General features: G+C 41.4%; 2 protein-coding genes and 1 long non-coding RNA gene across 3 annotated transcripts; all 3 read right to left on the bottom strand.

Moving 5' to 3' along the window:
• Positions 1–32,643: 32,643 nt before the first annotated feature.
• LOC308634649 lies at positions 32,644–47,429 on the bottom strand. Its single transcript, XR_014019056.1, has 3 exons — positions 47,297–47,429; positions 46,130–46,264; positions 32,644–32,803 (listed from the first exon to the last, which is right to left on the bottom strand). It is a non-coding gene; the product is annotated as an uncharacterized lncRNA (long non-coding RNA).
• A 7,674-nt stretch (positions 47,430–55,103) lies between these two features.
• On the bottom strand, positions 55,104–97,349 carry LOC308634062 (tumor necrosis factor ligand superfamily member 13B-like; the record flags this gene model as incomplete). The annotated part of the gene is made up of 7 exons (XM_081267640.1): positions 96,915–97,349; positions 96,751–96,838; positions 90,106–90,162; positions 67,390–67,502; positions 67,157–67,307; positions 63,728–63,836; positions 55,104–55,557 (listed from the first exon to the last, which is right to left on the bottom strand). Exons 1-7 carry the CDS (start codon positions 97,233–97,235, stop codon positions 55,104–55,106), a joined length of 1,293 nt encoding a protein of 430 aa, XP_081123766.1. The 5' UTR covers positions 97,236–97,349.
• A 24,222-nt stretch (positions 97,350–121,571) lies between these two features.
• LOC308634468 (protein ABHD13-like) lies at positions 121,572–134,277 on the bottom strand. The gene is made up of 2 exons (XM_081268276.1): positions 133,994–134,277; positions 121,572–122,914 (listed from the first exon to the last, which is right to left on the bottom strand). The coding sequence occupies exon 2, from the start codon at positions 122,892–122,894 to the stop codon at positions 121,881–121,883; it is 1,014 nt and encodes a 337-aa protein (XP_081124402.1). The 5' UTR covers positions 122,895–122,914; positions 133,994–134,277; the 3' UTR covers positions 121,572–121,880.
• Between the last annotated feature and the right edge of the window lie 9,902 nt (positions 134,278–144,179).

Below are 144,179 nucleotides of genomic sequence, written 5' to 3'. Positions count from 1 at the left end.
TACCAAAAAGAGAAGTTTCCAATCTGCTAAAGTTGAGTTCCCCTATGTTAATAAGACCACACACACACACACACACAGAGAGAGAGAGAGAGAGAGAGAGAGAGAGAGAGAGAAGGAAAGGAAGGAAGGAGGGAAGGAAGGAAAAAAAAAGAGGGCAGGAAGAAAAGACCAAGTCTAGGTGTATTGCTTTAAAAGTTCTAGAAATTTCTGAATTAACAAATCTAGGTTTTAATAAAAGGATGAAAAAGAAAAATCTTCACCATAGTTGAGAAAATGAGTATTTAGTTTGCTCCAATAATCTGATACCTGACATAAAACCTTAAATCCAATGATAATAAAAGACCAAAATAGTCCCAGTTGGAAAAATAACTTCAAAGATAAAGCTAAAAAAGTTTTAACTGTGTTGAACCATCACTTAATTTTTCACTAAAAGGCTGATTCTTCCAAAAAGTATCATTTTCCAGAAATTCTGTCAAGGCACATTGGAATAATATATGTTCTGTATTATTTAAATATCCTGGCACGTTCGACTTTGAAAATGCTCAAACTGAAATGGATATGCAGCCACGCATACATTTAACATAAATGGTATCTTGTTGTTAACATAAAATATTAAAGGGAAAATAAAACTTTGTGCTTTGTCAGTTGAGAGAATTTTTTAGCATAATACTTTGATTTTCAAAACAAATAAAACCCCTTGATTTTTTAACCAATCAACATAAGACTTTCTCTTATATGGTTGGGGATCTGGCGACATCATGTACGCTTTCTATTTTTAATATTTAGTGTTATAGCCCACAGTTAAAATAATGAAAAATTAGTTTCGTTTCAGAAATTATTTATTTATGGAACGAACATGATTAAAACATAAACACACACACACAAACTGCAGCTGCAATAGAAAAAAAACTTGATTTACGGTTATTAAATCTTTGATCGCCATGTTAATGTTTCTTTTTCTACCTTTCATTTGCATTTTAATCTATCGAATCTTTACAATTTTGCTGCCTCCTATTTCAATGATTGATTACAGATCTGAAATAAGAAAACCAAGCCTAGCTTTTCTTTTCCTTTCTTCGCTTTCTTTTTTTTTTTTTTTTTTTGCTTTCTCCCCCTTCCCCCTGGGTAGATTTATTTCTGAAACTTTCTCTCAATGCTAATGTAGACAGGATAAATTAATTCTGCTCTTTTAAATGTCAAAGATATAAATAAAAATGTTTTCTGTCCCAAACGTGAATATTTTCCCAGCCGCTTGTTTTCGAGTCATAAAAGATCATCCCAGCAAAACGCAATTAAGAGGGAAACTCACGCGCCGGCGCGCGCGTACATATACTCGCACGCGCGCACGCGGCAGAGTGGATTTTTTTTTTAAGGGACGTGTTTTTACTGAGTTAAAGAAGGGTGAGAAGTTCATCCGTCCCTTCTCCATCAGTAGGGCTGCTTCAATCTCTCTCTCTCTCTCTCTCTCTCTCTCTCTCTCTCCACACACACACACATACACACACACACTCACTCACTCGAAGGTTTGGTCCTTTATCTGTGATCTATTTGGTTCTATTTGTGATCTAAGTCGCACAAACAAAAACGAGTCTGGTGGGGGCTTGCTGTGGTTAACTTGGGACCAGCAGGACAAAAGGGGAAAGCGACTCAGGTCTGTTTTCTTTCTCCGTTTTACTACTGCTCCTTTGCCCCTTTCTCCCCCCCGCATGCCAGTCCCACTTGCCGCTCCGCGGATAAAACGGTCATTTGCTGACCGCTTTGCCAGTCCGCGTCACTTTTCGAGCTGGCTAAAAGCAAGTGTGGCGGTGGTTTTGGAAGGCGCCGGCCAGACGTCAGTTGGGCTACTTCTTCCTGCGGGGATGAGCGCCCCTGGGGCTCTGCAAAGCTCTGGCCTCCACCAGATTGCGCCTCCCGCCTGGCTGAGGGTAGGGGTTGAGGCAAGAGTAGGTGAATAACTGGGGCGCCCAGGAGGCGGATCCAGGTGTGAGAGCCGCGGGAACCGCAAGGAGCGCCCCCTCCCACCTCTTTGAACGCTCCCGGGGCTCAAGCCCACTTGGTGGGGTTTAATGCAGGCAGTGGGGAACCTGCAGTTGAACGAGGATGACTCCTCAGGCGGGTCCAGGCTGCTTGCGCTGGAGTCCTCGGGTGGCGCGCTATGCCCCGGGAGGAGGGCGAGCTAGCAGAAGTCCTAGGGATGGGACCCCCCCCCCCAGAAACGCCTACACGGGCACAGGCACAATCAAGAATCTGGGTGAGGGGCGTGAGAAGTAGAACAATCCTAGGCAGAGTCTCCAGCTCGGCCCTAGGACTCAAGGGCGTGCCGCACCACATCGGGGCACAGACCCTGTCTCCCTGGTCCGTTGCTTCCTTTTCCTAGAGACCCCCCTGGGTGACTGCCGGGAGGGGGGCGATCTTCATTAACTTGGATGCGCAAAGCGGTTAAAATACAGGGAGGGGAAAGAAAAAGACATTTGATCCTGGCCGACCCTTTGTCTTGAAGCAGATTAGGCAGCCTAGAAAATAGAAGGCAAAACACAAAGTCTAGACAGGAAAACTTATTGTGTTCACAAAATATAAAAATGATCAGAGCGGTCTTGTACCTCAAGGGTTGAAGATAGATCCTTGTAGGAGAGTGGAAAGACAAGACGGGGAAGATTTAAAGGGAAAGAAACGGCAGATTATTAAGAAAGTAATAGTAAGGTGTCCCATACACTACAGTTTTATTGTTGGGTAGTAACTACCCGATTTATTTATTGCCGGGGCTATATAATAGAGATAATGACCACAAACTCAAGATAAATTCTTAGGCGCCCCGCCGGTCAATTCTTTTTTATTTAAGAGAGTGAGCCTGAGAGGTGAGCCTCATCTCCTCCCCTCCTCGAAGATCCGTCTTGCTTTCTACCATATTATAAGCATGACATGCAAATAAATAAGTGCCGATGGGTTTGCGTGGGTAGGCCTGCAGGATTTATTTCAGGTGAGGGAGGAACATATACGGAATATGAATTTCCGCAGGAGCTGCGGTGCGATTCCTTCCCACTCCTTTTCGGCTGCCCTCTCCTCCCGGGCTCCCTCCCTTCCTGTGGGAGCAGAGAGCGTCCCCTGATAAAAACATTAATATGTCATGTCTCAACTCCTTATTCCTTGACATATAGGTCTGGGGAGGAATAGGGCGCAATGCAAAATGCAAAATGCGTCCCCCAAAGTAGGCTGACTTGCTAGGACGGCTTAAAGGGTTTCCAGCCGACAAAGGGAAGGGTGAATTGTAATTATGATATACAGTATGGGGTGGGTCAGTATAAGAAATATGCTAATATCATTATGATATATGCAAAAGGGTCCAGAAGTTTGCTGTCCCGGATCTGGTATTGGCCCTCGCCAGCTGGATAGATCCAAGGGGTTTCTTGGGACCTGCCTTGGCCCTCATTTTCTTTCCTCTGTAGCTGGTAAACAGTTCTATAGACAGGTGGTGGAATTAGAGAAGAGCTTGGACCTTGGCCGCCAAGGTCAGAAGGGAGCGGGTGGCCTCAGGTATAGGCTCCACCTGAAGCAATGGCTTCTAAGGAGGCGGCCACCAAAAGCTGATATCCCCCCACCTGCGCTCTGGGATCACTCAAGTCAGGTCCGGAGCTTGCCTAGATGAAGTCAACATCCTCTTCCGATATTCTTTTTTTTTTCTTCCTCATTTTTTTTGGTTAATATTCAGTTATATAGTGTTTCAATCTCACAATAACCACTTATATTCAGAACTTCCTTTGATCTATGTTAGGAGAGAGAGAGAGAGAAAGAGAGAGAGAGAGAGAGAGAGAGAGAGAGAAAATAGGAGGGGCTGACGGTGGGGCGAGGGAGAAGGAGGTGTGTGTGTTGGGGGGATTTGGAAACCTAGAGGCTGCAAGGTGTAGAAGGCTGGGGGAGTGGGGAGGTAAGGAGAGAAATACAAAAGCAGTCGCAAGAGGGAAGACAGGAGGCTGTTCCTGTAATTTGGTGGTTTGCTGGAGGGATGATGTTACTAAGAGGCTGAAGGCAAGGACACTCATCGTCAATCTTTTACAATATTGTTGTCATTCAAGCACAACTTTATCTTTGAACCAGAATATCTGTTCCAGTGATTTCCATAAGCACATTAATTATAATCTTCAGAGCTTTCAATATTTCTTTCGGTACTTTATTAAGTGGTATTGCAGAGACCATTTATGAAGTGAAATGATTCAACTTTTAATCTTTTGAACATTAAAGTATATTCCACTGTTTCCTTTTCAAAATAATCTAAAATAACAACTAGAAACTAAGCTCATTACATGGAAAAGTGACAAGCATTTTGCTGTCAGCCTGGCAAGTTGCCTTCCTCACTTCAAAGGATGATAAACTAATTGTTTCCAGAGTTTATAAGTAATTAAGCTATTATTTGAGAAATTTGTGTAACAGTTTTATTCACATTAGCCTTTAGATTCAGAATAACCAGAGGAAAATCTTCAGAAATACCAAGATTTTAATAATGAAAGTCTTTCCATTACTGTTAATAATGAAAACCATTTTTATTTTTAAAAGTATTGGAAAATGTAAACAATATAGTTCTCTCCAGAGTATGTGATAAGTGGAGGTCATTATAGAAAATTAATAGTGAAAGGAAAAAGAACATATGATAGCTTCCAAAGATTAGAACATCTGTAACTATCATGTTAAGTTTTAAAAAGTTAATTCTTAATCAGTCAGCTGAATTCATCTAAATATGTCAGGTAAGAAAAAAAAAATATATATATATATATATATATATATATATTTACTCTCCTTTAGAATCCCATATAGAAAATTTAAAATCTTAAGTAATTTTAGCATTTTTAAACTAATTTTTGGTGTCTTGGCAATAAGTATTAATGCCAAAAAATGCTGGGTGCTCAAGTTTCTCTGATTTTATAACAAAAATGTATTTATTCATACATAGATTAAAATAAAGAGAATACTTTAAAATATTTTGAAATATATTATTCAAACATTATTTCTACAATATTTCACCTAGCATACGTCATTTTAAAATAACTGGGTTTATCCTAAATGAAACAATATTCATTAAGAGGGAAAAAAAACTTTGAAAAGAAATGATGAATCAGTTTTTAAAGTTTAGCAAAATATGACACTTTAGCTCAATAGATGTTCATCTATGTCACAATTTACTATTTTAATATAAAATTTCCATCAATATATAAGTTGTATTCTTTGTTTTTAGAAAAGATTGTTTCATTATCACATGAAAAATTTTTTAAAAAAATAATAGAATTTTATGATAGGAGGAAGTATCTTTGAAGAATAATAAGATACAAACATGAAAATGCAAGTAAATATCCATAAAATCTTTTTGAAGTAAAATAAAATTTCTGTAAAATTTTTTGGAAAAAATCAAAATTCATACTGGCTCAATATCCATTCTCCTCACCACAGAAATTGGGAGTCAGATATAAGAATCATTACAAGGAATGGAATCTCAGCATAGCAAAAAAAAAAAAATAGAAAAAAAAATTGACATAGCCACTTGTTTCAAGTAAAATTTCTCTAAAGCAAAAGTCTAGAATTTGCTGGAGAATGTATGTGAAATGTGCTGTATGATTCAGGGTCAGTGTTTTATTTTGTGTGTGTGTGTGTGTGTAATCTGTATTGTATAAACTGTCGAAATTCAGATCTGTCATTGTGTCACAGTGTATGATTCAATGTTTGCTGTAATATGTTTTCTTTATTCTAATAGACTAGCATTGCTTTATTAAAAACAAAAACAAAAGCACCCTGGTTAGTAGTAATATAATCCCAATTGTCTAATACCCTGCAATAATTGACCTTTTGGACACCAGGCACACTGGGATTCACTTTTGGGTATTTAGCTATTTACACTGACTTCACTACAGAAAGACAATAGTGACTTTGTTGCAACTGGCACCTGCAGTATTTCACACCACACATGGACCATACCTTGCCAAGTCAGTCACTACTATGATTCACATCAGAGCAGGAAGTCAACTGTAGGCAAATTTTATAATATGGATAAGGAAAAATGAATTCATTTTGCACATCCTGCTAAAATCTTAAGGGAACAATTAGAAGTCTGTTTTCTGGTTTCCAAGTGGTAAAAAATATTGCCATATTAAAGGGTACTGTGATTACTTAATGCTAAATTTTAATGGCTAAGGATTTTGTGGCATGCTGAATTCAAGATGTCCATAATAATAAGGTCCAGATAGAAAACCTGTTGTACCACACCTATATCGTAGTTGAAAGGGTCCACTAGTGGAAAGATTTGGGAGTGTGGGAAGGGTGGCAGTGACCAGACTTGCAGGCACTTTGATTACTAATCCCTATTCTATCAATAGAATATATGCAATTTATCTTCCGTGGATATTTTCCCTAACCTCTAAATTATACCCATATATTTTTATTTTGTAAATTATGTTGCTTTGTAGAATGTGATAAATAATTGCTTTAAATTATATTGAACAAAATAATCAAGTCCCTATTTAAAAAGTTCCAGATTTTTTCCCCCTTAGATGAGTCTTAACTTGGAAGGGAATATTACTCTGACCTCAAATGTCTAAGGATCTCTTAGAATTTGGAGACACTTTCCTTTGTTTTTTCCTGGCTAACTACCACAAGGAAAATGACAATGGCTTATTTTTCGAAAGCATTTGCTGAGGGTAATTAATATTTTTATTGATTAAGTTGCTTCACTGAAATAGAAGGTAATTTTTCCAACAGTGACTGGACTGGGACCCAACAGACTGAAAAGCTATATGTCTTAAAGAGAGGTGTGCAGCCCACTTACTGGATTGTCACCTCCTTTCATCTCTTTAGGGCTTAAAAACATTGATAGACTTAGTTTCCATTTAAATTCTGTGTTTATTCTAGTCTGGATTATGCCTTAAGTCCTCATGCATTTCTAACATATTACATCAAGTCCTTTTTCTAAAACTGAACAGATTCTCCATGTGCTTATGTATGTTTTAAAGCCACCAGCACCTACTGTACCTTAAACGATGTGCAGGACATTGGCCACTCTGGAATCAACAGGACATTGTTCTAAAGAGCTCATGGTGGGGTGTAGATGATAAGAAGACCACAAAAACCAATCTATAGCAGCATGCACAGACTCAGTGGGTATACAAAAGTTAAACCAACAGCATAAAAGAAGGAAGCCCCCCCAGAGCCTTTTTTGGTGGGCTAAGGTGAGAAAGAGTATGGGTGGGGAAATGTTGTATACTGAAGTTTTACCAAGAAAACAGAAACCCCTCTAATCATCCTCAAGGGAAAGAATTTAATGCAGGGAATTTGTTTGCAGGGCATCAGGAGGGGCTTTTAAGCCAATCAAGTGCCAGAGAGGCAACTCCCAGGTGAGCACTTGCAGAAACTCTTACCTCCCTTGGACTGGAGGGACAAAGAGGGCAGCAGAATTACCATACTCCAGGGGGCAGAGTCACCTGGTGGAAGATATATTGAGGGTAGGCATGAGTGGTGGGAGATAAAGCTCTGGAGGGAAGAGAGCAAGGAATGTTTGGGAGTCCTGCAATCTAGAGCAGAGATAGGAAGACCTTTGAAAGCAAACAGTTCCAGGAACAACAGCACAGCTTCCTGGTGAACCTGATCCTCCAGTGATCTTCTGATGTTATTTTTCCAAATGAAAAGCTTTCTTATTAATTTCTGAAAGTACTCTTTTGAGAATGTTGAGGAAGGAAGGGTGTTCCAAGCAGCAACATTGGATTGGGAGAGAAAGAGTCTTACAATGTCAAGTTTGTCAATGTGGCCAAAGCAAAGAGGTGGGTGTGAGATATGGTAGGACATACATTAAAAATTCTAAGAGCTAAGGGCATGAAATGACCAGTGGTTTCTGCAGCAGCTTGACTGGTTAGCAACCATTAACCTTCAGGGCCAGAGTAACAGATTGCAAGGGATAAGACTGCACAAATAGCGATGTGCAGGTGCAATGCTGCCCATCAGCAAATAGCATTTCTACAAAGAAACACAGTCAGCCTCCTACACTGCCTTCAATTAATTTATACTGGAATTTGATTCAGCCACAAAGCTAGTGGGACATTGATCCAGTCATTTTCATGAACAAATTAGAAATTGCTCATTAACCCCAAGGAGACATTCTTGTGGCCAATTTGGTGTTCAGAAGGCAAGATCAAAGGTTTTGTCTACTCTCAGGTAATAGGAATAGCTCAGTCCTAATAGGAATAAGCCAATCCATGACCTCAGGGGCGTCAGCCTCATGAATGATAGTTTGAAGGAGGTGGGACTAAAACTAGGGAGCTTAGAAAACAGTGAAAATGCTGTTGTGTTGATGGTGGGGACAGGAGGAGGCACAAGAATAAGAGAAGATATTTAGGAGACAGGAGTGCAGATGTGGGGGTGCAGGATAAGCTGGAGAACTATGATATGGCTCCTAATTTGTTTATAAAAATGACTGGAATCCTGGGAAGATTGTGGTTCCATTTTCTGGAACAGTCAGTTTAGAAGAAGGGGCTGGAAAAGAAAGATGATAAACTTGTTTAGACATTTTGAGTTTCAGGTACTTTGGGTTATCAAGCTAGAGATGCTTATTACAAAGGTAAATATCTCAATCTGCATTTTAGTGGAGAATGGTGGGCTGGTGATAAAGAAAATTTGGGAGGAACCATTGGAGTAGATAAGATCATTTGGGATCTCTTACAAGGTGTTTTTGGTGGAAAAAAGATGAGGAGTAGGCTATTGGTCAAGAGTAAAGGAGAACAAGAATACACACACACACACACACACACACACACACACACGGAACATTGAAGATGGGAAAGACTTGAACATATTTGTATAATGACAGAAGAAAGGAGAATATGTTGAAATTTGCTTGAAAGAAGTGTTAAATAATGGAGATATTCATTAAGAAGGGCAATGGGGGAGTCTGGGGTTGTGGCTCAGTGGTAGACTGCTTGCCTAGCATGTCTGAGACACTGGGTTCGATCCTCAGTACCACATAAAAATAAATAAAATAAAGGTGTTGTGTCCATCTACAACTAAAAAATATATTTTTAAAAAAGAAGGGCAATGGGGCTGTCAATCAACAGTGGGATACACTAGCCTTCAAGATTGAAGGCAAGTGACAGTTACAGGTGTGTGTCCAGGCAGGGATGGTAGAGATGGAATTTGGGGCAGTTCATACTTGATAGCTTTTATCTTCTTTTTTTTGAGATGTGGATGGCGATGTCATTTGTTCATAAGGTAAGGGAGCAGGAGGGTAGCCAGGTTTTAGCATCCAAGTCCCACATCCCAGGAACCCTTTCAGCCCTGAGAAGTTTGGTTACTCCTAAGGGTAGAAGAAGGAAAAAGGGCTTTAGGTAAATGTTAAATGTTAACAGTCATGAAGGGAAATCTAAGAGGGACTTGGCCAGAAATGCAAGGCTTGCTGGCTAGCATGAGATTAGAGATGAGGGGACAGCAATTCGTGCATGGCTGTGACTTTCTTCAGTAATGCCTAACCATTTTGAATAGTTTTCTTTTTTTGAGAGGCTATATTAACTCATACAGATGTGAATTCATGGTACTTTTTATAACCCAAAGTATGCAGTATCAGAGTTCTCTTTCTGGGGGCAGAAAAACAGAGGTGAAATTCAGTGGCAAGATTGCCAGAGAAAGATGAGCCTGTTTAAGGTGAGAGATCTTGCTGTCAGTGGTGTACAGTGACATTCTTCCTTGGTGTTGATACAGTCAACAAACAGCAGAGCTAGAACACTGCACAAAATCTTGAGGCACCCCTAAAACATAGGCACAGATTTGTAATACCTTTTCTTTTTCTTCTTCTTTCTGGTAGGGTAACGTAGAGACTAATCTTTAAGTAGTGCAATGAAGTCTCAAGCAGGGAGCATTAGTGTACTCATGCCCCATGGTAGGCCTTGGGAATGTTTTGTGGATGACATTGACTAAATTACATACCTTTCTACCTGGTAGCATTTTTACCTGTTATTGGTTATGCAGACAAATCAAAAGATAAATAGTGGCTCTCTTGTGTATCAGAGGGCAAATGTGACAATGAGCTCCAATAAGTACATATGAGTAAATATCTGGAGTTTTTATCTTTTTTTCTTTGGAACAAATGCAACAGGGTAGCTCCCAAATAGGTTCAGGTGTTTTCTGTCACTTTTACCCTCTAATAGGACAAATATTAAGTTGACAATATGAGACAATAAACGGGGCGCAAAGGGAATGAAAAATATAAGAGTTTGCTAAAAATCTGAAATTCAGCTTGGATTGGGCAAGGGAATCAAATCTCATCTGCAATTGATGTATCTTGGTTCAAAACTGGCACAAATTGGCTGAGATTTCAGACAGTGGGAGGTTATGAGCTGCATTGAGTCCTTCCGAAATTTGTATGTTGAAGTCTTGCCCCTAGCACCCCTAGCATGTGACTACATTTGGAGAGAGGGTCTTCACAGAGGTAATTAAAATTGAAGGAAGTCACCCGGGTAGGTCCTCGTCCAATCTGACTGTCATATTTATAAGAGGAGGACATTTGGACACAGAAAAAGATACCAGGGCTGCATGCGTAAAGAGGAAGGGTCATGTGAGGGCACACAGAAGACTGTCACCTGCAAGCCAAGAAGAGAGGCCTCAGAAGAAACCAGACCCGCCGAAGCCTTGATTTTAGATTTCCAGCCTCCAGAAGAGTGAGAACATACATTTCTGTTGTTTAAGGCACCCTGTCTGTGGCATTTTGTTATGGAAATCCCAGCAAATGAATACAGGGAGCTTCTGAGTTTGGATGCTTCCGCAATCTGAGAAATAGTGAATGCTTTCATTTCTTTAAAAATGTAAAAATGAACCCAGGAGATACCTACAGAGATGATCCTGCATTTACCTCGACTTTATTTACCAAGCACTTCTGTAGCTTGTACCTTCACTTTTCTGTTCCTGGATTTTTTTTACTCTCCTATACCTTGTTATGCATCCATATCTGCACAATCTCTGTTGGAGTTATTTTAAAATACATTTTGCTTCAAACAATAAGGCTGCAGTTTGTATGTACTTTGTTTATGGAGTCTATAGGCAGTGCTCTCATTATATTTAGTAGGAATTAAGACTGAATGTGAGCATAAAGCGTAATATTGTGGCTTTACCTCCTTTAAGTGTTGTGAAATTTGAGTCAGTCATCATGGATAATTCTCCTTAATACTGGGGGCATCTCAGGGTGATTCTAGTGTCTGGCACTTTTAATTAAAAATGCTCTTCTAGAATCATCGTAAGCATATGATGATGTTGACAGGAAGCTCTCCATGGTGTTAAGCTGTGTGTTTCTGTGAGAAATACATTGATAGATGCTACCAAAAATATTGTAGAGGACCCAAAACAGATGTGACAGTTTTGTGAGCCTATTTGTAGCTGTTGGCTTGGAATCATCTATGCTGATTTGCAAAATTTCCTTAGGAAAATGACAGGTAATGTACTGAACCTGCTGTGAGTAGAAAGATGTTTATCACATGCTTTTTGCCTCCTGTGAATTTTCCTGGTCATTATTCTTGGGGGAATAAAAATGGAGGGCTGGAAATGGGGAAATTTTATAAACTCACCCTACCATTTCCATTTACTTGTCATGTAACCTCGGCGAAGTCAGTCATAGGTAACATCCTGCTCTATCTCAATGAGTTCTCATTCTGCTCTATCTCAATGAGTGTTTATTGGAGCTTGATAACTGGCTTTTGTTTTAATTCTTATATTAGACAGTATCTTTTTTCCTATCTATTTTTCCCAAGGATTAACATTTTAATTACTAGTTGAAGGTGTAATAGTACCTTAAGTGGAAAATGTCCAGAACCTAATGTTAAATTACGTGCAATATATAAGAATGTATCACATCAAAGTGTGTTGAGAAAGAATGCCTTCTCCTGAAGTCTCTGATTCCATCTGTACGGTATTTTTATGAATAGAAAAATAAATGAATTTAAACACACATTGTATTTTATTAACAAAATGGTGAAGAAAACCCATCATATACCTCTTACTTTCTCTTTTGGGACATAGGAGAATTAAATATCAAACAGTTCCAGCCAAATGTTTTTTGCACCCAAATTATAATTTGGACAATGGTCTAAATGACCTTGATTATTTGCCTTGAATCTCAAAGGTTTGGGCAAACTGGAGTGGCTGGGTAAGACAAAGGGAGATGAGGTGAATTTTCATTTCTGGGGTTGGAGGATGGGCATTTCTGAGGTTAGATGCGGGTTTAGCGTTATAAAACCCCTCTATTACAGAAAGCTTTCAGACTTGCACAGAAGATAAGAGAGTGGTGTAACAAACCCCAGAGATCAAGAATTACAATAATCAACATTTTGGTACTTTCATTTCATCTGTCCTACTACTCATTCATTCTTTTTCTCCCTCTCTCTCTCTTTCTCTCTTTTGCTTCAGTGTTTTAAATTGAATACCAGATACCAGTTTATCTCACTTTAAAATGTCAGTCTATATCTTTGTTTTAGTGTAGTTTTAAATTCTATATGATGCTAATAACTTTAAAAATAACTTTAATAGCTTTTCATTTTCATATAATTTAAAATTTATAGAGAAGTTGCAAGAATCTTTCAAGGTAGTCCTGTGATGCTTTAATCCTGTATCTAGATAGCACGAATTTTATACATTTTGATTTTTTTCTTTATCATTCTCTTTTTCGTATAATTCATATAATCTTTTCTTGAGCCTTATAAGAATACTCCTTTTGCTAAACATTTCAGTGTATATGTTCCAACAAGGACACTGTTTTACATGACTACAAAACAATTATCAAACATAGGAAATTTAGCATTGCTACAATACTGTTATTTAATTTGCAGTTCATGTTCAAATGTTGTCAATTACTGCAATTTTGTTTTTTTTTTATAATGTTTTTTCCCCCTGATCCAGGATCATACATTACATCTTACTTGTCTATTTAGTTTCCTTCATTCTGGAATAGTTTTTAGTCTTTCATGACTTTGGCATTTTAAAGTGCACAGATCAGTTATTTTGTGGAATGCTCCTTGGTCGGCGTTTGTCTAGCATTTCCTTACGATTGGCTTTCAGTTATGCATTCCTTGCAGAAGAACCCCAGAAGTGATGCTGTGGCCCCAGTATGTGGTATCAGCTGGCACATAATGTCTGGTTTTCCTCATAACGGTGACACTAACTTTGATCACTTTGATCACATGATGCTGTCTACCAAGGGGAAAACATTTAGAGATTATTAAATATGCCATCCTCATCAAACCTTTACTTACCAATGTTAATGTCCATTCATGGTCTTCTAACTCTATCATTTTATATATGTATATATATAATATATATATATTAATATTAATATATATTAATATATATATATATATTTATATTACTTGGCCATCTGTTATAAGGAAGAGTTTTGACTTTTTCTAACCTTATTTAATCAATTATACTTATTTCTATCAGAATGGATTATTAAATTCTTACTTTATTTAATGGGGTATGAGTCTTCATTTTGTTATTTACTTTGATGCTCCAATTTCTCATATTTTGTCAGGAGAACCCCTCTCCGACTTTGCCCCCAGATGCCTCTTGTGTTTTTGGATGTGTCCTAAAGGAGGTTTAACTTTGTACCTTCCATATTGAAATCAAGACTGAGCTTGGCACCGTGTCCAGTGACTTCCCATTTAAATCCTCGTGGTTTTTAGCACATGCTGGAGTCTGTTAAGCAGCTTGGAGGAGAATTAACTGCCCAGTTAGGGAAAGTCCTGTTGATAGCTTTTTACCCAGGGCTCCTGATGGTGGCTATCACTCACACACACACACACACACACACACACACACACACACACACACACACACAGTATTCCCCACTAAAAGGTCCAGCAACTGGCTTCCTAATTTCTGGCTTCTGTCTGAAACAGGTTTCTTGAGCCAGTTAATTGAACATAAATTACAATTGACCTTTGAGGGATTAACTTGCATTTTGGGGTCATCTTAGCTGTATAGCTATTTGGGTGCTTTTTGACTGCCTGAGCTTTTATATACTTTTCAGTGAAGTTAGAGATGAAAATGTGCCACTCAGAGACATTACAGGAATTGTTGACCTTCTCCGGTCACTTTGAGGTCAAGGAATTAATGCAGAGAATTACCAGAAGATCTATAAATACACATGTTTCTTACATGAGAGGTATCATTAAAAAATGATGTTCATTTTACTTAACTGTTTCAGATCCTTGTATATGTACTTGAATCAGTCGTACAAAGGAAATTTTAGTTTGGGGGCATACAATAAAAATAATATTTAAGTTAAAAAAACTACACTGGCCTTAGGTTTTCTAAAATTCCATTGTGATGGAACCATTTTGATGTTAACAATATATTGGATGATAAATTCTGTAGTAAAGAAGAGTTACTGTTCGTGTCAAGTCTGAAAACATTCTTTTGAGGTTGGTGCAGTCATGAAAGTAATCACTGTAACCTGTGTCTTAAAGTTTTCCCTGCCTCCTTGGTATATCTGGAGGTTAAACTAGAGATTGGTATGCCAGCTTCTCCCTAGGGATTGAGTGAGAAGAGAATTAGAGTGTTTAGAAACACAGATCTGGAATCAAATAATGTAGTTGTCACAGGTTAGTTCTCCATCTTTGGCAAGTCCTTTTATCATTCAAAGCATCTTACAGTTTGTCAGGCTCTGACTTAAGTGTTTTCCTTGCACTATTTAGGACAGAGGAATCATCATCTTATTTGTGAAAAGAATCTGTGCTGCTATGACATGATACCTGAGACTAAGTAATTTATAAGAAAAGGACTTAATTGCTTACAGTTCTGGAGGCTGGGAAGTCCCAGAGCAAGGTGCCAACAGAGTCAGTGTGTGGTGTCATGCTTACAGGATGGCACTTTTTGCTGCATTGTCACATGGCAGAAGGGGCAATTGCTATTTCCTCACAAGGGAGAAGAATGGAAAGATAAAACAGGGCCCAGCTTAGTTCCTTCAGCCCTTTTACTATTTCATTAGTAAGGGCTCTGCCCTCATGATTTAATCACCTCCAAAGGCTTCATCTCTTAATACTGCATTGAGGGTTTAAGTTGCACATGTGGGATAGACACAAAGACTCGAATCATTGCAAAGGCTTAACAGCTTGAAAGATTAGTGCAAGAAATAAAAGCTATATCAATATTTTATATCAAGTATGGTGCTGGCATAGAGACATGGAGGATGCCTCTAATGAATATGAATCCTCTTCTAATAACATAGCCCTTAGCACCATTTATTAGCTGCTTAATATGCATCAGGTGCTATATATGCATTATGTATGATAGAGGAATCATCATCTCCATTTTACAGATGAGAAAACCTGGACCTAGAGAGGTGAAAGACCCTTACCCAGCGTTGGTGATGGGCTTTCAGTTTTGATGTTAGAGTCCAAGCTCGGAATCAACTCTGCTCTTCTTTCTCTTGTAGGGATGACTCTTAGGACATCCACTTTTCTTCCATTTGAAGTGGTAACTCATGGGTTTATATGATGTTATTGAGTGGGTGCCATTGAGAGCCTCAGGGTGTAGCAAGGAAGACTTAAATACCTGGATAGAAACAGAAATAATTAAGGATGCAGGGAAAGGTGAGAGATATTACTGACTATGTAAGCAAGAACTAGACACCTCTCTCTCTCTCTCTCTCTCTCTCTCTCTCTCTCTCTCTCTCTCTCTCTCTCTCTCTCCTCTCCCTCTCCCTCTCCCTCTCTTTCTCTCCTTCTCTCTCTCTCTCTCTCACACACACACACACATACCTTTGGTTGTTATCTTGTTGTAAATTGGAAGATAAAAGAAGTGCATGATAGTAGCACTCATAGCTGCTATTTCTTTAGCGTGTATACATCAGGAATTTAAATCTCTACTTTCAAATTACAGAAACCCCATGAGACCTATTTGTTCCCTCATTTTGGAGGTAAGGACACGGAGGATCAGGAAAGTTATGGAGTACTGGCAGGGTTCCCCTTCCAAACCAGGTCTTTGAGATGCCAAAACTCCAGGTCTTGTCCTTCTTTGTGCTACTCCCTGCACTTAACATAGATGCCAACATATTTTCTGATTTAGTGGCACTGCCACTCCCCCCCACCCCCAATTCTTATATCATTAGTGTCTCTTGTGAACTGACAGAACAGAGAACAGATGTACATTTTCTTTTTCTGCTTGAAATTTGGTTTTTACTAGATCCTAATAAGTTCTGCCCCTAAGACTGTCCACACCCCACCTGTCCTCATCTGTATTCTGCCTTGTGGTCATAGGGGTAGGCTTCAGGGGCAAACCTCTTTCCCCATCCAAGGGGAAAATTGTATTAGAATTGCTTCTTTAAAAATGCTTCCTACCTTAGTCCTTTAAGCATTTCTGCAGAAGAGGCTGCTTCTTGTCTACCTTGTCTACTTCCATGTTACATCTTAAAAATGGACAGGAAACTTTTATGTTAGGACATTGGTCTGTGGGTAACGTGAGTCAGGTGGTGAGAGGTGCGAAGTGTCAGGGAGCTTTCTGGAAGGCCGAGCCATGCCCAGCAGAGAGAAGGAAGACAGTGCCGAGGTTGGTGCCAGGGTGGGTGGGCAGGAGGGCAGATTTGTAGCACCTCATCAGCATGAAAAGCCTTAAAGCCCGGGTAAGGGACTGGATGTCAGGACTACAGAACAAACAGACCTCCAGTGTTCCATCTTTGAAGATGTGATGATTCCCCAAAATAGAGCACAGGGAATGGCTCTGGTCCATGGTGGGTGAAGCACCCTCTCATGGAAGGATGCCTTTCCGACCAGTGGAGCTTCTGCTGACGTGTAGGCAGATGTCTTGGAAAACAAGCCTCTCCCAGTTCCTGGGCAGCAGAGCTGCACCTCCAGAAACCACCCTGTGCACGCTGGCCTCACCTCACTGCCCCTCCCCAGGGCCTGGCACTAGCTCTCTCCAGGCTCCAGAAGTCTCTGGTCTCAGTGGCCTTGCGCCCATCCCCTCATCCCCAGGGCAGCATCTTGGATGGAGCCATGCCTGCTGCTCCATCCCACGGGGCAATTGTTCTTAGACAGTTATACTAAATAAAACAGAATCCTAGGGATTTTTTTCTTTTTCATTTTAGGTAAATAAAATATTGATTTTAAAGCCTCAAGTCATGGGACCCAGCAGCAAATAATGAGCAACACACAAACACACACACACCACAAACAAAAAAAACAGAGCAAAACAAAAACCTCCCCCAAGCCCTTATGTAATACATTTTAATAATAAATGTATCATGGCCAAAGATCCAAACTCACTAAGTATTGTCCAGTATAAATTAGTGAGTGTAGTCATCATTTAAAATTTTAGGGATAGAGTGCTGGGCATGGTGGCTCTGCCTTAATCCAAGTGGCTCCAGAGGCTGAGGCAAGAGGCTCACAAGTTTGAGGCCAGCCTCAGCAACTTAGCAAGGCTCTAAGCAACTTAGTGAGACACTGTCTCAAAATAAATAAATAAATAAGGCTGGGCATATTGCTCAGTGGTTAAGTACCCTGGGTTCAATCCCTGGTACCAAAAAGAAAAAGAAAAAAAATAGGGATAGAGAACTCTGATGTTGAATGCCTGCTTGCAGCCATGTGGGGCGCAGGGTGCAGCCCAGCTGGCTGCTGCAGCTCACTGCCTACCCAGTCGACCAGGCCAGTGGCAGGCAATGTGCGAAACGTCGGGACACTGCTGAGACAGCAGGAAATAGGGCAGTCACTGGACCACAGTTTGTCCACCTTCTTGTGCCCACTCATCATCGGACGACCTGACAAAGATGCACATCCTAATCCATATCTGGAGTGGGGGCCGTGGGTCTGCATTCCTAACAAGTCCCCAAGGGCAGGGCCAGGTCTCCAGGCCAGGTGTAGGCCACAGTGGGTCAGCTTCTGCACTTTAGGAATGAAACGACCACTGTGTGCTGCGTCCTTGCAGGGTGTGCTGCCTTCACCTGGTTTATGTCCCTTGTGCAGTGGGGTGGCCAGGGTTTGGGTCCTCATTTGAAAACCAAGACCACCCCCTACACACATCCACACACACCTAGAACTGAGGCAGATCCCAGCCCCTGAGGACATTGCAGCAGGTAGGACTTGTCCCAGACGCCAGACCTTCTCTCAGCAGTCCTGAATGAGGCCGAGGGTGGCCCACCAGAACTCAGTGGTGTTTCTGGAGGAGGGTACACTGTCCTGTGGTGGGCAGAAAGGAGAAGCCCACTCTGAAGAGCTTCTAGTTGGTGGGAGAGGCAGGAGAGACCAGAAGTAGGAGCCCAGAAGAAGGCATCCCTTGGCTCCTGATCGTCCACACAGCGGCGTCCCTGGGCTGAGTGTTCCATCCTCAAGGGAGAGGAAGGTCCACAGCTTCCTCCTCCTTGACCAGGATGTCTTGGTCTTCAGAGGTGCAACTTTTCATTCTGATCCCCAAACCACTATGGATCCAGTTTGTGGCATCATGACATTGAACAGGCCGCAATTCTGCACCCTGTGGTTGCTTCAGGAGCCACAGAAACCAGTCCACATGTGTGCAAAGATCCCACAGCGTGGGTGTGGATGCTGAATTTCATGCATCAGAGAAACACAAAAGTATAGAAATGGTTTCTGCAGTTCTATGGCTGTTGTCATGGGAACTTGATCTACAGTGGGGCTCCTAACACCTGGCCACCTTGATGTAACAGGTGACATTCTACATGGTGCAGATATTATCTAATTTAGCCACGTAAGTGTGCTATGTGGTGGTCCTGTCTCCTTTATGCACATGTGGGAACCAAGCACAAAGACATTCCATAACTTCCCAAGGTCACACAAGGTCGCACAAATGCCTGCATCAAGAGAGTGGTCTCCAGAAGCAGTCTTTCAATCACCATGACCTCATGCCCCACAACCATGGCTCAGCTCCTCCCCTGAAAGTCTAGCCATTTCCAAGAGAGTGTTGATTACATATTCAAACTGCTAGCAAGGGTAGTTCTTTCAATACTGCATAACTGGAAGTTGATTGCAAACCTTGATTTGGTGTTTTAGTCACTCTACCTGGGACTTAGGAGAACATCAGTGCTTTCTTGGGCTCATTTTTCGGTAACAGCTGCAGCTCCATATGTTAAGTGAATTTGGGTCGGATTGTTCTCGCGTGAACACTGAGTGCTAAAAACAGTGTAATTAGAAGCTAGAGTTAATTACCAAGACTTGAAAATTTTTAGAAACAAATATGAGAAAAAAAGTATGCTATTTAAAAAAAGACATTTGTGGGGGGAAAAAGACATTTGCATTTATTGCTTTTTGGCTTTAACTTAAGAATTCTTGATTGTCTCCAAGAAAAAAATTCTGGGTAATAATGTGGTTTGCTTTATATATAAAATTGTAATAAAATGATTTTCAAGGGCTAAAATAGTTCAGATTAATGTTCTATGGTCACATATATATCATAATAAGCAGTGAAGTATTCAAGTTCTCACAGAGAACCTGGTAATGTTCATTTTTCATAGTAGAATTATGAATTAGAAGAAGTATCAGATTTTATGTGTCCTGCCTTTCTTCTTCCAGTCTGGCAAATGACAATAGAAATGAAAACATAAATCTCCTTTTATTTTACAGATGGAAAAGTCAAGACCTAAAGGCCAAGCAACTGCCCAAGACCACAGCAGCAGGAACGAGGTAAAGACCACACAGAGGGCTGGGGATGTGGCGCAGTTGGTAGGGTGCTTGCCTCACATGCACAAGGCCCTGAGTTTAATCCTCAGCACCACCAAACAAACAGACAAACAAAAGCCACGCAGAGGTCTCAAGTGGAGCCTCATCTATCTAAAATGGTAGTGGCTCCTTGGGGCTGCTGGATGCAGGGCCCTGGTGGGAGTCCTCTGACAGGCCGATGGACCGGCAAAGCCTGCCATGTGCTGGAGGGATGACTGGCCCACAGGCAGGCCATGTTCACTGACCCCTGATGAGAGGAGTGCTTGTGGCCTGCTAACACGGAGTCCACATCCGGGTCAAAGGTGTGCTGCTACACAAAGTCAAACTGTAACTGTTTGCTTACACTGACTATAGGGCAATGTCCATTTTAAAAAGTGGCTATTAAAAATAGATAAGATTTTATATTTTAAACATAATGAGACTCTATTGCAATGGTGAACACTTTTTTTCAAATTACGAAAACATTTCTTATTACAACTGAATTGTCCGAGGTTTATCTCAGAGCAGGAATGTTGAATATGTGGTGTAAATGGCATTGCTCAAAATGTGCTGTTTCCTAACAAAAACTTACTCTGAAACAAATCATGCTTTTACAGCCTTTCATGCATACCCTTGAATCTGAAGTAGCTCCAATATGAATGAAAGAGTTTATGGGTTACGATCCCAAGTGAATAATTCTATTCTCCATTTAACATCCAACAAAAATCAGCATTTCACTTGTCACGTGATGGGGAGGGGGCACAATTAGATCACTAGTCACTAGCCTTCTACAGGGAAATGAACACAGTAACACAGAACGCGGTACACCATCGTGGTGATGGAAGCCCACTGCTGAGCAGCTGAGATGGGTGAAAATGAGTTAAGACATGATCAAAATAGATTCATTTCATAAGTGTGCTGCATAAAATGGCAGCACTGAGTGCGAAGATGTGTGATTCTAAAATAAAATGACTCAAGTATTTTTATGACTCCACAAATAGCTGCTCTATAATAGTGCACTGAATTCAGCATAAAATAGAGATATCCAACAGCCAGAAAGTTAGACTTATTTATGAAAGAAAAGTAAATATTTTATATAAAAAAATCACAGAAGTAAACAAATCTGACTGTACATGCAATGCATGATTTTAAAGTAATATTTGCTCCAAAGAAATATTGAAGATTTGGGAAATTATACAGCATTACAAGTATTTCAATGGGTAATTCAATATCAATGTTAATGCATTTTAAGGCTCACCTGTATTATGATGATGTTTCTTAACTTGAGGGTCCTTCACTACTGAGTTACCTTCCCAGTTCTTTTTCTTTTTATTTTATTTTGAGTCAGGGTCTTTCTAAGTTACTGAGGCTGGCCTCAAACTTACAATCCTCCTGCCTCAGTCCCCAGAGTGTCACTGAGGTAACAGGTGTGTGTCACCACACCCAGTTGATTTTAACACGAGTTTTTTTAAATGTGATCTATTTTGTCTTTAGTTTTTAATGTAACTTTCTCTAAATTCACAAACACTGCACAAACATTGCCACTTGTGCTACTGTTTTCTAACTCGGTGGTTCTCAACTGGGCCACTGTACTCCCCCAGCCCCCAAGGTCTGTCAGCAATCCTTGGAGACATTTTTGCCTGTTATGTCCAGGATGGAGGGGCAGGGGCATTTGTATCTACTAGTAGAGGCCAGGGATGCTGCTCACGACCTTAGGAGGCTCAGCACAGCCACCACAAGAGATTATTCAGCCCCCCACCAAATGTCAATCTTATCATGCCACGGAAACCTTTTCTAACTGGATTACAGACTAGAATGACGCTATCTTTCAAATTTTTGAACTATCCTAGTTCAGAGGCTACACCATACCTAAAGACCTCTTCTAGTACGCTCAGCAAGGGATACAGCACAGGTGACAAGAGGGAAAGCTCTGTAGAAAGATGAGATGATTGGAGAAATAAAAATGTATGTATTCATATCAACTAAGCACAGTGATTCCCAAGAAGGGAACTGGTCCCTATTGAAGTGATTGCTGTGGAAACAACTCAGTTGAGCAGAATAGAAGGACCCTTGTCCTTAGCCTCAGCGACACTGCCCAGGAGGTGAGCCCAGGCTTAGAGACAAATGGTTCCCAGGATGACTTCCCTTCTCAAGCAAATCAGCGGTATTTCTGAGCTTGCAGAGGAGGACCACCTGATTATCCATGTGGGTTTTCTAAAAGGCAGAGCTTCTCAGAAATGCCTGGTTTTGATGATTCACAACAGAGCCCTTAGTGCACTAGTCAGTTTAACAGAATATGATATATTTACACAATTTGGCTCTGAAACTGACACACTTTTCTTTTATGTGTTTGCAGTGGTGTGTTCAGTATGTTGGCCTTCACTATGGAGAGGCAATCACCCCTGCCGGACCCCAGGGAGCACAGAAAAAAAGAATTGAAACTCTGCTTGGAAAACACAGATGCCACCTCTCATTTCTCTAAATAAGATTGGACTCGACATTGACACTGTCTCCCACACCCACAAGCATCGAATTCCTGGTCAAAATGTCCATTTTCCACAGCTGGGGATGTCGCTCATTGGAAGAGCACCTGCCTAGTAGGTGCAAGGCCCCGAGGTCTATCCCCAGCATCACACACACAAAAATTCATTTTCCAGACTTCAAGTATCTCTGTAGTAGCTACTCTTAAAAAAAAAGTAGAGACACAAATCCTAGACATTGATTCTTCTCCCTTAACAAATCGACAAGGAAAGCTGTGAGGCTTTAACAATGACTAAGATAGATGTGGACAATGAAATCCAGCAGTTTTAGGCTTTATTTATATTAACAGCTTCTATTCCATTTTCTCTGAACCTTTCAGGAAAGAAGCAAGCTTGAAGTTCAAGGGCCATGCCCCTGTGCCTGGGTGTCAAGCATTGAGTAACTGTTGGAGAAGGCCTCTCTTTTCGGATTGAACTTAATGAGAGTCATTAAGATATGAAAAATAATTTAGAAAACAAATTAAGGGTTGGGGGTGTAGGGAAATGGTAGAGTCTTGACTGGCATGTGTAAGGCGCTGGGATTGATTCCTACTACGTAAAAAGGAAAAAAAATAATAATATAAAATGCACAGCAGCCCAAAGAAGGCTAATGATTTAGTGATTTTAACTGTACAGTCTCTACTTTGGCGATTCAGGATAATGGGAGAGTTGGTGTTTAGACAATTCCATTGAAGGCCACACTGGGACTAAGATCTGAATTCTGGAGAAATTTTAAAATTGAAATCAATGGACAAGTTGATTTTAAAATTGAAACCAAAAAATGCAAAGAAATTACAATAACCAAAACAATTTAAAAAAAAAAGAATAAAATGAAGGCTCACAGTGCTCCCTTTTAACTTGTGTCGTATGGCTGCAGTAACTGGGCATCTTGGTGAAGGAGAGACGCACATCAACCACCAGACACAGCACTTCAGCAGAGGAAGGGCCATCTTGTCAACAAGAGGCAACTGAAGAATTATAAAACTATGCACACACAAACAAAAGGAACCTCGACATGAACCTCACCCCGGCTAAGAAAAAACAGCCTCCAAACTGATGATCCAACTAATGTAAAAAATGAAACTCTTGTTTTTTAGAAAAACAGAGAAAGACTTTATGACTTGTGTTAACCAAAGAATCCTTGAAGATAACATCAAAAGCACAACAGTAAAAAGAAAATAAATCGGGGTTGATAACATTAAAAGTATTTTCTCATAAGGACATGGTTAAATGAACGAGAAGATAGTCTATGAATTAGGAGATAATATTTGCATATCACAAATATAATAAAGAACTTTTATTCAGAATATTTAAAAAAAACCTCTCTGAAATTCAGGGTAAGAAAACAGTCCAATGAAAATGGGGAAATCTTTGAGTAGGCACTTATCTAATGAACAGATGAACACATGCAAAGATGTTTAATGTCCCTAGCTGTAAGGTAAATGCTAGAGAAAACCATAATGAGATAGCATGACACGTCCATTAGGATGGCAAACACTTTAAACGGACGGATGGATAACAGATGATGACCCCAAATGCTGGAGGGGGTTCAGAGCAACTGCAAATCTTCAACCCTGATGGGAATTCAAACCAGCATGAGGGCTCTCTGGGAAAGTTTGCAGATTGTTATAAAATCAAACATAAACTTACCCTGTGACTAGACTATCACTCTGAGGAATTTATTTTAAAAAATGAAGAATGATATTCACTGAAAATCTTGGGCAAGAATGTTTATAACACTTCTATTCACAGTGGCCTCCCCCCAAAAGAACTCCCAATGTCTCCTAATCCTCAAATTAATGAAGGAATGGACAGACTGTGGTACGTCCCAAGTTAGAATAGTATTCTGCACCTAAAAGAAATCCACTACTGCTGTATTCAGCAAATAGATGAATCCCAAAGACACACACTGAGGGAAGAGACCCAGCCCCACAGATTCCATAGGGTTTCACTTATCTGCCATGCTGGAAAAGGAACAAGACAGAACTGAAGGCAGACGAGAGGTCACCAGGCACTGGGGCAGCACTGGGTCTAAAAAGGGCAATGTCAGGGAGTGGGGGATGGTGGGACTGTTCAGTACCCTGACTCTGGTGGTGGCACAAGTCTACCTATGTGCTGAGGCTAACAGTTCTGTATGCACAAAGAAGGTGCTTTTACTTACTTCAGTGTAAATAATATACGTATTTTTAATCTGCAAACCAAACTGCTTTGCTGGATTGTCTTTCTGATTTAGGAGGTGAATAACCAAGTGAAGTTTCCCAGGAAAAAAACAACTTACTTAGATGATACCCACATATGGCTGGCATTCAATATCCATCTATCACCAAGCTCTTATTACAATCATGAGAAATGTAGAAGAAAAGTCTAAGCTGGATGTTAAAAGGCATTAGAGGGGACTGGGAATATAGCTCCGTTGGGAGAGTGCTTGCCTCGCATGCACAAGGCCCTGGGTTCAATCCCCAGCACCACAATAAATAAATAATAAAACTCAATAGAATCTGCTGCCCCACCCCGAGTTTATATGTCAAGAAGCTAATGTGCTGTGTTGGCCACAGGGGATCCTACTGGCCGTGGGGCCTTGGGAGCCCTTGGATCACGATGGTGGAGATGAGTGTTCCTGAGAAGAGACTTGAAACAGATGGTCTCTCTCCACCATGTAAGGACACAGCAGGAGGTGGCTGTCCTATAAGCCAGAAAGAGAGCCCTCGCCAGAACCCTGACCTTGGACTCACAGGCCCCAGAACTGTGAAAACAAAACTCTGTTAATTAAGCCACCTTGTCTATGGCATTTTGGTGTAGCAGTCCAACCTGGCTCTGCTAGAATTCTGATCTGTTCTGCTACAAGAGGGAGGATTCAGAAGCAGAGCCTTGACTGATGACAGCACCCAGCTGAATGGAGTGAAGCTACCTTAGATGACACTTATGTGATGTTCAGCGGTGCACTCAAGGCCACCTTGGAGGTTCACCTAGAGGCCAGACCTGGGAGCCAACCTTGGATTTGCCCTCTCCCAGGAAACACCAGTCAAACATGATACAAACCACACTTTTACAGCAACACTAATACTTGTTAGAGTCTGTAAACAAGTCTGGATGGCGCCTGGCAAAATGCCAGAGGGAGTGGTTTGTGAAGTAACGCCAGCGAGCCATTAAGTGTGGAGATTCTTTATTGGTTGACTGCTGTATCTAGTTTATGCTAATTAAGATAAGCTGTGTGGAATGTATAAATACCTCTGTTGTCCTACAATAAACAGCTTCCACTCCTGCTGTATCAATCTACACAAGTTCTTCGTCACCCCCCGGTTTTTTTGCTGCAGCCGGACTGCGGCAAATACTGAGCCCACAAGAGGAGAGAGAGGGCTGGCTGTCCAGTCAATCAGACCTTGCAATGAGCCTGGAAACCCCAGAACACCGCGGGGAACTCTGGCCCACATATTTTCCTTTAATAGCCAAGTGAAGTCAATATTCTGTGTACTGCTCTACAACCTTTTGACTTTTCATCCATCTCACCCTTCGATTGGCCTCCAAAATGAGAAATGCCCCCTCCCAGATCAGTGTAACAGGCTGAACTCCTGACACATGAAGAACACTCGCTCCTTTCTCAGAGTTGGAATAAGTGAAAATGAAGGGGAAAACTAGAAGCACTTAAGAGATGTGGGCATGAACCTTCAGAGGATGACTTGATGGGAGTATGTGGAAGACAGAAAGTAGAGAGCGAACTGATGGGTCATAATGGAGGGGTCTCAGAGGGCAGAGGAAGGAGCTGGATGGAAAAGGGGAGGCTTTTTTTTAACTGCAGAAGTTTCAGAGCTTTGCTAAACTTTCCTGAAGGCTGTGATTCTCCCCAAAGGGAGGTTTTAAGCAGAAGAGCCAGGGCGGGAGAATGGAGTCAACAGCCTCTCTACAAAACCACCTCCAGAGAGCATGAGTGTCCAGGTAACTCCTAAATGAGGTCAGCAGACTCTGGAGTTATCCTCAGAGGCACCTGTCAGGGGAGAACAAGGACACTGGAGGTCTGGAACCCCAAGGTGAAGCCCAAACTTTCTTCACATTCAGGGATGCGCCAAATCACCTGCTGGTTCTTGCCTGCTCATGGCAGAGTTTACAAATTTCTATTCTTTGTCTTAAATGTGAATCCCCAAAGAAAGATCATTTCAAGAGCCATTGTGATATAAAGGGGAAAGTCAAATAAACAAAATGACCCAGGAAAACAACTCAAGGAACAGAAAACAACAACAAATAAAAGGCAAAACATCAAGTGGGAGGGAGGGAGCTGCAAATTCAAGAAGTAGAAAAGGAATACATAAATTGGCAAGAAGAGATAATATAACATTGACTGTCAATACAGCAGGTACGACTTGCAATTTATAGGAATTTTCAAAGCCAAAGAACACAAAATATTAAGGAATGATTCTCATAATTTACTAAGCTGATGGATAGGAGAGCTCAAATAGGAAGAAGCAATGGGAAATTCAGGAGGGCTTTGTAGTAGAGAAGACTGTAGAAAAGAAGATGATTCCTCTTCTCCTGGGGCGCACCAGGAGACTGTGGGCACTTGTTGTTATTCCCTGGGTACTTTGGCACCTCTACCTATCTCCAGCTCCAGTTCTGCCTCATCTCTATATCTCGTCTAACTCTCCATCTCCAATTTTTCTCCATCTCTATCATCTTTATCTCCATCATTTCCGTCTCCATCTCCATCTCTATATTCCTTTAGTGCCTGAGTTCAGATGGCTTATTCAGATACCGAAAACTGTAAAGATGGTGGAGGCGTCTGAAGAAGAGAACTGAGGTTCATGGATGGTCGATGTGTGAAGAGTGGCAGTCACCCACTGCTAAGCCAATACTGTGAAATGAGCAAGAGATAAGCTTTGTTGTAGGAAGCTGAGATTTGGGGGCTTTTATCATCAGCTCAAATACTCTGACTAAAATAGAAGTTGGTACCTTGCCTTGAGCTACAAATACAATAAAAATCTAAAATATGTGGCCTTGGTATTGCAATAGGGTGGGATTGTTCAACCAACCATTCTGCTGGGTCAATTCCAGGAAGTTCATGGTATGCGATGGGACACATTCACCTAGACTTCAGTGTGTACACTTGTGTAGCAGGGACATATGTTAAAGATGGAAAACAGAATGTAAAATGGGATGTTGGTCCAGTAGAGTGCATGTGTCCACACAGCAAAAGACAGAATGCAACACAGATGAGCCTGAAGGACATTATGACAGGTGAAATAAGCCAGGCACAGAAAGCTAAATATCCCAGGTTCTCATTCATATACTAAACCTTAAAAAAAGTGTTCTTATGGAAATAGAGAATTGTGGTTACCAGAGCTGGGAAGGGCTGGCGGTGGGAGGGAGGACAGGGAGACATTGGTTAATGAGTAAAAACTTTTGGATGGAAGATTGAGTTCTAATACCCAGAGCACAGTAGGGTGATTATAGTCAACACCAATTCACCATATATTTCAAAATAGCTAGAAGAATTTTGAATGTCCTCAACCCAAATGATCCATTTTTAAGATCATGAATATGTTAATTGCTATGATTCCATGGAAAATTCATGCACAGTACCACATAAATATGTCCAATTTTCATGTCAAAACGTTTCAGTTTTTAAAGATTTAAATATTAACAACAAATGCATGTGTTCCTCCAGAACACAAGCAAAAGAAAGCAAGCAAGCAAGAAAGAAATTGTATGGAGAAATTGTAGAAACAAGAATAGTCTATAAAAATCATGGCCTTGAAGGGTCAGTGAAGCTTAGCTTTTTGAACCAAATAGCAGGAAGACAAAGAAAAAGGAAATGACCCAAAAGCCCACTGGTGGAAGGTGAGTAAATGAATCGGTGCACTCATCAGTGGGACGGGACCCTGGGGCTCTACAAGGACTCCTGCAAGGGCAGGCAGCAGAGGTCAGGGCCGCTGGTGTCAGGGTAAGTACACTGTGAGCTGCACGTGAGTAAGGTGTTTAGTAACCATACTGCATGAAGAAAACTCCAGAAGAAATGACCTTCATGCATTTTATCAACCCAACAAGAAATCAGCATGAAACGCTTTGAGGTGTTTACGTTCTCAGCTTGCCTCTGCACCCACTTGCATTTCACTTTACAGCCCATCGAACTTCAGACCCTAATGGTTCAACAAACTTCAGTTTGACACATACAAAGTAGATTCACATATTTGCTTCAAATATACCTAAAAATTTTCCAAGAAATATGCCAATTATGGCTTTCTATTGGGGCATCACAAGTGCTGACTGGCCACAGGCACGGACATCCCAGTTCTTGTTTTGGGTGGTGCCGAGGGTGGAGCCGGGGATCTTGGGAATACCAAATGCAGGCTCCACCTCTGAGCCACGCCCCCGCCCCTATGTCACAGCCTACAGCTTGACCCCGGTGGTTGACTGAATGAGTGTGTTCACCTTGCACACGCTCACCCTGTGCACCTGATTCTTCAATTACAAAAAGAACCCATCGCTTTGGTTCTTGGTTTATTCCCGAGAGCATGCACATGGGGCCAGGACCTCGAGTTCTTATGTGTGGCACTATTTGCTCTCCTAAACATGTGTATTTTGATGTTCTCTTCATTATATACAAAAAATTCAAGCCTTCAAATGTCGAGTTTTGGCTGTGTTCGGTAATAAGATGAATTCCGTCATTAATGGAGGTCTACCGCAGGGATGGAATTGCCAAGTTATCTCACCCAAGGAAGCAGGGCAGGATGGGAGAACACCTAACGGACAGTTCAGTGGTTTTATGATGACAGATGTTTCATCTTCTGTGTAAAAGGCTTTTGAGAACATAACAGCTGCTCTTGTTTTTAGGGCTTTTCTCAAGAACTGTTAATTCTCTCAATTCTATAAAGCCTAGCAATATGCCCCACTTTCCTCATGGAGAAACTGAGGCAGAGAGAGGTCAAGGAATTGTCCAGCATCTTGAAGGAGCCTGCAGGATGCAGCCCAGGCACTGGCTTGAGCTGCTGCTAAGGTGAAGGGAGGCCCCAGGCACACCTGCTGAACCCTTTCCTGGGCACCGTGATATCGGTCGAATGTGTGTCCTGAAATGTTCATTGGCACATCAACATCTTACCCACTTTCTGTAAATATTTAAGTGCAATGGACACAGGAGTAAAGTAAATAGGAACACAGTAATTCTGTTTCCCTGCCATGCTCTGCAATCAGTCAGTTCCAAAGAGACCTCATGGAAATTCAGACAACTCCTGTGCCTCAGCCCTGCCTGAGCACCCGGCCTCTGCTTTCTCTCTACCTGGCTCTCCCCTAGCGGTCAGGCTAGGCTGGGGTGGTCACCGCACTGAGCACGGCAGGTGCAAGACCTGGCCACACACGGCCTCCTGCCCGTCTACCTCTCTCCATCAAGGCTGGCTGTGACCTGGCCTGGAGTCCAGGTCACTCTACTTCTTTCCTCTGTTGAAGAAGATGGTTGACCTGTTTGTGACTGAACAAAAATTACCTCACTCTGTTTTCAAACTCATTCCTAGAGAAGGTCCTAAAGCCTTTCTCCCCGTCTGCATTCACAGGGTGGGCAAAAGCCAGGATTTCCAGACCCACACCATGATGGTCAGGACCAGTTCAGTCAAAGTGATAATAATCAGTGACAAATAAGAAATAAGAATAAAACACACACACACGCTCAAAAAACCAGTAGGACTCAGAAACCACTTATTCAATTACTATAACGTGCATTCTCCAAATAATTTTCCTCTGGTTCCTCAGGGCAGAAAGGAGTTTCCCAGTGTGGGGATGAGACCTAAGCATAGGTTCTGGTGGGCCTGTTGGAGCCTATCCGCCTGCGCTGCCTTCTTTACGGGATGTGTGTGAACACAGTCTCTGGCCCTCAGCATTTGCGACTAAGATTACTTTTCAAAAATAAACTCAACGATGGATGATAGATTCTGCCCAATTCACATCCACCTTGCCACCCTGCTCTGTCATGTCTGCCGTGCTTCACACTGACCCTGAAGACTGGTGCTGGGACTGATGAGCCATGATGGGCAAAGTCCAAGTTGACGTGGGCCCTCCCAGACACCCCGACTGAACAGTGTCGGGGGAACACTGGTGACAGCAGCTGGGGGCTGGCTGTCGACTGCACCAGGGATGAATGAGTAGCTGCTGGCTGACTCCACAGAAGGAAATCCATCTCTTTCAAGCACGTTTTCAAACAAATCCTGGATTACATGGATGCTTGAGAACTAGAAGTGAAAATACTTTTTTATTCTTGGGGGGAAATAAAATTGTTAAACTTCTAATGCAATAAAATTAGCTTGCCAAATCCATCCAAAAATAATTGACTTACCTCAGCAAGAGCACAATTACAATCCATAAGTTCCCATCTGATGCCAAATTCCACATTTTAATTAATGTCATAACTATCTCCACTCTAAATTCGGGAATAATGTTTTAAAAGCCCTCCATGTTACACAAAATGAAAACTTCAGACGTGCATATGTGATTCAATAGAAGGCTGTTTCTACTGTGGGTGAGAAACATTTTATTCCTTTTATCATTGGTATTTTGCACTGGGTCTTGGGGGAACAGATTGTAAGATATATGGTGTTTGTTTCCAAAGCTTCTCTCCGTGGCTCCTATAGACCTCACTTCCTTACATCTCAAACTGTCAATGACTGCAATCATGTTATTTTCTGATTTTTTCCCACTTATTAGAGGGAGGTGTGCAGTGTGGGTGTGAGAGGTAAGAGGTCTAAGCATGACTGGCAGCGTGGGAGGTACTGGAGATGGAGGAGGAAGCACTTTGTGCCTGAGGGGTACATCCAGCACTCTGCTAACCACGTGGTTCTTAACCCGCCCCATGGGAATCTGGGTGCTGCTTTAGAAAGTATCAGTGCACTAAGGCCAGAGGCTCAGGCCAAGTTTCTGATTGAATTGTTCTGCACTGTGGCCTGGGCTTTGGAAATTTTAACATGGCTTCCTCCACCATCTGGTGATTCCAGTGTCTAGCCAGGCAGAGAGGTCCTGCCCCCAGCACCACCAGCAGGACCACAGTTGATTTTCCCAGTGTCCTGGAGAAGCAGTCAGAACAATTCACATTGTCTCTTTTCCACGGTGGGAAGTGAGCATGGAAACTTCAGAGCTGGGCTCAGATCTTAGGACTCAAGGTCACTGTCTCCCGTGGGTCTCACATGCCCTGTGGCAGGGGTGCTGATGGGGAGGAAAGCGCCTCTCTCAAGTCTTGATCATGGCTCCAGCGTGCTGTGTGGAGTGAGCTGTGTTTCACTGACAGACTTGGCTTTGTAGTTTTCTTCACATTTGAAACCAGTGACAATAAGTCCCTAAAAGGTGGGGACAATGCAAAAGAAAGGAGGAACCTCAGAGAACCCCTTGTGAGGTTAAAGCACATCCCTCCCTCAGCCGAGCACAAAGCACTTAGCAAAATGGCACCAGCAGGAACTAACCCAGAGCAAACGTGTGGATACTCCAGAGAGCTGCGGCTCTTAATGTTTTGCTGATGGTGACGCACCTTCTAGTTACATAATTTTATAGCTACAAAAACAGTTTTCTAATAACGTGTCACACCAGATGCCATGTCACTTCCACTCAGAGTTAAAAACAGTGACACCAGTCCATCTGTGGTTCTAAATCACTGCCTTAACCTGACAGTGCTGTCTTTCTGGAAGGAAGGTGATATCTCTGACCCACTATGGGGAGGGCTTCACTGTGTAGATGTGGGATCAACCCGTGGAATAGCCTTCACTCCTCTACCCTCTGCTGGTTTTCAGTCTTGTACTTTGACTTTATTGAAACTCTTAATTTTATATTGTGAACCTACAAGGACTGATGAGTGGGTAATTTGTCACTACTCTGTCCCATGTGAGCCTTCGTCCTCACATTTAGAAAAATTTGAAAACAGCACGTGTTCCAAAGACTGTATGCAGCAAGGACTGTGGGAGGTCATTTTAGTTAGGTGCATGCGCTCGGCAGGACGCCCGAGGCCCAGGTCAAGTCAGCCAGGCCCAGCGAGAAGGCCGCGGCTTGTGTCTGCCGAGTGCATCACAGTAAATGCAGTTTATAAATCTCCTTGAGACTCTGCCGTGTTCCCCTGACTGTGCAGCAATCCCTCATTGTTCTGTGATTAGCTATGTGCCCAGGACTGTCCTGTTGGTCCTTCTAGTGGTACTCCATTCACTCACGTCATTGGCATGCTTCATTATATTGTGTCACTGTACTGGGGGGCTTTTAGAGGTACACCCTGCCCCATGAAAGGATCAATGCTCTGGAATATGCGAATTTTAAAAGGACCCTCTGCTATGGTAGGAATCAACAACTGCACAGATGACGTCCATCAGAAGTCTGCGCCCAAACAGCTGCGGTTTGATGAACTGCAACCAGTTGTCCCAGATACTATTTCGAGCACCACACACTCTAAATAAGGAGGCAGTGATCCAAGTACAGCTAGAAGATCATGTGGAGATTCTCACAATATAACAGAGCTGCTTCTCGTTCTGTTTTTGTTTTCTGCAAATAACTAAGCCCTGATGGAGTTGACAAATGCACCTTCATGGTAGGATGGATGAATAATGATGGAGATAAATTGTCCTGAATGCACCTTCAGTGGTCTCATCAAATTCTGTAAGAATCCTGATTTCAGGATCACGACCATTTCTGGTAAAAGAGGAAAACAGATGATTATAAAATTGTTATTTCTTAACAAGAAAATATCTACTTAGTACTTGCCAGTGTCTAACCTTCTTATGAATTGTGCAAAACTGCACAAAGAATATCTTTTCTCTGTGCTCAAAACCCAAAGCCTACTCTTTTTCACCTAAAATATCAATTTCAAGATACAAGCATGTTATTCTTAGATACTGGAGTGGCTTCTTTCTAAAGGCTTGACAGGTGACCACAGGAGCCAGAATTCCTCGCACAGTTGCAGACTTCTCCGCAGGCAGTGGGCCACGCCTCAGCGACAGCAGATAACTGCTCCTTTTCCACTCAAGTTCTCACTTATAGACACCTCCTTTTTTTCTACCAATACGTATATTTCTTATTCTGCATAGATTAAATCATATGTATCTCTGATGTTTTTATAAACTTTTGGGCATATTTTCAAACTTTGAAGTGAAGAAGCATATATTCTGCTTCTACTTCAATTTTATAAGCTATCAAGAATGCCTAGATGGAATATTTACTTAGAAAATTAAAGGCCAAAACAGATTTTGAAACTGAAGAAAAATATAGATTTTTAAAAATTATCTTTTATATTATGAATACTACATATAATTTCTCAGAGTTTACATCGGGGATTTGTAAATCATATTATGCTGCCTCATATAATTATTTAAATTTTAATTTATTTCTTCATTCAAATATTAAACAGTTGTCATTCTAGTGATACCTAGTTAATGCTCTTACTGCTACTTTCACCATTACTTTTCAAAATATCTATTAACAATTTGAACTTTCTTAATTGTTTATACATAAACCACCATCATCACAAATTATTGCACTTGATTTGGGCAATAATAAATATCTGACTATATTCAGCAAAGAAATGCCCATGTATAAAAACATAAGAAATGCTCATGTCAAATTCAACCCACAGTAGTTTCTTTAAGGTAAACAGTGACAATGTCTTAAGATACTAACAATATTCTGGGATATGCAATTATTTTAAAATCTTAAAATTATAAATGTTAATATTTTTTTTTTTATTTTTTAGTTCTCGGCGGACACAACATCTTTGTTGGTATGTGGTGCTGAGGATCGAACCCGGGCCGCACGCATGCCAGGCGAGCGCGCCACCGCTTGAGCCACATCCCCAGCCCTGTTAACAATATTTTTAAATGGACTGCTAGTCTGATAAGTAACTGTAAGAGTCAACTCCAAGTTCTCACAATCATTGATACGGAAAATTTCATGTACACCAGAGATAACTAATGGTGCAGATGTGGGAGCAATATTTTTGTTGAATAGGTAAATATGTATGTATACACACATATACACATGACATATATGATTTCATATATTTTAATATATAAGTATATTAATTTCATATTTAAATATGCTTAAGTGTATGTATTTACTTTTGTGACAATATTGTGCCAGCACAAGGGCTGTGACTGAACATCTTGTTCTCCCCGCCTCACCCCTTCCCCCCTCTAAACAGGGCAGGCATGGCTTCCACAGCAGCATGCAGTCCCCTCCCAGTGCTGAGCTTCCCCAGCCAGGTGGCCCACTGTGTCTGAGAGAGCTGCTCCCAAGGCAGAGCCTGGTTTTCTCTGACACCCAGAGACTCCTGCTGACCTACTCTGTACCCTCTGACTGGCCACGCCTCTGCTCCAATCCCTGCCTTTGTCTCTTCTGATGAAGACTTTTGCAAAATCTAACTAATTCTCTTGAAGGTGCCATTCGGTTTGGTAGCTTTAAATAATGCCAGTTTGTTGGTGAGTTCCATATTTACCATATTTACGTCCTCAGCTCAGACTGTCCCCCAGGCTTCAGAAGTAGATGTCCACTGGTCCTCCACGTGTGACTATGCCAGCATCAATAGCTTATGTCCAAAAGGAAGGGCCCCTGTGGGTCCCCCGCAGTCCCAGCCCATGATGTCCAATCTCAGGTGACTGTGACTCTGGCCTACACCCATTCTAGGTGTCTCTTCCTCTGGCCCCTCATCTCCAGGCTTCTGTTAGAGACCTGTGCTGTCTCTTGTCACTGTCCTCAGAGCAACTGCCCTGCACCCTGCCTCAGTGCATCTCTAACTCCTTCCCCCCTGCTGCCTCAGTTTCTCTATTTATTTCTCTGTGTGTTCTCACATCACGGTCAGATCTCATGACTCCTCAACGAGAGAGTCCCATCTGACAGAAGAGGCCAGGCTTCCTATCTGACTTCATCCTGAGGTCGTCACCTCCTCTGTCTGCCCTCTCCAGGCGTGTGGAGAGCCTCACCCTGACACTGTCCCTCCACACACTGACAGGCGCCCTGCACCCCAACACTTAGCCACTTGCTTAACCCCCCGGCCTCCTCCTGCAGCCAAGCACCATGTCCCTCACTTCCTCCAATTTCCATTCAAAAGTCGTGGCCTCCCTGAACCTCCCTCTCCTGAACCTCACACTCACTCCTGATGCCCGCTCTGACATTTCATACACAGGAGCCCTCTCTCTGCCCACATTTTCTGCGAAGCATCACTGTTTCACGGACTCCGTGTTTTATCTATTCAAGCTCTTTATTGTCTGCCTCTCTACTGGGACATCAACTCCTTTGGCAGATGTTTTTGTCAGTTTCACCTCCTGTTTCATCTCTTCACACCAGAACAGGGCCTGGCACCTACGAGGCTGTCAATTAAAATTTGGTTCACAATTGCACAGAGTCCTTTAGGATGAGTCTTAAAGATGTGGGACCTAGACAGCAGGACTTGGGCTTGTAATTTTGCACGTGCAGTCCTCAAACAGCTGGTGGAGAGAGTAAACTCAGCTAAAGAAATAAAGAGTTTACCCTTGTATTAGAGTCAACTTGTGTGGTCAGTTAACTCATAGCTGACAATTACAGACTCTTTGTCCCTCCTCCCGCCTGAATCCACCTGCTTCTGTATAAAAAGCATCTGGAGCAAATGGTTGCATGGTCTTGTCTCATGGAGTTCAGGATAGCTGGGTCATCGTCCCTCCTAGGTGAACTGTCCCTTCTACATGACCCTCTGTTTTCATCTGCAGCAAAAACAATCAAAACAAAGAATATGATAGGAACATGTGGGGAATGGAAGAGACTGTCAAAGTCGCTTCCTGGCTGCTGACCACTCACAAGGAAGAGCTGGATTAAAATTTAACAAATGTCTGCCTACATCCAGGGTCTGTTCTGCAGAGACGGGTCTAGCAACACTGCTGAGATTGTTCCTGGGGAGGGGCCGTGGTGCTTCCATCTTGAGCACTGTCAGGCTAACATCTCACACTCACTCAGACATGAGGGTTGATGGAGTGAGACGTGAAGCTTTTAGAAAAGCTCTTGCATCCCAATTTTCTATTGAGAAGTTTAAATAAAAGCTGATGTGTCACCCAAGTGAACCATTAGATGAAAGCAAGGGACCAGGACAGTGTGTCTGTCGGTCTTGCTTGTGAGTCTTCCCCCACTGTGGGCTACCCCCTGCCTGAGGAACCCCGAGGAAGAGGAAGCTGAGCCCCTCTCTCCTAGCTGCTCTCAGGCTCTCGTGGGTGGTTGTTCAATCACTGGGTCCCAATGACAGGACCTTTTACCAGCCTGTTTCCTAGACACCAAATTTCAGACTGTGCCAGCCACCTCTCAAGTCGACTTCTCTGACACAATGTAGTCTTGGACATTTTTGTCATCACTTTGGACAAAAGTGCCTTCCTCAGCTGAGAGACCTCTGAGAGTCTCTGGAGAGAGTGTAAATGAGTTCTGGCTCCATTTTGACTTTAAGTAGCATAGCTCTGGGAGGATTATTGAAGAAAGAGGTAAACTTGACAAAGACTTTGAGTTGTATTTTCAGCCTAAGAAATCCCAGCAGCAGGATGACCTTCCTTTTGTCCTGTGGCAGCCTGGGAATTCCAGACTCCTTGAAGCAGTGCAGAGGAGACTTTGGCTCTTAAGAAAAAGAAAGCTATCCCCAGGGGCAAGAGGAGGAACTGGGGTGGGTGATGCTCCGTATCCTGGCAGAGTCTGCTGCACCTAAAGAGAGAGTGGCAGGACTTCCCTCCAGACCAATCACCATGCCCCTGGTCTCTACAGGGACATGATCCCAGCACTGCACCCTCTGCCAGTCTCTTGTCAACAGCTGAGGGAGCTGCCAGCACCTCTGCCTTCCCACCCAAGGTGGCTCCTCATCTTCACACCAGCCCAGATGATCCATGTCCCTTGTGGCTGTGTTGACATCAGGCCAAGAGGATGAAGCAATTATCATTAACACTACTCAAGAAGAATGGCAATGAACCTCTAAGAGTTCCCAAACTTGTTTCACAGGAATGGTTTATTTAATGACACATTTCTTGTTTTTTCTCGCAGTGCTGTATGTTTTCGTTCTAACTCTTCGAGTGCTCCTCCTTCTCTTCCCCCCAGGTGCGCCCTTCCTTCTTTACGGTCCTTCCCTCTTCACGGCGCCCCTCCATGGAGGCTAGCCAAAACTCAGATGCCAACTTGCTGAGGTCCAAGAGTGTTCCAAGAAGATCTCGCAACTCAAGAGTTCTTTCTTCCCTTTGTTTACTGTAATATAAAATTCCACTGTTAGATCCATGTTCTTTGGGTCAATTGCCATCTTCACCCAAGAATGTTGAAGGGCAACATAGAAGCTTCTCAGGGTCTAAAAGCTCTAAAGATCTGAGGGGTGAATATGATGCGACCATCACTAACTTCATAGTTGTTCTCTCTCTGTTTTTATCAATTTTTGTTTAATGTGTAGAACGCAACAATTTAGAAGGGAATAAATGGAGGTTTAGAGAACTGAAGTGACTTGTCTTAAGTAAGCACCTAATGACAATCAGATTTTAAATCTGGTCAGTAAGGGGCCAGAGAGAGAAACCAAAGGTCAGCGTCAATGTCCTCTGATTCAGGGCACCCATCAGAATGCCTGGGTGACTCCTCCAACTCCATCAAGACGACAGACCCAAAGCCTGGGTGTTTAAGGCTCCTGCTTCTCACAGGGCTCCCTTGCAGCCAGCTGCGGGGCCTGGTGAGCAGGAAGTGTGGAGAAGCATGTCCTTGCCGTCCTATACACTCAGTCAAAGTACAGACTCTTCACCGCCCCGCTCTGTGACTCGGGAAAATCCCTTCATCTTCCTGAATGCTCCGAGTCCTGATTCATAAAATAATTCTGAGAATCAACGACTTGGGAACAAAGCATAAAATAAGAGTAAACATTCCTTTTAGAGCATTTGAAAAATCAAAAGTGAGAACAACACGCTCACTCCTAACAGTAGACAGGGTACCAGGAGAAAGCCTCAGGGGAGGCCCTGCCTCCTGGACCTTCCTGTCTCCACACAGCTTAGAGAACACAGGAGAGGAGGGGCCCCGAAAACAGGAACAGGGGTGGGTATGGTGCCAGGCCTTCGGACTTGCGTGCACTCTGGATCTTGCAGAGACATTTTGCACGACACAGTCTGAATCGACTTTAAACCCAATCTGCTTCTGACTTTGAAGGATTTACACCCGGCCGGCCGTCCTGACCAAACAGTCCCCGCCTGGTGTGGCAGCTGCGCCCGCCTGCCATCTGACAGCAGCTGCACTAGAGCTGGGACGGAGCACCCACCACAGCTGCGCCCCGCTGCAGACCAGGGCAGGGCTTGGACTCCCTCAGACCCCTAGCGGTGGGGCTGGCTTTGAACAGGCCATCTTCAGGGTCCCTGTTTGTGTCCCTTCCTAGAGAGCACCCGCCAGGTTAGGTTAAAAGGAGTCCTGAAAAGAGAACTGGCTCTGGAAACCGGAAGGGAGCACGTTGAAAGTAGGAGAAACACAGGTGCAGAGGGAAGTGGCCAGGGCAGCCGGACCTTGGAGCAGGAGGGAGGGGATCTGGGGAGCAGCACAGGACATTCACAGGGACTCCTGAGGCTGGGCACCTGAGGGGAGCTAGCAAGTTTGAGGGAGGGGTTTGCGCCCTCAGTGACTGAGGGCTGTGCGGGTTCTGGAGCTCTGACTTCCCCTGGGTCTGCCCAAGCTCTGGCCCCGTCCTCTGCCACTTTCAGTCCCTCCCCTGCAGTAAGTCTTGGCATTTCCGCCCACCTCCACTGACACACATATGCTGGCTTTTCTTCTACTTAATACAAAAAGGGAGTCCCCATTTTGCCTTCAGGCTTGACTTCTGCTGCGCTGTGACCCATAAGGACCCCCTGGGTCTCCAGGCTCCCGCTGGGCAGCCCCCCAGTGTCCTTCCCTCCAAGGGGCTCCCGAGGAATGCTGAGACCCTCTCTTACCTATGGAAAGGCTGCCACTCAGCCCTGTTCAGGAAGCTCCTTCCCACAGAACTAAAAGGCCATTTTTATCTAATATTTTATCTCCTGGGTACTGGGGCCTGCTTCTGGGTTCTACTCAGTTAAAACTGTTTGCTTTACTATGTGGTTAAACTCATCTGTTTATCTATCTTTGTGCCAGCACCATTCTGAGCCGACCCCAGTGGCTGGGTAGTGTTGGCTGACATCTGTAAATTGGTTTTAAGAGTCTTGGCTCTTCCCAAAGGTTGGCATTTCATATAAACTTTAAAACCATTTAATTCAATTCCAAATTGGATAAATTTTCTTGGAATTTTAATTATAATCTCCCTAAATTTACATATTTATATTGAAAGAATCAACTATTGAGGAACAAATAATGCTTTCCAATGTAATTGGCTTTTTTAAAAATGCCAGGTACATTCAGATTTCCTTGTTAAAGGCCTTATCCATTCTTTTCCAAAAAGGATGTGACAAATCAGAGTAGCCATTCTGAACACCTCAAAGCAATTTTGTCTAGAAAGGGAGATAAATATTAAACGGAAATAGTGGTGGGGGGCTTCTGTGCAGCTGAGGTAATGGCAGTCACTAAATCTAAATCACATAACGGTCTTTTAAAACACAGTATAGCTCGACATCAACAACAAACAAATAAAACCTTACAACACTGTCTTAGCAAAACGAAATAATGGGAAACACACCAAATCGAACCAAACTAATGACCATTGAGACCTATCATATCAGCCAGATCAATATTATCAATTTATCTCAGAAAATAAGCGCCAGCCACAAGCCACACACAAGAGGGACACCCAAAACAAAGTGATTCAGAAGAGCTTACGGGCCTACAAAGTGTGAAAGGAAAACAGCATCCATGGGAAAGTTGGGATGGGGATCCAGACAGCAGGCCAGCAGAAATCTGGTCAAAAACGTTCACTGAGGTGAATTAAATATCATTTAGTCACTTTCCATATTTCTTTTTTTTTTAAAGAGAGAGTGAGAGAGGAGAGAGAGAGAGAGAGAGAGAGAGAGAGAGAGAGAGAGAGAGAGAATTTTTAATATTTATTTTTTAGTTCTCGGCGGACACAACATCTTTGTTGGTATGTGGTGCTGAGGATCGAACCCGGGCCGCACGCATGCCAGGCGAGCGCGCTACCGCTTGAGCCATATCCCCAGCCCACTTTCCATATTTCATACTAAGATGTAAGAAGTGTAAATACTTATGCACCAAGTAACAAAACAGCTCCTGCAGGAGGAAGAAGCCCTGGTGGACATACAAAACAGAAATGCATCTCAGAGCAGGTGGTATCCATGGACTGGACATGAGTCAAGGTGTCAAAGACCCCAGTGTAGCCGAGGACAGTGGTCCACACCGGTAATCCCGGTGGCTTGGGAGGCTGAGGCAGGAGGATGGTGAGTTCAAAGCCAGCCTTGGCAATTTAGCCAGAATCTATCTCCAAATAAAAATATAAAAAGTGGCTCATGGATAAACCCCCCTGAATTCAATGCTTAATACAAAAAAAACCAGTGTAATTTTAGGAGGCCCCCCTTGGCCAGACATTGTTTCCAGACATATATATGAGAAAAAAAGTAGATAGTGCACATGTGCATGCCAGAAGAGTACAGAGACCATCTAGCCACAGCTAGAATAATTTCAGCACTAAAATATAGCACTGGTTATAACCCAAAGTTTAAAGTAAATATCCATACAAAAAACTGACTGAAATAAATAAAAATCTGAATAAATAAATAGAGGATATGAGGCAAATCTTCCAAACAGAAGAATTCCAAGTAATTTAAGTAGATACTTTGCCCTCAAAGAAGTGGAGCGGGACTTCCCTCTGCACAGGTGCCCAGGAAGGAGGCCGACTCAGCAGTCCTAAGTCACATTGGCAATGTGTACGCTCCCGTGACACCACAAGTGGCACTTCACCTGCAGTCTTCTGTCCAGCAACCCAGGATTCCAGTTTTTTCACGAGAAAAACAAGACCACGCCCAACAGGGCACAGGCTGCACAGCACCTGGGCAATGTCCTCACAACCCTCGAGGCCAGGATGCAGGAGCTGGCCCAGGGGGGCCAAAGGGGACCCCACAGCCTGGTGGAACGAGTTCCCAGGCTCCTGTGACCCCAAGGACGGACGGGGCGGAGAGGAGAGCCTAAGAGGAGTTCAGGTCACTGGGTCTGCCGTGGTAGTGGGAGTGGGCCACCCAGGGGTGGGTTCCTGCTGTAGGGGTGAGCTGGCCTCCTGCCCTCTCTCTGGTCCTGTGATCCCCCCACCATGCTACCCCACAGCAAGAAGCCTCCCCACCAGAGGCGAGATGCCCTTCAGTCTTAGACTTCCCAGACTCCGGAACCATGAGCAAATCCAACCCTGTTGATGATAGATTACCCAGGCTGGGATATTCTGTGAGAACCACACAAAGTGGATTAGGACCTGTCGATTCTAGTGGGGGTCCTGGCAGAGAAAGCACAGTAAGTAAACACTAAGAAACACATCAGTGCTGGTTCATTAGTTGTAGCACGTGGTGCAGAGTATGTGAGGAACTCTGCACTATTTTCTTTTTTTCCCCTGTAAATTAAGAGCTGTTCTAAAAAATATCAACATTTACTCAAAGAAAGAGAAAGCACAGTGAGTTTGAACGACCCAAGGGTTCAGATTTCAGCATGGTATTTCCAAGTTTCTACCATGACACTTTGACAAGATCGGGAGCATCTCTGTCCCGCCTCTGCCTTCCCTACGCAGAGGAGCTCACCCTCCGAGCGGTGAACCCCTCCCTCCACTCCCACCCAGGACCTTCCACTCACGTCCCCATCCACTGCTTCAGCTCTGTACTCCTGGAGGGTTAAAGCCACTCCCACCAGCCAGGGAGGTGGCACACACCTGCCACCCCAGTGACTCGGGGATGGGGGCAAGAGGGTTACAAGTCTGAGGCCAGCCTCAGCAACTGAGAAAGACCCTGTCTCAAAACAACAAACAAACAAACAAACAAAATACAACTAATAAAAAGGGCTGGGGGTGTTAGGACAAATGACACACATTAACGAAGGGGGCAGACGGGAAGCCAACCTCGGATCAGCAAGCTGTTCTTTATTCAGGATTCAGCAGTGGAGTCGATTGGTGGAACCTGGTGTGGCACATTTTTCAGGGCAGAAAATGGCCACGCGCTGAAGCCAGGGTCTGGGTTATATAGGCTTCATGTAGGGTGGGGCAGGCAGGTGATTCCTGGGGTGTCACGAGTCCTTGGGTTGTGTGTGGAATGTTGCACACAGTAGCCTCATGAAGGGATCAGTCTGGCACTGGGAACTCCCCGTGGCACCCCCTCAGGGATCGACCACCAGACGCAGGCGAGCTTCCCCCTCAAGCTCTGCCAAAGATCCGACACTGCCCCAGAGATGGCCGTGACCTGCCAAGATGTCGATCAACCTGCCGACTGCCAGACACCAGGAAGGAAGACTCTGCCCCTGAAACCTCATCCCTGCCTTTGATGGACCCCCTTAAATAAACCACCACAGCCATCTTTTGTCTAGTTCCAGAACCCATGTGGGCTAGATATATCAGGGGCTTTGCATTCAAGACCCTCTCGGCCTTGGAGAGGGAAAACCTTGGTCTCCCTTCCTGGGCCTTCAGGGTGGCAACACACCCTGCACGCCTTCTCCCTCCACCTGCTTTCAGCCTGGCGGTCATTTTCTGCTGCCCTTCGGTTACACTTGGAAGGATCTCGTAGCAGCACAAAGCAGGAGCCAGGAGCCAGCCAGGGCTACCCACAACAGCAGGTGCCACAGAGGCAATCCCACCTTTGACTAAGTGACCAGTTCCTGGTTTTCAGAGGACAATTGGCTGTTCTAAGAGGTCCCCAGCACAGCTTCCTTCTATTGGCCACTTAAGAATGAAGAAACAGGCCTTGTCATTGTCCCCCACCTAGTGGCAGCCCTCGGGAAGACCTAGAGCAGCCTTTTATGTGGGAAATGGAGAATCGGGATAGACTCGAAGCCAAGTTTCCTGAGGCCTTCAACAGCTCCCTGTTATGGATTAAACCACCAGAAAAAATCCTCTTTTTTTAAGCAATGAGAATGAGGCCATGAAGCTTTAAGTCATGCTTAGTGAAGAAAAGTATTTCTTCTAATATTAAAGTTAGATGAAAGAGCAACTTAAAATGCCTTCATACTGCACAGCTACCTTAAATAGATCATCGCTCACCTTTTATTGGGCCTTCTTTCTTCTCTGGAAAACAGAATCTTAATTTCCTGCTGCTGGAAGCTTGGTTTCTGGATAGTAATCTCTACTACCATGGGTTGCACCAAGCATCCCTTATCTATGCAAGGTGCTGCCCAAGGCTTAGGATTTCATGTTTATTTCTTGTCTAGTCCTTCTTCAATACTGGGAGTCAAACCCAGGCCCTCCTCCTCATTAGGCACGTGCACTAGCACTGAGCTGCACCTACCTCCGGCATTAGATGTTTAAACAAGCACAGATGTGGGTAATGTTCTGCACGTTGGAAACTGTTTTTCCAGTTCTGACTTTTCTTCTTACAAACTCCAAGCAAATGATTATCATCCCTAATGACAATCTCCCTAATGAAAAAGAACCTGTTAAGTTTACTTCAATTAATTGGTAGTAGTTACACCAGGCACTGGGTTAAGAAATAGCATATGATTAGGCTGAAAGCAATTTAGCAAAGTAATTTGGCTTACTGCAACCAAGTAAGATGTTCGACATAAAAGCCTAACAGAATGTTTTACAAATGATTTTTTTTACATATAGAACCTCTTAAAAAGACTTGTTAAAATATCTAAGTGTTATTAAGAACTTGAGGAGAAAGATTTACACTTGTTGCTTAATTTATTTTTAAAATTTATATTGCTACTTTGTAACAAGAAGAGTGAAGAAAAACTAGAGATTGTGAAGCTTTTTTTTGAGGAGGGATAATATTTTTCTACTTCAGTCTGTTTAGAAAATTAAAACAACTAAGAAAAGCATAAAAAAGAAATTGAAGATTGATAAAGATCTGAAAATTTGATGAAAATATTTTAAGAAAATGAAGATTTGTCACTTGCTGGACCATGGATGGAACCTGAAAACAGTATGTTAGGCAAAATAAACCAAACTCGGGAAGTCGAGGGTCATGTTTTTTCATATGTGAAAGCTAGAGAGGAGAAAGCAAAGTTAAGGTGTCCACAGTTACGGGTATGACATTACAGAAGCACGCAGAGGCAAGTATATGAAGCAGGTGTATTTAAAAGGGGTTGCATAGACTTCTCCCGGGAGGGAAAAGGAACCATACCTGGTCCCATGGCATCCCAGGAAGTGAAGGTGTCCTACCTCTTCATAGGTCCTAGGCTTCCTTTGTTCTCCTGCTCTGCTCCTTATCCCTCTCCTTCCTGCCCACAGGATCAGCCCAGGAGATGTTGGTGGGATGACCAAAAGGTAGAAGCAGATGGGCTGGAGGGGCCAAGGTAGAGCAATTCAGGGGCAGGAAGGGGACTTAATTAACTCCTTGTAGGGAGAGACCATCCCTGGGACAGGTGACCTTAGCAGCCAGTTGGAGCTGGGGCAGGTTATGACAAGGTGGAGGGAAGGGCTCTGAAGACATCAGCATCTCAAATTTTTTTGGGTGGGTGGGCGGGGTACCAAGAATTGAACTCAGGGGACACTCAACCACTGAACCACCTCCCCAGCCCTATTTCATATTTTACTTAGGGGTGGGGTCTCAGTTGCTTAGTGCCTCACGATCACTGAGGCTGGCTTTGAATTTGGGATTCTCCTGCCTTAGCCTCCCAAGCCCTGGGATTACAGGCGGTTGCCACTCTGCCGGCAAGTCATCAGGCTTTCAGTGTCTCCTCTGACCCTTGCCTAACTGCCCAATTCTGGCTTCACTCATGAAAGTTGAAAGGGGACCAGGGGGAGGGAGGAAGGGAAAGGAGAAATAGTAGGGATTGGTCTTAGCCAAGTTACATTGTTATTTCATGTGCACGTACAGATACATAACAAGAATCCCACCACAATGTATAACTATAAAGTACCAATAAAACCTGGAAACAATATTTGAAGACAGAAAGTTACAAATTCAAATTCAAAACTACAAACTCGAGTTACAAAAGAATCAGTATTCAAAGACGAGATGCATGTGTTCTTCATTTTGACTACAGTGTTCTGGGGCCCAGGTTATACTGACTAAGCAATATTGATTGGTCCAATTGCCCTGTTAGTTGTGGAGCAGGATAAACAAACGTTAGCTGCAGGGTGGGCTGAACACTCAACCCCCATCTGTCTGATTCCTTCTCGCTTGGTTGCCTCAACTGCTGAACACTCCCCCCACCCATCTGGTGCAATGGAAACCCACATCTGACCCCTGCCCCATCTGCCTGAAGGCAGAAGATGACACCCTTAGTAACTGCTGTACGATCCAATCACTGTAGCCAACAAGGCACCCTGCAGACCCAAAGACCCCATTTGGGCTATAAAAACTCTCCCTTCTCTTTCCTCCCCTCTCCCCGACCCCTTTCTCTCTTCCTCCCCTGTCAGACACGGCTGCAATAAAGATCTCTTGGTCGCTCTGAGTGTCATCTCTTGGTCTCTCTGAATGTCCTGGTCACAGGAAGCAGTTTCCAGCTACAGCCAGGCACTACCTGCTGCAGGCTTCCCCCACACAGATGGCCACTTGTCACAGGTCCTCAGGAAAAATGCCTGGGCTGGGCAGCAAGAAGCATACCTGAAATGATTCACATTTCCAAGAAAGAGTGGGCAGGTTATCTAAAGAAAACTATTTAAAAAGTGGGGGGGGGGGCGGGTGGTGACCTGCTTTCCCTCCCCTTGTTTTTAAAGGGAGAGGGTGGACTCCTATCTCTGCTCTTCAGTTTCCCTCACACTTCCTCCTGGCTGTCCTCTGAGCAGGACCAGGTCCCTCAGCTAACCCCTCCGAGCGCCTCACTGCCTGGCACCCCTTCTCCACAGTGTCCTCCACTGCTGCCTCAGGTGCCCTGCCTCAGGTGCTCTGCAACCAGGCTGCGGAGCCCCTGCCAAGCCGCAAGCCAGTGCTTTAACATCTGTTCTCAATAACTCACCTGATGATGCCCATGCTCTCGGGGATTTCCTCAGCACACTTGGGGGGTCAGTGGAAAGTCCATTCTTGGGGTGTTTCCTTTGAGGATTCCCTCTCTCCTCCACAGACCTGTGTTACCAGCTCTTGTTCCAGTTTCCTAGAACAGCAAGATCAGGTTACTCCACACATGGCACACCGCAGGAAGAGAAAACCCTTGGAGTCTGTCTGCCATTCTCCAGGGCACACACCACCTCTGGGCAGGTGCAAGTTTTTTTTTTTTCTCCTGGAGCTTTGTCCGATGAGGTTAGTCCATGTCAGCAGAGACTGGACGGAACAGCTCTCCAGTTGTCACCCTGCCTTCAGCTCCCTCGTCAACACCAGTCCAAGGGAGAGGACACCCACTACAGGTGGGGAGGAAGTAAAGGGCATGCCCCCAGCTTTTCCTGCAACACCAGTAGGCAGGGTGACACTGAGCCCAAGAACAGGGGTGGAAGTAATGACTGCCGTTGTTAAATGATTGGTCCTGTTATTAGGAAATACACATTGTATTTCTAAGTTAAAAAATGTAACAACCTCTCACAAAGACCATTTACCCATAAGGAATGAAAGAAATAACCTCTTCACTTCTAATCACTCTGATGTGAATTGTCTACCTGGAGTCCAGTTTAGCTACTAGGCTTGTTGACATCAAGTGCATGGAGCCACTGAGCTGATGTAATGGGAACTGTGGACCCAGAAAAGGTACTAAACAAATCCTTTATGGGCATTGCCATTCTCTGTTTACTTCATGTGTGCAAAAAGTACCTTATTCTTCTAGATAAAGAGTCTAACAAAGCATATGACAGGTCCTTTATCAAGCTACCAGCTGTATTATAGGTAGAAAGAAACTGATACAGGGCAGGAAAACAGAAATAAGAGCCTCCCAGATTTTACTGTTCATTTATAGGGGGTGGGGAGTAGGTTATTTATTCAATAATTGATTTTTCTTAATCAAAACATATGAACATTAACATCTATGAGTAAAACACACTGTGAAGCAATGAGATTAAATGAAAGGGAACAAGACAGAAATGGCTCTGCCCTGGTCAGCTCCAGTCTCATGAAGGTGACATGGAGGTATGAATAATTACCATACTGCCCTGCACAGGAACTGAGTGACATGTTTTCTAAACTTATCTCTAATTCTCACCTCAACGCTGCCACAGATCAGCATTCCTGCTTCACAGATCAGGAAACCAGGACCCAGGGAATGGAGACCTTGCTCAAGATGTACATCTAAAATGAAGACAGCTGGGATTCAAGCCAGTTAGTCCCTGGGTCTCCAGTTCCCATGCTGCTGTCATGGCATTAGGATGCTTGTCAAGGACTTGTAATAAGACACATCGAATTTAGAGTGCTGTGCCACTGCAGAGGCTTAAGCAATCCCAGATGGGGAGCTCTGTAAAACATTCCTGGCTGAGAAAACGGTGAATTCCTACACAAGCAGAAATGCTGGTATTCAGTTGTTCAATCAAACAAAATAGAAGGTATTCCACCCCAGCTGCTGAGTTAGATAGAGGTACATCCTCCCGCACAATTGTTATTGCACAGTTTGCAGGTCAGAGGTGGTATGGGTGAAGGTTACAGAATGCTTTTTCTGACTGAAGACTAAACTGCACTAAACTTCGAGTGCATGGCCCTTGAAATAACCAAAAGGCCCTGAATTGCTATATTGTTTTGGTCTAGTGCATTAATTCAAAAGAAAACCAATGATCTGGAACTCTGAGATAAATGTGAATAATGCAATCATTAAAATTATAATATTTCTAGATATTGGTCGTATAATCTAAATTCTATGATTTCTCTAGTACATTGTTGATAAGTCCACAGTGTGGAGAAATGCTTTCACTCCGGGTGCCCCTGGCCAGTCCAGCTCAAACAAAAGCAAGTGAATCTCCTAAAACTGCCTACAGGGCCCAGGGCCTGTTGAACTTACCTCATTATTCAACTCAGAAGCTAATTAGAAATGCAAAGAAAGGGAGAGGCAGGTGCATTCTTTACCATGAATTAAAGCAGCTTGGACTTAAACAATGTGAAGGTTATGATAATTTAAGCTTGAATAGAGCTTCATGTCCAAGAAACTCAGTGAGACTGTAGGTCTTCAATTTGAAGAGGATGTCTTACCACTGTACAAAGGGCAAGAAAAGAAGCTCAGAAGCTGGCTTTGTCCACACAAAAATGGCAGCTCCCAGGAGAAGAGGGAGGGGTTTCAATGGTGGACAGAGGGTGTGGGCCAGCCTGCCCTCCACAACGCCTTTGGGTCATTTTCTTAATTGGCATATAATTGTGCATATTTATGGGGCACAGTGTCATATTTTGATACACGTATACAACATGCAATGACAAAATAGTAAACAGTATTTCCAGCACCTCAATGCTTATCATTTCAAAATCCTTTCTCCTAACTATAGCTCGGTTTATAGTTTCAAAGTGGCTCAGGTAAACTATTAAGTTACCTCTGGGCTGTAGATATAGTTCAGTTGCTTGCTCAAATCCACAAGGCCCTGGGTTCAATCCCCAACACCACACACACAAAATTACCTCGTTCATTATTGCCTTTTTACACTGAAGACTAGAACCACCAAGTTCAGTATGGCATAAGACATTGGACCTTTGGATTTTTGACACCCATTTGATGGGGGGAAAAAGTATTGAGAAAGAAGGCAAAAGAACCCAAGTCCTGCCTCACACTCAGTAAGTCCCAGCCCTCACTAGGTCCCCAAAGGAAAAGCAACATGTGCCTTTCTTCATAGTCCCACCTGGTCAGCTGACCTGTGCTCCTGCCCACAGCACATCATGCAGGAAGAGCCCAGCAGAACAAAGGGGCTCATCTCATGGCACAGCTGGGAAGCAGAGAGACCAGGGAAGGGGCCACAGAAAAGATGCACCATCCAGTGTAAGCCCTCAAAGACCACCTCCCCCCAGACATGTCCCCCATGCCCACGTTTACCACTCAGTCCATTCAAACTAGGATAAACTGACTTGGTTACAGCTATCATAATTTAATTCACCTCTGAATATTTCTGCATTAATACGGGAGTTGGGGGAGTCACTTTGTACCCAAACCATACGTTGTCCTTTCTCCAATCTGGTTTTTTTTTTTTTGCATCTTTCTTAAATACTAATTGACTATAGATAGGTGGATTCACTTTGGGAATCTCCAACCTGTTCCATTGGTAGTATGTCAGGTTTAATGCCAGTACCAAGCTGCCTTGGTTACTATATCCCTGTAGTGAGATCAGGTATTGTGACGCCTCATGATTTGTTCTTTTTGTTTAAGATTGCTTGGGGTATTTAGGTTTTTTGTTCCATATGAATTTGGGTTTTTTTCCTAATTCTATAAATAACTTTGGTATCTTTATGGGAATTGCATTAAATCTCTAAATCACTTTGGGTAGTGTAAACATTTTAACAATTTTAACTTTTCTAATGAACACAGGAAGTCTTTCCCTGTGTGTGTGTGTGTGTGTGTGTGTGTGTGTTTCATCGATGTTTTGTAATTTTGTAATTTCCAATGCAGATGTATTTCCTTTCCTTGCTTACATTTATTAACTTATTTTTTTGTACCCATTGCAAGTGGGATTGCTTTCTTGATTGCTTTTCAGCAATATCATTTTGGTGTATAATGCTTCTGATTTTTTATTGTTGATTTTGTGCCCCTTGTTTTACTAGACTATCAGTTCTAACAATCTTTAGGTAGAGTCTTTAGGTTTTCCTCTGGCTTCCCCCTTTCCTGTTTGGGTGCCTCTTACCTTAATTTCTCTAGTTTATACTTCCAATTCTACTTTGGAACTGGAGTGGCGTGAGTGGAAACCCTTGCCTAGCTCTAGATCTTGGAGGAAATGCTCCTCGTGATGCTCTCCGTAGGCTGTTGTGACCTTTATTGAGGTATGTTCCCTACATTCGTCATCTGTTGATGAGTTTTATCATGAAGAGGTGCTGGACTTCATTGAGTCTTTTTGTAAATATTGAAACGATCACGTGGACTAGGGCCTTCATTATGTGCATCTAGTGTATCACCTGTCTTTACTTGTTTCTGTTGAACCCTCCTTGCATCCCTGCGATGGATCCCACTTGATCATCGTACATAGTCTTTGGGAGGTGCTGTTGGATTTGGTTTGCTAGCATTTTGTTGAAATTTTGCATCTGTTTTGAGCAGTATCGGTCTATTTTCTCTTATTGTTGTGTCCTTGTTTGGCTTTGGTGTGAGGGTAATGCTGACCTCCTAGGATAAGTGTGAAAAAGATCTTTTTCATTTGCCCCCTCCCAAAAAAAACTTAAAGATGGCACTTTAGTTGTTCAAAGGTAACATTCTTGCTTGCTTCCATAAGCCTCCACCTCATTTCCGAGGTCCTTCCTTCCTCCCTCCCTCTCCCTCTGCTTTCTTCATTTCCTGACTAAAATATCTTAAACTACAGGACATCGAAGTACTGCATCGAAGTACTTATATCTTCAAATGTTCACTTACCATCTTGGGGGAAAAAAAGCCAATGTCAAACTCATTACCCAAGTGAAAACAGTTGAAAGTCTAGTTAGCTTCAAAGAATCAGAAGAACAAATGAGCACTGGACCCACAATGTACCATGAAAGACGACCTTGGCAGTGGGCACCGACTCCTGATGCTCATGGTTGAGTCTGGGAATCCAGGAAACCCAGCCAGTATGTGGTGAGAGGAACCACTCTGAGCAGAGTGAGGGCCTACGTGGATAACCACACTGCGACGGCCTGAATCATGTCACCCGATTCATCCTTATGCCCAGACCCCCGTGTGACTTTCTTGGAGCCACAACCTGTAAAGAGGTCAATAGGACAGATGGGGCCATGAGCATCGGTCTAATGCCACAGGACGAGGTCCCTCAAAGACGAGGGGACAGAGATACACAGGTGCGAGGACTCATGCCCATGTCTGCAAGCTGAGGAGAAGCCTCAGAAAGTAGACTCTGCTGCCCCTGAGCCCCTTGCTGGCTCCAGAACCCCGAGAAAGCTGCGCCAACTGTGTTTAAGCTGTACCGACGGTGGTGATTGTCGGGCAGCCCACGGGCATGAACAAGGCACTGTCACGAGCTGGTGTCTCCAAAACACTCACCACCGCGGGGACCAAGGACACGGGTGGGAGGAAGGCAGACCTGTTTTCTTCCCACGTAACTTATGATGAACTCTGTTTGTCAAAATCGGGTCATTTCCCAGGACGGGCCTCACAGATAGGCCTGTCTGCAGCTTGCTAGCAAACACTTCTACAACTCGAGTGTCCCCCAGCCCCAGATTCCCCCGATTGGTGGAAATAACAGTAGGAAGGGGAAAAATACACCCAGGAGTGGCCAGTATTCTCAAAGAACTTTGAGAGGAGACGGGCGGCGAGCTGAAGCGAGGAAGATGCCCTCCACCTCCTGGAGGTGCCTGTGTCCCCTCCCCAGGCAAGGCTTCACGCAGCAACGCCGTTCCCCAAAATTATTCCATAAACGGTTCAGGAGTCAGACTAACCAGCACCCAGGGTCACGCTCCAGAGCAACCATGAGGCTCAGCAGCAGGGACAACAGTGGAGGCCAAGTGCGAGGTGCCTGGGACCCTGAGGTGCCCACAGTATGGCTTTGGGTTCCTCATCCTCCTGTCTAGTTGTGAATATCCAGGAGGTGACATCCCTTCACCTCCACCCCTACACCCTACCACAGTCATAAATTCTTCTTTCTTAGCTGCTTTTATTTATTTTAACTGGCACATAGAAGTTGTGAATGCTCATGGGGGACCATGTGACGATTTGATGCAGGCACTGTGATGTTCAGAGGGGGGCACATACCTATCTGCTCAAGCATTAGCATTTCTTTGTGTGAAAACACTTCAACTTTTCTTTCTAAAGATTTTTAAATACACAGTGCATTGTCATCATCTGCAGTCACCCTGCTGGACGAGAACACCCAGAACTCCTCACTCTGGTCTAACAGTACCTTAGCACCCAACAATCAACCTGCCCCATCTAATCTCCCTGCCTCTGGTTACCACTGGCCTACTCCTCACTTCTATGGGATCAACTATTTAGATTCTACAAATGAGTGTGGCCATCCAGAAAGTAATTCCTGTTTTTAAATAACTTGAGGCCATGGTAGGACAAATCTTTAACTATCACCAACATGAGGTTCCTGTGGTGTTTGGTTAAAATGGAAAGCTAAAAAGCACTTTAGATTTGGAGCTGTTCAATTTGTTTGAATTGGTCATAAGATAGATACTTATTATACTGGTTCTTAAAAGAATTAAGTATATAAGAATTTATACTTACCTCAGCTTGACAATTTAAAAACACCCACAAACTTTAAAAAAAAATTCTATAATGTGTTATGAAGAATAGAGTGGGAATTTCCAGCAAATTTGTGAATAAGAAACCTCAGGGGGAAAATGAACAAGTGGTGAATGTCCTTGGTCACAGAATGGGCCCTGCACAGAGCTGAGACACGGGTCTTTGGACAAGACCAGAGACCTGTTTCTCAGCTTTCATTTACGTGGTGATGGTTGCCTCTCTGAGGAGCAATGGTCAGCACTGTCAGGAAGTAGACATGCCGTCTTGGGGCAAAGCGGGACAATCACAAATGCCCTGGTGTTGATGTGTCTGCTTCGTTGTGGACATGACAGCCTTCCTTATGTAAAAGTGTCATTAATATTTGCGAGAGAGAGAAAATATGTATGTTTTTGGCAGAATCACTGCTAGGAAGGAAAAAATTACTACTTTGGTGAAAATACATTGGTAAATCAAGAGTGAGACTCCAGAGGCCAGGATGTGGAAAAACTGTTCCACCAAGATAGAGGGGAGCCATGTCATTGATCCCCTGAGACTAGGAGGCCTCAGGAGACAGCAGGACCCTGAGAGAAAGCAGGGAGGCACGGGTCACATGTTCACAGATCTGTCATCTGGGTTATCATGGGTCCTCATGATCCTTCAAATCCTCTGGGGGAGAAAAGTTATGAAACATTTAAGAAGAATGGACTTGAAATAGAACACAGTAAACAGGACCAAGGTCCTGCATCCAGGACCTTGCTAAAGCCTTCAGAACTTGAACCAGGCCAGACCTGAAAGATGTCATTGAATTTGACAGTTTTAAGATGTTGGTAATCTCGAAGAACATTTTGAGAAAGATGGGTTGGTATGTACCCACAATGCTACTTACCCATCTTTTGTTCTGTAGAAGTCTTTCAATTAAGGAAACATCTAAGCTCTCCCCTGGAACATTTCCATGTCATGCTGATTAAGTAAGATTTGTTGACCCCTATGATCTTGCCCTCAAAGATGCACTTTCCTTTACATAAAGGAAAAAGCTAAATTCCCTCTAGATTTCCGTGTGACCCTTGAAGGAATTGTTCCATGCTGATAATAAGGAGCATCCGGGGCTTACTCGGGGCTGGTGAACAGGCACTACCACTTCAGAAGACAATTGTGCAGTTTCTAAGCTAATCAGAGTCTCGGCTCATGACCGAGGACCATTCTAGAAGGTATTATTCAACTGCATTGAAAACTTGTATCCAACCAAAAACCTTTTACATGAAACTTTAAGCAGCTTTCTTAATTGCTCAAAAACAGGGGCAACCAAGATGTGCACAGTAAGTGAATAAACTGGACCATCCACACAATAAAACACTACTCAACACTAAGGAGAATGAGATGTTAAACTATGAGAAGATGTGGAAGAACATTAAATGAAAACGGCCAAGTCAAAGAGCCCACCCGGAAAAGCTTCCATTGTGTGACCTTCTGGAAAAGGCAAAGTAAACGCATCTGTAAGTACCCTGGACTTGGGGGCAGAGGGAGGAAGAGATGGAGTGGTGGAGCTCCAGGGATATTAGAGCAATGACAGTCCTCTGTCATAGTGGGGTGACAGACACGTGACACTGTTTGTCTCACACAGAACTGTACAACTTAGAGTGAGCCCTAACATGAACTATGCACTGGAGTTAATAATAACGTATGAATGTTCACTGATGAACACTGAAAATGTTCACTAACTGAATAAATGTAGCACAATAATGTAAGATGGGAATCAGGGGAAACTGCAGGGTGGGAGGGAGCTCATGGACGCCCTGGGCCTTCTGCTCAGTATTTCCCAAAACCCCAAAGCTGTGTTAAAAATTAAAAGTAACATAAAGGCTATCAATTTTTAAAAATCAGATAATAGATTAAATTGATTTAGAATAGTGACTGATAATTTAAAACATTAAAACAAAAGCAGTCAAGTATGCACTGCATGCAGGTGTCAGAATATTATTAATGTATTTAATTGACAGATATCATTTCACATTGATCCAGAATGTGCATGCTTTTAGCTGAAGATAAAAAAGGATTGGTAATCTGAGAAGGGAATAGGAAGTTGAGACTTGAAGAATTGGGGGGGGGGCGGAGTCAGATCAAGGAAAAGTCCGTCACCTATTTTCTGGTAAATCCAGGTCCAATTACTGGAGGAGCTGTCCCCTGAGCTCCTTTGTGTCCTTCCTCCCCTCTGCCCAAGTGCAACACAGTCCCCAGGCATACAGCTGGACGTCCTGAGGACTGTGAGCATGTCGCTGTCCTCAGGTATTCAGCTGGTCGTCCTGAGGACTGTGAGCACGTCGCTGTCCCCAGGCATACAACTGGACGTCCTGAGGACTGTGAGCACGTCGCTGTCCTCAGGTATTCAGCTGGTTTTACGCAACTGAAGTGGAACTAAGGTTTCCAGCAGAAACAAACGGAAGCTGGATCGGGGTCCACGGTCATCGGGGCTCTGTAGTGCGGCTGGCGCCTGCCTGGTCCTCGCCTTCTTCAACTCCTGACCCCGGCTCTTACTGCTGCTCCCTCGGCCCAGTCCCAGGGGCCAGGTGGAGCGGCTGCCGCTGCTTCCCTCTAGTGGCCGCGCGTGGGAGCGCCCAGGCGAATGGGGAACCGGCGCAGCGCCCCACCTGGACTTTCGGACGCGTTTCCAAGTGAGAGCGCAGCAGGACAGTCACCCGGTTTCACGGCTGGACAAACATCTGAGTTTAGAAGTCATCCCCGGGAACCTGCCAAACGCCACCCAGAGGTGATGGCGTGCCTTATTTGATGAAAAGGGCTCCAGTCCTGTGCGGCTTTGTTCCTCCAAAGCACCGGCCCCTGAGTACCCGCTAACCGACTGCGCCACCGCAGCATCGACACGGGCACTTGGTGACATTGAGGGAAGTCCCTGGCAACCCCAGGTGAAGGGGCGCCACAGGACGCTGGCTACTCCTTCGGGCTGCCGAGGTCTCATAGCACAGGGAGGCAGGCTCCGCCGGCCACAGGGAGCCGGAGGAGGGACAGCACCTGCTCCCTGGCGCCCAGCCTGGCCTCCCGGGACACCAGCAGGAGGGGCGCAAGCTCCAATGGAGTCAGTGAGTAGGAGGGCCAGGGTCAGAGTCCAGCTGAGCCTCCGTGATGTGGTCCTGCGGCACAGGAAGGGCAACAGGTGAGGCCTGGACGCTCTGCGCCTCTGTTGACAGCCTAGAGATCCAAATCTGTTCAAAAGTCTAGGACACTCAGAATGTTCCCCCAAGGGTGCTTCAGGGCTTTCCTCAAGAAAGTGCTTTTATCACACCTACCTTCCCCTCAGTTTCTTCCTTCCCTGGACTCTAATTTCAAGTTCCTCATACTTTCCGTAAGTGTATTCATGCGGTGAACTTCCGCTCCATGACCCCTCTCAGCAGGAACCTTGGTGGAGGCCCACACCCAGCCCCATGAGGGAGTCCAGGGGCAAAACTGGAACCTTCTCAATACAGCTCATCTTGTCTTCCACGTGAGCAAGTGCAAGAGCTCTCTCTCTACCCCCACCCCCTCTCTCTCTCTCCCTCCTTTCCCTCCTCCACCCCTCTTCTCTCTCTCTGCAGTTAGAAATGCAGACACTGAAGGGGCCCAGCCCCTTACAAGTAACCGTGTGAAATCGGATGATCACCTTCTGTGGCTGGCCAAGGGGATGCTGTTTAGAAACATCTGGTTCATTTTTACTGTGACATTTGGACTCTCATCTGGAAGCCTTTCAGTTTTCAGGCTTCCCCTTGAGAAAAAAAAATTAAAGAATTTGTTTTAATTTTCAAGAGTCAAATTGCATTTATTTTGCAATAGTCTTATTGGAAAAGCAAATTAAACACGATTGTGTTTGCTTTCCATCCAACTCCCTAAACCAGCTCTGTCCACACTGAGTTATGTCCTCCATGCTGGTGGGCTATCTGGACACCACCGCATAGTTCTTCCTATGGAACACCCTCAGAAGAATTGGGGGTTCCCCATTTGGATGGAGGCATTGGGGGAGGTGTCCTGAGGGAAGCAGGCAGATATTAGTAACCACCTGAATATCCCATGTTTTCACTATCTTTTTACTTTTTTTTTTTTTTTTTTTTTTTTTTTTGGACATCACTCTCCACTGAAGAATTGCCTGAAACATTGCTGGGATGAAGTGGGCGTTCATTAAATACTTAAGTAAAAGCACAAATGCCTGGGCCCTTCAATCTAATGCAGTCTTGTCCTGATTACAGAAAAATTTTTTGCTTCATTCCATTGAAGTTTTCTTTATTCACAGTTTGCTGAAAGTGTTTATCATAAATATCAAGTTGTACAAATCTTTCTGGACCTACTGAAGTGATTTTTTTTCTTTTAATATTTTATTGCCATCAATGATATATTTTACTAAGAGCTGGAGTTTTAGTTCTCGAAGTTACTGAAATAATCTGCCCCTGAAGGCTTGGGAGAATTTGCATATCTTGACCTGACCACTTCTTTCTATGCAAATTGTAAACTGCTAGTGAAGTGTCCCTTGTCCTGTGTGCTTGGCACCAGAAGTCATTCAGAGTTCAGTTTTTCTTGAATTTTGAAGTGTTTACACAAAATGGATTAAGATCCTGGAGTAGACTCGGGTCCACACACAATCCACTCAGGTTTGAGGGCACCTTTCCACCCAGCCTAGGGTAATCTGTGCCATCCCCCCATGCACACTGGGCTGGTCTCGTCACACGTGGCCAGGTGTGGGACTTTCCACTTGTGAATCTGCACTCTCAGCTTTTGGATTCTGGAACATTTTCAGTCTAGGGACACTTAGTCTGTGCTAGTGATTCAGCACTCTAATGGCTATCTTAAAATATTCATTCTTGTCTATTTCTTTTTCTTTCTTCTTTTTTTTTAGTTGTCAATGGACCTTTAACTTATTTATTTATGTGGTGCTGAGAATTGAACCCAGTGCCTCTCACATGCTAGGCAAGTGCTATACCACTGAGCTACAACACAGTCCCTCTTGTCTATTTCTTTATTAATTTTAGCAAATTTATTTTTAAGAATCTCTTTTGTGTATTACAACTTATTACCAAAGTTTATTACCAAAGTTTGTTCATGATATTTTCCTAGTCCATTTTATCTCTGCATCTATAGTTTTGTCCCCATTTTAATGTTTAATTAGGTATGTTACTGAATTTTTGTTTGAAAATATTGCCAATATATCATACTTTGTCTGCAGAAAAATTGTTTTTGGCTTTGATCTTTTGTTTTTAACCTTTTTTCTGAATTTCTTATTCTTAATTCTACTTTTTTGGGGGGTGGGGTGTCAGGTTTGAACTTGGGGACACTCAACCACTGAGCCACATCCTCAGCCCTATTTTGTATTTAGAGATAGGGTCTCACTGAGTTGCTTAGTGTCTCGTCATTGCTGAGGCTGGCTTTGAATTCGATATTCTCCTGCCTCATTCCCCCAAGACACTGGGATTACAGGCCTGCATCCTGCATCTGGCACTGTTATACTTCTATTGGTTTTGGTTTTCTTGTTGGTTTGCTTTGCTTTTATCTTGCTCTTGTTTCTGTCTGGTTCTTGCTATGGATTCTTAGTTTATTATTTTCAGCCATTCTTCTTTCCTAATATAAGCATTTAAGTTCATAAAATTTCAAATATCTTATTAAATTTCAAGGATTTTCTTGTGATGTATTTCATTATCATGTAACTTTAAATATTTTCCCATTTCCATATCCCTTTTCTTTAACCCATAAGTTACTTAGAATGACTTTTTCTACTATAATTTCTCAATGCATATTTTTTGATTTTTTAATTAATGTTTTCTATTCATGAAGAATGCTGTGATAAGATCATAATTGGCATAAAGGCAGCTACTTAATATTAAATTCTGTCTCACAACAGCCTGCAGTCGGTTTCTATAAGGTCTCAACTTTATTTAAGGGATGGATCAGTGTTACTGTCCTGATTTTTGATCCTGTACTGTAAAGATGTTAACAACTGGTGAATGTAAAGAGGCTTCTTTGTGCTGTTTAATTTTTTTCTAGATTTCTAAAAATCCAAAATTACTTCAAAATGAAGTCACAAAGTTTTAAAAACGTGTCAACCTGTGAACGCGGAGGTCAAGAATCCCTGCCTTCTCCAGGCCTGTGATGCTCCTGTCTTTTCAATGCCATCGTCCCATCTCAGATGGTAACTAGTAACAGGCTGAATCTTCCTTTGTACCTGCTAATAACCAGAGAGCAGGGTCAGGCCCTGATGTGATAGGACACTGACAAGACGGCCTCAGGGACCATGTCCATGCCTGTCGCCACGTCATAATCGGCCCTATGGAGAAGAATGTTTGGCATGCTGTAAGGCTTCCAATACCATGGACGCACACATGCCTGCACACACACAGACTAGCCCATGTAGAGACATGGGTAAAATCTCATAAGACATTTTGCTGCTATAAATACAACTCTAGAGATAATGGTATAACCACACTCTTCTACCATGAAGAATGTGTGCTAAACAGTTTAAAATGGATCTGGGTCTGTGCATTCATTTGTGAAAGCAAACCATGGGAGCACTTGTAGATGAAAAAAATGAGACAAAAAACTTCACCAACTGCTCTGCCATACACCAGGCATGTCATTGTCTCTGTATTGTTTTCTTGTATTTTTAGTCCTCTGAAATGGCAAATAGGCCACTGAGAAACCTAAATTGGCTATTCAGAATCACAACAGCACAACAAACAGGCCTTCACCAGGAAGCCACCCCTTCAGTCCGCCTACTGGCTCCTGTCTTTGTGACTAGTTTTAAATACAGTGTGTGATTGAGGCAAGACCTGGCAAAAACAAGATAAGAATTAAAATTAGATAAACAAAGCAAATTCCTAAAACATTTCACATGCATGAAATTTGGTGGGCAGGGGGAAATGATCTATTCTGAACATATTCCAGCTCATTCTGCACTGAGACAGGGGAATAGATGGGAGTGGGCCACCACGCCAAGGGTTCACGGGTAAACAGCTCCTATTCTTATTGTAACTTTTAGAAAAGTAATCACAAATATAATATCACCTCATTTTTTAAATAAGAGACAATCCACTGGAATATGGTGATGGAGAAGGTGAGAAAGTCAAGAGGATCCCACTCTGCCTCTGCTTCTTCCTCAGCAGGGTCTCCTCAGTGACCAGAGCTGCTGGCTGCCCCTCTCCAAGCCCTCACACCTGGGCCTTGACCACAGGAGAAGAACCCAAAGGAAGAAACTGCTCGGAGGGCCTCGGACTCTTTTCTTTTCTTGTTTTTAAAATATTTTTTAGTTGTCAATGGATTTTTATTGTACTTGATGCGGAGAATTGAACCCAGAGTCTCACTCATGTTAGACAAGCACTCTACCACTGAGCTACAGCCCCTGCCCTTGGGACCCTTTGCCTACCATGATCAATGTGTGAAAGATTACCTAATTTATAAAGGCTTACACAATTTACTTATAGGAGTGAATGTGTCTGTGGTTAACCGAGAATAAATGCTATTTTCCAATCCACTGTAGGCACTAGCACAAGGAGAGCCCAGTGGGGTTCCAGACAAAGAGGAGCATGTTTGCCTGACAGAAGCAAGTGGCAGTCATGAGCCAAGTCAAGTGCTGCTTACCGTAGCCTGGTTGTTAGAGGTTCTACAAATGGTTTACCACTGGGGCGGCATCTCCCGAAACTGAGCGTCTGTTTTATGCAGCAAAAATTCCACTTTCAGATCCACATCCAGAAGACACAAGTGTATGGCTTCCTCAAAATATTTTAAGAAAACATTCATAGAAATATTACTCATATCAGCCACAACTGGAAATACTCCAAAGACCCTTCCATAGTGAAAGAGAAATGCACTGTGAGTTATCCTGGAGTGACATTCTGTGGAGCTGTGAGCTGGAAAGAACCACAGCTACATGCAACAACATGGCAGACATCACAGTTAGAATGACGAGTAAGTGCTGGTGGACTCAGACGAGAACATCCCTTACCAACAGTTAGGATTTGTAAGCCGCCCCCTAAAGCCCAAGGGTCGCAGGCTTTGTCCCCAGCTCATGGCACTACTGGGAGGTGGTAGAATCTCTAGGAGGCAGGGCCTGGGAAAGAGGTGAGGACCTGGGGCATGCTCTTGAAGGGGACATGGGGACCCAGCCTCTTCCTGACTGTCTTTGCCTCCTGGGGGCCACGAGGAGGCCAGTTTCCCTGCAGTGTGCTCCCAGCGGGATGCCCTGCCTTCCCACAGGCTCAAGGCCTGAAACCATGAGCCAAAGCAAACCTTTTCTCCTTAGAAGTCGTTCATCTCTGTCCCAGTAATGGAAAGCTCACCAGCACCCAGTGCGCCCTTCAGAGCTGGAGAGGGGAGACCGTGCCTGGCTAGCAGTCAGCAGGGCAGTAGTCATTGAGGACAGAGGAGCAGAAAGACGGGGTGTGGCAACGGCTGTATTTAGAGCTGCGCAGCATTCCCAGGGCACCACCACTTTGTAAAGATGTACCCTTGTGTCTGTGCCTTTAATTCAGTTGAGAATTCAAACAGATCTGTGCATTCATCTATCAATGATAGAAACATCCATAACGCACCACAGGGCAAGGACCTCTTCCCACAGTGACTCACAGAGCATTTCTCCAAGTGCCATGGAGAGATGCAAATTATTCCCTTGGGATGTTCTGCTAATTCATAGTTCCCACACAAAGGAAGCTTCAAGCAGGTGTTTGTACTCACTGCTCTTGACTTAGGATTTAAGGCAAAAGGATGTCTAGGTTGGGCCCATATACTTAAAACTTAAAAATGTTTTGTTATAGGAAAACCTAGAATGAAATCATTTTTCCCCCCTTAATTAAGTTGAGGAAGAAAAAAGGCGTTTTGGCCACATGCACTGTTCACCTACTCTTGATCCCATTTCCTGCTTTCTGTTTGTTTGGGTACCAGGAATTGAACGGGGGGCACTCAACCACTGAGCCATGCCCCTAGCCTTATTTTGTATTTTGAGACAGGGTCAGAGTTGCTTAGTGGCTTGCCATTGCTCAGGCTGGCTTTGAACTTGGGATCCTCCTGTCTTAGCCTCCCAAGCCACTGGGATTACAGGTGTGCCACTGCACCTAGTCTGTTTCCTGGTTTTTAAATAAACTTTTACATAACCACAGTGTTTTCCTCATAAATCATACAAGGAAAACGGGATTCATATTTCAATAATGGTTTAAACTGAAAGGAAAATAAAAGTTAAAATTATTTTACATGGCCACATTCTGCATCCACTGACAAAATGTTAATCTTTTAAAGCTATAGATGCACATGCTGTAGAGTGCAATAGTGTACAGCGTGAGCCTGTGACATGATTCTGTGTTACCTCTTTAAACACCTGTTGCTCCAGGAGAGGAGGATAATAAGTGGGTATAGAGGTGAACAGACCCTCCGTACATGTGGAACACATTAGGGGTTCCAGACACTTCACAACACTTCACAGTGGTTCTCACCTGATCGTCAAGTGACAATTACATGAAACCAGAGGACCCGTGATGCTAGACAAATGCAGATGGACAAGGAGGCAGAGGTTCTGAGTCCTGTTACTGGGCAGCCAGCAGCCAGCAGGGGAGGGGACCAACCACTCACCCAGCATCAAAGCCCTCCTCCTCCTATCACTTCTTCTTCCTTTCTCTTTTTTTTAAAGAGAGAGGAGAGAGAATTTTTTAATATTTATTTTTCAGTTGACACAACACCTTTACTTATTTATTTTTTTATTATGTGGTGCTGAGGATCGAACCCAGTGCCCCACACATGCCAGGCGATCGAGTTAACTGCTTGAGCCACATCCCCAGTCCTCACTTCTTAAAAAAAAAAAGCAAAATGAATTGCTAAATATATTTTATTTGGATCAACAAGGAAAAACTTAAGAACCAGAGATTTAAACAAAGTTTGGTTTTAGATACAATCTTAAAACACTTTCTTAGTTTTGAAAAGTGTCTTTAAAAACTTTCTACATGGAAAGTTGATGTAGACTGGGGCATTTTTTTCCAAATACTATTTAAACAAATGAAGGCAACTACTTAGTGAAGTTTACTGTTAATGAGATAAGATGACAAAATACAAAGGAAGCAGCTGTTACAAAAATGTTAAGTACTACGGCATTGTCAAGTATGATTCCTGATAAAATTAGAATTACGATCATGTCTTCTGAGACATTGGAGCTTTGCAAGAGTACATGCATGCTCCTAACTCCAGGATGCTAAGGCCTTCAGTGACACCTCCGCTTCCATAAAGCAAGTACCAGGTGTGTGTGAAAGGCTGGGATACGTGGACTACAATAGCAGCAGTTTGAAACAGAAAAACCAGAAATAAAGGGAAATTATATTACTTTATCATAAATGTCTTCATTTCTCTTGGAGACTTTACTTTATATAAGTGCAACTAGTTATTTTTAATTAGTGCTTTATATGCATAAGGTGAAATTGACCTACATCTAAATGTTTAAAGTGAAATTAATTATAAAAAATACATACATGCATATACAATGGAGAAAATTCTTTTCCTTCTGTGAAATGTCTGGGTAATAGATAATATTAGAGGTGAAAATTGCATAGTTGAACCAAGCAAAAACTTAAGTGGTACATTTATCCTCTTTTCAGTCCAATTGTGTAATATTTAAAGTTGAACTTTTAAAGTTGTTTATTCTTTTAACTGGAATCTAAAATCAAAACCACTAAACTTTCAATTATTCTTGTACTTAATGCAAGATTTCTAGAGGTTTTTTTTTGTTGTTGTTGTTGTTAAACTTTCTATGACATTAACTTAAAGAGGGGCATTTAAAAAAAAAACTTATATGTGGTGCTGAGGATCAAACCCAGGGCCTTGCATGTATGAGGCAAGAGCTTTACCGCTGAGCCATAACCCCAGGCCCAAGAGGGGCGTTTTTAACAAGAAAAAATGAAACCCGAGCCTGTCCATAGATGTCTCCATGTCCTACAGATGTGGGCACAAGTTCCAGGGGACATGATGGAAGATCACTTTTGGAGAAGTCACTACTGCTCTTTGAACCATGTGCCTCCTCTGAGAGAAGAAGCTGTGGTACATTGTTCAAGATAGAATTATACTGAAAAGTCTTTCTAATTCTATCTTTCTGAATACGGGCTCTATTTCTTGTAATTCACATGACACTCTTTGGCTGTGGTTGTCTGTTAAATTTCCTGTTTTGGACCACTTTCAGCAAACCAACATAAACAGCTCACAGAAAAGGCTATGGTAACTACTTTTCCCCTTTTGGCACTTCCAATTAAGTGATTTCCCCTTAGAGGTGCAGAGGAAGAGGGGCAAAGAGCCACAGACACGGCATAAGTGGGTCACGGAAGTTTCAATGCCCCAAAAAAGGTGCCATCTCCGTCCCGAGAAATCTTTGCATCTTCTCGTGGTATTGCAAGTTGAAGTTCATCTCCTTCCTCCAGCTTCACAATGCCTGGGGAAGAGTGATTTACAAGAACTTAAAATGGTTGTTTTGTGATAAAGGAAGAAAACAATGTAAAGCAAAATGTTTCAGAAAAAATTATTAAAAAAAGGAGACACATTTTAGGTGCATCAAGAGACCAGCTGCAACACTATTGGCCTTAAAAGTAAAATAAAGAAATACACAGGAGGAGGTACAACAGAAACAAATAGGTTTATCATCTGTTTATAAAATGAAGACTCAGAAAAGGACCCAAAAATCAAACTTTAGAAACAAGTTAAATAAGTTATGTAGCATATCCCTTGATAGAATATTACATAGAGAAGGGTTTTGCTTAATTTTATTGAAAAAGGAAACCTTTTCTAATAATACTAAATAAAAATGCAAAAATAAAAATATACACAGAGGATAGTCTTTTTTTTAAGAGAGAGAATTTTTTTTTTCAATATTTATCTTTTAGTTTTCGGCGGACACAACATCTTTGTTTGTATGTGGTGCTGAGGATGGAACCCGGGCCGAACGCATGCCAGGCCAGTGCACTACCACTTGAGAGCCACATCACCAGCCCGATAGTCTTAATTATACTTTTAAATAAGCATATAGAAGTATAAATATTAAGAACTTAAAAAAAAAAGCTATTGCTTAGCAAAGCACATTGGTTGGCACAGTCTTCCTCTAGAGTTCCCGCTATGGTGTTAGGTGTCATTTTGGATCACTTATTTATTTATTTATTTATTTTTTTAGGGTTGATGGACCTTTATTTTATTCACTTATTTATATGTGGTGCTGAGAATTGAAGCCAGTGCCTCACACACGTGAGGCAAGCGCTCTACCACTGAGCCACTCTTTAGGGGAGAAGCCTTCCTTGTATTAGGTTTCCTTAAATAACCTTTTGCCTTATAATCAAAAGAAACAAAGAAATTAGCTCCTTAAAAATGACCAAGGGGGGCTGGGGATGTGGCTCTAGCGGTAGCTCGCTCCCCTGGCATGCGTGCGGCCCGGGTTCGATCCTCAGCACCACATACAAACAAAGATGTTGTGTCCACCGAAAACTAAAAAATAAATATTAAAAAATTCTCTCTTTCTCTCTCTCTCTCTCTCAAAAAAAAATGACCAAGGTATCTGTGTGTCTAATTTACAATGATGTATCCAGTGAATTAAGAATACAAAGTACAACTCAAGACCTACAGTAAATATAAGGGGTACTTGTTGGCTATCATGAACAAAAAATATGGAGAACAGGGGCAAGGAGTTGAAGAACAAATACACCAAATAACTAGTACCTAAATGGTCAAGACCTAAACGTAACAACTTAGAAAGTGGTGCCTTGTATCGTTAGCACACAGTGAAACTGACTCACATACACACCTCTACTCAACCTAAGGCTCAAAGCACCAGATCTCCTGGGTCCACACAGCCAGCGTGTGTCTACAGAATCCATTCTATGTACATTCACTGCTTCTCTAGGTAGGAGCAGTGATGGAGGATGACAGCTTCCTGTCCCCAAGGTCTTGTTTTTTTGTAATGGGCCAAGACAGACAACAGTGTCTGTTTTAGACATTGTTTAGGGTAGTGAATATACTTTCTAGAATCATTAAAGCATTTGAAAATTGACTATATTAAATAGTTAAATAAATCTTGATCTTTTTTCTATTTTTCTCACTTATTGAATACACTTGTGCTTATCGTATAAAGGCAATAGCTCACAGAGCACTAATTAATAATAACTCAAGATTAAGAGTAAATAAGTCTTATTTAAAACTCTGACACTGTTTGGGACTATGTCTACTCTTCCAACTGTAACAGTTGGCTGTAACTTTTTGAACAATAATTATACTCAATTTACTAATAGTGAGTAAGATTCAGCTTTAGGTTCATTAGTGGTCCCTAGTATTTTGTTGGGCTTCTTAAGCTGACCCTTTCAGTCTTTTCAGGTAACTATGGAAGTAGTTCATGCAATCATACATTATCATGCAGTTTTTAATGACTTTAAACAAATTCAACCTAAGACATTAAAATTGCAAGCCTGAAGATTGTTAGAGAATTGTTCTCCTATGTAACAGAGTTATTAGTACTAAGAAATATCTTTAAAATCAAGGCAATTATTGTTTTAACAGGCACCCAGGCAATCTGGAAGCATACTCTCCGAGGAAGTGAATGTGAGATGAGTAGATGATTAGAAAATTTTAAAGAGTTAGTTGTGAAACTCCAAGTACTAATGCATATAAATAAGACAGGAGTGGCCTTGACATTTATAAAGATTTTGCAATATCAAAATGCTAGTCAGCACCAGGCACAAAGAAAGTTGCCTGTATGAAAATCAGGGAATTCCAATTTCAGACTTCCTCCTGCCCCCACTGTAGCTGTTCACGTCCAGAATGATGCCACCTTCCTCACTATGCACCATTGTCCTATGTCCTGTGTCACTATGCATCCATTTCTGATCAACTGGGTGTTTGTTTGGAACTGCCTTTAGAGTAGTTCAAGTATTTCCCAATCCTATGACCACACTGTGTGCCCTTCCCAGGCACTGCCTGAGGTTGAAGACATTCCTCGGGGCTCTGAACCCATGTGTCAAAATCTCCAGGGGGGAATTAGTGTGTCCAAGGTGATCATGTTTTTAAAAAACCAGCCTTGAACATGAAATCAACCCCCCAAAATAAAACAGCCCTCCCAGGCTGTTACCAAGCCTGCTTCCCTGTGCCTCTGCTCTCTCCTGAGTTCAAAAGCAGGGTCACTCCTACACTCACATCCCAAAGTCACCTGCCAGGTGTCCCTTGGCACCAGAGGCCACCCCTCTGAAAGGAGAGATGGTATACATCCTGTCCTTTGTGCACTCATGCCCACCTGAGGCCATTCTTCCCAGAAGGTGGAAGTTCTGCTGGCTCCCACTGTGGACCAGACTAGCTGGTTTACTCCAAGTTCTGGAACTTCGCAGCTGTGCAACCTGGGAGAAGTTATGTTACCTCTCTGAGCCTCAGCTTCCTCCTCCCTTAAATGGAAGATTCAGTGAGCACCAGGGAGAGTATCTGGCAGATGGGGATCTCTGTTAGGTATAGTGTGGTTCTTGTATTGTTGGAATTGCTGTCACTGTAGAGCTCTACGAAGTTGCTCTGCTTTCTAAATGTATGTAAAAATGTTAAACTATTAGTAATGATTCCAACCATCTCAACAGATGGGCTCATCCTTCAAGATAATAAAACACAATGTACTGAGGAACGTCTGCCTGTTTATATTTATGGCCCGTCCTTTCTTTCCTGCCCTGGACAGCTAGATTTTCAGCCCAGTCTGTCTGCATTCCACAGCAAGCAGGTCTGAGAATGGTCACTTACCAGCTGAATAACAGGAGTTGTTGGGTAGTGTTTCTGGCATATTCTGAATACATCGGAACAAAGTTACCAGACTCAACTCGTCCCCAAAGACGTGGACTTTTTTCCTCTGTATTAGGTGTCCCATGGCAAAGGTGCTATCGGTGTACAAAACCTGAGAACAAACCAAAGAACACTGCCAGACGAGTGCACGGATTGGGAGGCATCAGACTATAAACAGGAGGCTGTGAACCTACCTGGCCATATATAAAGAAGTACCCAGTCTCTTTCACCACTATTTTATTCTCTTTTTCTTCCAGGGCTCTTCCTCTCTTAAAGCTGAGAAGCCATGGGACAAATGTGTAAGCTCCTATAAGGAAGAGAAGTATTCATAAGAAAGGAACCTGAGAAAAGTAGTTTCCACTTATTTCTTTTAAATAAGTAGTTGTTTACCTGAATCTGAAACTTAACGTGAATTTCATCTACTTAAAAAATCATAAAGGAGGAAAAGACCACGAATCACCGCACCCATTGGATTCTTATGCTCTGACCCGGGCAAGAGTCACATTCCGGGATCTGAGAGCCAGCGCCTTGGGCATGACTGGGCTTCCTGACATTGTGTCATGATACAGGCTGGTCTGCAGGGAAAGCCTGCAGGGAAGGTTGGGCACAAGTCCTAACAGCACACTGGTAGAGACGGTCCTTTGATCCTCAGGGAGCGAGTCATGTGAAGAGCTTAGCAGAAGCAATGAGAGGAAACCAGCCCACTGTGCCCTGGCAGCAGAGCAGAGCCAAGCAGAGGGGAAGGTCACTGGGCTGCCACAGGCTTCCCAGGAAGGGAAGGAGCTCCGGTGACCTTAGCATCAAGTTCAGGTACTGCGTGTTCACTGCCCTGGGGGCACGTGAGGAGTGACAGGGAGACAAACACTTGCTCAAGATCTGATGAAGGGGCAGGCAGGAAATGCAGCCACAGAGCAAGCAGGCAAGGGTCCAGCGTCGCTGAGCCAGAACAAGTCTGGGCATCTCGACACCCACACCCGGTGACCAGACAGACCTCCTCCCTGGGCTCCAGCTCAGTCCCAGTTCCTCACAGCTCCATTATGCAAATACTGGTGTGGGGGGACCTGATGTCTAGCCACTGGGAGATGATCTGAGGTGTCCATAAAGTGGAAGCAAAACAGGGAAACGGAAGGCTACAGAGATGGCAGTAAGGACAGCAAGATGAAGTGTGGAGGCTGGAAGCCGTGTTTACCATGTTCCTGGATAACTGGCAAAGCTGAGCCACGTGCGTCTCCAAACTCCACCTTGGTCATAGCAAAGGGAGGGTGAGATGAACGGCAGAATATGCCAGAAACTCAAGCAAAGAACAGCTTTTCCTGGATTTGAGGCCAAAGAGTTTCCACCCAGGGATCCTCAAAAGGGCTCAGAGAGACATGCAGCTGATAATTTGTAGAGCTCCCTCCCCCAGGCTCCTCATAGCTTTATTGAGGTAAAACTAAAGCACAATAAAATGCATATATTGAAGTATGAAATTTGATCATTTTTGACATGTATATAATCAATACTATCAATACAAAAAGCATTTCCACTACTTTTCTAAAATTTGAAATAATGCAGACTTGTTTCCTGCATGACTTATTACAGTAGAAATCAATCACCTTAAGATATAGAACCCCACCCCCATCTGTCAACTATTTAAAAATTACACGGCACACACATAAATATCTCAGGTCAAGGAAGATTCATTATAATGTGCCTTGGTGTGGGTCTACTAGGAGTCCTATAAGCCTCTTGTATTTGATTTTTTTTTTCCATTTCATTCTTTAAGTTTGGGATATTTCCTGATATTATTTCATTGAAAAGATTGTATATTACTTTGGTTTGTATCTCCACACTCTCATCTATCCTGATAAATCTTAGATTTGATCTTTTCATGTTATCCCATCTTTCTGTTCTGTTCATGCTTTCTTAACATCTTCTCTCCATGGTCAACTCTATTTTCAAGATTATATACTTTGTCCTCATTGCCTGAGACTGTCTTTCCAAGTGGTCTGGTCTGTTGGTGACGTTTTCTATTGAACTTTTAATTTAGTTTATTGTTTCCTTAATTTCAAGAATTTTTTTTCAGAATCTCTTTATTGAACTGATCTTTTGCTATGACTGTATTTGCTCTCTTACATAATCCTTTACTTCACAGTCAAACTATGTACATTCTAAACTCCTCTGACGTTTCTTCCACTTTGGTGCTGATGGATTCTGTAATTGGAGTATCTTGGTTTGCTTGGGGCAACTTGTTCCCTTGCTTTCTCATGTTGTGTGTCTACCCATCTAATAGTATGGATCTGAGGCAGTCAAGTTTCTACCCTGTGCATTTATAGTGTCTTTTGAAGGCTTCTAGTACCTCATTGTTGAGGGGGAGACAATAACCTGATTCAACAATTCACAGCATAAACAAAATATTTCCTACTATGATGTCTACAATGTTAATTATCACAATAGATGATCAGTTATTGCCTATAATAAAAACAGCAAGTTTGCAAAAAGGTTTATAATTTCAAATGGTAGACAGGGAGAGAACAGAAGTGATCATAGGATATGATGATTATGAGGGAGGAGGAAGGAAAAAAGCAGTAAAAGACTAAGAGTGAAAGAGCAATAGAGATTGGCAGAAGAAAGGAATCAAGGAAAACGGGTAGGAAGAAAAATTATATACAATAAAAATTAAGATCAAATTAAAAATGAAAGAACACAAAACAAAATTAAAACATACTAATCAAACAGTCTGATTTACAAAAAAACTAATCCACGAAAAATAACTGGCTTCAAAAATGCTATGAATGAGGAAAAAACTCAAATATGAATATGTATAAATGTCCATTGTTTTGTGTAAGTTTGTGGAGAGAAGACTCAAGACGTGCTCTTCGCATTTTTCAGGAAGGTGACATGTTATCACTGTAGTTACCAAGCTGTAGACAGACCTCTGGAACCTCTTTCTCCTGTGAAACAGAAACTTTGTCCTCTTCGACCCAGTTCTCCCCAATCTCCAGCCCCAGCCTCAGTAGCCACTATCCTACTGTGCAAGTTCAATGACTTTGAATCCCATGTACAAATGAGACCATGTGGCGTTTGTCTTTCTGGGTCTGGCTGACTGCGGTTACACACGGTCTTCCAGGTTCATTGTGTCGTGACAGATGACAGAACTCCCTCCTTTGCAATAGCTGCAGAGCCTGCAGCTGTGTGTGGTACTCATCTTCATCCCTCCCTCTCCTGATGCACACTTAGGTGGGTCACATTCTGGCTACTATGAATAATGCTGGGATCGGTACAGAAGTGCAGAAGTGCTGATTCCACTCCTTTGGATAGATACACAATAGTGGGACTGATAGGCCATACCGTTCTATTTTTATTTTTATTTTTAAAAGGATCTCCACACTGTTTTCCATAATGGCTGTACGAATTTATATTCTCAATCCAAATAATATTCTTGATGGAAGAATATAAAGAAAATATGTGGTTCTTATTTTATATTTCTAAGAAGTCAAAGAGCCAGAGATGCTAAAACAAAACCTACTGCACTGTGATTTCAAGTAAAAATAAGCAAGGGCTCCTTTGGGCATCTCTTCAAGTTCACATTTCATAGCTGTGGAGGGTGGTGCCAAGAAGACCAGGGCAGCGGGGGGCAGGAAGGCTGGAGCGCGGCTGGCTGTGCAGAGATGTGCTGCTGGTCTTCGTGGACACTTGTGTTCTGTGCTCACTCCCAGGAGCCACCCCCACCACTGTCACTGCGGGAGCCATAGAAGGGCGTAGGCAGCCAGGGCCAGATGGCATGGCGAGTGAGGGTCAGGGCAGGGCCGGAACAAAGGAGCAGGAGAGGGTCTTCTGATGAGCTCAGCTTCCTGCTCCATGAAAGTGTCCTGGACACAGCGGGGACCCAATCAGACTGACACTTCCTACTGGAGCTCCTCAGCAGGGGACCCAGTAGAGAAACACGCATGGACAGAGGGGTGCGTGGACAGGGAGGAGATGAGGAGAGGAGGAAATTCCAGGGACCAGAAAGAACAGGCCCAAACTACCCACTGGATTCCCAGCTCAGGGGCCACTTCTCAGAGAAGTGGGTCTGTCACTTTTGAGATAAACCTGCTGCTTGCTTGCTGTCCCTGTGTCCTGTTCCTCAGTTCTTGCTGAGCAGAGACAACCAACCCAGTGTGCTTACACAGTAACTTCATGTCCTCAGAAGGGAACATGACGTGGGGCACGTCTGGTTGCTCTTCCCAAACCAGGGCTCTGGAGAACCTTGTCCTCACCTGAAGACCCCAGTGCCACACTGGAAGACAGCCAAAGATGACAAAGGCAATGTCCTCGCCACCTCTGGACCCCAGGTACTTTCAGCAAAATGAGCGCAGTACCTAGTATTCAGCTTTGTTTCAATGAGATGATTTGCCTGAGGCCCTTGAAATGTTAAGTGCTGAAAATCCTAAGGAAGAGTGACAGCAAACGCCAGGATGACAGGCTGACTTGATGCTCTGACCAAGGACCGTTTTTCTCCCCTCGCAACACCTACCTGAGATCCTAACTCCCCTGAGCTCAAAGGACTGTTCACGTTTGGTTCCCTACTAATTTTTCAAGCTTAAAATGATGACCAGCCTACAGAAGATGTGCAGCAAATTCTTATTAAATGAACTAATTCAACTTTAAACAGAAAATACTAAATGACGACGTACTATGGCAACTAGACAAGCATTCTACTGTTCTTCTAAAAGGATTTTGCTGCTAGTTTCTGAAATCTGGGAAATGAAATGCCAGCCTCATAAAGCTAGGATGTCCTCATGAGAGCCCTTGTTTACATTCTGGCTAGGGATATTATTTACTAAAATTCCTTTTGCCATGATTTAAATTTACTTCTTTTTACCATATATTTCTTTTGGCACTACATCATCTCTTTCTGGCAATATTCTTACTAAAAAGATACAGCCCCTCTTTACTTGTTCTTATTTACTGTCTTATTCCTTTTGCACTCTACACCCTCAGCCACCCATGAACACAGGTGTGTGCACAAGCACACCCCCCATACACGCTGTGCACGTAAACACAGAGATCATAATCTGTAAGATCAAAGAGTTAGTTGGCTGCAGTCCCAATCCTTGCCAGTGAGACAGCCTCACACAGTGTGCATTCTATGAATATGTGCCAGTGAATGAATTTCAGATCCTTTAAGAAAACAAGCTAAACAACAAGTTAAAAGCTAACTATAAGCATAAATATTATAACCAATTATACATGTTTAAAAACTCAGTGTTTTAAACTCATTTAGATTTTTAACATGAGAGTTAGACTATAGATCAATGCAAAGAAGAAAATATGCATTAAAACCTTCCCTGTAGAGTACTTTTCTAAACCAATACGCCTCACTCCTTACAGCAGATGCTTAAGAATTTGGGGGGGGGGCTGGGGCTGTAGCAGAGTGGTAAAGCACTTGCCTTGCATGTATGAGGCACTGGGTTCAATCCTCAGCACTAAATACAAATAAAGATATTGTGCATCCATCTACAACTAAAAAAAATTTATATTATAATTGAGTGTGTATATGTATATGTGTATGTATATATATATGCATATGTGTGTGTATATATATATATATATATATATATATATATATATATATATATATAAAATCTTGGAAGCAAACTCCAAGAGCATTAATATTTATTATTACTAGTCAATAGGTAAAATGCTGGTGTACCTTCATATATAAGGTATGAAATTTCCAGTTTTAAATCTTCAGTGCATTTAAATGTTTTCAATTAACATATACATTAACATGTGAAATGAGAGTGACAAAGTAATATATGAACACAATTTTCATGTATTTGTGAAAATGTCTGCCTTTCAAGAACGTCTTTCCTCCTCTAATACACATCAAAGAGTAGTAGATAAATTTTAGGATGCAAAATCTTATAGAAAATCTGTGCTTCACTAATGGTTGTTTTTATTCTATTTTCTGAAAGTTAAACTCCCAATATTGCACTTCCAGTGTTGGCTCCCTGGGACCACAGAGGGCAGCCAATGTTTAGCTGTCCACTGGTTTACTTCTTTTTTGTAAAATTTTATTACTTAAAACTGATGGAAATAATAATTGTAAGGTGGAAAACATAACACTCTTCAAAAGGTGGATGAAGTAAATCAATTCAAGAAGCAGGGTTTTGTTTTGTAAAATGTGATTTGGTATGGTAACTTAGTCTTGCAGCCAAGTCGTCATATGCTGGTTCTGTGCACAGTGCTAGGAATGTAACAGAAAACAAAGCCAGGCAGGGCCACGTGGGCTGACCTGCCTGAGAGGCAGTGAGACCACTGAGGGGCTGTGAGTGGGAGAGAAGTGGGCACTTGTATATTCTAGAAACATCTGCTCTCTGGCTACCATGTAAGAAAAGGTGTACGCGGTTCACACCAGGAGGCAGATGTGAGCGGAGAGGAGGAGGCTAATTGAAAACACATTTAGGAGAGAGAGCTGACAGCTTTAGATCAATGTGATTACAAGAGGCGGTCGAGAATAACACCCGGGACTCTGAAGTGGACGAAGGCACACATGGTCATGGAGAGTGGGCACTGGGGGCCGAAGAGAAGTGGGTAGAGTTCTAGAACTTGGACAGAGGCACCAGGATATTCGAGATGCTCAGTAACAGAGGCTATGTAGGCTTGGGGCTCAGGACAGTGATGTGGACTAGGGACACACCTGTGGGCCACCAGCATGCAGCATCAAATGACCTCAAGGAAGACTAGGGAATTCCAGAGGAATAAGGGGAATGGAGAGAGAGTGGGACTCGTGGGAGGTCTGAAGATCAGCAATGTTCAGAAGTACATCTAAGGCTAAAAAGAAGCGCCCTGCATGCAGAAAGAGGGGTGGAGAAACATTCAGGGAGTGGGATTCCTATGGAGAAGAGAGTCATTGGCTATCAACCTCTACGGAGATACTGAAAACAGAGCTCAGGAAACCTCCATGAAAAAAGGAAGTCAAGATACTTCACCACCAACGTGGGTTAAAACGGCCTCCTTTTCCACCTCCTGGGAGCAAAATGGGAAAAGCAGAGAGAGGCACATTCTCTTAGGTAATGGAGGGTGGGGAAAGTAACGGAGGCCACCCTGGGGCTGGGTGAAGGAAAGCAGGAAGTGGTGAGGGCTCTCACACCTCAGAATCGCCCGCCCCTAACCCTAACTCTCACCCTCAGAATCTCACCGCCCCACAACCCAGGAAGGTTTAGTGCTACCTCGAGGGACCTTGGGGGAGTCTAGGAGGGAACAAGGCACTCCTTCAAATCAAGGTTAGAGAAAATGAACTTGTACAAAGCAAAATGAGATGGAAATGTGTTTAGAATTTGAGAAGAAATAGAAAACTGAAAGACACAAAAGGAGTCAAGGATTCCCATTATGTACAGAATGGAAGCTTGGAAACGAGGACTGGCACCGACTTCAGAGTCTACAGGTGACAGTGTGCCAGGGAGAGCTGCTGGAGTGCGGCATCATTGACTTCCTATGGCTGCTACAACAAATTGCCCCAAACTGAGCGGCTTCAGACAACGTTTTCAGAATTCTCATCCTGGCAGGCTGTGTTCCCCATGAGGCTCCCGGGGAGAATCTATTTCCTGACCGTGTCCAGGTTCTAGAGCTTGCCCATGCTCCTTGACCCTCGGCCCGTCCACCTTGACAACCTGCTTCCCAGCCGCACTGCCCCCTCTGAGCCCAGCACTCCTGACCTGCTCTTAGGGGGGCCTTTGACCTTGGCCCGCACCTACCTGGCCATTGTGACGACCCCGGGAGCTAGAGCCGAGTCCCGTCTGTGAGCTCCTCTTTGCCATCCCAGCACTCAGGGACCAGGCTGTGGGCATCTTTGGGGGAGGCATTATTCTACGTACAGTCAACACTCTGAGCACCAAAAAAGTGTGGAATTTTAAATTAATAAAATCTTGAGTATATTCAGGTGAGAAAGTCAAAGTCGCATAACAAGAAGAAAAACGATTCTTGCCTTACTTTTCTCAAAGTGCCTAATAGCACCAAGAGACAATGGTGAAATTCCTAGGAAATACTCAAGTGAAGAGGGGAACAGAATTCTTTCTAGCCACCAACCCTTCAAGTATAATGACTGTAAAGAAATAGCTGTGATAATGCAAATGCTGGCTATGCACTGCCCCCAGGTGCTCTTTCAGTAAACCAGCACAGAAGAAAATTCAAGCAAACAATGCAAGGAGAGGGACAGCACCAGGATTTGCCAGGACAGCTGAACACTGTCATCCAAGAGGCGAGACAAGAACACATGGGAAAGTGCGTCTGTGGAAAAGAGGAAAATTGCTTTACAATGTCCCAGTGTAGAAATCATATCAGTAACAAATATTGGCAAGTAGAGGGCAAGATATATTAATGGTAAATTCATCATTTGCCTCAGAGCAGCTGGGGCCCAACAAATACAATGTAAAGTGATAGATCAAGTCATGGAAATACAAATATTTTAAAAGTACAAAGATAAACAGTGACAAATATCATAGTACTGTCCAAAAAATTTAAAAAATGGTAGTAGACAAAAGGACAGAAGAAATAGAGAAGAACATGAATAATATCTTAGACCAGAGAAAAGAATCAATAGATATTTTCCAAAAATATAATTGTAGATGTCATACTAATGTGAAAAACTGGCAGAGTAGAAATTTCAAAGAATCAACCCACTGAATCAACAACTAAACTGTTAAGAAAGGATATAATCAACTTTGGGGGGTGTACAATCTAATAAGAAACCTACACCAAACAAGGCAGACCTTAGTGCAGAAAGACGCGCAGAGTTTAGTGCAAAATTTCAGCAACTTGTGGTACTTTTTCTTGCCCACTTTCCATACCCAACTTTCCAGTTTGGCAGCATGCATGGAGATGGAGACCTGAATTCTAGTGGCAGTTTGCTTGTGTCTCTGACACAAGCATTTGCTTACAAAATATTAGGACCATGCGTTCAGAGCTGCCTGGGGCCTCCGTTTATGTAGAAACAGCTTCCCAGGCTGACATCAACCAAAAGCACTTACAGAAATACCCAAGCCCAGCCAGATGAAGCTTGGGACAGAAGACAGGTAAGCAACAGACTTCTCGACAGTCCTATGAAAGAGGAGGCTAGGGAGAAAGACTTCGGAAAATACAGGCTTTGAAAGGATACTGCACATCCTCAGAGAATTTGGAGTGCAATTGAGCATGACAGGACCAGAGGCATCCTCAAAAATGGGCTGAGAGGACACCAGTCTTGCCCCTCAGGCTTATCTTTGGGCTCTGTGCCAGCAGGAGGTGAAGACCAAGGCAGAACTGCAGGCAACCTGACTAAGATTGTTGAAAGATCCAGGCATTGATAGAGTCGATCTGTAAATAAGAAACCAATTTAAACTTTATTTTTGGTTTCTATTGTTTTAAGAATCTTCATCAGGGTAGGTGTAAAGAGAAGGAAATCTCTATCAGACTGACTGCAAATCTAAGGAATCGGATTCCACAGCCACACAGGACAAGGAATAGTCTTTGTGTAAAATATTTTTTAAAAGTTAATAAACAAATGAACAACTTCAGCTCACAACAATAAACAACAGAAAACTCTGCAGATGTCAGGGGTGATGGTGTCTGATTTCCAGAATTACCACGTTTGATGTTGAAGTGGATGGATTTTCAACAAGAGTTTAAAGCATACAGAGAAAGAGGAAAATTATGGAGCAATCACAGAATGAAAAATTGACAAACAAATCCCTAAGAATGCCCAAATGTGGAACTCACAAGGTGAAGTCTTCAAATCTCTGAAATGGCTAAGGAAAACCATGGATAAACAACTTCAGAAAATGAGGATAATGATTTACAAATAATTGGATGGTTTTGATTGAAAGGTCAAAAGTATTGAAAGGAGCCAAATAGAAATTTTGGAGGCTAATGTAAAACTACTGAAATAAAAGCCACCACTGAAGGGGTTAAACCAGACTTGAGCAGGCATTGCAAAATCAGAATTTAAGTTATCCAAGAGGAAGAAAGAAAAAGTAATGAAAACTCATGATTATATGAATCCAGGATAGAGAATTAATTTTAAATTGTTTTCCTATATACCAGTCATGAACAAGTGGATGTGAAATTTTTTTAAAATGCCATTAACATTAGCACTCAAAAATGAAATCCTTGTGTGTAATATAAATGTATAAAACCAATATAAGTAAATCTACAAAACTGAAATGAGTCAAAGAGAAGCTAAATGCACAAATGTTCTGGTCATAGATAAGAGGACTCAGTATTGTCAAGATGTCGGTTCTTCCCAACATGATATATAAATTCAGTCCCAATCAAAATTCTAGCTAAGTATTTATGGGTATCAAGAGAGTCTAAAGAATAGGTGGAGATGCAAAAGACACAAAAAAGCCAATGCACTATTGAAGAGCAGAGATGGAGAACTAATACTACCTGACTTTAGGACTTACTGAAAAGCTGCAGTTATCAAGAGAGTATGGTGTTAGAGAACAAACAGATCAGAACCCAATATGAGCCCCAAAATAAACTCGTACAAATTCAACTGATTTTTTTGACAAAGGACAAGGTAGTACAATGGAAGAAAAATAAAAGCCTTTAAAAAAAGACTCCTGAACAACTGGACATTCATATGCAAAAAAAAAATTAACCCAAACTTCGTATCTCTCATAAAAATTAACTCAAGATGGATCACACACCAAAGTGTAAAACATAAAGCTATACAACTCCGAAAAGGTCTCATAAGAAAATCTAGATGGTCTTGGGACTGGTGATGACTTTTTAGTTATGATACTAAAAATGCACACCAAAAAATAATAAACTGAAATTCATTAGAAGTAAAATTTCGTGGTCTGCAAAAGACATTGTCAAGAAAATGAAATCATGCATTACATAATTGGAGAAAATATTTCCAAAAAGATGTATGAGAGAGAACTCTTACCCAAGAAAATATGAAGAATTCTTAAAATTCAACCATAAGAAAGCAACTGGTAAGTCATGGGGATGAGGGGAGGAACTTTGGTTTGGGCAAAGGAGAGGGGAGGGCAGGGAGTGGACACGGGGTAGGAAAGATGGTAGAATGAGACGAATATCATTATCTAGGTACATGTATGCTTGCATGAATGGTGTGACCCTACTTTTTGTACAACCAGAGAAGTGAAAAATTGTGCTCCATTTGTATACAATGAAGAGGAGCAAGTTGCTGTCATGTACAACTGATTATTTGCTTTTTAAAATTTATTCTAATCTGATTTAGAAATGGGTCAAGCCCTTAGCAGACCCCTCACAAAAAAGATATACAGATGGCAAATAATGATATAAAGAGAAACTCCATATGATGTCTTCAGAGAAATGAATATTTAAAACAATAATGAGATAGCATTATACATCTCTTAGAATGGCAAGAAACCAGAATATTGACACCAAAATCCAGCAAGGGAGTTGGCCAACAGGAGCTCTTCTTTGTTGCTTTTGATAAAGAAAAATGGTGGATATGTTATGCAAGTGTTTCTTACAAAATTGAACATATTTTTATCATAATCTAGCAAAAAACACTTCCTGGTACTTAAAGAAGTTAAACTTTTGTTCATACAAAAATTTGCACTTCAATGTTCATAACAGCTTCAAAACTCATAATTACCAAACTTGGTACCATGCAAGATATTCTTCAGTAGGTAAATGGATGAACTGTTGACCATCTAGACAATGAAATATTATCCAGCATCAAAAAAGAAATGAGTTTTCAGGCCATGAAAAGACATGGAGGAAAGTCAAATGCATATCACAAAGATAACAAGTGACTTAAAATGTTTATACCTTCCTCTCCATTTTTCTTTGAACCAAACCGGCTCTAACAATAAAGTTTTAAAAGAATGAAGAAAAATCAACACATCATTCTAAGATACCATTAAGCAGACTAACATATGCATTGCGGTAGTCACAGAGGGAAAAATATATAGAGAAAAAAATGGCTAAACTATTCCCAAATTTGAACAAAATCATAAATCTGCATTTGCTAGAAGCAGGATAAACATACACTCTAAGCAGGATAAACACAAAGGTATCCACACCAAGACTCATTATAATCAGGCTATTGAAAGACAAAGGAGGGTATCTTGAAAGATACCAAAGAGAAGCCATCTTTCAAGCACAAGCTATGTTGAATAAGATTGACAACTAAAGTCTCATAAAAAACCATGGAGACCAAAGGCAACGAGAAAATGTGGTCACAGTGCTTCTGGAGCAACTTTCAGCCTAGTATTCTAGATCTGCAAAATACCCTTCAAATGTAAAGGATAAGAATGCTCCTTCATACATAAAAACATGGTAGCTCATCAGCAGTAGACCTACCCTATAAAACAAGTGTTAAACAGACGACTTCAGATTGAAATAAAAGGATGCTAGTTAGAAATCTGAAGATACATGAAGAAACAAGAACATAGATAAAGGTACTGTATGGATAAGTATAAAAACCATTGTTGTGGTTTTAGTTTGTAACTTCTCATTTTGTTTCCTATGTGGTTTAAAAGACAAATACATAGAACAATAATTATTATGTTAACACATAATATATAAGCATGGATTTTTGTGACATCGGTGACATAAAGAGAAGTTATAACGAATTCAAACAAGGTTGTTATAAATTTAGGGTGCTTATTAAAATTGCCCAGAGTAAGAACTAAGTAAGAAATGCAGGGAAGGTAATTAGGAAGAATACAAATGGCATAGATGTAAATGTCTATTAACACTAAAGACAAAGTAATGAAGGAACTGAAAAGCAAAACATAATTATGAAACATCAGAATGACAGAATTACTCTTTCCTCATTATTAATCACTTTAAATGGGTTAAATTTTCAATTAAAATAGATTGGTGAGATAGATTAAAGAAATTTGATCCATTACAAATGGATCGCATGGGATTCACTTTAGATTCCAAAACACAAATAGGTCAAAAAATTAAACAATGGAAATTGTGCATTTTGCAAATAGTAGCCAAATATTTCTGGGGTAGCTATACTGATATCAAACAAGATACAAAGTAAGCCAAAAATTGTCATAAGAGACAAAGGTGCTGAAATAGCTATTTTACTCAATTGCCATAGGATCACTATTCACAATAGTCAGAATAGCCATCAATGGATGGATGGACAAATTATGGCTCACCTATAATGGAACATCATTCACCCATTATTCATCAAGAGGAACAAAGTACAAATATGGACTACAACATGGACAAACCTGCAAACGTCATTCTAAAAAAAGAAGCCGATGCTAAAAGCCACACATGCCATAATCACGTTTATGTGAATAACCATAGAGACACAGCAAAGTGGGGCTTCAGAGGGTGGAGAGGTGGAGAAATGGCACCCACGGCTGACGGACGCAGGGTTTTCTCTTGGACTGATGAAATGAGCAGGAGAGAGCTGGTCGCAAAACACTGAGTGTGCTAAACGCTAATGAGTATGCACCTTGGTTTTATATTATGTGTGTCTGGCTTCAGTAGAGAGATATAGTTATAAATACTAGGGATCCACACTCAGAGGAAGACGGCAAATAGTCGACATAGCAGGCAACCGGTTCAAACCATAAAATACAAATTCTTAAGGTGTAAAACTGCAATGAATCAGCATATGATGAATAAAATCAAACCAAATTTCTCAAATTAGTAAATGTGAATATGATTATATCACCCAGCAGATGAGCCTCATTTTAAGATGAGATCAAAAAGTCAAGTCCAGCTGTGTTCTGTGAACATGGGCACACATGAAACAAATTACTTTAAGAAAGTTAAGCATAAAATTTTGGAGAAAGTCATACTTAGGAAATATAAATGAAAAATAAAATATTTCAGACAGGGCCTCCTCCAGCGACCAGCACACACCTGACAGAGCCTAGAAAGCTTGCACTACAGAACATCCTCAGCAAAATATTCCATGAAGAGGAAATGAAAAACAAGGAAGAAAATCAGCAGAGGGGGAGGTATTACACTAAAGGGAAAACTAATCAACAGAGAAACCGAGTCAAGTTAAATACAAAAAAAAATGGCCGGGAATACAAATCATGTCTGAATAATAACCCTTAATGTTAATGGCCTAAGTTCACCAATTAAAAGACATAGACTGGCATATTGGATTTTTAAAAAAATCCAACAATATGCTGCCTCCAAGAGACTCATGTCAGAGGAACAGACATCCACAGAATGATGGTGAAAGGTTGGGGAAAATCATACCACTCACATGGACTGAGGAAGCAAGCAGGGGTTTCCATCCTCATATCAAGTAAAGTAGACTTCAAGCCAAATTTTATCAAAAGAGATAAAGAAGGACACTACATACTGCCCAAGGGAACAAAACACCAATACTTGACAATTATAAATACATATGCTCTGAACAATGGAGCATCTATATTCATCAAACAAACTCTTCTTAAGTTCAAGAGTCAAATAGACCACAACACAATAATTCCTGGTAACTTTAATACACACACCACTAGATAGATCTTCCAAACAATAGCTAAACTATAGAACTCAATCATACAATCAATAACTTAAGACTTTATGGAAATCAATAAATGTAATCAATCATATCAATAGACTCAAAGAGAAGAACCATATGATTAGACTTAACTGACATATATAGAATATTTCATCCTTCAACAGGCTAGTATACTTTCTTCTCAGCAGCACATGGATCCTTCTCTAAAAAAGACCATATACTATGACACAAAGCCACTCTTTGCAAGGTATTATCTCTGCTGTTTTATGTTTGCTTTCTATCAGATCACAATGGAATGAAATTTGAAATCAATGATAAAAAAGCTACTCCAACACCTGGAGACTAAATAATATGCTACTTAATGAACAGTGGGTTGCAGAAGACATCAAGGAGGAGAGTAAAAAATTTTTAGAGGTGAATGAGAACAGATACAGCATATCAAAATCTCTGGGACACTATGAAGGCAGTCCTAAGAGGAAGGCTCACTGCATGGAGTTCATTCCTTAAAAGAAGAAAAAGGCAACAAACAAACTACTTAACATTACTTCACAAAGCCCTAGAAAAAGAACAAATCAATACCAAAAGCAGTAGAAGAAGGAAATAATTTAAATCGGAGCTGAATTCAATGAAATGAAAACAAAAGAATCAACTGGAAAAACTGACAAAACAAGTCGGTTTTTTGAAAAAAATAAATAAAACTGACAAACCCCTTAGCTGTTCTAATTAAGAGAAGGAGAGAGAACTCAAATTACTAACATGGTGAAAAAGGAAATATCACAACAGACACTACAGAAATACAGAAGATAATTAGAAATTATTTTGAAGATTTGTACTCCAATAAAGTAAAAAAAATATCAAAGGCATTGACAAATTTCTAGAGTCACTAGATTTGCACAATTTGAATGAGGATGATATACATAATTTAAACAGATCAATTTCAAGTGATGAAATAGAAGACACCATCAGAAACCTACTAACCAAGAAAAGCCCAGGACTGGATGGATTCACAGCTGAGTTCTACAAGACCTTTAAGGAAGAACTAATACCAACATTCTTCACATTTTTTTCAGGAAATAGAAAAAGAAGGAATACTTCCAAACTCATTCTGTGAGGCAAATACCACCCTGATTCCAAAACCTGACAAAGACACATCAAACAAAGAGAACTTCAGACAAATACCTCTATGAACATAGATGCAAAAATTCTCAATCTGGCAAATCAAATACAGAAACATATCAAAAAGATTGTGCACCATGATCAAGTGGGGTTCATCCCAGGGATGCAAGGTTGGTTCAACATATGGAAATCAATAAATGTAATCAATCATATCAATAGACTCAAAGAGAAGAATCATATGATCATCTCAATAGATGCAGAAAAATCAATCAACAAAATATATCACCCATTCATGTTCAAAACACTAGAAAAACTAGGGATAACAGGAACATATCTCAACACTGTAAAAGCTATGTATGCTAAGCCCCAGTCCACCATCATTCTAAATGGAGAAAAATTGAAAGAATTTCCTCTAATACCTGGAACAACAGAGGGATGCCCTCTTTATCTACTTCTACTTAACATAGTTCTTGAAACACTGGCCAGAGCAATTATACAGATGAAAGAAATTAAAGGGATACAGATATAAAAAGAAGAATTCAAATTAGCACTATTTGCCCATTATTTGATTTTTATACCTAGAAAACCCCAAAAATTCCCCCAGGAAACTTCTACAACTAATAAATGAATTCAGCAAAGTAGTTATAAATCAAAGGCAATTCTGTATATCAGTGACAAATCCTCTGAAAGGGAAACGAGGGGAAAAAACCACTTTCAATAGCCTCAAAAAAAAAAAAGGCTTGGGAATCAACAAAAGAGGTGAAAGACCTCTACAATGAAAACTACAGAACACTAAAGAAAGAAATTAAAGAAGACCTTAGAAGATGGAAAGATCTACCTTGTTTTTGGATAAGCAGAATTAATATTGTCAAAATGACCAGACCACCCACAGCACTATACAGATTTAATACAATTCCAATTAAAATCCCAATGACATTCCACATAGAAATAGCTAAAGCAATCCTTAGCAATAAGAGTGAAGCAGGTGGCATCAATGTACAAGAGCTTAAACAATACACAGAGCGGTAGTAATAAAAAGAGCATGGTATTGGCACCAAAATAGACTTGTAGACCAAAGGTACAGAATAGAGGACACAGAGAAGAACCCATATAACTACAGTTTTATCATATTAGAAAAAGGTGCTAAAAATGTACATTGAAGAAAAGATAGCCTCTGGTGTTGAAAAAAACTGGAAATCCATCTGCAACAAAATGAAATTAAACCCCTGTATCTCACCATGCACAAAACTCAACTCAGAGTGGATCAAGGAACTAGGAATTAAACCAGAGACCCTGCACCTAATGGAGATTAGGCCCTACTTTTTCCTTCTATTATGTCAGATTAGGCCCTGAATTCCTTAATACTCCTATAGCACAAGAATTTAAATCCATATCATTTATTGATTCTTGATTTTTTTTTAACTAAAAAGCTACTTCTCAGCAAAAGAAACAGTGAGGTGAATAGAGAGCCTATATTTTGGGAGCAAACTTTTACCACACACATATTAGAGCACTAATCTCAAGGATATATAAAGAACTCAAAATCTTAACACCAAAAAAAAATCAGTAAATAGACCAAGGAACTGAACAGACACTTCTCAGAAGAGGATATACAAACCATTAACAAATATATGAAAAAATCTTGAACATCTCTAGCAATTAGAGAAATGCATATCAAAACTACTCAAGATTTCATCTCACTCCAGTCAGAATGGTAGCTACTATGAAGACAAACAACAATAAGTGTTGGCAAGGATGTGGGGAAAAAGGTACACTCATACACTGCTGGTGGGACTGCAAATTGGTGCAGCCAATATGGAAAGCGGTAGGGAGAATTCTTGGAAAACTTAGAATGGAACCACCATTTGACCCAGCTATCCCTCTCCTCGGTCTATACCCAAAGGACTTAAAAATGGCACAATACAGGGACACAGCCCCATCAATGTTTATAGCAGCACAATTCACAATAGCTAAACTGTGGAACCAACCTAGATGCCCTTCAATAAATGAATGGATAAAATGGATAAAGAAACTGTGGTGTATATATACACAATGGAATACTATTCACCATTGAAAGAAAATAAAATCATGGCATGGAATTGGAGAATATAATGCTAAGTGAAATTAGCCAATCCCCCCAAATCAAATGTACAATGATTTCTCTGATAGAAGGATACTGATTTATAATGGGATTTTGGGGGGATCATGGTAGGATTAGATGAACTCTAGATAGGACAAAGGGGAGGGAGATGAAGGGAGCAGGCACGGGAGTAGAAAAGATGGTGGAAATGATATGGTAATGTCCATCTCGTTACCCTAAGTACATGTATGAAGACATGAATAGTGTGACTCTGTTTTGTGTACTAGCAGAGATCTGAAAAATCCTGCTCTATATGTACAGTATGAATTGTAATGCATTCTGCTGTCATACCTAACAAATTAGAATAAAAATAAAATGGAAGAATAACTGAAAAAATATTATGTTGCCACTATGGCAGTTTCTCCTAGTTTTTAAAAAATCCCTTTACTCTTTAAATTACTGAATATGTTCTGTAATGCTTGTCACATTAATGTCAGCATCAAGAAATAAGGTGACAAGTGCATTAAAACAAAAATAACACTATCATTGGCTATTAATAATCAGCCTGTATTGGTTAGTTAATGTTATTGTCTTAAATGTTATTTAATCATTTTAAATTTTGAACATTTTATAACTCCCAAGCGCTCTAGAAATGATAAGTAGCAAGTTCAGAATTACTTGCTCTTAAGAGACTTTGTCCACCCAAATGTCCTCCACTTGGCTCTCCCTACACATCCGATATTTTTCTACACTTCATAAAATCAAATGATTATCAGTCTGCCTCATTAGACTATCAGGCTCTTCAGGGCAGGGACCAGTTCTAACATCTTCATTATTATGTCCCTAGAATTAAAGGGAACATAGTAAATTGCCTAATGATTAAAGGAATAAATGTGACTTAGAAGTTTAAAAAAAATAAAGTATTTCAACTCTATATTGAAAAGACATAATGGAACTCTCAAAGTCTTTCTAAAATAATCAGCTAGAAGACTGAATGAAAGAAAATACCCCCTGTCTGTAACAGAATCTGAAAGGATAAAACTTGCATGTAAAACTATTAACAAGATATATACAGCATCTACAAGAAGAAAATTCTAAACACAGTGAAGGAGATAGAAGAAGACTGAACAAATGTAAAAATATATCATGTTCTCTGGCAGGATTTGACTAGGACTTGTTATCATGACAGAATACTCCATAATTTATAAATATAATGAGATGCAACAAAAATATTAGACTTTTTCCTTTATAAACAGATAAGCTAATTCTACTCTTAATTAGAAATAAGAACAAGAAATTCTTTAAAATGAGGGGAAAAAATGACTCTCCAGATGGCAATATAAAGTCCAAATAACACAAGTTACATTTTTTGGGTCTCAAATAGAGAGATAAATCAACATAATAGAAAAGTAAAATAAATAAATGTTGAAATAAAACAAATTGACTCAAATATAGAAATTTAATATAAACAACATTGTTAAGCAATGTTAGAACAATGAGCTATTTAATATGAATTTCTGGCACAATGCATAGCTGTCTGGGTAAAACACACTGGTTGCATACCTTACCTTTTATGCCAGGATAAAGATCAAATAGATGAAATATTACATTATAAAAAATGATGAAGTCATTAGAAGGAACTAGGGAGTCTTTGTGGGTGTCTCTGAAGAGTGGGATGCCTTTCAAATCGCAACTCTAACTCCAGACTCATTTAGAAAACACTGATAAATTCCATACACAAAATAATTCCACTGTTATAAAAAATCAGAGGACAAATGATATTGAGATAGAAAATGCTTGTAATTCATAATTTGAACAACTAGTGTTTATCAGATAAAGAGCCTATAGAAATCCACTTATAAATGACCAGCAGCCCAACAGAAAAATGGGAAGAATAGAAACAAGAAACTCACAGAAAAGGAAGCTGAAATAAAATGAAAAATCACAAGAATATAAAGACAGAAATACCAATTGGTCTAAAAGTATACAAAAAGGGACCCATGTGTGTCATAGTATAGGAAATCAAATTAAGAGATACTGATTCTTTACCGGAAGTTCTTCAGTTCCCTGTGGTAGCATAACACTCAGTAACCACTGGTAAATCAGAACCACTTGAAAATAACTGTGCAAACTCAAAGTATCTCATATATATATATATATATATATATATATATATATATATATATATATAGACTGACACAGGAGAATTGAGGCATGTACATAGTTATTCCTTGATGCATAATCATTGCAAAAGATTGCCACTATATCTATGGGTAGGGAACTGGTTGAATACATTATATTCATACAATGTCATACTGAGCAGCTTTTTTTAAAACAGTGAAGAAAATTGTCTACTTATAGACATAATAACTGCAATATGCATTGCTAAGTAAAGAAAATTGGTTATAATTTTGTTTTCAAACGCTGTGTTACAAGTACAGAACATTATGTTTAGTTTACAGAATGGGGAATCAGAACTATATATTAATTTCTTTGTTTACCTACACAGAGGGTTGAAGTCTACACAAGAAAAAAAAATGTGGTAAGTGGGAGTGGATGGAAACAGATTGAAAGAGGAGCAAGAATTTTCAACCCACAATTCTGTGCTTTTTCATTTATTGCATTTATTTATGTGCTAGGTACTTAAAAATTAAAATTCTGGGAAAAACAAACAAAAGACCTTGGTCTACACTACATAGCCCCTCTTGCCTTTTGCTGATTTGTGCAGCCTCCTTTTCCCCTGAAAAGTATGGGGTGTTGTGGATGAGTGGTCCCCCAAAGTTTCATGAGCTGAAGACTTGGACCCCTGTGTGATAGTGTTCTGGGGTGAAGCTCTGGGGAAGAGAGTGGACCATCGGGGCTCTGAACTTGTCAATGGATCGATCCATCTGATGATTCATGATTTAAGTGGAGACTGGAGGCTAGCTGAGGACGTGGGTCACTGGGGGCATGCAGGAAGGGCATGCCTTGTCCCTGATCCCTATCTCCAGCCCTGCCTCCCAGCTGTCCTAAGCCCCTCCACCACACCCTTCTGCCAACAAAGCTGCTGACCAGGGACGGAAACCTCTGAAACCACAGGACAAAGAATCTTTCTGCTTTCAAGTTGTTTTTTCTTTTTTCTTTATTTCTTTGGGGGTGGGGAGGGGGGCTTATTTTGTCATAGCAATGCAATGCTAAGATAAAGACATAGCAATTATAAGAGATTCAAAGTAATAGATGAAAACAGCCCTTCTCCTTGAAACCCCCCTGCCTGTGGCCTGGGTAACATGGTCATCTGCAGACTTCAGATGCTATGTGACGCAGTAACTTAACAATAGACTATCTCTTCCAGAAATTCTTGTGGGTCTCCCTTCATTTCCATGCAATTTCCCTTTTCTCTCCCTTTCCCTCCCATCTCATGTCTCTGTTTAATGTTAATCTTTTCTTCCTGCTCTTCCTCCCTGCTCTGTTCATAGTTGCTCTCATTATATCAAAGAAGACATTTGGTACTTGTTTTTTAGGGATTGGCTAGCTTCACTAAGCATAATCTGCTCTAGTGCCATCCATTTCCCTGCAAATTCTATGATTTTGTCCTTTTTTATTGCTGCATAGTACTCCATTGTGTATAGATGCCACATTTTTTTATCCATTCATCTATTGAAGGGCATCTGGGTTGGTTCCACAGTCTAGCTATTGTGGATTGTGCTGCTATGAACATCGATGTGGCAGTATCCCTGTAGCATGCTCTTTTAAGGTCTTCAGGGAATAGTCCGAGAAGAAATTACATATAAGAGGTTGTGAGGGGAATGGGAAAATAAACAAGGAGAGAAATGAATTACAGTAGATGGGGTAGAGAGAGAAGATGGGAGGGGAGGGGAGGGGGGATAGTAGGGGATAGGAAAGGTAGCAGAATACAACAATTACTAATAGGGCATTATGTAAAATTGTGGATGTGTAACCGACGTGATTCTGCAATCTGCATTTGGGGTAAAATTGGGGGTTCATAACCCACTTGATTCTAATGTATGAAATATGATATGTCAAGAGCTTTGTAATGTTGTGAACAACCAATAAAAAAAAAAAGAAAAAAAAGTCTTGTGGGCCTGTGCAGGGGGAACAGGTCACTGGGCACAGCATTTCTTCACAAAATGAACGCTGCCTCTGGAAGGCCCTGCACACCCAGCCCCAGGACCCCCACAGAGGGGGGAAGTTCTGCGCTCTCCAGGGTGGCCCTGGCATGCTGGAGTGGTGGGAAGCCATCAGCTCTCCAGCAAGGTCACCACACTCTAAAGGGCAGGATCACACCTGAGCACAGATACTGTGGTTTCTGCAGGAGTGTGACTATTTTACTTTGTGTTTGGGAGGGTTTTGTGTTTTGGGTTTTTAGCCAAATGTGTAAATTTTTCTTTTTCTTTTTTTTTTTTTTTAAATTGTACCTTTGGTCCTTTTCTTGGGAAACAGGAAATAGTTCATATCAGTGCAGCCAGGTCACAGGAGTGTGCAGCAAACTGGATTCCACAAGTCAAACAGTTACTTTTCAGAGTAGGACTCCTTGGACTCAAGGATTTGTTAAAGTGCCTTGTGAATCCCAAAGGGAAATAAATACGGGATGCTAGGTTTCCAAACTTACTGTAAAACCCTGTGTCAGGGGCCACTTCTCTGGATTAGTATTCTGGGTCACACATTTTGGCAGATGATGCTAAAAGGTCATTCTCCATGACCTTGTTTTTGGCCATTATTACAAAAATACTTCTCTAGAATTAAAGCAAACAAAAACTTCAAATAAGTGAAAAAGTTTAAAACACTCTACACCTAAGAGAAAATGGTAAACTACTAAGCATGTATTTGACATTAGAGAGTTTTCACAAAAATATATTTCATAGAATATGTTAATCCTATTTCCATTCTCATCTATTGGGATTTCCACTACCACATATAGTAAAATTATTATTTGTGAGCTTGGTCTTCCATCATTATAGAAACGGAAGTGATTTCCAAATAATAAAGTTACTTTTGATTTTAATGTTTAGTTGTAGGATAGTCTAATGATTTACACCATCTAAGTATCAGTGCTTCTAAGGCATTCTGTTTACTAGATAATTACTAGTGCAAATATAATTCCCCATTCACTTTGAATGTAAGTGAATTATATTATGTGTGACTATAAGAATTTCAAAGTGGCTGTCTTGAGATGCTGTTGAAATACAGTCTCTAAGCTGGGAACTTTCAAGTGTGATTGTACTGGACTTAGTCAAGGCAGACACTACTGGGCTATCCCTTTACCTTTACGAATCGTTGGTGTGTCGCTGTCTGCAATCAGTTGCAAGCAGTCTTGAGTAACTGAAAAGCAAAAGTTCATCATTTTAATTACTTGAGTAGGAATGACAAGGGAGCTAAGATGACTAAAAATACAAAGCCACAGACTCGGTCTCCCGGGGAGGCTAAATCAAACACACCTCTTGCATTACTTGTGTGATCTAAGTCTTAAGTCACTTTATGAAATTGACCCATTTACTTTAATATCTGTGCTGGAAATTTATGACACTTTTGCAACGCTTCATACTGTGGAGGCACAGCAAGTGTGGCATTGTGGAGTGGAATCAAAGTTGCTTTGAAATAACAGCTACATAGAAAACATACTTGGTTATTTTGTTTTTCAAGTTAGCCAAATAAATAAAACAGCTAAACTTATCAGATCAGTTTGAAACATCATTTGTTGAATCATAAAACCAACATTAAATAATGACTCACTGCTACTGGAAATACACTAAGGCTTAGCCTACTCTACATCCTTGAATCCTCCCAAGAACCCTAAAAACTAGGTATCTTAGACTAAGGTTTAGAAAGTATACATGTCTTGTTCAGGACCTCAGAGATAAAGTGACCAGACAAGAATTTAAGTCCTGTTTGTTTACCTTGGGAGCCAAAGTCAAGTATTTTTGGCAAAATCCTTTGGACAGAAGAGAGAAAGAGGGAACATTGTTTAAAAATAAAATGTAAGGACTTTGTGACACTGAGTTGTCAGTGTGGCTTCTGGGGAATGTCAATTCACATCCCAAATCACAGGTGGACCATTTCAGATGACATTCAGAGCAGTAAATACGACTGCCTTAAATGAAGAAAGAGAAAGGCCTTGGGTAAAGCCAAGGAAGAACAGGTTCTGTGGGGTGTATTCTGAGATAAAAGAAAAGCAGTAAGTATGCATGAAAAACCTGGACCCTAACCCTAAGCTTGCAGGTTTTAATTGAAGGAAATACTCTTCAGCAAAACCTTCATATTTTATAAACACATGCTCCTCCGTGTGCTTTCTACCAGGTGGATGTGATGGGGATGCCTGCCTTGGTATCAAGCTGAAAATTTCTGACATTTAAAACTCTGCATAATGGGGTAATACTTGTGTACTACTCTGAGGCTGTTAAAGGAAACTCTTGAGGTTGATAACATTAAAAACTCTGTTTAGGAATTTCCCTCCTTATTTAAAGGTGGAAATAGAACATCCAAAATTACAACTTCCTTATACAGACGTGGAACTTCTCTGACTTATTTATTTGCTAATCTAATCATTTTGCAGCAGAGAATTTTGATCTCCTCTGTGGATTCTTTTACTGATCTTGAGGAACAAAGGTAGCCACACCTGAGCCATAGGGACACTATGGTTCCTGTGGCTGACACTCCCCTATGACAGTCCTCAGAGGCATCACAATGGGCAGCAGAGTGAGGCAGGCTTTAATTCTCCACCTGTAGTAGCTGGCTGAGAGGAAAGAATGACCTGCTCTGGGTTTCTGTGTTCTCCTCTAAAATGAAGACAGCAGTGTTCAGCAAGTCAGCTCTGAGGGGTAAGAGGCGAAAACACCTGGGAGCCTGGCACATGGTCAGCAGGTGGAAGTGCTGTACAACCTGGGTTCCTCCCTCCCTCCTTCCCCACATGCTCTGGAGGGCCTGCACCGGACATTTGCTCAAACAGTGGCAATCTGTCTTGAGGAAATGCTGTCTCTAACTCTTCAGAACTGCAATGTCCCCCAAAACTCGTGACAAAAATGCAGCTGCCCCAAAGCAGTTTTTTAAGTAGGAGCTGAATTACAACAGCAATATTTAAATATTAAAGCTAATATTGTCCCTCTGTGTAAAATTATTAAGAACCATTTATCTTTCAACACTATGAATTCATATTTTATTTTGCAGACATGAATAGGTATTTAAAAAGAAGTTGAAAGTACAAAGAAGCATCGAACTTTATAACACTGTCTTAACGTTTTCACTTTTTCAATGTATTTGCCATTTTCTAGTGTTACAATTTACTCAACAATTATATGTATGGTTTATTTTTCTCTGTCTCCACCTCACTGAAATATAAGAATCTGTGAGAGACTCAATGTCACATTTGGCTGCACTGATGGGCTTGTTTCCTGGATCTTCCCTTTCCCCAAACTTTAGGCTTAATAGGAACAGGGTTCAAAGGTTTGGTTATCAGGTCGCTCTTTTAAACACTACTTTGGAAATTGAAAAGAAGCCAACTCTTGCAACACTGAAGAGAAAAAAAAGTCTCACTATTGAAGAGGGGAAGAGAAAAATTACACTTAGGAAAGACTGCGGTCAAACATTGCCTGAGAGCAGCCAGCGGTTCTAGGAAGAGCGCGTCCTTGCTGGGTAAGAGGCTCCAACTGGCCTGATTTTGCCAAGTTAGCTATGGACTTCTGCATTTCATACTTTAAACCCTCAGACCTGCCTCACAAGTCACAGTTCAGCCAGAAATACCAGTAAACAAGAAACACCAAGGACCTGCCAGGTAGCTCACCTTCCCTTGTGAATGAGTGGGACTAGGAGTTCAAGAAAGGAGACTCAAAAATAACACTGATATCTTCACTTCTCACAATTAAGAAAGCTGATCTGAGAGAAATGCTTATGTTACAATATTAGGTGTTAATTATGTGCACTATACTTGAAATTCTCACCTTAAAAAATGTTAACCGTAAAGTAGTATCCTTGATTCACCCTGAAACATTAAAAAAAGAAATCCATCCATGATGAATCCCAAAATCCAAAAAAGAAGGCCTTGAGTTTGGTTAGTAGTGGAGTCCCATGTTGGTGCCTTCCTTGTGCCATGGGGCCATGCTCATGGAAGGTGGTAATGCTAGGGGAAATGGATGCAGGTACGCCCACTCTGTAATGTTCATGCAACTTTTCTGTAACTTGAAAATAACTGATCTAAGGTAAATATGGGGAAAAATAAATTTGGCTATCTTCCAAATAATTATTGTAAAATTTTGAAATACGGGCAATCTTTTCATTTCTATTTCTTTGTATTATTCTTGTTATCTCAATTGTAACAGTAAAACATTGATGAAACCTATAAAAATGATAGACAAAATTATTTTATTATCTAAAATGCACATATTTTCAATAGTTCTTAAATTTTCTATTGAATAACGAGGGAGGAAATGCAAACGTTACTTGCAACGTTACTGAGCAACAACGGTTATTGTTCAGTAGCAACTTATTTGAAAGAATTCACTTTCTTGATGAAGTCTGAAGATGCTTATCCTTAGGATCCTAAAATAAAAAAATGCCCTTAGGTGAGTTTTTAAAACCCAGATTATCAAAACTCCATTTGTACAGAAATTGTATTATATAACATTTCTGAAGCCAATTGCTTTAATTTTTTTTTTAATTGGGAATATCTCCAAACACATTTATGGGCTTAACAGTGATTGGCTAAGATGAGCTACTTGGACATTTTTTTTTAATCCTGGATTTCCCCGAATTTCTGTTTGTTATACTATAATCAGAATGATCTTTTGAAGCACATTAAGCTTAATAAAACTTTAATATGGAACACACAATAATTAAGAAACAAAATTCAAGCCAAAAAGCTAAGCTTTCCAATTAAGTAAAAGCAGCAATTGTCCTTGGGAGGACCAGGAGGATGGGCTGTGGGCTAACCATCACATCCACACCCACTGTTTCATAAACTTCAATAGAAATGTCAGTGGTTCTGAAAAAACCTGGGGACAGTTGATAAACCAGGATAAGTGAACCCTCTGAAAGCCAAAGGACAGCCCACACTTAGTCTTAAAGAAACCAGAACAACTGGAGTGGAGACATAATCAAAAAGAAGCACAGATTTAAGCTGCGTGCATCTTCTCAATCCCAAACCAAACCTTTCTGAACAAACAACAAAAAGCCCTTGTATTGCAGCCATTTCTCTTGGGAACAGAGACATTAATTCTGAACTGGTACTTCCTCTGAAAAAGCTTACTATGTAGAACAATGCAGGTGAAGTGCCCTGACAAGTGACAGCAGCTTTCACCTGTCCCTGAGAGTCTTGCCCTCAAACCCTCCACCTTGGCTCTACGAATGTTAGAAAAAGTCTAAGGTAAATCATGGTAATAGTGATGGTGACTGCATTTGGGCTGCAGAAATGGGGGTCATTTTTTGGTTCACTTTGTTAGAGTCTTCTCTTATTCTCCAAACTTGCTACAAATTGCAAGTTATTCGGGGGTGGGGGAGCCCCAAACAAAAAACCAATACCACAACACTTTTCAACCTATAATTTGGGGATGCCCAAAAAACAGAAAAAAAATAAAAATATGCAAATGGAAGGAAATTTTAAAATCTAATATGATAAATCTTGGCAAAGTGTGACTCAGGAAGCTATTTTTAAATCTATTATTCTTAAATATGTAGAAATGAGTATGTCCTCTTTAGAATGATAAATTTAGAAGCAGTGGAATGGTAGCAGATAAGATTAAAAATGACTGAAGAATCCTGACCTTACTAGATATTGAAGCCCATTATAATACAAAATTACTCAACATGGCTTATTTATAGCAGATAAATAGAATAATAAATCAATGATTAAAAAAAGACTCAGTTTCAATTGTATGAGGAACTGAACACATTCCAGTAACTTTCCCAACACAAAGGAGTTAAATATAAACATCTACTACATTGGGATAAGGTAGCAGTCTGGAAGAGAAAAGAGGAGAGAGGAGGAAGTAAATGCCAGCATGAGATAATTCACCAAAATAAATGCCAGAAGGATTAATGTGTTAAAAACCAAAAAAAAAAAAAAACACTAAACTATGAAGGAGTCCAAAGTATTAGTAAATAGAGCAAAACAAGAGATTATGAACACATACACATTTAGCTTACTTAGATTTTAGAGAAAATCAAAAGGAACAGATGACCTCATTAACACAGATGCAAAATCTTATATACATATGTTAAAAGAGCAGCAAAATTATGTGAAAATATTTACATCACAATTTTGATCAATAATGCCTCAGAGTTTATACAAAATCATAAAATATTAGGGTGGTGGGAAATTAGAATTAAAAATTAGCAAAACATCTAGTTAGAAGTAATCAAAATATACAGAATGATATTCATTATTATTATAAATAAGCAACACATTAAAGTAAATTTGAGATTCTATGTTACAACTACTAAATTAGCCAAAACAAATATTTAAAGACAAAATGCTAGCAATAACGTGGAAAACTGGTACAGTACATTTTTGTATGCATACACTTATAACTCATTTTGGAGATGCTGTGACAATAAGTAGCATGTCCAGTCTGTTAAGCTCAGAAATTCACGTTGCAAAATTTATATTGAATATATAATTCCTCAGAAATGAAAGATATGCACAATATTTTACATGTTCTATTATAGCCAAAAAAGAAAATGGTCATATTAAAATTATACAACTAAATACAGATGTGAGAATGACTAGAAATAGCTTAAATGCTTGTCAAAGTGAAAAAAAAATCTATCATAGCATTACATGCTCTTATTTTATGTAGAAAGCATAGATGATAAATACAAAATACAAAAATAAGATGTTAAAACAATGAGTTTCCTAGTTTAAAAAAAATGTTTAAAGCCAATTGTTAAATAGCCCAAAGATATGCTAATCAGATACAAAAAGGATTATCTGAGATGAGGAAGAATTTTCAGTAAACATGGCACGTGGTTAAAAACTGTTTCCAGTCAGCACTTGGCATGTGCGCAGGACACCTGTTCCCCTCTCCGGGGTCACAGGCTTCTCTCCTGAAGTAAAGTGCACACACAGGGGGACAGTGCTCTGTGGCCCCCAGACAGCTGCTCTGAAGGTGACGTGAAATCGGGTGAAAAGCCTATCCAGGGCCACACCTGCCTGGCACCTTCCAGGTGTTCAAATATGTTCCCTCGACACAGCAGGGAAGCAGTGCACAGATCCGTGAAACCATCATGCGGATCAACCCAATGCCAACACTTCCTACCATCTTGGAAATGAAGAAACTGGATGAATAGATGACCTTGACGGTCTACTTCAACTCTGTAAAAAGCTCAAGGGAACCAGAGGACCTTAGCGTGGCAGAAGTGACGAAAGAGACGTGATCACACACGCATGGCTCTGCTGGGGAAGTCTGGGTGAAGGAGAATCTTTAAATCCGCGTGTGCGTGCGTGTGTGCGGGTACAAAATCGTCCTTAAAGGAAACAGGAAAAAGCACTCACATCCCGGGGTGCCCAGTGAGCCCCTTCCTGGGGCTCCTGCATGCAACACCAGGGACTCCGGGAGATGCAGGTAGCGGGTCTACCTCTGCGGTGACGAGGTGCTCTGTCTCGGCTTCCGCAGGGATGGAGGGCACCACGCACTGGAGGACAAACCTGCCTCCCCTTGGCCTCACCCGTGCTCGCCACGCAGTGCAGAGAAGTAGCGCCCAGGGAGGGATGCTTCTACCCGCACAGACCCCTGCGAGGACCCGCAGGCTGTGCCGCCTAGGCAGCCCCGGGTGCTGGCGCTCTGCCCCCAGCCCTCTGGCTGAGATGGCAAAGTTCCTAGTCTGTACTTTGGAGGTTTAGAGAGGCTATGCGCACCTGTAGCTCTGCAGGCAGGATGCTTTCTCCGCACCTGTGTGCACGCAGCCCCGCCCACCACCTACCTGTTTCCTGGGACCCCTCGAGCGCACGCTGGTTCCTGCTGCCGGGGCTAGAGTGGCTTTCCCCCAGAGCGGCTGCGGCAAAGATGCCCTGTGAACAGAGAAGGGAGGTTATTGGCCCGGTGGCTGTGCGGGGCTGGGGGCTGCGGTGCGGGCGCCGGACTCACTTTCAGTCCCGCTGGGGCCGCGGGAGCCGCGGCTCCTGCCTGGGTCGGAGTGGGCGTTGGTGCGCGGTGGCCCTGCAGTTCTGCGCGGAGGCTTTCCAGTTCCGCTTGCAGGGTGGCCACGCGGTAGAAAGAGATAAGCGTGAGGCCACTGGAAAGTAGGGCCAGCAGCAAGGTCACGGCCAGCAGCTTTGCATCTCTGGAGAATCGGACCGAGGGGCTTTCCTTCTGTGGGAGGATGGGAACACACTCTAGTTTCATTTCTCCCCCTTTCTTGAGGCAAGAAGAAAGGCTTGCCTGCTCCCACTCCGTGGAGTCATCCATTCCCCGACTTGCACTTTGAAGGCTGGGGACTTTACAATGAGTGACCACAGAGGACTGATCATTTCCTGTTATCTGTGCGCCTCGAGGTCCTGCATTGACTGCGAGGCAGCCCCGGGCTCTCCCCCTCCGGAGCGCTCTCCTGCTTTTCTTCTTTCTCCCCTTGTGCATCTTTGCCCCTCCTGGGCCTTGGCTTTACTGGCGTTTGCCCTTCTGTGGATTGCTCAATCTGTCTTCCTCATTTTACTTTCAGTTTTTGTAAGAATTTTAATGCCAACTCAAAGGACTCATGCTCAAGGAGATGTGAGGCCCCTTACGCCCGCTGAGGAGACGGTTTAAGCTGGTGCTCTGGAAGAGAAGGCTTAAGACAAATTTAAGGAGATTCACCCCTAAGCTTTAGGGGAGAATGGGGTCTACTTGGAAGCACATGGCTTCTAGGGAAAGGGAAAGGGAACATTGAAAGCTCCCGCTGGTGTCATGACAACAATTGGAAGGTCGGATAAGCCAAGTGCTTTAGCACTGAGTTGTGTTTAGCTAGAGGGTGATTTATGAACAGTCCCCAAGGAGGAGACAAATGGCAAATCCTTAAAGGAGGCTTGGAAGCCCACTGGGGATTGTTCTTGTTATCTTAACAATGCAATAAAAAGAATGTGACGCAGCTTCTAAATAATTGATTAGATAACCGGACTTCTTTAAACATTCGGGGTACATTTTCAGGGAAAGATGCATCATCTGTTTCCTTGCCAGGCGGGCTGCTAGTGAGCCAACTGCACCTCCCCCTTGCCACTGGGACTTCTGAAGCCTGGGTCCCTGCTCACTGTGAGGCTCCCTGGAGGAGTCTTAGCTTTATCTCCAGCTCCAACCTCCTCATTCCCACTTGACCCTGCCTGTCCAAAAGCTACCGACATACAAGGTCCTGAATCAACCCAATCACTTCATCTGGAAGTGAGGGTGGTGCACTGCAGGGAATGTTCACTCATCTGGATCCTGCCCTGTCTTGATGGCTGATTCCTGCACTAGCACCAGTTCCTGACTGCTTTGCCCCAGCATCCAAATGTTGATTCATCTTGCAACAAAGTTAGGGAGGACTTAGCAAGCCTGGGTGGGCACTACTCCATGTGCTGGGGGTACTGAGCGGTAGCTTTGTCTCACAGCCCCCTCTCCTTACAGCCTTAATAAGGTTACAGAAGTGATACAGCATAAAGGTAAGTACCTCAAACTTCCAGGATTCTAATCTTGCTTCCACCCTTTGCCCTCCTTAAGCAATTCATGGAAGGTCTGTGCAATTTAATTTCCTCCTCTGTGAAATGGGGTGATAACAGGAACTGTGCCTGAGGTGCAGAACAAGACTTACAGGAAGGTGCTAACAAACTACATTTTAAAAACTATTGTTTTTTCCATTCACTATCCTTTGTTTATATTCAAAGGATGAATGAAATAGTCTCACTATTATTGTGGTGCAAGAAGTACTTTGTTCAATTGCCCCTGTAACATCTGTAGGAATGTATCCAGCAAGCACCTGCTGGGAGTAGGTACATCTTCACTTTCACCAGGTGACACCACGTATCCTCTGATAAGTTCCCATTTCCTATTGTCTTTCCAATGAGTTGAGGTCATCAAGGTATCCCTTTTTTTCCTCTGCTTTTTTAAAAACAACTTGTCTATAAAACCCACAGTGACAAGTCTATAAATCCCACTCAACAGGCAGACACAAAGTGGCCTGAATCAAGCCAGAGTCACTTGGTCTGGTGTGGTGGACTTAGCGTGCTGCAGGGCATGCCTCAGCCCTTCCAGTCCTATCTGATCTTGACGGCTCATCCTAGACCAGCACCAACTTCCCTTCCCCCAAGCAAGCTGCTCTCTGCCTCTGCTTTCTCAGGTGGGAGCCTTGTTCCATAGGTTCGCATGCAGGGTCTGTGGTGTCAAACATCACACTACACAGTTCTTCTGTCAGGGTCCTTGCTGCAGGTGGATCAGGGTGAGTCATCCTGGACAAACTTGCAATGACAAATGGGGTTAGTTGGGGAGGTCCAAAGCCCTCCAGGCTGGCAGTGAACAGACAGAACTCATTCGGTGTGTGGTAATATTCCCTAAATACATACAGAAATCCGTGTTCCAGGCAAAGCAGGAACCAATGATCCTTACTTTCATGAGGACACCCTGGAGACCTCATTCCCCTGTGATTTGATGTTACTTCTGATGAGCCCCCTCTCCATGTGCTTGGGTCAAAGCTGTTAAGTGGAATGACCCAGCTGCTTTAGAGAATGGCCTCTGCCTTCGCTGCTCTACAGGGCAGTGACCTTCATGCTGACCTCCGCAAGACAGAGTCCCTGGTCAGCCTATGTTCAGGCCATTCTGAAACAAGCATCTGCTGGTTGTTTGATGCTGAGGGTGACACTGTGCACAGAGGGGCTACTACTCCTTCCAGGGAAGGTGGCCAGCAGCCCCTGTGACCCAGATGGGCAAGCAGGCGTTGCTGTCTGCATGCCCTTCTTAGGGGTCACACAACTAGATTTTCGCCAAAGACAGATAGAAATCTAAATGGCATCTAAATGCTATGACTTCTTATGAACAAAAGGAAGTTATTTCTCCATAAATCAAAGACCTGTTTCCTGTAGAGGAAAGGGTTTGATAATTTAACCGAAACTCTGTTAAACAAAGAACACATTTGTATTCATTAAACAACACAGCACAGTCTATCCAGGGAGGAAAGCCTCCATACCCGAGCCACGGAACTTGGTCGAGTGTCCACTGTCAGCATCCAGACACTTTCCCTGTGTAATGTGGGTGATATATTCCATGTAACGAACACCATGATTGAGGTACCATGGCCTGGGATTGTCCAAATTGTCCCCTGCACTCAGTATGGGCAGGTAGGGTTGAAAAAAATGAGTCATCAGTTTAACCAAGGGGCAGAACCACAGGACAAAATACACAGTCTTTGCCAACTTGCTATTTTTACATTGGCTGCTTCAAAAATATTCAAAAAGCTGAATTATAAGTTTCTGGTTAAGAAAACTATTTAGAATTATGAAGTTCAGCAGACGTCGTCTTTTCCGCTTTCTTTGAGGAGAAGGCATCTCATGAGGACCAGCATGGTGGTCACAGCAAGCGTGGCGACCACAGCTCTTCCAGATGTGAGGATGGCCTGAATATACAGCTCAGCTGCTGGCTGAAAGGGCTGAGGCACAGAAAATAATCTCATACAAATATTTATATAATTCAGAACAAAAAATCATTTTGTTTTTGGTAGAAAAACTTGCAGTCAGTGACTCTTATAGTTTTAGCTAAAGTTGACTTTAACCATGAAGTGGTGTGTGGGTTATTTATGGAGGTGACTCCAGACATTTCTTTTACAAAAGGGTGATGTGGCTGGGATGCTCATACCCATTTCCTGAGAGTTTTTCTATAAAAAGGAGCATGCATACACTAATTGGGGCTGAATTTTTGTCACTTTGGGGAAAATAATCTACTTTTCTAAGAACTTGAACCCAAGAGTTGGATCTTTCAGGTCTCTGGGTTAAGCCCACCTTCTCTTTGTTGTGCAATTGCTTTGGGATTTAATGCCCATGAATCAGTGTGTTATAAAGAAATTTGTTTATTTCAACACTATTTTCAATTAGAGTATAATTTAATCTGTCATTCTTGACCATAAAGACAAGAGTGTTTTTGCTAATAATGAATGTCAGTTGATGTGAGAACATTCAGGAATGAATTTTTCTTTTTTCCACACACAGACACACTGCATATTGACACACATAGGCAAGTACACATATGATCATTTCAAAAACTTTGGGAGAAATGATAAATTAGTTCTACCCATGCAGGAAAGATCATTTATGAAACTTATGTGATGTCCTCTGCTTTTAAAAATTAATAAAATAGATATTTTATTTGAAATTTTGCTTATTAAATGTTAGACATGAAAGGAGGGATGAGGAGTCATGGACTCTGAGGGCAGAAATTGCCACATTTCCAGTGTTGTATTATCTTATCAGACGTGTCCTGAGCCCAAATCCAGAGACTGACTTTGCTCAGATGTACATCTCTGCAAGATGTCGACACGATCCTATAAAGGGGAATCCTCATCCACTCCATCCACATCACCACCGATTGCCAAGCCCAAAGGATGAGCACATTTGTTGCTATATTTGTTGCTATACCCCTCATGTTTTATGAAGAAGCACGAGAAAGAGATACTCAGTCCACTGGACATGCACGTCTGCATGTCACTTCCTAGCCCTGCAGAGGCCATTCTGCAGCAGCTGTGATGACCAGGCTGAGGCCAGGAGGGCAGGATCCTGGAAGCATCTCCTCTGCTGCTGCTGAATCCATCTACTTTTTGTGTCCCACATAGGGTCCCATTTTTTTCCTTGTTGCTTCAGCCAACATGACACAAGATTAGACAGTAATGCATCCAAAGATATCCCAACTAATTCTGCTAGTTCAAGAATTGTATTTCTAATACCAAAGAACTTTGCATAACATAATTTTGTATGTTCTTTCAGAATTTTTCCAGATGTCCACGTTTTTTAAAGTGCAATATGGAGATAAAGGTCAGGATCCATAGCTAGAAAAAACTATTTTTTTAAGAAAAGTCTTATTTCCAGTTCTACCATAAAGTTATTGAATTATTTCATAATGTTAGGAAACATAAGAAAACAATGTCTTTTAAACTGCTATTATGTGAAGAGCTCTTTGATCAATCTGTCTTTTCTGCGTAGAACCAGAATGTACCTACTTGCCCCTTTCGGGAGGGGGGATACCAAACCAGAACTGTGGGGCTCCATGGAAGAACAAGATAGTCTCAAACTAACGAGAAACCAGGGAGGACCCGCGGTTTGAGGAAACACAACAGGAATGTGCAGGAATGCTTTGTTCTTCTCCTCCAGTGTCAAGTTGGCTCTCTTCTGAGCCGAGGGCAGCTGGATGTCAGGGAGGCCTTTGGCTGTCATTGGTTCTAGGCGGAGAAAAATGATGAGGTTTTTTCTCCACTATAAAAATTTACAAGACTATTTCTGAGATCAGAGACTTTGCTGCTCATTCTATCAAAAATTCACAATCTGTGGACCACCATCAGCCTCACAGAATGTGCCACTTCCTGGAGCCTCCAAGACTGGAGAACGAAATGCTTGGGGCTAGTCCTCCATGTCCCTCCAGGGCTAAGAGACCTTGGGAGGGGCTCCCAGGAAACAAAAGCCACCATCAGGAGTCCAGAAGTTTCCCTGCTGGCTGAAGGCTGACTCCCATGTTGAGGACTTGAATTCCTACACCCAAGCCTGGACTGCACCACTGAGCAGAGGTTTGTGAGACCCAGCCTCCTAGGAGGAGAGCTTAGAACAAGCAACATGTGACAAAGCCAACCCACTTTCTCAGAACTTTAAGTTGCAGGTGCAGGACAATTTTAGGAGCTAAATAATTGTCCAATTAAATGGTTTAATAACTTGAAACATGAAGGAATGAGTGAAATTAAAACCTCAAATAGCAGAATGTTTTACACTTGACACGCAAAATACAGGAAATGTAAAAGGAGGTGGCATAGATTAGAGAGGCAACGCCATCAAATCTTGTAGGGAAAAGCCCTGCAGGTGCAGTTTGAAAGTGCTCTCGCAGGCCCAGGGTGGAGCACAGGCAGGGCTAGGTGAAACCCCAATGGAGCAAGAGTTGTCAGATACGCAGCAAATAAAGCATATCAAAATTTGTGAAGTGCATCTACAGCTTTCTTATGAGGAAAAATGGCAGTTGAAATTGAATATTTTAGAAAAGGATAATAGAAAAATGATGTACTGAGCACATAGTTCATGAAGTCCTAAAAAGCTAAAAATGTGAAAGTAAATTAAGCTTGAAGATAAAAGAAATACAAAAAGAAAAATGTTTGTAAAACATAATAATTACACAACATACAGGACAGAAATGAAACAAAATGGTACACTTCTAGACCTATTTTACATGCTCAAAGAAGGCATTATGAATAAAGTCATGCAGTAAAAAATAAGGGTAATTTGAAATACACTAGAATATCTCCTAAACTCAAAAAACAAAAACAAAACTCAAAAGAAAAATAGGAAAAGAAGTTACCAGAGGAGGGTTCTGGATACTGGGACACACACACACAAAGTGGAAGACAGATAGAAATCTCCTGTTCCATGAAGCTCAAATTCTATTGTGCAGGATTATTTCAAACAATTTCAAATTTTATTTGATAAATTTGTGCAAAACTACTGTTTCTTATCTGGTTTTAAATTTCTTTTGTATCTTTAGTAATTGTATTTTTAAAAACTCCACATGTGACTTCTCTTTATTTCTTTAAAAAATAGCTAAAACTTAATCAGTTTTGTCATTGCTGTTGAGTCTCAGAGATGGTTTTATCTTCATGGTTGTCTCTCACTACTTCTCTCTAGATTGCTCTTTGACTTCCTTAGTTTAAGTTTTTCTCATTCTCTTCCTTTCTTACTTCTTGACATAAACACATAGACTGTGAAATTTCCCAGGAAGGTTGCTTAGTGAAATTCATTGGTATCTGATATGTATTGCTTTTTATTGTTAACTTTTGTAGAAAATCTGAAAATTTGGTTTGGAGTCACACTTCAAGTTAAAAGTCATTTAAGAGATACTAATTTGTTTTAATGTCCAGGAACTCTTTACAATTTTTTTTCTTACCAATTTCTGTATTGTGGTATTGCATTTAGGTATTTTACTACGTACTTCTACTTGTAAGACTTAGCATTTCCTAGGGATTAACGATACTGACACTATTATGACTACAACAGGTATTTTAAAAGAAGGTACATCCTTGTTAATTTTCTTATTATAGTCTGAAATACCATTTTTTGGTGGTAGTATTTATAGGATCTATCACAGACTGAGAGAAAGTGTCCTACGACTCATGTCTTTCCTGTGTATTTCCAGTTGTTTTTCTGTGGCTTTATCCTCGTCATTATTGATGCTATATTATTTCACATTCCATTATCTGATGCAAAGATCTTCAAAATCAAGATAACAACTTATGGCTATCAGATATTTTTTCAAAATATGCAAGGAAGGTAGCAATTTAATCAACATTATAAAAAGTTGAACTTCTAGCAGGCAACGTGGTGCACACCTGTAATCCCAAGGTGGTTACACCTGTTGCTCAGGCTGAGGCAAGTTGTGATCAGGAGGATCAAAAGTTCAAAGCCAGCCTCAGCAACTTAGCGAGACCCTGTCTCAAAATAAAATATTAAAAGGGCTGAGGAGGGTGTGGTTCAGTGGTTAAACAACTCTGGGTTCAATCCACAATATCTTTTTTAAAAAAAAAACAAAAAGCCTATGGGCTCCCAGAAAGGGTCACTTGCCAAGACTAGAACAGCCCTTCTGGTAGCTGCTTATTTGCAATGTGATTTTGTAGCTCTTGCCATAAAAAGGTCACTTGGTCTCCTTGCCTCATGATTCTGAACTAACCTTGCAAATGGCTTTGACCAGAAGAATTTAGCAGGCAGGACCTGACTTTCTTAAATACTCCTGGACTCCTTCCCCATGACCACCAGGAGGCAAGTTGGTCTGGCCTCTTGGGCGATGAGAACAGGAGACAAGCCACCAGGCATGTGACTCGACACCCAGCACTACAGCAAACATGTGAGTGAGCTTACTGGGACCCTCCAGCCTGCCTGGCTGCCAGAGACCCACCTGAAACCCACAGCATCACAAACAATCTTCAAGACTGTGACAAGCCACTCAATTAGGATGGTGTGCTACTAGCAAGAGATGACTGATAATGTCACACTCAGTGTTTACAGTCTCAATAGAAATCACTACGATAAAAACTCAGCAATGATACCAAACAATTCACCAAAAGACAAGACACATGCGTTACAGCAAAGAACACTCGTTGTAAAAGCACGATAGCATTGAAAACAAAGCCACCATAAAAACAAAATATTATCCAAAGAGATTAGACACCCGTGGAGAAATCACGAATATCAGAATAGCCCAGGCTATGAAATATAATGATGATCGTTAACTATGATCAGAGCTTGATAATCCTTAGCTACGTAGGGCCACTGAGGTGCTGTGTTGGGTGTGTGGCTGTCCTCTGAGTGCTCCTGTGTTGGGAGCTGGGTCCTCAGTGGTGGTGTGGGAGGTGATGGGTCTTTAAGAGGTGGGCCTTGTGGGCAGTCCTTAGGTCACTGGGCCACGCCCTCAGAGGGCGAGAAAGTAGCTCTCCAGAACCTGGAGGTCGCCCTGTTGAGAGTGAGCTGGACCCTCTCTGGCTTCCTGTCTGGCCCAGGCCTGCGTTCCTGCCACCCTGTGCCACCCACCCTGAGGCCTCCACTAGAGCCAGTCAGGTGCCCATGAACCCCCAGAACCATGAGAGTAAACACATCTCTCTTCTTCTTAAGATCACTGAGCCTCAGGTATTTTGCTCTGATAATGGAAAACAGCAAGACACACATTGTGAGCTCTGAGTACTCCTCAAAATTAATAAAGTTGTTTAGACACCAATTTAGAATACCAGAAGACACTGAAGCACTTTCACACTTCATCTCCAGAGCCTTGCTGTGGAGAACCCCCACGGAGGGGGGAGAACAGAAGAGGATCAATGTATATAAAGACTATATATTATTGTTATTATTATTTATCTTTATTTTTATGTGATGCTGAGGATCAAACCCAGGGCCTGGCATGTGCTATGTGTGTGCTCCACCACTCAGCCCCAGCCCCAGCCCCAGAGGAAGACTATATATATATTATCTCAAGTAAAATTAAATTCCATTTTGTTTTGTCCTATATCAATAGCTAAAGATTTATTTTCCTACTACTAAAACAAAACACTGGAGACATTTGTTCTCAATGGTTTCATTACCAAGTCTGATTATTTACAGAATTATAATTTTATGTAAAATTTATAAAAGCTGTTTTAAGTACTTGTAGACATTCATAAAACGTGATATAGGAATTAGCAAAAACTCATCATTAACTCATAATAGAAAATCAGTTCTGAACTTACTGAATTTAAAATGAACTTGCTGAATTTTTTCTTTTTAAATATAAGCCTCTTTGTTCTATCACTAGTATAAAAAAGGGGGGTAATTTCCAGAATTTTAGCCAAAAGCATAATCTATTATCTCATGGCTACAGCTGTTTACATATTTTAAATTGAATAATGTGCTTCCAACAATTTCAAAAATCAAACAAAAGTCAGACCCTTGATATTTTCACATTTATGACAAGGAATCATGATCCAGTACAAAATCCATGTGAAATTCTCATGTATTATTCACAACATTAGCAATAATTTACCAAAGATAAAAAAGTAGATGTAAACTGTACCTTCTAGTGACAATTAAAATCCTTCAACATGTACAGCAGTAATTTAAAGCTATAGACATTTTTGTCTTTAAATCAGGGCAAAATGCAGTTATACAAAATTTACCATTTCAACCATTTCTAAAATCACTCTTCAATTTCTCTGTCATGTCATTTACCTATGGATCTGTAATCCTCCCCTGCCCCAGCTGAGGGTTCCCCATTCATTCTGTAAATCTCTTCAGGTCAGGTGTTTTTCAGCTCAAACAGGATACACATTGCTATGGTTCAAGTATGGTTGGTCCCCACCAAAACTCATGTGAAGCTTGATCCCCAGTGTAATAGTATTAAAAGGGGTTGAACCTTTAAGAGGTGACAAGGTATTAAAGGGGGATTCATGCCTTTCTTGTAGGAATGAGTTCTTGCTCTGACTGGACTGAGTAAATGCCAGTGCCATGCTCTTGAACTTTCAGAACCAAGAGCCCAAATAGAATTCTTTCCTTTATAAGTTATCTAGTCTCCGGTATTCTGTAGTAGCAACAGAAAATGGAATAAGATGTCTCCTCTAAGGCTGAAGGAGACATCAGAGTGCGTGCTATGGTCTGAACAAGATTGCCTAAAGCACTGTTGGAAACTTATTCCTCTATGCAACGTTGGCATAAGGTAGTAGTAGCAAATGTGAGGATGGATCGATAAAGGCAAGGCAATTTGAATCTAGGGGAGATAAAAAAAAATGAAGACAAGAGAACAGTACCTCAGAGAATTGCACCAATGTATGCATATTCAGAATTCCAGACAGTCAGGAGAGAAAGCAGAAAAAAATTATCCAAAGAAATAAAGGCTAAAAGTGTGCCAGTGCAGTGGTGGTGACTGGGATCAAATGGGAGATGTTTGGGCTCGAGGGTGGGTCCTGTTGAGTGGATTAATGCCAATTACAAATGGGCTTGAGGCTGGGCGTTCCAGCACTCACCCTCTTGTGCATGCTCCTCTGCCTTCTGCCACGGGATGATGTAGCTCACCATAGGCAGCCCATTGATCTTGGACTTCTCAGTCTCCAGAACTAGGAGCCAAGTTACTGCTTTTCTTTATAATTTATCCAGGTGTGGTATTCTATTGGAGCAGAACAGAAAGCACCAAGTAGGTGTGAAAAATAAGTCCTAGACTTGCACTCAGAAAGACTGGGTCCTAGGTTAGTTGTATTACTACAACTATTTGTATTACTAAAACTCTACTTAATTATAGAGCTTACTATATTATCTGCTTACCATTTTGAATCCACTTTTTTGTTTTTTGTGGATTCAAGTTACTGTATGGTGTCATTTCTTTATCCAATAAAGGTTTGCTTTCTTTGCTATAATCAAATATATTTAAGTTATATGTCAAACACGATAGAATACCAATGAATGGATTTTTAAATATGTTGAGAGAAGAAATATGTGTTTATTCTGTCTTTTCTGATTGTATAATCATCAACCAATGCTCTTTGTGTGTGATTTGAATTACCATACATGATTACTTGATCTCAGTGTGCATAACTTTATCTAGGATTTCCTGTGAGGTGGTTCTGATAACAACAACAACAAAAACTTGTTGTGATTTCTAGAAGTGTCTTGTTTCATCTTCATTTCTGGAAGAGCTTTACGAATACTAGATTCCTGTTTGACAGTTCTCTTGAGCACTTAGACTGTATACTCCAGAGCTCTCCGAGCTCCACTGTTCCTAACCGTTAGTCAGATGTGCATCTCGCTGGGATTTCCTAGTTTCTCCTGCTGTTTTCTCCTTGTCTTCCAGGACTTGTACCATGTGTTCCTCAGTGAGGACCACTTCATGCTTATCCTACCTGGAGCTCTTTTACCTTGAATGTGTAGATTGATATTTTTCACCAAATTTTGGAAGTTCTCAGCCCCTGTTTCTTTGGGTCTTGCTGTGCTTCTTTCTGGCTCTCTCCTGATGCACACTTTGCATCTCTCTGAGGCAGTTCTCTCTTTATGGTTTTTCTCTTGTTTACAGGTTGCATTGTCTCCAGCAATCCGTCTCCAAGCTCTAATGCATGTTTGACTACTTTAAGCCTGAAAAGTCTTTAATTACAGTTATTGTGCATTTTCACTCTACAATTACCATTTGGCTCATTTAAAAGAAACAATTCTTTTTTTATATTCTCTAGTTGATGACACAGAAGCTGGTTTCTTATTATTCTAAAATGTTAACTATCTGATACTTGAAGCCATCTTTGTTTACCTCTGGTCTGAAATCTGATATCAGATATCTCTTCTTCCAACATACTGGAAGCAGACCCTAAATATTTTAGTCCGAAAAAGTATAAATAGTGATATTTTTCCTGAAACAAATGTGTCACCTCTTCTGTGTAATAAATACATATATAGTTGTTATAGCTTGGGGAAAAATGTACTATAAAATTATTGTAAAGTTTTGCTGCCTGTGGCTTACACAATCTTAAGAAATGTTATTGATATGTTGACTTTCCCTTGTTTTTGCATAATCCTATCCCATGTCAGTGAAAAGATTTGTTCTCCAGCTCATAGACCCAGTTTTACTCATAATACTGTTCTATCAGTCCAAGTTTAAAGAATTTTTAATATTTATTTTTTAGTTCTCGGCGGACACAACATCTTTGTATGTGGTGCTGAGGATCGAACCCGGGCCGCACGCATGCCAGGCGAGCGCGCTACTGCTTGAGCCACATCCCCAGCCCCTATCAGTCCAAGTTTAATGCAGCATAATTGATATTAATTAATGCACATATTGATGCTGTCATCAATCAATGAGAAGCATGTGCTAATTTAAATATTCAATTTACCTGTGAAAATAGGAGCTATCATAGATCTTCCATGAATGAGGACCATAGCATTTAAATTGATCCAAAAATATATATATCCAAACATTGCTGACAAATTGTCTTCTATTCCATTTCACTGGATAAAGAACAGTTGAAACAACAGTTGGACTGCATTTATTTATAATGTGCATAAATACAATCATGAGCTTCTCTTAGTCAAAGGAGACACACGTGTCTACAAAGCAGCTTTTGATCAACACTGTGAAACTCTGAAGTGGCTTTAAAGGTTCACATCCTCAGAATCATATAAGGCCCTTGCTAAAAGAGACCTTTGAGCCCAACCGAGCCAAACCCTTAGTTTGCTATGAGGAAACCAAGACCCTAGACAGTGAAATATTATCCCTGAATCACAGAACTCCTCATAACGGTAGGAGAATCACTTTAAACTCTATTTACAACCAGATTGAATAAAATGAGTTTTTAGAAGGAAATAAGCATTTGATAAACATAAACTGTACTTGCAGGCAAAAGAGAAACATTGCTTTATATCTCCAAACTGTGAACTGCATCATTATATCGAAAATTCTAAAAGATGGATGAAAATACTTATAAAAGCTTGCTCTTGGACTAGGGTTGTAGCTCAGTGGTAGAGGGCTTGCTTAGCACATGTGAGGCACTGGTTTCCATCCTTAGCACCACCTATAAATAAATACATAAATAAAAGTATTGTGTCCATCTACAACTAAAAAAATATTTTTTAAAAGCTCCCTTTCCTCAAATTCTCTTTACATTTTTAATTCTTTATGTCAAACAACAGAGATTAAGTCATTGGGACTCTGAAATTAAAGACCTATAGTCTTGTTGAAGACAGTGATATGCTCTTTCATCACTTCTATTCAACATGGCCATTGACATCCTAGCCAGAGCAATTAGACAAAGGAAATTTAAAAAAGGAATAGTAATTGGAAAAGAAGAGCTGAAAATATCCCTATTTGTCAACAACATGGTTCTATGTTAAGAAGACAAAACAAACAAACAAACAAACAAAAAACACCACGACTTCTAGAACTCAGAAACAAATTTAGCAAAGTAGCAGGATATAAAATTAATACCCATAAACCAATTTCATTTCTGTATACCAATGATGAGTCTGATGAAAGAGAAATTATTAGGAAAGATACCATTCACAATAGCCTTGGGGGGGGGGGGAAATACTTGGGAATCAATCTAACAAAAGAGGTGAAAGACCTCTATAATGAAAACTACAGAACACTAAAGAAAGAAATTGAAGACCTTAGAAAATGAAAAGATCTCCCATGTTCTTATACTACCAAAAGTGCTATGCAAATTTAATTCAAGTCCTATTAAAATCCCAATGTTATTTTTCATAGAAATAGAAAAAGCAGTCATGAAATTCATTTGGAAAAATAAGAGACAAAGCAATACTCAGCTTTCAAGAAAGGTGAAGTAGGAGGCATTACAATACCTAGACCTTAAATTTTACTACAGAGCTATAGTAATAAAAACAGCATGATATTGGCACCAAACCAGGCAAGAAGACCAATGGAACAGAATAGAAGGCACAGAGAGAAGCCCACATGAATACAGTTACCTCATACTAGACAAAGGCACCAAAAACATACATTGGAGAAAAGATACCCTATTCAACAAATGGTGCTTGGAAAAAATAGAAATCCATATCTAGCAGGATGAATCTAACCCCTATTTCTCACTCGACACAAAACTCAATTCAAAATGGATAAAGGAGTCGGGCATTAAACCAGAGACCCTGTGCCTACTAGAAGAAAATGTAGGCCTGAATCTCTATCGTGTTGGCTTAGGAACTGACTTCCTCAACAAGATTCCCCAAAGTGCAAAAAGTAAAATTGAGAATCAATAAATGGAATGGTTTCAAACTAAAAAGCCTTTTCATAGCAAAAGAAACAATCAAGGATGTGAAGACAGCCTACAGAATGGGGGAAAATCTTTGCCACCTGTACCTCAAACAGAGCATTAACCTTCATGATATACAAAACTCAACAAACTTAATGCCAAAAGAACAAATAACCCAATCAGTAAATAGGTAAAGGAATGAAGAGATGCTTCACAGAAGAAATGTGAACAGTTAACAAATATGTAAAGAATATTCAACATGTCTAGCAACAAGAGAAATGCAAATCAAAACTACAGAGATTCCATCTCACTCCAGTCAAGATGGCAATTATCAAGAATACAAGTAACAACAAATGTTGGCGAGGATGTGGGGAAAAGGGTAAACTCATACATTGCTGGTGGAATCCCAGCAAACTGATGCAACTACTCTGGAAAACAGTATGTAGATTCCTTAGAAAACTTGGAATGGAACCACCATTTGACTCAGTTATCCTACTCCTTGGCATACACCCAACAGACTTAAATTCGGCATACTACAGTGATGCGGCTACATCAATGTTTGTAGAAGTTGAATTCACAATAGCTAAGGTATGGAACCAACCTAGGTGCCCTTCAGTAGATGAAAGGATAAAGAAAATGTGATACATATATACAAAAGAATATTACTCAGCCATAAAGAACAGAGTTATGTTATTTGCTTGTAAAGTGGATGGAACTGAATACTATTATGCCAAGTGAAATAAGAAAGATCAAATTTTCTCTCTGATATGTGGATGCTAACCTACAATAAAGTGGGAGAGGGAAGAATAGAAGTTCATTGGATTAGACAAAGGGGAATGAAGGGAAGGGAGGGAGGATAAGAATAGGAAAGGCAGGTGTAATTTTCCTATGTTCATATATGAATACATAAGCAGTGATACTCCACATTATTTAGCCACAAGAATGAGATCCTAAGTAGAATAAGTTATACCCCATGTATGTACAATATGTCAAAATAGGCTCTACTGTCATGTATATCTAAAAAGAACAGATAAAAAGTACTATTGTTGCTCTCAAAAGATTAGTTTAAAATTATCTAATATTCAATATTTATTAGAACTGATAAGTATAGTCTCTTTGGCAGAGTCCAGTGATAGACAAATTGAAGGGACCATATGTCATCACTGGAGCAACTATAGGCCTAGCTCTCTCCAAATTGGTAACTGACCAGGTTTTCTCTGCGTGGATCAAGCCTATGTAAAAGCTTAACAATTTGGAGAATAGGTTAATGAAGCTCATGTGCTAGTGCAAACTGCCCTGGGGGTGTGGGCATACTTTTCTTAATATGTTCTTGCTTCCTTCCAAGTGCTCATCAGAAGCACCTCTATGACTATACTCCTACCACAAGTCTCATCTTTAGTCTCAACTCCTTGTTCAGTGTATCTTAATTCTCCCAGCCTCTATCCACTGTCCAACTGTAAGCTGCTTCTACATCTTTTAGGTTTTGTTACAAGCAGCACCCTATTTTCCTGTGCCAAAATCAATTTCAGTTCCCTACATAGCTGTAAAACATTAGTCAAATCTCAAATTCAAACAAGAGAACCTCATTCTCAGTGTGGAGGTCTGAAGTCTGAAATCGGAGTCAGCAGAGCACATCCCCTCCAGAGCAGCTTCGGGGAGAGTTGGTTCCTTGCCTCTGCTAGCTCCTGGTGGCTGCTGGTATTAGGTGGGGGGCTTGGCTTGTGGGCTCATCACTATAATCTCTACCTGGATCTTCACAAATATTTCTCTAAGTGTCCCTCTGATTCTTTGGGGACACTTATGATTAGATTAAAATAAACTCCCAAAGTCCGGTTCCTTAACTTAATCCCATCTGCAAAGACTGACTTTCCCTATAAGGTAACATGCAGATGTCAGGATAGAATCTTCTGTTTGCAGCCATTGATCAGCCAACACCCAAGCTAAAGGCACCTGGTGAATTAATGCAGCATGTGGTCTGCAAGTGAATTCTCTTGCTGCCAAGAGCATTATTGGAATAATTGACAAGATTTGAAAGGGATTTGAACATTCAATGAAACAATGTATCTGTTTCTTTTTTGATTTCAGTGGTTGCGTTCTGAGCATGTAAGAGAACGTTTTCAGGAAATAATGAAATACTCATGGGTGCTGGTTCATTAGCTTGGGAACTTACTGGAAAAATGATTCAAACATTGTCTTTACTTCCAACTTTTTTTTAAGTTCATGATTGTAAGGAAAAAAACAAGAACATCATAAAGAAGTAGATAGAGGAAAAGGAAGGGGAGGGGGTACAAACTGAGGACCTCTAGAGGAAGAAGTAAGTTCAAGTAGGAAGGGGAATTCAATAAAGTGCCAGAGAACCCTTTGCTCCCAAAGAAGATCAAGAAGCAATCTACTTTATGAGCCACATTGTAATGTAGGTGTGTACTCTCCTCCATTCCCACATTCTTACTCCCTGGTAATTCTTTCTCGCCTCCCAATAGGAGACAAGAACATGCTTTGCTACCGTGACCTCAAGAGCAAGTCCTCAGGTAGATTTGCTCTCAGCCCTCCTTCTCTTCCAGATTTAACCATTAATTAAGATAGAAAGGGTACTGAATCACTCAGTAAGTGTTCTTGAATTTAAGCCTCCACACAGCAATAATTGTTGAGATAAGGGAAATTAATTGTACTATTAGAACACAAATGACTTATATTTTAGATTAGCTACTCCCCTTAGAAATGGAATGCAAATAATCAAGGTGTGCAATATACAGGTACTACACAGAAGGCAAATTTGCATCTGAGGAGTCTGAATTCACCCCTCCCCATGAAAGGCTTCTGTTTTTGTTTTTAATTAAAAAATGTATAAATATTGTTAGCCATCCACGCCAACTATCTTGAATACTAGTAATGAAAATAATGCTATGTATGGTTCAGCTTTAATGATCATATTTTAATTATAAAAATGTTTTAATTGCATGGTTGCTTTAATAACTATCATTTTTGCTGGGCTGTGACCCTTAAGGTCATCTTAGCTTTAACACCTGGATTACTTTGACCTGCATACTGTCCGCTTTACAAGCATCGGGGCAGCCCATTGGTGCAGACAGAGCGAGCCAAGCGTTTCCTGCTCCTAAGTACATCTCTGGAGAGCAAAGGTACTCCATATTTCCTGTAGATGTCATCACAGAGTACAGGGAGTGCAGGACTTACCATGTAACATGGATTTTTTTCATTCATTGAATATTTACTGAATCCCAGTTACATGTCCAACACATTGGTCTCTTCGTTGGGGAAAGATAATTGTTCTCACATAAAATCTATATCTCGGAAGCTGTGTACTTGGTGTTGGTGTCTAACTCAAGATGCTGTGACTAAGGTGCAGAAGACAAATCATAGATAAGGGTGAAAGACAGTGATAACCCGGGGGGATGGAGGACTTGGCATGAGTTCAGTTCTCTTTCACCTCCAAGGTCATCTCCAAGATCACTTGTAAGAAAGAATTAAAACTGTGCTGCCTTACTCCTGTGGGCTGCAATAACAAGATGCCATAGACAACATAAATTTAGTTCTGCAGTTACGGAGAGTAAAAGGGTCAAAGACCAAGATGTCAGCAGAGCCTGGCTCTGCTCCTGCCACAGGACACGGATCCCAGCATGACCCACCTCAGTACCTAATTATCTCCCAAAGAACCTTCTTTGTAATACCATCCTGTTGGGGGTTGGCGTTTCAACACATGCAACTTGGGGACATAGCATTCAGCCTGTAATGCCTGCTGACTTTGCCCTTCCCTAGCCACGATCCCTGGCCAGTCCACCATGAGTTTAGCACTGAGGAGTCTTGAACTCATACCTCTGGGAGTGAAGAAAAGAAAGGCCAAGGTATGCCAGTGGGTTACATTATCCCAAGGGTCACTCTTTGGTTTTAAGATTAATGATGATCAACTTTTATAAAGGGAATTGCAGGTACATGGTGTTTATTAAAAAAAAAAAAAAAGATGACGTGAAAGCTGGTGGGTAGTTACTCTGAGTAGGTGACACACAAAAAGTGACCTTCCCTGGTGCTCTGGGCTTAAGCGCTCTCCACTGCCCTGTCCCCCACACACCTCTGCTCTTTGCCCCTCTGTCTGTCTTCTGCTCAGCTTAAGCTAGACTCCCTCCTGTTATGTGGGTAACTTCCAACATTTCAACTTCAATGATTAATTTGTGATGTGTGTGCATTTAACTTCCAGGTTTGCTGCTTGTAGGTCTAGGTCAGGAGCCTTAAAAAGTGTAAAATAGCATAGTAATTACCTCAGTGCTTCATTTTCTTCCTAAAGAGGGAAACGTTTGGACTAACTCTATAATTGGTGGGTTCAAGTTGCTTAGCACTGTGTCTGGTGCTATGTTAGATGGAAAGAAGTGACAGCCCTGTCAGATCTTGGCTTGTACAAACAAAAACAAGACAGTATGTAACAACTGAATTAAATATAATCAAGTATCAAAGTACAAAATGCTTTCAATGTAATGAGTATTTGGACAGGGGAGGAAACCATTGCCTAGGGCTACCAAGGCATTGCGTCAGGGACCCAGAGGCCTTGAGAAGTGGGAGCACATTAGATCTAGAGGAAATCCCATTGGGCCTAAAGCAAAGCAGGGAGGAGGAGTGAGTCGATTCATGGAGAAAGAGCAGATACCTTTGCACCAGGCTAAGCTCTGTATGCCAACTCTGCCCTGCAGACAGAGAAGTCTAACTCTGATCTACTGAGAAATGGAGCCACAAAAACCCAAGGACAGGGAGGGGCGTGGAATCCTCCCCAAGTGGAAGAAGAGCAGCGAGGCTGAGGAGTGGGACCTGTGAAGTTGGAAATGTTCAAAGACTACTAAGAACAAATGCCAAAGGAGTCGGAGCAATAGGTGGCACCCACAGGCACTCCAGGAAAGCGCCACAGAAGGACTCCAGGGACTGGAACGGCAGCAGAGGAAAGTTTGGAAATAACTGCCACTTGAGAAAGAAAGCAAGATCCATTTCAAAAGACTCATGAGGCCTCGTGAGGCTGGCTCTGAGTTCTCCAGCTGTGGTTACTTCGGAGGCTGAGGAAGGACGACAGTCCCAGGCTTGGCATCTTGATTTTCCTGTGGGAACATTTAATTACTTTGAAGAAAGTGTAGTTCACTGCTTGATACTTCCAATTTGCAGTTCACAGCAATTTTGGGAGTGATCCTGAACTGGTCCACTTCTGATTCCAGTTCAACATTTTGAACCTATTCCAACATGAGTAACTGGTTTGAATTGCTTCATTGAGAAAATGACAAATATGGTTGGCTCTAGACTCAGAATTGGAGATCTGAGTGCAAATCTAGGTTCCTTTCTGCATACACTGTCACTCAGCCCTTCGGAGCTCACTTTTATAAAACAGGCTAAAAGTTGCTGTTGCTGTTGACTTGGTGACGTCAATAGTCAACATCTGGGCCCTGCAGTTAAGTATTCAAAACATCTTCCTTTCCCTCAGTATGATGCAACTTGTCTTCTCCGAGATTTAACTCTATGCTTTTCAGGATGTAGCTGACTGAAGGAAGAGTTGGAGAGTAAAGTGAGAATGTGAAAACAACCCTTTTGGGGGGGGGGGGGGTTGCGGGAAGTGGTGTAAAATTACTTTGCCCTGGACAGGCTGGTGACCTCTCCATCCAGTGTGTGAGATCCCACGGAAACAGTCTTCAGGAAGTGCGTGCCTGCACATCTCTCAGGGACACTGAAGGCTTGTCTACACTCGTCGGTCAGCTTGTGCAGAGTCCATCCAGGCATGAAAACGTCTTCTCTCCTGAGGGAAAGCCTGTTACAGACCACACAGGGCTCAGCCAACACATCCATTTTGACAAAATAAAACCGTGAACTAAAGCATCAATGGGAGAGAGAACTGACTTATTGAAGAAGCACTTCTCGAAGTCAGAAGGCGCGTGCCTAGGAACAGGAAAACTTTCGTCCCCAATCATGTAACTAGGGGAGTGCTTTGGGGCCTAGTCATCACCAGTGGTTCACTTAAAGGAAATACCTGTGGTGTCAGTCAAAAGTTAATGTGTGCAGGAGGGTGACACTCTTGGAAGGAAATAGAAACTTTGCTTCTATCTTTTATCCACACCATTAATAGAATAAAATTAACTAATTTCAGTGCAAACTCAGGAATTTTATTTAACCATCAGAAGAAACTTAAATGTCCTATGATAGACTTTACATTAACAGAAACTCTAAAAAGACTGAATACAAACTAACTTGACATTAATCAAACTTTTAATGTATCAATTTATTGCATATGTCAGTACAGAAAAATAGAAAGTATATCTTAAAAGAAATTAAAAAAAAAGTTTCCTTGCCATGGCTAGCACACAATGTACTATGACGTTCAAATCTGAGTTATAAAATTTTACTACTACTTCAAACAAAATATGGTAAATAATAAAAATATGATTTACATTATGAAATTAGACTCACTTTATCCTGAATATACTTCAGTATGTTGAAAACAATTTGAATTTCCAATATATGCTGTACTGACAGAAATTGTTATAAATTAAGTTCAACACACACCCATTACATTTGTATATATGGCACTTTTGTAAAAAAAAAGTGTCGCTTAGTCTTATTTTTAAACTACATTTTTAAGATACAAAATATAAATGGAGGTATATTTGTGCCATTTGGCAAAAAAATGTGTTGACTGGAATTAGGATGATTATTTCTTTTGCCATACAAATGGACATATTATTTCTGATGAGCTAAGAGGAGGTGCATATGTGAGAATAAGAATAAACAGAAATATTTTTCATTTTCTGCCTTATCATTTAAAAAATAGATGTCTGTGCTCTGTCATTTCCAGCTTTACCTGAGTGATATGAAAATACATGAATTTAAGAGATAATCCAAAAGTTACTTATGACTAAATTTTCCTTTCACAGCTTTTATTTTTTCCCATAATTTTCAAATACAATAGGAAAAAGGGACAGGGGAATATTGGAGGATTTCAGGATCTTGATCATGACCTAAATGAAAGTGACTTCTGTGACATCCTTCTTCTAAAGTTCACCTTACCCTAGCCTCAAGGAGGGGAGGGGCTCACTAATGTAAACCACTATTAGGCTGTCATTTGTATAAAATATGGCCTTCAAAGTTAATTGCCAAACCTATTCTGACCCAAGCCAATGGTGGCAAGAGATGAATAGGTGAGCATCAGAGGGCATAAACTCTCAGCAGTGATGACTGCAATATGGTCATTCCAGTGACTATTACCAGAGCCGTAATGTGTCTACAGAATTCAGAAAAGCATTTAAATAAAAATTTAGTCAAAAACCTTTTGCAAAAACTTAAGGTAGTGGCAATGTGAAATGTCCACTTTGTCATTAGAACTGCTTTGCATTCAAATGTGGTTTTTGCAGTTTTCAGTTCCTTAGTTTGCAGTGTTTTTTTTTTTTTTTTTTGGTATTGGCGATTGAACTCAGGGGCACTCAACCACTGAGCCACATCCCTAGCCCTATTTTGAATTTTATTTAGTGACAGGGTCTCACTGAGTTGCTGAGTGCCTCACTTTTGCTGAGGCTGGCTTTGGACTCATAATCCTCCTGCCTTAGCCTCCAGAGCTGCTGGGATTGCAGGTGTGTGCCACCACGCCTGGCTGCAGTGTATTTTCAGGATTTGTTTTTTAACCAATTTTTGCCTGATTTTCCTTTTCTTTTGCAAGGGAGAAGGTTAACAGGGATTGAACCCAAGGGCACTTAACTGCTGGGCTCCATCCCCAGCCCTTTAAAAAAAATTTTAAATTTGGCCTGGGGATGTGGCTCATGCGGTAGCACACTCGCCTGGCATGTGCGGGGCGCTGGGTTCGATCCTCAGCACCACATAAAAATAAAGATGTTGTGTCCACCGAAAACTAAAAAATATATTAAAAAATATTTAAAACAATTTTTTTTGAGACAGGGTCTTCTTAAGTTGCTTAGTTGCCTTGGAAGTTATTGAAGCTGGCTTTGAACATGCAATCCTCCTGCCTCAGCCTCCAGACTTGCTGGGATTACAGGGCCCTAATAATTTTTTTTTCTTTTTCTAAAAAAAATATTTTTAGTTGTAGATAGCTATGATACTTTTTTTATTTTTATGTGGTACTGAGGATTGAACCCAGTGCTTCATATATGCTAGGCAAGTGCTCCACCACTAAGCTACAACTCCAGCCCAGGGTCCTAATAATCTTTAAAATAATAAATTTGATTTTTATTTCTAAATAAGTTTTCTCTCTCCATACTTAAGATCATTTTAGTATTTCCAAATTTTTAGCTTAATAACTTAAAAGGGCAGCTAGGTAATTCACAAATGAATTTTATGAATGAGCCAGAAATGAACACACAAGATAATCTTACTTCATTTCCTTCAGAGATGGGGCCAAAACGAAGGCATGGCTCATGTACAAGTCACATTTTACTAAGACCAAGTGTTTCAACTACAATTTAGAAATTTTTTAAAAAATAATGCCATGGGCTTTGTGGACCCCTAGAAACACGAGCTTATCTTCCACCCCTTTTCCACACAAGCAAGTGGCCTTGAATACAGAAGCTGGTACAGACAGACAGTACAACCCCATGTGGCCCTGCCCCTCACTGGAGAGAGGCTCTTTAGGAAGAGACAGGGCAGGAATGGTACACAAGAGCTCCATAACATCTGAAGTCCTGGCTTAAAAACCCAGGAGGATTATAAACCTGAAGTATACCCCCCGCCCCCCCAAAAAAGGCAAAATAAAAAAGCACTGAAGAAAACCTGACACTTCATCAGCATGTTTCCAACCAAGTCAATCAGCTCCTCCACAGTGCAGCTGAGGGATTATTACATGAATACATAACAGCAGAGTGCCCAGGAAACCTTAAGGATACAGGCAGAGCTGTGCCATGAGAGCTCAGGACCAAAGACGACATTTTAATTTTCTCTTTCCAATACATTCCTACTCAGGATCGTCACTGTACATAGCAGGATTTACAAGATGAAAGGCAGCCTGCAATTGTGGAGAATTGACACAAAATACACCTCCTGTAATATGTGCTACCAACTTTCAAAAGCAAGACTTCTTATAATTAAGAATGTATAGAAACACATTATTCTTAGAAATCATATTTGCTATTATTTATCTTTTCTAAATCCTAGCATAAAGTCAATGATAAGAATGCTATTTAGCCCTATTTCCATGGAATATGTCTTTAAATTACAGTCAAGATTACTGACTCATTGTTTCTCTGCTCTAGCTGCTTTGTAGAAAGCAAAATATTCAAAATGTGTTCAAACTGACATCACAATGCATGGAGCTCAGTTACAATTAACTTTTAAGGACTGCTTGGAACAATCTGGCACAATTCTGTCTCACAGCTTATATATTTAATTAAGGTAAATCTTTTAAGTTTCAAGGGACTTAAGAAAAATTTCCCCTACTTTTCTATGTGTCTACACACTGCTCCCTGCATAAGCCATTCAATTGTGACACATGGTATCAGGCTTTGTCACAGAGCTCTAATTCCTCATGCTCACCTGTCCTCACGTACGAAATTTAAAAACTAAATTCCCCAAACTGTCTTTTGATACAGCTCTCTTTGACAGCAACTGGAATATTAAGTCAAGAACCTAGGTGTTTTTGCTTTTGCTTTATATTTTTTTTTCAAAAACTCTAATAAATGATCATAACCCTTTGGTGGGGTTAGGTGTATCCTAGGTCCTGGGGCTTAAATATCCAATATGGAATTATGTAAAATGGTATGTACAATCATGTAATAGGACTTCCTAATTTAATTCTTAAGCAGGTTCTAATCTTCGCTATGACTGGTATTCGTGGTTCAGCTTAAGACTTACAAAATTGACAGAAGCTAAAATTCTCTTTGCCACCAAAATTACAAATATTAAAAAGTTCAAATATGCACAGAAAGCTGCAGTAAGACTCTAAATTTCTATCTGCATGCCATGATCCAGACTGTACCTAACAAAAACACGGTACATTTATATTGGAAAACAGGGTCCCATTTATTTGTAAGAAAAAGCTGGATCTCAGCGTCCACCAGAGCAAAGGTCAATGGCAACCTGCACACAGGCCTCAGTTCCACTTCTTGCCAGAAACAAAATAGAATTTACATAAAAATAGATATAACCCAGATAACCATATACACCAGTATATGGCCAGTGCTATTTACATTAAAAATGTTGCATTGCATAAGTCAAAAAATAAAATACCATCATGCATTTCATTTTAACTTTTAAGGTGAAAAATGCAGTTATAGAATTAAGTTTTCTTACCATGATTGTCCCAATATTTACTACAGGAATTACATCCAAAGGTTTCTTGCTCATGTGTCTCATTTCATTCATTGCCAGCTATTAGCCTAAATGTGACACAGATTATATGTCACTTAAGCAACAAGAAACTTTTGAATAACCTCTATTATACTGATGTACTAAACTAAAGTTATGGATATATAACCACATTGAAAGTTTTGATGAACATGTGTGAAATAATCCCAATAATTACAGTTCTTCAAATGTAAAAAACCATTTGGATCATCATAAAGGTACACTGAGGTCCTTTCAAAGTTTAATGTCATTCTTCAGACAAGTACAGACGTAACACACTTCTAAGAAATGAACATTCTTTATCACTCTGCACAAAGTAAAATACAATGCATTAATCAAAAAGGGGAGCATCATATAATTGTTACACTAGATGACGTTTTTGTCATTTCTTCAGGAGAATGACTCTTTATCACTTCTTTGATGAACTGTTCCAGTGCAGGGAAGTAGCCCTGGCACTGCCACGTGTCGTTATGAGTTCCATCTGGAAAAATGGCTAGCCTCTTAGTCCGAGAGCGGGAGAGTTCATAAAGCTGCTTCATCTTTACTGGTGGAATTAGTTGGTCGGAGAGTCCAGAGATGAAAAGTGAAGGCATTCTGCACTGAGAGATTTTTCGGTAGGAGAAAAATTTATTTTTGTAGCACCATAAAGGAAGGTAACGCATTGGAAAGAATGAAAATAAAGTGCTGGCCATATGCGGTATGCTTAAAAATGTGTTCTCCACCATAATGGCTGAAATCCTATGTGAATTTTCAGAAGCCAAATGAATGGCCACTGCTCCTCCCAAGGAACGGCCAAAAAGAAAAATTTTTGTCTTATCAAGGTCAGGTCTAGTCATCACGTAGTCTAGCACAGCTTCAGAATCTAAATAGAGCCCTTCTTCACTTGCTTCTCCTTCGCTTTTTCCATATCCTCGATAATCAACAAGCAAAAGATTAACTTTGAGGTTAACCAACATAAGCAATGCATTTGGTAACCTGTGACCTATGTTGCCTACATTCCCATGAAAATAAATTATAGTTGGGGAATAGGGTGAATTGTCTCCAGTGTATCTTATTAAAATAAGATTTAGACGGACTCCATCTTTGGTTCTGATGAAAATGTTCTCATGTGGAATACCAGTGGGCATGGGAACATAAAGGCGTGAAGAGGACGGCTGTTCTGGGAAATAAAGCAATACATCCTGGAATTTATAGAGAATACCTGCTATTGATATGAAAATTAACAAAAGTAAGATAATGCCTCCATACAGATGAAAAGTCACTATTAAAGGTAAAAGAGAAATACGACAGAGAGCCCAAGACCACGAAGCCAAGGCTATTAGCCATCTTTCAATGAAGTTCCACAGCATCCAGGACTTTTCCATTGTAGCTCTCCGTAAGTATCCTAGAGAGAAAGATAAAGGATATCAATAATTCACCATATACCCATTACTTTTAAAGATCTGTGAAATAATGCAGTTAGTATCCTTGGGAGCCTACATGATGCCACAAGAAACAAGCTGCTGTAATTCTCATTGCCCCACTCCTTCACAACAGTCTCCAATCTAAGGTACCCTTCAGAGGTATACTTATGAAATGCAAATATTCACTGAAATTATTCAGTTTTTAAAAAGTGCTTATTTGCTGCTAAGTACCTTCATTCATGTGTTTTCAATGATGTGACAGGAAAATGATGACGCCATTCCCAATTTTACAAAGAGGAGATGGAGGTTCAAGGGCTGAAGTGGATGTGGCCATAGTCCCACCTCTACAGGCAAAGGAGCGAAGAAGCAAAGATGCACTACCCCAAAGCTCACGGCTCGTCAGCTGCTAAGCTATGTCCATCTAGGGCAAGTTCTGCTAAAGAGGTAACTACCCGATTCTAACCCTGCCACACCAAGCCAATAGAGTTTATTTTCAATATCTTTTTATATTTAAAATTATAAGTAAACCAGGGTAAAAAACAAACAAAAAAACCCCAAATATTTCCTTCTACCTGAAGGTTTTTAGTTAATACAATACTAGAATATTGATTTTAAGATTATTTTTGAGAAAAAGTTTAATAATGTGTCTTTCACACTAAACATAAGTTTAAGATTGCCAGTGTTTTGCGAGGTACAGGATCTCCTACAAAACACTTGTAGAAGTTTCATGATAAGGTGTTACCACTGATTGCTATAACATATTTTAATACCAATAAACACGTGGGGGGGATAATGTGGAACAAATGCACAGTAATTCTCTTGAGAACAAGAGGCAAACCAAAAAAAAAAAAAAAGACTGAGGAAAAACTTTAAAATATTACTGCAGTATATAACACACATAAAAAAGTAAGAAACTATCACACAGTTTTCTTTGTTACAAAATAGTAGTCTACACAAGCTATCTTAACCTGCCTGGAGTTCTTTTGCCATTTTATCAGGTTTCTCAGGTAATATCTATCTACTTAGGCTTATTTACTAAACTTTTGAAAACACTAAATCTCCCTTTATACTTTATTATACCACAATAAAGAAATTGCACTTATCTTCAATAAATAATTGTTATTGATTTTTAAAAACTCATTGTGTGCCATGAGCAAAAAAAAAGCATTTCAGTACATATGAAATTTAAAACTGAAAGATCATCATAAAATCAAGTTAGATTGGTTATTAAGACAATGAGTTGAATGGTTTAAAGAACTTGATTTTCACTATTATTTCACTCAACAGATTTTCGTATTAGAATTTTTATTAAAATGAATCTTTCTAAACCCACAAGTGGAACTTTTCTGGATTCAGAGAAACCAGCACTGCCACCCAGTTGCAGGAAGTTTTATTACCAGGGGTGCCTCCTGCAATCTATAAAGTCCAAGATTAAAAACTTATAAGCAATGCCCAAATGCTGCTGGTATTAAACCTGCCTACAATTAGATTCAAAGATGTAATAGACTGAATAATAAGCCTCCTGTGCTGAAATGAACTGTTTGTTTTAATGATCTGCCAAGCTATTCATCAGCAGATTGGGCAGAGCTAATTTACACAACTTATCTGGGCACTTCAACGTCCCTTGTAACAGTTTCTTCATTTTATCTTTTAAAGTGTAAGTGATATCTGAACGATTTTGTGCTTAAAAGTTTCATTAGGGATATCTAAAAACAAACTTCATACACGAAAATAAAATAATTTTAATTTTGGCACAATGATTTGAATTAAAATGTCTGGGATCATTTGTGTTTGTGTGTATGTTAAAGTCCTACAATGTATCATAAGATACTATTTGTTTCTTTCCAGGCATAGTGGCACACAACTGTAGCCTTAGCAATTTAGGAAAGAGGTGATCTTAAATTCAAGGCCAGCTTCAGTAACTTAGTGAGACCCTGTCTGAAAATAAAAAGGGCTGGGTACAGATCAACAGTTGAGCGCCTTAATACCCGCCATTGCCCCCATCCCCCAAAAAAGCTACGGTAAAAAATGTCAAATTTTTACTATTTTTTCTACAGCTAAACCAAAAAGTCATTTGTGAATTTATGACAGAGGTATAAAATGAGTGATTCAAACATAATTTATTTGGTGATATAGTAGGTAATGGCATATTGACATTACATCACGCTTAAAATCTGTGAATAACTTTCTATTTATCACCCATTTCCAATCTGAATGTTCAACAGTGAAATTTTTTAAAATGCCTGCATATAAGGTTAGTCAGTAACAAAATAATAAAAACATTTATAAATGCTATAGCTATGTTTCTCTTCTTTGCTTCTGTGATGAGCATTTCTGGCTTTACTGCTCCTGTCAGTTCTGTTCAAATCAATAACACCAGAATTTAGTGAGTAATTATAAGACAAGGAAGATACAGAAATATGAGGAACACATTATCTGGATAATCAGGGATGGGGGGCCTTGGCTTTCAAATCAAAGTTTTAAATAAAGTCAGGTAACAACACCATAAATATAAAGTTCTAAATAAGTGGAAAAGGCATGTTTTTAAAAAAAAAAAATTGTAGCTGTAGATGAACAGAATGTCTTCATTTGGTTTTTATTTTTATGTGGTGCTGAGGATTGAACACAGTGCCTCATGCATGCTAGGCAAGTGCTCTGCCACTGAGCTACAGCCCCAGCCTGATAAAGCATGTTTTGAAATTTAAAATACATTTACATCTGTCTAGATAAAAATCTATAGTTAAATTTTTCAGCTACTAAATTTTCAAAAGTTGTTTTTTCTAGCCTTTTTAATGTCTAATTTCAGTAAACAATACTGACTTTAAATCTTTAAGGCCAGGAACTGTTTCCCTTTTCACTACTGTATCCCTAAATGACTACAAATACTCAAGATCAAAATGTTTCATGCATGAATAACCTAATAACTTATCTGAACTATTAGATTTCCAAGAAAACACAGTAATATTCTAAGCCACAGGTATATGTTTAAGACTGGATGTCAGGAACAAATGGCACATTTGGTTAAGTCTTTTATTGGTTAGGAATAAGAAATTTGGGGGTTTTCCACAAAATGTTCCAGAAAGGTCACTCCAAGTGACTGGGAATGAACACCAAACCTTACAGTAGAAGTGGCCTCCACAGCAGGAATCCATTCTGAGGGCATGTGTCCTCTGACACGCTGCCACTGCAGGTGGGTCAGACTCACGGCTTGCGCTGTTTTCCTCACCCCATTTTTGTCCATTTCTCCTCCCTACTCTGAATCATATTTATACCTCGAAGATGCTATTGGAGGAACTGGATCAAGCACACTTCATATCAGGAAGGTTTTTTTTTTTTAATTTTTTTTAATATTTATTTTTTAGTTCTCGGCGAACACAACATCTTTGTTGGTATGTGGTGCTGAGGATCGAACCCGGGCCGCACGCACGCCAGGCGAGTGCGCTACCACTGAGCCACATCCCCAGCCCCAGGAAGGTTTTTTATTTATTAAACTAGCTGAAACCATGGCAAAGCACAATGACCAGCGCCATGTGTTAAGGGCCAACAGCCTTTCCTAGACTCGGCGATCTGATGCCATGGACTTGAACGGACATGAACAGACTGCACAGGGGCCGCAGCCTACGTGGTGTGGGCCTGCTGTTTATTTTGTTAATGAATTATAGTGAAGGGTTAACAAAACCTTTCTCCTTTTCCATATAAAAATTGGCCTTTGGTTAACCCTTCGGCAGTTTCCCTGGAAACGTAATAAAGGTGAGATATCAGCTGTGTTTCTAAGCAACATTGTTTGTGGTTATAAAAAAAAAAGGACTCCTACTGGTGAGCTCTTGTGGATGACAAAGACAGAGTCCCCAACCACACTGAAAGCTTAAACAGGGGTTTCTCTGAATGGAACATGATTTGTAATTGCCTTATCCTTTACTGACTCCTAGATGCAATATCCATGTGTTACAGAGGATACTATTTCCTGATAAGCATGAAGCAGCTAAGTAAGGTCAGACCCACATCCATCCATGTGTTATCTTGCCACCAGATCTGAGCTATCACCTGGGAAATGCACACTTGTTGGTAGCTGACATGCTGGCGTGTTAGCCCTTATCATCCAACAAAGCAGAGGCTGAGGCTCACTATAATATTTGGATCTTGTGAATTGAGTGTCCAGTTGATCCCAAGACTTGATTATGCAGGATAAATGAGGTAATTGGTTGTCCTTTAAAGTCCTGTGTGGCAAAGCATCTATGAAATGTGTCATTGGAAGAGAATTATTTGACAAGCTCTGTTGCATACTAAAATGTATTCACTGGTAACACTTTAGCCTCATATACAATCAAAAGAAATCATGACTTTAATATGGTCATCAGAGTTTTTAAATCAGAGTTTTTACCGAGTAGAAGGGTTGCACAGTGGGAAGAAATGCCAGACCTGTTCTCTGAAGACCACATGACAGTCAGCCTATCACCTCTCTGCTTCCACCCATCTGTACGGCTATGTAATTTTAACCTTACCCCTGCATCTTAAACAGCTGACTGATCCCCATTTCTCAATTCTGCCTTTGCCCTGTTATCAGATCTTATCTCACATGTCAAACATCTCTAAAACCCATTAATATGTGGCTTTAACAACTCCCAGTTAACTCCTTCACCACTTGCTGAGAACCCAAGAAGCAAGCTCTTACCATGAATCTCAGAGTAAAGCTCACTTACTGCTGTATCTGAAGGATGTTTCTCTGTCCATGCTGTAAGACGCTGCCCTCCAACTGGTGATCACTGTGGACTCTTCCTCCAGCATCAATATGCTCCCATTCCTACCTCTCTCTAACCTATCCCCCTAGACACTGGCATTTCCCAAGGTCCGTCCTTTCAGGTTCCTTTTACTGTTTGGATCTGGATTGTACCCACAAGTCTAATGTGTTCAAGGCTTGGCTGCCAAATTGTAGTGCTACAGGGAAGTAGTGGAACCTTTAGAAGGTAGGGACAACAGGAAGGAAGTGAGGTCACAGGAGGTGGCCTGGAAGGGGACACTGGGACCTGACCGGCCTTTCTCATTCCTCGCTTGCCATTCAGCATCAGGTGGGCGGTCTCCTCCACCATGTGCTCTGGGTCATCACATACTGCCCCTCCAGAGGCCCAAGCAATGGGAACAAGCGACAATGGACTAAAACCTCTGAAACTTTAAGCCCCAAATAAATCTTTATTTAAGGTTACTGCCTCAGTTATTTTGGTTCAGGTAAAGAAGGCTAACTAACGCACTGGACTTTTCACTCAGGGACTTCACTTTCTCATGATTTCAATTATCACACCTGTGTGTGAGTGAATCGCAGTCTCTTCATCTGCAATCTCAATTTATTTCTGAAGTATCTGACACTTCATTGACATCTCAAACTTCTCCAAACAACTCTTCCTCCCAGCCGAAGTTCTGTATGCATTACATTAATTATGAACAAAAAAACAGCCTATAAGCAACTATGTCTAAAGTATAAATTCAATGAGTCGAGATATATATATATATATATAGATAGATAGATAGATACATACATACATACTAAGAATTATGTGTTCGTGTCAAAAGTCACTACATGTGTATTACAGAAGCAAAAAATAAGTATCTTATTATAATATGTACTGATATTATATTAGAATGAAAAATCCATATAAATAATTTTGGTGCTTTCTAACTGATGTGTTTTGAGGGATCCTACTGATATCTGGCACCTCTCAAAAAATCTATTGAGGCATAACTGATCTTTATTATAATGCACAGGCAAACAGATACAATTATGATTCCTTCCCCCTTAATAGTTCTGATGTATGGAACTTCAAGTATCAGTGACATCCTATGTACTGTGCAGGAATTCTGATCATCATGTACCTTATAGAGGTGGTGATGGTCCCCTTGTGAATTTTATGGTCCTGATTAACTTGGTATGGTTAACTGAAATGCTCTGTATGCTTCCTGTCTTTAAATTCAAGTTTGGGTGGACAGTAACCCATACAAGACTGTAAATAAAAATAAAAATGTCACCATGTGGCTAGAAGTGCTAGCTGAATGAGAAGTCTACTATAATGGCCATAGTTGTCTGACCTCCAGTGATAACCTCATGTGCTCATGCTCCTTCATGTTCTTGAAGATCACAAATGGCTCCATTTGAAAGAAAAAATATTTACGTTACTATTCTATAAACGGGTGCTTAAAAAAATAAAGCTGAAAACTGAATACTCAGAATACCACTGTGTGCCCCCAAGGAGCTGTCAAATCTGTCTGGACCACTGGAAAATCCTACAAATGGCCTCCCAGTCTCTTCCCAAGCAATGGCCATCAGGTCCCAATACATCCTACTACACTATGTAAAGATAAAAGGCAATGCCACAAGTAACATGTGCGAATACCTGCTGTGCTGATCAGAGTGTGTGGATACTGTAGGCTATTTACAATGATAAATGCATTTCAGTCCTTACGCTCACATAGCTCAGGGTCCGCCAAATAATTCTCAAGCATCTCCTGAGCCACTCAGGAGACACACACATATAAACAAGACTGTATGTCTAACACAGGTTCATTCAGTTACAGATGAGACAAAAATCAAAGAAAGATTACAACTGTCCTGAAAACAGCTTAAGGAAATAAAAATCTTCACAATACCATCTACCTGGATCTCAAAAGCTTGTTTACTTACAGACACCAAGCGAAAACTTCTGCTTTGTTTGGTTCTTAAGTTTGTCTGACTCCAGCGTTCAGAATCTTACTTTTTCTATCAAGCAGCTGTCTGTTATTTATTTTTAATCACTCAGCACAACTATTCTAAATACTGCTAGCTCTTTTGAATAATCTAAATAAATACATGGAAAAGAGAGGACATTAGAGCAATTGAACTTGGTGAACTTTAAATGTTCCTATTAAATCCAAAATCTTTCTATGCTAGTGCTTCTCAAGAGGTTACTACAAACCCCTAGATGTCCTCAAGACACACTGTTGGGCCTCACAAGCTCAGAATTAAGCTCCTAATAACACTAAGACGTTCTTTACCTAGTGACTGACATCTCCACTAACAGTATACAAACAATGATGGGTAAAATTGCCAATGCCTTGGCAGGAATCAAAGTAGTGGTGCTAATGCGTAGGATTATCACCCTAAGCTCATAGTAAAGAAAGGGGGGAAAGTTCATTTCACTGAAGAATGGCACCAAAGAAGCAATAAGTTATTCATTTATTTGTATCTCAACCAATGAGTACAGTTTTCCAGCATGCTGTGTGACGTGTGTCGCAAAATGGCAAGCACACAGGAAGCACCTGTGCTGTATACTGAAGTACAACTGAACTGTAAGCTGCACTGGCTGCTTTTTTTTTAGGTGGCAATATTTTCATTTGGAAACACAACTGACAAACCAATTATTCAGACTTAGGTGTTTGGCAGACACCTTCTGGAAACAGAAGCATGTTTCCAACTGCTCCCCAACACTTCCTTACTTTTCTAATGCCATTGTGGTGGTGTTGTTGACAAATGTGAATTCTGAATCTACTAAACATGCCACCATTTGGAAGAATCTGTCATAACCAACAATACAGACTAAATGACCAATGAATGTCACAAATTTTGACATGAGTAAACATTTGTTGGAGGATAAACCAACAGATTCTAATACATCAAAACAAACACTATTTGATGCAGGTTCCAGAAGCCACTATGTAATTGACCTTAAGGACCCAACTCCTGTGAGTGTTGGAGTAGCACCAAAGAACATTCACGATTCCTGAGAAAATCATTACAATATTTACAACATGTCATGAGCCTGATTTTGGCCATGTTTCACCTCAAGGATCCTGAATGCAGAAACAAGAGAATCTGTCTTCTATTAAGCAGACATTAAAAATTATTTTAGAAAATGGTAAACGATGTCATAATCCTTTTGTCATTATAGTTGTTTTACATGAAACAATTATCACTTATGTTAATATGTAATAGACTTAGAAACTCCCAGTTATAATTTTTAACACTTATTTTTTAAAATAAAGGGGTCCTGAAACCAAAGGTTTGAGACCTGTACTGTACCTTCTAACTGCTTAACTTTATTGCCTTCCCTCCAAGAAACTTGCTTCCTTTAAATTATGAATGACACAGTATGTTTATTTAAATTCTTTGTGCCTTATATCATAAATTATAAATTTATTTAAAGTTCTTTACCCAGTAATGTTTTAATAAAAATTGAAGACCAACAAGACATGTTTCAATAATCATTGCCTTAATAACTAGGAGAGTAAAAGGGACAGATCTACCATTCTATTGACTAAAAACTTTTTAAGACAAAATTATATTTTAATGAAGGTCAGAACAATAAAACTCTAATTATTCAAATTATGTTTTAATTGCAGAAGTGAACAACATATTGCAAATATATATTTGACTTGCTGATTCCACCAATGGCAAAAGAACTTTGAAAGCTACAAATGTTTTATGTGAATGAGTTCTCAAAAAGCAATTTTGCCATAAGACTAAACAATTATAAATAGAATTATAAAGTCCTAATTCAAAAATACACGATTATGTTTTAAGGTCCTTCAGTTGGCCTTAAAATTGATAATGTTAGACGTTTGTCTAAAAATAAAAATTGTTTACACATTAAAATGTACATCACTGACAAGGCAATGGTGCAGGTTCAAGTGAAGAATGCAAAGAGGAGAAAGTCAGTTCATGGGTCACTGTGACACCCACATCACAAGGATAGCAAGGACCTCATGGAGCTCACTGACTCTGGGGCAATTCACAGCTTCCAATCACAATCGCATGATAAGCAACACAGAACTGATTCAGCATTCCTACATCAATGTATCTTCTCTCCCGATAATCACTGGAAAGTTAAGAAACAGTGCCAGCTGCCTAGCTGAAATGGAAACACAAATAGCTGCTATCAGAGTGTTGGAGACACCACAGAATCAATTATCTATTTCCCTAATGGTTACCCACATACCATCAATAATGAAAAATGTGTGTATTAATAGTCCTATGGGACAAATGAACAGTAACCCTCTAAGGAGGTGGTGGAGGTCAACTGAGTGGTTTAGAGAGCATTATGTACCTGCAAAAGTAGATACCTCAAAAATTATACTACGTAGCAACTTAGTAACATTTTGTGGTTGCTTTCTTCTGAGGAAAACTAAATGTCAGATTTTGTTACTAAGCAAAGCATTCATAATTTGCTCTGAGATTATAATATCTGCAAGTAGGAAGATGGTAAGCAATAAGAAAAACCACAAGTCTCTAAATGTAAATACTGACGTTAGGTTAGGTTGATAGTGAAATTCAGGAATTCTGCAACTTATAAATGGGTAATGTTTTAAAATTTAATCTATGAACTAGAGGGATAAGCCTTGGAATTTATTTTTTCATATGAAACCAATGCTACAAAAAAAGCTGGATTCTCTGGCTAGCTTGTAAATGCATGCACTTCACATCCTGGAAATACTATACCCTTACAAGGGATTTCAGCAGAATGTACTATTTTAGGAGTTAAGACCTTTATGAAACAACAACATAAGATGTAATAACGTCTCATGAAGTCTGTCATTTGAAGAAAAATTCTTAATTGAAAGAAAAAGAACTAAAACGTTTTTAAAAATCTACTCCAAAATAGGGTATTTATAGGCTCCAACTTTTAGTCAACTAAACAAGAATTGGAACTTGGAATCTCTGAGTAATGGTTCAATGAGTTATAAATTTATGAAAACAGAGAAATAGAAATAAATTCTCCAGAGATAAGTGACAACAGAGGTACAACCAGAAAAAAATGTGAGATCCAACAGTTTCCTGTGCCTACACTACGTCATACTGTTGGCCCAGGACGACTGAGTTGAGTAAATCCTCCTACTCGGACAACAAGGGGACTACAGCATACCTGGAAAGAGAGCTGTGAGCCCAGCGCCCCCTGAAGGCACAAGGTGCAGAAGCTGGCTTGTCCTCATGGTTCCACACAGACCATCAGGAGTGTGCAGTGGAAGGAGTGGGTGTTTTGGGGTGTGGTCTGTCAATAGCTAGGTAACTTTTCCCAACTCAATTTAAATATGTGTTTCCTTGTATGTAAAAGGAAGATGAAACATCTAAGTCAAACACTGCTGAGATCAAATACAGTAGTGTTAATAGCTACTTCTATTTAAACAAATTTAAACCATTTCATTACCTACTAGAGCTGTGTAAGTAAAAGTACGCACAACTAGGAGTCCTGCTAGATTTGGATTTAACACTGGAAATGACTCGTTGAAGATTGTGCCACCTGCACACAGAAAATAAGACAATGCCTCATTTTTCTGTCAAAATCGGCTCAGGTGGTAGATTCTCTAGCTCTCCTTGGGCCACTACTGCCAACATTCTCCATTCTGCAGGTGGTGTAAACTCTGATGGTGAGACTTACAGCCGGTGTGAGCAGGTTTATTATACTATGTGAGTTCCTTGCTGACAGAGACTTCATCCTGCTGAACTCTGCAGCAGACATTGCTATGTACTAAAAATACATAGTGAGCCCCTACTAACAGTGATTGACTGGTTGATGAGCTAAGTAGGATAATATGACACAAAACATCAGAAGGACACATTCTACTCTCATGCAGTAGAAGGAAGTTCAGTATTTTAGTCAAACATGTGACCAATCTAAGCATGCAGAAAAATAACTTATGAATCTACGACAAAAGGGAGGAGGATCGGTGAAAACCAAGCATGAAAACTTGGATTCCGCACTCGCCTTTCTCTTCGGTCGCTATTACTTAGGACGCACAGGTCAAGAGCTGCTGAACGGAAAGACTGGTTTCTGTTCGTTGTTATCTTGGCCAATCACACTAGTATGCACTTTGCTTAAGATGAACGACGACAGACATTTACAGCAAAAGTGGCTTCCCCTGTGTGGGCTGCCCCCAGATTTCTGAGAAGCCCCAGAACTTCTTGCAGAGGCACTGGCAGGCGGAGCTCATCGCCGGGCGGGCGCCAGGCGGGCGAGTCCAGGGTCCCGCGTGCGCCCGTCCCGGCCCTGAGCCGACCGCGGGGGCCTGAGCCGCTCGCGCCGCGGTCCCGCTGCACTTACTCAGGCTTGCTGGCAGGTTGCGAGGTCGGCCGCGGGCACGAAACCGGGCGCCGCGCAGCAGCGTCGCCCCGCGCCGCTTCCGTCGCTCCTCATCGTCCTCCTCCAGCCGAAGGGCCGCCGCCGTCGCCACGGTCTAGCCCGGAGATCCAGCGGCGCGGCTCTTGGCGGCTCCACTTCTGGCCAGCGCTCGAGTGTCGCCGGCAAATGTCCCCGCCGGCTCCCACATCACCTGCTCTCCGCCGTCCTCCCGGGTGGGACCCGGGCCGCCCTTCCGAGCATGCGCGGAAACCGCGGGCTGAGAGGCTCAGGACGGTGGCCGACAGGGTAAAGATACCTCAGCGCCTCCTTGCGGCCAAGGTTGCGTGGCTAACGCTCGCGCGTCTCATAACCCTGGGCCTCGCGAAAGGCGCTCACGATCACCACTCCCCCCCCCCGCCTCACCCCGCAAAAGCCCATCAGACCTTGACCCCGGGGACTCCATGACATCGCCTTTCTTTGTTTTGACAAAGAAATCCTGATTGCCCATGGGGTTGTTAGGGTCCCCCCTTCTGACCCCATGAGCGGAGTGGCAGGGCAGAGGCAGGCCTGAATCGTGCACACTGGGAGGGTTCTTCAAAGGAAAAGAGGATTTATTTTTTCCAAGTTCCATAAAGCACAAGCCTGCGGGAACGTGTTAGGTCGTGTAGGTCATTGCTTCAGGTGGACCAGCATTGCACCCTTGCAAGGAGCTGGTTTACCCCGGTTTACCCGTCTGCCTCTATCAGTAAATTTTTGCATGTGGTATGAGAATAAAATACTGGTACAGAGGTGCTGTGATAGACACATAAAGGAAAACCTTACAAAATCACCAAGAACCTTTTCTGTCTTCCTTTGGACTGTGGTTCACATCTAGGGGTGTTTTTTGCCTCTCCAACTGATGACATTTGGAGACTGACCCTCAGGCTCAGGTGGCACTGCCAGAGTCTGGTTAGTAAAGATGAGGACTTTTGTTAAATGTCTCAAGAGGAATAGAACAGCCCTACATGGTGAGCAGTTATCCAGACTGAGGTGTTTATGGTGCTGAGGTTGAGAAAGCCATTCAGAGTCATCTAAAGTGTGATGTGAAGAGATGTCATGTCACCCTGAGCCTTACTTAAGCTGCACTGCAAGTCCCTTTTCCACCCATGAGACAGATGCTAATTCCTGCTTACTTCCTTTAAAAGGTTAGTAGGTGGTTTAATTAGTGTTTGCAAAGTCCTTTGAAGTTGTGAAGCCCTGCACACATGCTACTTACCATTAATTACCATTCTGGAAGACCTATGCTATGAATCCTACTACTTCTCTATCAAAGCCAACCCGCAAAGACCTAAGTAAGATTGAATTATTTTTGGTAAGTTGGAGCATTTTTAATGAGAAAGATAGGCATCGGGGACCTAAGTGAATTGTAGATACTGGGATACGACTGTATATAAATGGGCTCATTAAGATCAGGAAAACTTAGATTCTGCTCTGGGATCTGCTGGTTATGGTGGAGCACATTTCCAATTATGTGATACTATACGTATGAGAAGGTAGAAGCATGAATCTGCAATGCAAGTTTAAATGATTATAAAGAAACAAATAATTCATGGAAGTGAATTTCTATTATATTTATAAACTGCTTTTCTTCCACCAATAAATCACAGTGTAATTTAGATTGTTCTGACAGATGAACATAATAAAATGATTTACACTTTTAAAAAACCTAAGATCTGGGTATGATAAAATGCTTTTTTCTTCTAGATGCAAAGTATAAATTGCATCTTGTAAATGTAATTTTATACTTTGACACAGTATAAAAGTCTTTACGTGTCAAGGCAGCGCTTGGTTTTGCTTTCCTGGTTATGTCATTTTGCTATTAGGAAACAGAGCCTAACCTCCTGGTTTGCACACTGATTGTACTGTATTCTGCTAAAATGTCTGTAGTGCTCTCCAGCTCGGCATTGACCTGCATAGAGCATTCCTCGCTGCAGGCCTGGGGTAGATGCAGATTGAGTGTCCCTGTTGAGTTGTGAGATTCGGCTTTGTCAAATTCTAACATTTGCACATATGCATCAACTCAACTCAGCATCTATACTGGTGACATCCATTTCCTGGTACCTCACTGTGGGGGTGAAATTTAGAAACTTTCTGGATGAGGAAGAACATATCTTTGATCTCTCCCCAACCCTGAGAAATAGTATAGTGTCAGAAAGAAGAAAGAGGCTTAAAAATAAAGTTAGAATTTTTAGAATCTAGAAAATAGGACTCAAAATATTGATTGGAAAAATAATTTTATTTTTTTCAAGAAATATTAAGGAAGAAAAATGCTGGGGGATGACTATACATAGGTTGTAACAATTGAGTTTCACTGGTGGCAACTGTACAGGGTCGTATAAAGTAGTATGACACTTTAGTCCTAGACACAGTATGGCTCTCTTAAAAGACTAAACAGCTTGGACAGCACAGGATAGATTCCACTGTGTGTGAATCTAGTGCGTAGTGAAGGCCAGGATCCCTGTCCACAGGGGAACATGGCTTACTCCATCTGTAGCTTGGGGACAATGGTACAGCCATCTGGAGGACAGACAGTAAATTTGGAATCCTCTCATTCCTTACAGAAAAATGTATTTCAGATAAACCAGACATTTAAAAAAAATCCATACAAAAAATATAAAATTAGGGGAGAATTATCGTAAACAAAAAGAACAACAAAATGCTCCAAGAGACAGAAGAAAATAATGCTAAATTTAATGTATAAAAATGCTTTTCATAAAATTCACCATAAGTCAGTCAAAGGAGATGGATGGTACAGTAAGTAAAGTATTTGTAATGAAGTCCCAGAAAATGACTTTTTTTAAATTACACGAAGAGCTCCTATTAGAAAATCTAAGTAGTGTTGGGGATGTGGCTCAAGCGGTGGCGCGCTCGCCTGGCATGCGTGCGGCCCGGGTTCGATCCTCAGCACCACATACCAACAAAGATGTTGTGTCCACCGAGAACTAAAAAATAAATATTAAAAATTCTCTCTCTCAAAAAAATAATAATAAAACAGAAATTTTAAAAAAAGAAAATCTAAGTAGATAGTCAAATGTTCAAAAACTTAAAAATATGGGTCTAAGCAAGCAAATGGCTACGACACTGACGAAAGACACCTGTGGTGCCTCTAAAGAAATGTGACTGACCCAAGTCCCTGTTGCCCTGAGAGGGTTCTGATGTCTGTGTCTGTCGCCTCTCGAAAAATGGGGGTGTTCCTGCCTGCGCCAGGGGACTCTGCTGTGATTATCCTTTTGTTTGTTTATTGAAGACACAGGCAACAAAGTCACTTGGATCACAGTGAAATTTCACTGGGGTTGAGGGGTGCCTCCATGAGGAAGGCTCCGCTGTATTCTGGACACATTTATAGAGATTAAAGTGACTTGGCATTCATGGTGAGTGGCGTGGGGACAAGCTCAACTGAAACCGTGCTTCGACTTGGTTTTTCAAGAAGCCATAATCCTAAGAAGTTAGTGTAACAGAGCTGAGATTTGCTGCTCTTTCCTTGATGTCGCTGCACTGAAGACAAACGCTTTGGGATGTTGGTGCAGTTGGGTCCTCTCCATTTGTCCAGAGTGAATCCTCTTCTAGACAGAGGGTGAGGTGGGAAGTCCCAGGTTCCACCCAACAGTGTTGTCTTTCTCAGTATCCCCAGAACAACCCTGGGCTAAGAGTGTCCTCCTCCACAGACCTCAAAATGTATGTTCTCCAAGATGTGGTGGTTTTCCTTCATATACATTTATGAATTAAAGGAGTTTCCTCTCTTGTATGGGAAACCAAAGTAAAATCCGTTTAACTTTTCAATACAGAAACTTAGTGATGTGTTTCTTGTCTCCTAAGAATAGATTTTTTGGAAGATAATCCATAAAGTGCTTTCTCAGACTGCCTGTTAACAGCCAGGCACAAATGCCAGCCTTGATCCTAACAGCTGCCAGACTCATGATTCACTGAACAGGACAGTACATTTCAACCTTACTTGATTTTGTTAATTAGTATAAATGAGATCACTGTAGGGGCAGTTGCTAATTATCAGTTACCTTCCAATACCTGATGGGAGAGGTGGAGATGATATGCAAATTTTAATTATGTTCATTTGTTTGGGCATGGTGAGAAGGGAAAGTCACAGTGTCATCATGTCCTTCTTAGTTAGTGTCAATCTTTAAAATGAAATCCCATATGCTTGGAAAGGAGCATATGCAAGGGCAGTTATCTCGGTACCCTTTGCAATAGACAGGGAACAGTTGGGAACAATCTAGATGCTGACTATAATAGCATGTGCTGAATTGTCGGGGTTTTTAGTCCTCGTTCCCTCCTGACCTGCCCAACCAGGACGAGTCAAGAAAGGAGAGGGTCGACTGACCACCCTGACCGCCTGCACCCAGCCCTCCCTCACCAGAGGACAATCAGACGCGTCAGGGAGACCAGTCAAGGCTGGAGCTCATTTATTGAGGAAGCACACACAGCTAATATAAGGCACAGGAGCCAATCAGGATAAAGATCAGCAGGGTGGGGAGTATTCACGTGTACACCCATTCTACAGGCAGTAAGGGGAGACACTAATTGTCCACTACGGCGGAAGGGTTCTGAGCCTATCCTAGAGGTGGCTGACCTTCTGGCTGATCGCCAGGCGCCATCCTAGCCATGTGCCGCCCCAAGACCAGGGAGTGAGCATCAGTCTGCAAGTTAGATTTCCTTTTCTCCATCATAGGTTTCTATTTCTCTGATGTGACGTGCCCTACACTGAATCACACCCAGCCAGTGAGGAGTCTTGGTGACTTGAGATGTGGCTGAGTGGTATACAACCTTTAAAGGCATATTTTGAATGCCTAAGAAAGTAAGACTTTGCAGACCATTATCAAAATGTGATCACTGATTTTATGTAGGTGGAGTAATTATGGATGCTTTAATTTCTTTGGTTTTTCCGAACTTTTCTAGTAGCTTAGTACCGAAGGAAGAATTCTAATAAAATGCAATTGGTATGACCTTGAAAATGAGATACTGAGCACTGACACTGAACACTGAATCAGAAATCTTATTTTAGTCTCCAAATAGAATTCATAATATATTCCCATTTTATTCTCTTGAGTAATTTAAATTTTAAAAATATCTATTCTTTTCCAACCAATGATCCCTTCATTTACCTCACAAGTTTTTTTTTTTTTGAGAGAGAATTTTTTAATATTTTTTAGTTTTCGGTGGACACAACATGTTTATTTTTATGTAGTGCTGAGGATCGAACCCAGCGCCCTGCGCATCCCAGGTGAGCCGCATCTCCAGCCCACCTCACGGTTTTTACTAATGGCAAAGGAGAGTTGTGTTTTCATCCTCACTGTAAGTTTTCAGGTGAGATCTAGTTAGAGTCCACTGATGGTCTTGCTGACTGCAAATGAAGACTGGGATGTCATGGAGCTGAGGAGGACTGGCACAACCTACTCAGCAGAACACAGCACTACAAGGCCCCCCGCCCCCAGCAATGTGGATACTTACTTACTTTCTTTAAGCAATAACTGACTTTGTAGCACAGTGTATCAAAATAAAGTAAAATAACAAGTGACAATTCACCAGATGTCCTTTGTATGAATGATAGAAACTGAGCTGAGGAGCTGTGGCCACATCACGTGACTCTTGGCCCCTTCTGTCCTCCCAGAGTCTTTGGATGAGCTGAGCATAAATCTTGCTTGAAGATTGTGCTTTTTAAAGACAACAGACAGAAAATCAAAGGAGAGAGAGGGGGAAAGGGCATGTGATAAGAGGAGGGGACAATAAACAATCATGGCTTGGGCTGAATACCGGTGCGCCTGGTTCCTGGGTGAGGCAGGGCACCCTGGTTTACCAATGCTCCCGTCCTCCACGCCCTGCCTCCTCTGCAGCGCTCGGAGTGTGCTTCAATTTCTTCACGTGATGCCTTTGTCCTAGATGGGGTGCCCACTGGCCCAGCTCTCATCAGCCTGTTGTAAATGACTTCTGGGAAAGTACGGGAGATGCACTGGCCCTACTGCCTGTGCTCTCCTGTGCTCACGAGGTTCCGGAGCAGCCACCTTTGCCTGTGAACATCCTGTTCTCAGCTGCTCCATTCACCTCTCAAATCCTACTGTGCTTTCTGCCTAAAACCTCTGATCTGAACTGCTCTGTTTTACTTAGGAACTCTCAATAGTTCTTTCAAAAAAATACTTAGCTTCCTGCCTGTATTTTTAGGATTTTCCCCACTTCACTTATAATCTGTATAGGCATGTCTTCTATACTGATGGATTCCTTAGGTACCATTGCACTGTCATATTTTATGCTTGCATTTTATATTAGTAGTGTTTCAACAAAAATAGACAGTAACAGTAATGAAAAGCTGATAAGTAAAGGTTATTGTGTAGGTTTGCCAATGCATAAGTTGGGGGACTCATCACTTTAAATAGATGGTTATGGAAAAAAAGAAGCTTTGTGGTGGGGTAATAATGCCTAACTTAAAGGGAAAAATATATGGGTTAACACAGAATAGGTACCAGAAATCATTGAAATGAACTCTGGAAAATGCACCAAAAGAGAATTATGCAGAAACTAGATGATTGGACATGTGTTTTGGGAGAGGCTTGGGGCTTGTCAGTGGCAGGAAGCAGCGTCCTCAATTTTATGGTGGGGCTCTAGAGTCAGTGTGTCCACAGTATCATCAGCTGGGGAACCTTGGACTGCAAACTTAAGAGCTGTGGGCATCTGTCCACCCCTGAATCCATCGTGACAACAGGACTTCCAGTGAAGATGAGTCAGTACCTGGAAGGGGCCTAACTGCCTGGCCCCAGAGACAGAGACATTTTTCTGGGGCCTGAAACTCATACAATTTTCTGACTTTCAAACAAGAAAATTCCAAAAAAAAAAGTTGAAAAGTAATGAGATCAGGTGATTATCTTAATTAAAAGGAATAGGTGATAGTCGTGGCTGATCTCACTGTGGGAAAGCCTTGGTCGGAGCCTCAAGTCCTGCTTATGTCCTCCTGGGTACCTCACTGGCCATCCAGGTCCTGTGAGGTGCTGGCTGTCCACGGCTGCTGGCCCCAACTGGCCTGCAGCCCTCCTCCCTCCCGCAGCTCCTTGACCACCCAGCCTCTCCTGTTGGGGCCTCACTGGCCCCAGGCCTGGCCTGCACAGAGGTGCCTGGGTTGCCCTTTCTTCCTGACCTAGACACCCTCCTTTTGAGACCGTTACTCTGCAGTATGATCACACTTTTTTTTTAAAACTCAGTTTAAAAGTCTGGATATATTAGTACTTTCAGAGAAAGTTCTAGAAATGCTGGTGACTTCTTCATGGTAATGGAAGCTTTCTTTACCTTCCCTTTCCTAGGTTTTAGGAAGTAATCCAAAGAGTCACTGTTACCCATTTGTAGGGTAAGCCAGAGGTAGGAGGTGCACGAAATTTTCTGATGCTCTAACTTTTTGAAATTATGGATGCCAGAGAATAGTAAGGACGAATAGTAAGGTCAGAAGATAAGCAGCAGTAATAACTTGGGCTGGGGGATATTTAAGTTGAGCTTTAAAATTATGCTATATGAATGAACTTCATGGGCTCAAGTGAGCTATAATGTTTCTCTGAACATCTGAAGGATTTTTAAAGAGGGAGGCTGTCTATAATTAAAGTGGTAAATCTTTAAATAAGTGGTAGTTAAATTATGAAAAGCTCTTGAAGACCTCGCTGGAAATAAAGATGAGGCAGGGAGTCAGGGTATAAACAGCTAAGGATATAGTGAATCTGTCCAGATGCATGCACTATTTGGTTTGGTTTGGTATGCTTTTAAAACATTAAATGAATTCAATATTAAAAATGAATTATAAGTATTTAACACAGGAGAGAACAGAATAGATTAAATACCTTGGAATCATGGGAAGCCCAGGGAAATTTGACATCAGTAAACTCTTACTCTTAATTGAATAAGACTGACACCTACAGAGATCAGATACATTTTACAATAGTGACAACATATACTTGCAAACCTAAATGTGTGGTAGAAGTGACACTGCCCGTTGCATGCCCAGCCTGCAAGAGGGCTGGCAGCTTCCTTCGTGGTCTTGCGATCAAAACATTCTGTGAGATGGCCAGAGGCCCTGAGACCATGCAGAGCAGAGGCCCTGCTGAGCCCAAGCTTCCAGCTGCTGTTCTCCCAACGTGTATATGAAGCCACCGGGCCCTTGCAGACCACACTGGTGCCACCTGCATACTGCTGGGTGACCTCACTCAATGAAGTTCTGAAATAGGATGAAATTATGGTCTTTCAAAGCCATGGTATCTTGGGATCATTTGTTATGCAATAGTAGATAACTCAAAACCTAAACTTTGTATCTATTTAGAAAGAGGTATAATATTAATTTAAGGAAGCGACTTTAGAAAAGGTAACATAGTAACTCATCTAAGTATATTAAGTCAAAATAAGATTAACATGTATGTGTCAAAATGCATTCTACTGTCATGTACAACTAATCAGAACAAAAAAAATAAGTAATAAGATTAATAAATACCAGTACCAGTAAGAGTCAACAAAGCAGGGTATGGTGGTGCATGCCTATAATCCCAGTTGCTCAGGAGGCTGAGGCAGGCAGATTGCTAGTTCAAGTTCGGGCTCAACCACTTAGCGAGACCTGTCTCAAAATGAAAAGAAGAAAAAAATGTCTAGAAAAGTGGCTCAGTGATAAGGTGCCCCTGGGTTCAATCCCTGGTATCTGCCCTCCCCTCCAAAAAAAAGTTGAACCAGAGGCCCTCAGATACCCAGTAATTTAAGGCTGAGATCATTCCTTGTCCTTAAATTCTGGCACTATTATGCTCCAGGCCCTTGCTGCCTTAATTGTGGTCCATGGTCCAGCACTACCAGCCTCACCTGGGCACTGGTTAGAAGTGCTCTTCTGGGGCCCATCCCTGTCTCCCTGAACCAGGACCTGTACTTTAGCAAGTTCCCAGGGATTCACTGCACAGTAGACTTTGAGTGGCACCGTCTGGATGGTGTCATTAGGAGTGGAAGTTTATACAAGTATCTGTGGGAGGAGCATTTATTTCATTGCTGTCTCTTCTCGACTGTTTGTGGTTAGATCTACAGGTAGCATTGTCCACATGGGTTTTCCTCCTCTTTCCCCAGCATGCGTGGCTTCTAGTTTTGGACCACTTGCTTTTTTCCCAATATCGTGTCATAATTACAGACAGAAATTCTCTGAACCACAAATAGGGTTGAATGCTTTCAAGCTGGGGCACGTGTTCCATGCATATTGAAATTAGAGTTTAATTAGATGAATAAAATAAACAAACCCATTTTGTTCTTTGAAAATACATTTTTAATAATTTAGGTGAGTAGAAAGTAGGTTCAACAGAAATGATATTAGCTGAGGAACCATTAATCCCACTCTTGTTTCTGGGGCTGGACAGGGGGTTCTAGAGAAGAGGGAATCTATTCGCACAGCATGGAGATTTCCCCTGAGAGCCAGTGGCCCCTCCCTCCCAGGCAGGCTCCCAGGCCATTCCTCTGGAGCTCTCCAGTGCTGCCACCTCACAATTAAGGGTGGGACGGAATCCAGGTCTCCTGCCTGCCTGCCAGGAGGGTGCCCCACCTCTGAGCTATACCCTAGCCCTTGACCTTGCTGTCTTAATATTGATTTTGTGTGTTCATCTTTAGATCAATAAAAGTGAATCTCTTGGACAGAATGAGGGTAAAATTGTCCCAGATTCTCCTGCATGGATTCCTGGTGGCACCCGAGGGAAGGAGGAGGGAGTGGGATAGACCTTGGGACACAGGCTGGCCTCCAGTGATGAGGGGAGAATGCTCTGGCAGACCTGTGGGGAGGTGGCTCTGCCCCAGGCCACTCAAAACTCTCTGTATGCTGGGACTGCTGGGAAGGGAATGAGGAAGGCCACCGAGTGGCACAAGTGACAGATTTGTGCTGTTGTGAGACAAGCGCACAGTGCTCTCCCTGCCAGCCCAGGTTCCTGGAGAGCGGGGAGGTGGTTCACTCTCCCCACGCTGCCTTCCACTGCCTGGAGATGGACAGGGCTCCATAAGTGTTTGGCCTTTTACTGACCAACAGGAGGGCTGGCACTCATCAGATCACCAGGAAAGTCAAACCTGGAGCCCAAGCCAGAGAGGACCAGCCCCCACCCAGCGGGGAGCAGCCTGCTGGGGATGGTTCCAAGGC

This window comes from Spermophilus citellus, assembly GCF_964194105.1.
Source record: "Spermophilus citellus genome assembly, chromosome: 15".
Taxonomy (NCBI): Eukaryota; Metazoa; Chordata; class Mammalia; order Rodentia; family Sciuridae; genus Spermophilus; species Spermophilus citellus.
This window is presented reverse-complemented; position numbering and strand designations above follow the sequence as displayed.

Coding starts and splice junctions, on each gene's coding strand:
- LOC308634468 (XM_081268276.1), bottom strand. CDS start 122,894: ATGGAAAAGTCCTGGATGCTGTGGAACTTCATTGAAAGATGGCTAATA.